The sequence below is a fragment of the Pyrus communis genome, chromosome 9 (genome assembly GCF_041283825.1).
Source record: "Pyrus communis isolate YQ-2024b chromosome 9, ASM4128382v1, whole genome shotgun sequence".
Lineage (NCBI taxonomy): Eukaryota > Viridiplantae > Streptophyta > Magnoliopsida > Rosales > Rosaceae > Pyrus > Pyrus communis.
The window spans coordinates 50,894-187,338 of NC_142573.1; the positions used below are offsets into that span (position 1 = coordinate 50,894).

General features: G+C 37.9%; 17 protein-coding genes, 1 long non-coding RNA gene and 4 pseudogenes across 46 annotated transcripts; 7 read left to right on the forward strand and 15 right to left on the reverse strand.

Moving 5' to 3' along the window:
* The first annotated feature begins 6,304 nt into the window (after positions 1-6,304).
* On the forward strand, positions 6,305-7,951 carry LOC137739233 (WD repeat-containing protein LWD1). The gene is made up of 2 exons (XM_068478785.2): positions 6,305-6,497; positions 6,598-7,951. The coding sequence occupies exon 2, from the start codon at positions 6,666-6,668 to the stop codon at positions 7,728-7,730; it is 1,065 nt and encodes a 354-aa protein (XP_068334886.1). The 5' UTR covers positions 6,305-6,497; positions 6,598-6,665; the 3' UTR covers positions 7,731-7,951.
* Positions 7,952-12,831: 4,880 nt separating this feature from the next.
* Positions 12,832-14,824, reverse strand: LOC148693972 (protein FAR1-RELATED SEQUENCE 3-like; annotated as a pseudogene).
* Positions 14,825-16,733: 1,909 nt separating this feature from the next.
* GAPA-2 (glyceraldehyde 3-phosphate dehydrogenase A subunit 2) lies at positions 16,734-19,999 on the forward strand. Its single transcript, XM_068478776.2, has 5 exons — positions 16,734-17,172; positions 17,496-17,612; positions 18,401-18,705; positions 18,836-19,080; positions 19,233-19,999. Exons 1-5 carry the CDS (start codon positions 17,131-17,133, stop codon positions 19,733-19,735), a joined length of 1,212 nt encoding a protein of 403 aa, XP_068334877.2. The 5' UTR covers positions 16,734-17,130; the 3' UTR covers positions 19,736-19,999.
* A 527-nt stretch (positions 20,000-20,526) lies between these two features.
* Positions 20,527-24,580, reverse strand: LOC137739227 (OVARIAN TUMOR DOMAIN-containing deubiquitinating enzyme 12). Of its 2 annotated transcripts, none has more exons than XM_068478777.2 (10): positions 24,337-24,580; positions 23,428-23,619; positions 23,262-23,335; positions 22,605-22,659; positions 22,449-22,523; positions 21,961-22,034; positions 21,777-21,825; positions 21,213-21,297; positions 20,990-21,046; positions 20,527-20,858 (listed from the first exon to the last, which is right to left on the reverse strand). In XM_068478777.2, exons 2-10 carry the CDS (start codon positions 23,590-23,592, stop codon positions 20,812-20,814), a joined length of 681 nt encoding a protein of 226 aa, XP_068334878.2. In that variant the 5' UTR covers positions 23,593-23,619; positions 24,337-24,580; the 3' UTR covers positions 20,527-20,811. The 2 variants fall into 2 exon arrangements, with proteins under 2 accessions (XP_068334878.2, XP_068334880.2); XM_068478779.2 differs by having other exon boundaries at positions 20,659-20,841; positions 24,337-24,477.
* Positions 24,581-25,086: 506 nt separating this feature from the next.
* LOC137739225 (putative magnesium transporter NIPA8) lies at positions 25,087-29,643 on the reverse strand. Of its 4 annotated transcripts, none has more exons than XM_068478774.2 (14): positions 29,174-29,643; positions 28,540-28,708; positions 27,933-28,020; positions 27,760-27,821; positions 27,512-27,597; positions 27,323-27,396; positions 26,870-26,972; positions 26,661-26,789; positions 26,464-26,563; positions 26,226-26,345; positions 25,997-26,087; positions 25,860-25,929; positions 25,574-25,670; positions 25,087-25,490 (listed from the first exon to the last, which is right to left on the reverse strand). In XM_068478774.2, exons 2-14 carry the CDS (start codon positions 28,630-28,632, stop codon positions 25,269-25,271), a joined length of 1,335 nt encoding a protein of 444 aa, XP_068334875.2. In that variant the 5' UTR covers positions 28,633-28,708; positions 29,174-29,643; the 3' UTR covers positions 25,087-25,268. The 4 variants fall into 4 exon arrangements, with proteins under 4 accessions (XP_068334875.2, XP_088556354.1, XP_088556353.1 ...); XM_088700228.1 differs by having other exon boundaries at positions 28,540-28,659; positions 29,174-29,574; XM_088700227.1 differs by having other exon boundaries at positions 28,540-28,786; positions 29,174-29,551.
* Positions 29,644-30,133: 490 nt separating this feature from the next.
* Positions 30,134-51,537, forward strand: LOC137732347 (uncharacterized). 9 transcript variants are annotated; one of them, XR_015966663.1, is made up of 8 exons: positions 30,134-30,449; positions 30,560-30,733; positions 31,141-31,249; positions 31,320-31,387; positions 31,476-31,534; positions 31,872-31,968; positions 32,075-32,275; positions 32,544-32,845. It is a non-coding gene; the product is annotated as an uncharacterized LOC137732347 (long non-coding RNA). The 9 variants fall into 9 exon arrangements; XR_015966662.1 differs by having other exon boundaries at positions 30,159-30,449; positions 30,560-31,249; XR_015966660.1 differs by adding an exon at positions 47,570-51,537 and having other exon boundaries at positions 30,160-30,449; positions 30,560-31,387; positions 32,544-32,665.
* LOC148693973 (uncharacterized) lies at positions 38,529-39,740 on the reverse strand (annotated as a pseudogene).
* On the reverse strand, positions 48,510-51,666 carry LOC137739441 (uncharacterized). 3 transcript variants are annotated; one of them, XM_068479009.2, is made up of 2 exons: positions 50,202-51,666; positions 48,510-49,059 (listed from the first exon to the last, which is right to left on the reverse strand). In XM_068479009.2, the coding sequence occupies exon 1, from the start codon at positions 51,187-51,189 to the stop codon at positions 50,248-50,250; it is 942 nt and encodes a 313-aa protein (XP_068335110.2). In that variant the 5' UTR covers positions 51,190-51,666; the 3' UTR covers positions 48,510-49,059; positions 50,202-50,247. The 3 variants fall into 3 exon arrangements, with proteins under 3 accessions (XP_068335110.2, XP_068335108.2, XP_068335109.2); XM_068479007.2 differs by lacking the exon at positions 48,510-49,059 and adding an exon at positions 49,356-49,793 and having other exon boundaries at positions 50,202-51,189; XM_068479008.2 differs by lacking the exon at positions 48,510-49,059 and adding an exon at positions 49,356-49,842 and having other exon boundaries at positions 50,202-51,189.
* A 528-nt stretch (positions 51,667-52,194) lies between these two features.
* On the reverse strand, positions 52,195-56,707 carry LOC137740390 (syntaxin-22). 3 transcript variants are annotated; one of them, XM_088700076.1, is made up of 9 exons: positions 56,537-56,707; positions 56,398-56,469; positions 54,987-55,251; positions 54,796-54,889; positions 54,488-54,609; positions 54,231-54,329; positions 53,634-53,791; positions 53,450-53,550; positions 52,195-52,584 (listed from the first exon to the last, which is right to left on the reverse strand). In XM_088700076.1, the coding sequence occupies exons 3-9, from the start codon at positions 55,160-55,162 to the stop codon at positions 52,474-52,476; spliced, it is 861 nt and encodes a 286-aa protein (XP_088556202.1). In that variant the 5' UTR covers positions 55,163-55,251; positions 56,398-56,469; positions 56,537-56,707; the 3' UTR covers positions 52,195-52,473. The 3 variants fall into 3 exon arrangements, with proteins under 3 accessions (XP_088556202.1, XP_088556201.1, XP_068336367.2); XM_088700075.1 differs by having other exon boundaries at positions 56,398-56,537; XM_068480266.2 differs by lacking the exon at positions 52,195-52,584 and adding an exon at positions 52,626-52,962 and having other exon boundaries at positions 56,398-56,537.
* On the reverse strand, positions 56,129-61,756 carry LOC137740245 (putative ATP-dependent helicase At3g02060, chloroplastic; annotated as a pseudogene). The gene is made up of 12 exons (XR_015966653.1): positions 60,774-61,756; positions 60,161-60,631; positions 59,907-60,041; positions 59,670-59,794; positions 59,314-59,453; positions 58,901-58,971; positions 58,535-58,696; positions 58,229-58,315; positions 57,857-58,028; positions 57,477-57,523; positions 56,960-57,318; positions 56,129-56,829 (listed from the first exon to the last, which is right to left on the reverse strand). The product of XR_015966653.1 is annotated as a putative ATP-dependent helicase At3g02060, chloroplastic (transcript).
* An 866-nt stretch (positions 61,757-62,622) lies between these two features.
* On the reverse strand, positions 62,623-68,023 carry LOC137739673 (potassium transporter 4). The gene is made up of 10 exons (XM_068479335.2): positions 67,782-68,023; positions 67,428-67,626; positions 66,706-66,946; positions 66,358-66,603; positions 65,813-65,863; positions 65,406-65,666; positions 65,217-65,269; positions 64,281-64,395; positions 63,931-64,185; positions 62,623-63,845 (listed from the first exon to the last, which is right to left on the reverse strand). Exons 2-10 carry the CDS (start codon positions 67,485-67,487, stop codon positions 62,767-62,769), a joined length of 2,361 nt encoding a protein of 786 aa, XP_068335436.2. The 5' UTR covers positions 67,488-67,626; positions 67,782-68,023; the 3' UTR covers positions 62,623-62,766.
* Positions 68,024-79,108: 11,085 nt separating this feature from the next.
* Positions 79,109-82,205, reverse strand: LOC137739674 (nudix hydrolase 13, mitochondrial). Of its 3 annotated transcripts, XM_088700077.1 has the most exons (7): positions 81,661-82,205; positions 81,326-81,450; positions 80,397-80,514; positions 80,190-80,273; positions 79,907-80,062; positions 79,394-79,796; positions 79,109-79,270 (listed from the first exon to the last, which is right to left on the reverse strand). In XM_088700077.1, exons 2-6 carry the CDS (start codon positions 81,400-81,402, stop codon positions 79,410-79,412), a joined length of 822 nt encoding a protein of 273 aa, XP_088556203.1. In that variant the 5' UTR covers positions 81,403-81,450; positions 81,661-82,205; the 3' UTR covers positions 79,109-79,270; positions 79,394-79,409. The 3 variants fall into 3 exon arrangements, with proteins under 3 accessions (XP_088556203.1, XP_088556204.1, XP_088556205.1); XM_088700078.1 differs by lacking the exon at positions 79,109-79,270 and having other exon boundaries at positions 79,328-79,796; positions 81,326-81,445; positions 81,661-81,797; XM_088700079.1 differs by lacking the exon at positions 79,109-79,270 and having other exon boundaries at positions 79,328-79,796; positions 81,326-81,380; positions 81,661-81,795.
* Positions 82,206-89,408: 7,203 nt separating this feature from the next.
* LOC137739196 (calcium-dependent mitochondrial ATP-magnesium/phosphate carrier protein 2-like) lies at positions 89,409-93,991 on the reverse strand (annotated as a pseudogene). Its single transcript, XR_015966207.1, has 6 exons — positions 93,663-93,991; positions 91,925-92,353; positions 90,799-91,574; positions 90,259-90,349; positions 90,122-90,153; positions 89,409-89,987 (listed from the first exon to the last, which is right to left on the reverse strand). The product of XR_015966207.1 is annotated as a calcium-dependent mitochondrial ATP-magnesium/phosphate carrier protein 2-like (transcript).
* A 4,414-nt stretch (positions 93,992-98,405) lies between these two features.
* Positions 98,406-102,648, forward strand: LOC137741189 (nodulation receptor kinase-like). 2 transcript variants are annotated; one of them, XM_068480997.2, is made up of 8 exons: positions 98,406-99,189; positions 99,570-99,784; positions 99,883-100,091; positions 100,622-100,748; positions 100,976-101,047; positions 101,268-101,454; positions 101,629-101,761; positions 102,064-102,648. In XM_068480997.2, exons 2-8 carry the CDS (start codon positions 99,634-99,636, stop codon positions 102,325-102,327), a joined length of 1,143 nt encoding a protein of 380 aa, XP_068337098.2. In that variant the 5' UTR covers positions 98,406-99,189; positions 99,570-99,633; the 3' UTR covers positions 102,328-102,648. The 2 variants fall into 2 exon arrangements, with proteins under 2 accessions (XP_068337098.2, XP_068337099.2); XM_068480998.2 differs by having other exon boundaries at positions 98,430-99,784.
* LOC137739585 (transmembrane protein, putative (DUF677)) lies at positions 102,642-105,127 on the forward strand. Of its 6 annotated transcripts, none has more exons than XR_015967071.1 (4): positions 102,642-102,987; positions 103,058-104,267; positions 104,360-104,485; positions 104,871-105,127. XR_015967071.1 is itself a non-coding variant. In XM_088700797.1 (3 exons), the coding sequence occupies exons 1-2, from the start codon at positions 102,879-102,881 to the stop codon at positions 104,251-104,253; spliced, it is 1,305 nt and encodes a 434-aa protein (XP_088556923.1). In that variant the 5' UTR covers positions 102,730-102,878; the 3' UTR covers positions 104,254-104,267; positions 104,372-104,501. The 6 variants fall into 6 exon arrangements, 2 of the variants coding, with proteins under 2 accessions (XP_088556923.1, XP_088556922.1); XR_015967072.1 differs by having other exon boundaries at positions 102,730-102,987; positions 104,372-104,485; positions 104,871-105,009; XR_015967070.1 differs by having other exon boundaries at positions 102,730-102,987; positions 103,058-104,240; positions 104,871-105,009.
* Positions 105,128-105,189: 62 nt separating this feature from the next.
* Positions 105,190-108,851, reverse strand: LOC137740129 (uncharacterized). 2 transcript variants are annotated; one of them, XM_068479941.2, is made up of 15 exons: positions 108,360-108,851; positions 108,167-108,261; positions 107,887-108,000; positions 107,633-107,737; positions 107,430-107,501; positions 107,229-107,341; positions 106,917-107,054; positions 106,768-106,836; positions 106,580-106,667; positions 106,380-106,451; positions 106,158-106,258; positions 105,920-106,037; positions 105,759-105,818; positions 105,543-105,653; positions 105,190-105,448 (listed from the first exon to the last, which is right to left on the reverse strand). In XM_068479941.2, the coding sequence occupies exons 1-15, from the start codon at positions 108,448-108,450 to the stop codon at positions 105,335-105,337; spliced, it is 1,461 nt and encodes a 486-aa protein (XP_068336042.1). In that variant the 5' UTR covers positions 108,451-108,851; the 3' UTR covers positions 105,190-105,334. The 2 variants fall into 2 exon arrangements, 1 of the variants encoding a protein (XP_068336042.1); XR_015967069.1 differs by having other exon boundaries at positions 105,204-105,448; positions 105,543-105,678; positions 108,360-108,592.
* A 624-nt stretch (positions 108,852-109,475) lies between these two features.
* Positions 109,476-115,554, reverse strand: LOC137740128 (uncharacterized). Of its 2 annotated transcripts, XM_068479937.2 has the most exons (11): positions 115,111-115,365; positions 114,682-114,754; positions 114,077-114,458; positions 113,849-113,985; positions 113,252-113,365; positions 113,059-113,142; positions 112,680-112,847; positions 112,329-112,485; positions 111,626-111,786; positions 111,422-111,548; positions 109,476-111,246 (listed from the first exon to the last, which is right to left on the reverse strand). In XM_068479937.2, the coding sequence occupies exons 3-11, from the start codon at positions 114,368-114,370 to the stop codon at positions 109,870-109,872; spliced, it is 2,619 nt and encodes an 872-aa protein (XP_068336038.2). In that variant the 5' UTR covers positions 114,371-114,458; positions 114,682-114,754; positions 115,111-115,365; the 3' UTR covers positions 109,476-109,869. The 2 variants fall into 2 exon arrangements, with proteins under 2 accessions (XP_068336038.2, XP_068336039.2); XM_068479938.2 differs by lacking the exon at positions 114,682-114,754 and having other exon boundaries at positions 115,111-115,554.
* Positions 115,555-117,390: 1,836 nt separating this feature from the next.
* Positions 117,391-118,355, reverse strand: LOC137740131 (N-alpha-acetyltransferase MAK3). The gene is made up of 2 exons (XM_068479943.2): positions 117,845-118,355; positions 117,391-117,739 (listed from the first exon to the last, which is right to left on the reverse strand). Exons 1-2 carry the CDS (start codon positions 118,271-118,273, stop codon positions 117,533-117,535), a joined length of 636 nt encoding a protein of 211 aa, XP_068336044.1. The 5' UTR covers positions 118,274-118,355; the 3' UTR covers positions 117,391-117,532.
* Positions 118,356-120,101: 1,746 nt separating this feature from the next.
* LOC137739117 (cytochrome b-c1 complex subunit Rieske-4, mitochondrial) lies at positions 120,102-121,838 on the forward strand. The gene is made up of 2 exons (XM_068478611.2): positions 120,102-120,478; positions 120,919-121,838. The coding sequence occupies exons 1-2, from the start codon at positions 120,304-120,306 to the stop codon at positions 121,560-121,562; spliced, it is 819 nt and encodes a 272-aa protein (XP_068334712.2). The 5' UTR covers positions 120,102-120,303; the 3' UTR covers positions 121,563-121,838.
* Positions 121,839-121,969: 131 nt separating this feature from the next.
* LOC137739116 (protein COFACTOR ASSEMBLY OF COMPLEX C SUBUNIT B CCB1, chloroplastic) lies at positions 121,970-123,618 on the reverse strand. Its single transcript, XM_068478609.2, has 4 exons — positions 123,056-123,618; positions 122,843-122,961; positions 122,403-122,555; positions 121,970-122,291 (listed from the first exon to the last, which is right to left on the reverse strand). The coding sequence occupies exons 1-4, from the start codon at positions 123,470-123,472 to the stop codon at positions 122,105-122,107; spliced, it is 876 nt and encodes a 291-aa protein (XP_068334710.2). The 5' UTR covers positions 123,473-123,618; the 3' UTR covers positions 121,970-122,104.
* A 2,209-nt stretch (positions 123,619-125,827) lies between these two features.
* On the forward strand, positions 125,828-134,379 carry LOC137740952 (histone-lysine N-methyltransferase, H3 lysine-9 specific SUVH4). Its single transcript, XM_068480757.2, has 15 exons — positions 125,828-126,628; positions 126,736-126,825; positions 126,927-126,989; positions 127,541-127,595; positions 127,789-127,898; positions 128,164-128,340; positions 128,700-128,798; positions 129,013-129,111; positions 129,854-129,903; positions 129,995-130,083; positions 130,375-130,534; positions 130,672-130,777; positions 130,908-131,090; positions 133,361-133,597; positions 133,926-134,379. The coding sequence occupies exons 1-15, from the start codon at positions 126,209-126,211 to the stop codon at positions 134,037-134,039; spliced, it is 2,052 nt and encodes a 683-aa protein (XP_068336858.2). The 5' UTR covers positions 125,828-126,208; the 3' UTR covers positions 134,040-134,379.
* Positions 134,380-134,681: 302 nt separating this feature from the next.
* Positions 134,682-136,329, reverse strand: LOC137740953 (uncharacterized). Its single transcript, XM_068480758.2, has 2 exons — positions 135,871-136,329; positions 134,682-135,665 (listed from the first exon to the last, which is right to left on the reverse strand). Exons 1-2 carry the CDS (start codon positions 136,282-136,284, stop codon positions 134,793-134,795), a joined length of 1,287 nt encoding a protein of 428 aa, XP_068336859.2. The 5' UTR covers positions 136,285-136,329; the 3' UTR covers positions 134,682-134,792.
* Positions 136,330-136,445: the final 116 nt, after the last annotated feature.

A 136,445-nucleotide genomic window follows, 5' to 3' on the forward strand; every position in this document is an offset into this window, starting at 1 on the left:
CATGCTATCATAGCAGGTTGTTTCACGTATTAGGTTTGAAAAATTCTTACACGTGAGGGGACGTGTTGAGAATGAATCTCATATTGATGAGAGGAGAGACATTGCATTCATTTTTACTTCACACACTCTTGTTTAATTTATGTAATTTGATCTTTTTTGATTCAGTCGATCTGATGGCTACAAATTAAGAGGGTGTGCAGGAAGTAAAATTGGGTGTATAGATAACACGCCCCTATAAATACGTTGGGTTACTCTCCATATTACCAATTTAATTTTACGGTGGAGTCTCAATTTTCTTACAAACCACCATAGAATTATTGTAAATGGACTGATACTTTTTTTTTTTTTTTTTTTTCTGGCAATATGTTTGACATTTTCTATCATTATGATATTATCAATGCATTTATGATTCTTTAATAGTACTTAGCATTGAGTGAAACAAAACTTGAATAGTTGAGATTGAAAATAAAAAATTAATTGCAAAGATTATATATACGATTAAAACAACCATATAACACTGAGTGTCATATTGCATTGAAGCCACACCCCAATGTATTATTCAACACATAAAATAATAAACAACAAAAAATATCATACACTAAACATTTTAGTAAGCTTTGGCTAGCTTAGACCAGAATAAAAGGAAGAGAACTTTGGATCTGGTGCCTAGTTGACCAAAATCTTATATTAAAGCCTCATTAATTTGAATTTGATTGAAGGATAAAATGTTAAATTTCAGTATTAATTAATAAATTTTAACAACGAAAAATAATAATTTCTCCTTAAAAGTATGTAATGATTAATAGTAGATAGGATTTTTTTTTCCTCAAATTTTTTTTAATATATCGATATTTTTACACTAAGAAAAAATGGGAGTTCGGTTAAGCCACACAATGGGTAGCCTAATTTGGTATCAAATTTGCCATCCACAAGATTCGAACTTAAGATCTCTCACTTTCAAGTGAAGAGGAATACCATCAGACCATAGTACATAATAGCTTTTTTTTTTCCTCAAATTTGAATTGTAGGAAATATGATATGAAATTTTTATTTTTTCAAAATGTAATGTTTTTACAGTTAAATTGGATGGGCAGCCCAACGGGGTTGGTGAAGCCCAGCAATCGCCCCTCACTTTTTGGGCTGATGGTTGTTGGTTTTTAAGGTTTTGGGTAATTGTGCAACCCTTGTCCTGCCTTTCGCAAAACAGTGGAGTTCTCTAAGAGCAGTTCCACTGGGGGTGGGATAGGCCGGCACACAGCCAAAAAAATGGCCCAACACCTAGGGAAGTCTCTCCATCCCACGGGATTGTCTGGCACCCAGCCCAAGCTGGTCTCCAGGGCATCACAAAAGTGACAGACCTTGGGACCGGCTCATCTGACGCCAACGTGGCGTCAGAAGGAAGTTTGAACTGGAGGCCATCTCTCGTCGACCTTGCGAACACCACTGGCCGCTTCATCTTCCTGTACTTCATCCACAGCAGCAAGTCTGTGTGCTCCAGTGCCGTCCATATCTTGTCTAGGTCCCGCTTCAAAAACTCGATGGCCACGAACACCTTGTTGAGGTGGTCCAGGTTGAGCTCTGCGATCGTGCGGTGGAGGTTGAAGCCCTGGGTGTTGAGGTCTTGGTCGAAGATTGAGTATTGATTGGTGAGCGGCGCGACATGGTGAGGTTGAGGGGGAGTAGGAACGGTGGATCAAATAGGGTTTAATAAAATTGATAATATTTTAATAAATCAAATTATTATTTTATAATAAATAATAATAATATTTAATAAAATTGACTAGGCTATTTAGTTTTAGGGGTGGAGATGCATTTGGTCTATTACTGTTCATTGGGGTCTATCACTGTTCATTGAGTAGATAAATGGGCTAGGTGTTGGCGCAAAGTCTTTAGGGGTGGAATTGCTCTAAAAGAAAAAAATTTCCAGTTAACTCTATTAATGCCGCGTTCTCCATTTACCTAATGTTCTAGAAGACGCTAAACGCTAGTCGGAAGACGAGTTAGGGCCTAGCGGCGAGCTAGGCGGATTTGTATTTTTAAAGTAAATTTATTATATAATATATGAATAAGTACATGTTTACAACAACAAAAAAAACATACTTGTATAAAAAATTTAAGAAAGATAAAATGAAAAATAAAAGAATATATAAATAAATATTTATGATAAAATATGTGTATTGTGTAAAATTTAAGAAATTTTCTAAGATCATAAATTTTAAATTATTATTGGGCCTCACAAGACTTTTAATAAAAGAAACCCTAACCACAAACCAATAGCCTTCATCCACCCACCTCATTTTTTCTCTCAAACGGCTAAATTTTCTAGATAATTGGGCCAAAGAAATTGTTAATTAATAAGCTTTTTTAATATTTTTGCTTTTATCCAGCATGGGAGATCGAGATTCACTCACATACTCCTTAATCCTTGTCTATCTAATAGCTTTAATATAATATATCCCCTCTATAGATCGCGAAGTTTCTCTCATCTCTCACTTTCTGCAATTTACTATCATCCTCATTCTCTCTCTTTCTGTCTCTGCATAACCCACATTCACTCCCATCCTCATCTTCTAGGGTCTTTGCAAAACCCACCTTCAGAACCACCTTTTGCACAACCCATCTTCACCTAGTAAAGCATGAAAGATAAGTTTGAGGCTGTCGAAAATTGTAGATGTGAGTTGCAAATGGTGAATCGGATGCAGATGTCGACGAGTCAAAAGTTGTAGAACCAGCCTAGATTACCGCCTAAGGCCGCCCAGACTGCCTAAAGCAGCGAGTGCCTAGGCGGCCACCTAATCTTCTCCGTTTTTTGTAAACATCCTGGCCAGAATTGCAACGAGGCTTCGGCGCCCAGCGCCTAGACAACCGCCTAGGCTAATTTTTAGAACACTGATTTTACCATTGGAAAAACAAAGGTGAATGGTTTTTCTGATAAGTAATTGTCACGCCCTGACCTGTGAATATCAACTATTCATGAGTTAGGGTGCGAGTCATATCTTAGCTATAGAAATAAATTCTAAAACCAAGATATGGTAGAAAATAAAATTAAATACCATACATCATATAGCAAAATCTTATATAAAATTTATCGAAGACTCAGTGGAATAACAATAGTGCACAAATTAATTCATAACAAAAAATTACCAACTAAAATACTAGTTAGAATGTAACAATTCTTTCAATGCATAAAATATATACAAATGAGATGCATGAATGTACTCACTCCCTTCTAATCCTGCTAACACATGCCTAAGGCATCTAAGCCAGCACGTCCCATACTATGCTTATACCAATTGGCTTCAAATACCTTAGAATATGAGTTAATTCTCGTTCATCCCTTAACCCCAATTTTCATAATTAAATTCTCAATTTCCACTTTATTTATATAAGCACTTTCCCCCCAACACCTAATTGTATATTCAAGCTTTTCCCCAGACGTCTGACATATACAAGATTTCATTATTATATATTCAAAGCATTCTCCAGCCCTTAAATATCTTCATAGGTCAAACATTTAACACAAGTGAGCATTATCCATGTTCTGTCGAAAGTATGTATTAACATGTTGGACATCATGAAGTAAACGCTTGAAGACATGACGCCTCATCTAGAAGTGATGTTTGAAATCCTCTTATGTGTACTCAGAGTTGGAGTTAAAGTAGTTGTTCATCAGAGTCTCATATGCTATCTCTCTATTTCATGGTTTGTAAAAGCGACTAGCAACAGAGCCACCCCATTGAGGTTGTTCTTCAGTTTCCTTACACGTCATAACCCCAATCATTGCTACCATATATGTTGTGTTGCGCCATGCTTCATCTTCTTCATCGAACTCCTCATCTTCTTGTCTCATCTACATTTATCTTCCAATTCGGAATTGGATGATGACCCCTAGTTGAAATGCGAAGATGATCCAAAGTTGGATTTCATTGATTAACATTGAATTGAAAGAGATATTGCAAAGGGCAAAGATAAAGGTGTGTGAATTCTACCATAATATCCAACTTATTGATTAACATTGAAAGCTGAAGATAAGAAGCGCCATGTAGATAAGAATCATATCTAAAATTTGCACAACGAATTACATCTCGACATGTGGTACTCGAAATCCTATTCGAAAAATTATTAAGATTACATAAAGATAAGAAATATGGAGAGTTACTCATTTAGCGACACTTGTCACTCGAAATCCTATCCGAAAAATTATTGAGATTACATAGAGATTGTGACATCCCACATCGCCCAGGGGAGTGATCCTTAAATGTATATTCCCATCCCTACCTAGCACGAGGCCTTTTGGGAGCTCACTGGCTTCGGGTTCCGTGGGAACTCCGAAGTTAAGCGAGTAGTGCGCAAAAGCATTCCCAGGATGGGTGACCCATCGGGAAGTTCTCGTGTGAGTTCCCAAAAACAAAACCGTGAAGGCGTGGTCGGGGCCCAAAGCGGACAATATCGTGCTATGGTGGTGGAGCGGGCCCGGGAAGTGGTCCGCCCCGGGCCGGGATGTGACAATTTGGTATCAGAGCCAATCCCTGGCCGGAAATGTGCCGACGAGGACGTCGGGCCCCTAAGGGGGGTGGATTGTGACATCCCACATCGCCCAGGGGAGTGATCCTTAAATGTATATTCCCATCCCTACCTAGCACGATGCCTTTTGGGAGCTCACTGGCTTCGGGTTCCGTGGGAACTCCGAAGTTAAGCGAGTAGTGCGCGAGAGCATTCCCAGGATGGGTGACCCATCGGGAAGTTCTCGTGTGAGTTCCCAAAAACAAAACCGTGAGGGCGTGGTCGGGGCCCAAAGCGGACAATATCGTGCTATGGTGGTGGAGCGGGCCCGGGAAGTGGTCCGCCCCGGGCCGGGATGTGACAGAGATGAGAAATCTAAATAGTTACTCACGTTAGTGACACGTGTCACTCGAAATCGTATACGAAAAATTATTGAGATTACATCTCGACAAAAAATCTAGAGAGTTACTCATGTTAGCGACGCGTGTCACTCAAAATCGTATACGAAAAATTATTAAGATTACATCTCGACAAAAAATCTGGAGAGTTACTCACGTTAGCGACACATGTTACTTAAAATCCTATCAAAAAATGATTGAGATTATATAAAGATAAAAAATATGGATGTTTATTCATTTGGTGACAAATGACACTCAAAATATATCCAAAAACTTTATTTTAATATAGTAGTTTAATTCAAGTAACCGTATTAATTCAATTAAAATAATAAATTATGTTTGGCCTATGACCCTTTGGCCCTCTCGGTTGGAGATGTTTTTTTTGTCAAAGGGCTATGTTTGGCATATGACCATTTGACCCCCTCGGTTGGAGATGGTATAAAACATGGTATGACACTGTTCATTAACATATTAATTTCTTGCAGGCTATAAGGCTAAAGAGGGTCCTTTGGCCCTTCTTCGGTTGGAGATGGCCTAAGTGGGCTCTCCCATAGCACTGTGACTTAGAAGAGCTGGAGGAGATATTGGTGTGGAGAGGGTATTTAATCCACTGTCCTCAGGAGATCATGCTGGAAGTGCTCAAATGAAAGGTACAAAATATGGTTAGGCTTGACAATTTCTTGTATGACGCATTAACGCAACACAAAACAACATAAAATTGACAAATTTCATGTTATTCCGTTAATGAGTTGCGTCGTTACTGGTCACCTATTAAGAACTAGTTAATGAGTCGTGTCGTTATCAGGTCACCCGTTAAAATAAACATGATACGAAAACAACCCAGTTGTTAGGTCTAAACGTTAGGCATGACAATTTTTGCATGACCTGTTAACCTGACATGAAACGACAAAAAAATAATACATTCCAGGTAAACCCGTTAACAAGTTGGATCGTTATCATGTCACCTGTTAAATTCAAATAATAAATTTGACGTGACACGATTTGTTAGAATAGTGGATATGACACGAAAAAACGACACAAAAAGGCAAATTTAATTAGATTTTTTAGCCAAAATGGTCTCTGAGATTGGCATAACTTTTCACTTTGGTCTCTGAGATTTGAAATCGAAAGAAGTTGTCTCTGAATTTGCCTGTCATCAATTATTTTGGTATTTATGTGAAAAAATCTTTATAAATAAGAATAAAATGACAAAAATACATTTAATTCTAGTCAAATTGTTTTGGTTCATTATTTATTAAATTGAAGATATTTTTGCCATGTTATTCCTTATTTAATAGAATTACAAAATAATCAAAATGATTGATGGTAAATAAAATTAGAACCACTATTATTAATTTTAAATATGAAGACCAAATGAAAAGTTAAAAAATCTCATGAGTATTGTGGCTAAAGAAGCCTAATGACTATTGGGGGATGAGAAGAAAGAGCAGGACTGCAGGAGCCGGGCCTAAATTCGCGATGCCTCTCAGAGCACAATCAGACGAGTTCACCCACAAATGGAACTTTGGTTCTCTCTGAATCTGGTAAGCTTAAGGTTAAGATGCAACTTGCAACCTGCAGGAGGTGTTCAGTTCGGTTAGCCTTCCTTCTGTTCACTTACTTATTTGTAGTTGCTTCATTTCATTGGATTGGATTGAATTGGGTTGCATAATTTAATTTTGGTGTTTGGAGGCAGTGGGGGCGGCAGATTGGTAATCGTAGTAAGTTGGAAAATAGTGTTATTAGGGGGAGAGAGAAAGAAGGATGGGAGCGAGTAGAAATAGCGACCCGAATCAGGACGGGTCAGATGAGCAGCAGAAACGATCGGAGATCTACACCTACGATGCGCCGTGGCACATCTACGCCATGAACTGGAGCGTCCGTCGGGACAAGAAGTACCGGCTAGCCATCGCCAGCCTCCTCGAGCAGTACCCAAACCGAGTGGAGATCGTGCAGCTGGACGACTCAAACGGGGAGATACGGTCGGACCCCAACCTGTCCTTCGAGCACCCGTACCCGCCAACCAAGACCATCTTCATCCCGGACAAGGAGTGCCAGAAGCCAGACCTGCTGGCCACCTCCAGCGATTTCCTCCGCGTGTGGCGCATCTCGGGGGATGAGGACGACTCGGACTCCTCGTCGTCTGTGGAGCTCAAGTCCCTCCTCAACGGCAACAAGAACTCCGAGTACTGCGGGCCCATCACCTCCTTCGACTGGAACGAGGCGGAACCCAAGCGCATCGGCACCTCCTCCATCGACACCACGTGCACCATCTGGGACATCGAGCGCGAGGCCGTGGACACCCAGCTCATCGCCCACGACAAGGAGGTGTACGACATCGCTTGGGGCGGCGTCGGTGTATTCGCCTCCGTCTCGGCCGACGGCTCCGTGAGAGTGTTTGACCTGCGCGACAAGGAGCACTCCACCATCATTTACGAGAGCTCGGAGCCGGACACCCCCTTGGTCCGCCTCGGATGGAACAAGCAGGACCCCAGGTACATGGCAACCATCATCATGGACAGCGCCAAGGTGGTCGTCCTCGACATCCGCTTCCCGACCCTCCCCGTGGTCGAGTTGCAGAGGCACCAGTCCAGCGTCAACGCCATTGCCTGGGCCCCACACAGCTCTTGCCACATCTGCACCGCCGGTGATGACTCCCAGGCCCTCATCTGGGACCTCTCCTCCATGGGCCAGCCAGTGGAGGGCGGCCTTGATCCCATTCTGGCCTACACGGCTGGGGCCGAAATCGAGCAGCTGCAGTGGTCCTCTTCCCAGCCTGATTGGGTTGCAATTGCCTTCTCTACCAAGCTTCAGATACTCAGGGTATGAATAAGTATGGCCACTGACCAGGCATTTCACGAACTCCTCCAGACTCCAGTTTGTGGCCAAATGCCATCGCTCAGCTGCTCTTTAGTCAGTCCTCCTTCCTAATTCGCAGTTTCTAGTCGTAATTAAGATAATACTACCTCACTCTGTTACTTTATTGACAATTGATGTCAACATTAGCTGAAGCCATATATGATTTGGTTATCAAGTATTGCATTTCATGCTCCTTGCCTTTTTTATTTCTTACGAAAATGCATCTTTGTTGATGATAGTCCTAGATTTCTGCTAATGAAGTTAAGATAATGCCTTTTTTATTTCTTACGAAAATGCATCTTTGTCGATGATAGTCCTAGATTTCTGCTAATGAAGTTAAGATAATTAAATTGTATCTGATTTCTTTCCGTTTATTAGCTAGACTCAATCTTTATTAACTATACTATCATTTGATTTGCCCATGTTGATATTGCTATTCGTTTTGTTTCTGTTTCTCCTTGCGATTTTCATACAAGAGGAGATTGTCACCTACCTGACCATCCCAGTCTGCTCCTTAGCTTAAAATTCTGTCGCATGTACCTCTGCCGCAACTTATTTTAAGCTTTAGCTGCTTTGACCAAACAGTATGATTTAGTGAGTTATGCAAGCATGACGTGACACTTTGTTAGTGAGTTTGTTTCCTCTTTACTAGTGGGTCTCATGTGTGGAAGGAATGCCTCAATTTTTTCACATTGTAGTATAGAATTGCATTCCTACCTTCCTTTATAGCGAACACTGAGTAGTTGATAAAAGGAATACGACTCTGTAGAAGATCTAGCATTGAAAATTTTCAACAGAATATGTTGAGAATCTACAAAGTTTAGACTAACATTGCCTGTGGTCAAGGATTCACGATTTCTGAGAGTTGGATTAGTCTTAGGCTTAAGCTTAGTTGAATTAAATAATTTGCATCAAGGATTCACAATTCTTTGAAGGTTTTTCTGAGTCAATTGAACTTATATCCTAGACCTACCTTCCAGCTAATTGTGGTTAAAAAGGGTTTTCAAGAAAGAAAAAAAAAAAAATATATATATATATATATATATATATATATATATATATGTATGTATGTATATTGTTGGTTAATTTGTTAGCATCTGCCCTGGATCATTCTAAATACCTTTGAGTCTGAGTACTCTGCTTCTTTGCATCGAGAACTTGCAGGCTTGTTAATGTTTTACTATCTAGTCAAGCTAACAAACATTAGATTGGCATTGCCGTCAAGGTATTTGAGTCTCATCTTGTATTTGCTAATGTACACGCATTTTATGCTAGAAAGCTGGAAAAGCTCCAACAGTAACAGTTTGTGATTGCTGATGCATTCTCAGACTACTTGTTTCATTGATACACGAAACAATTACGAGTTTCCTTCAATTATACACTATACAGTATATTGTGAAGAAAAATAAATAAATTTGAACTCTATCTGAGAAGGAATCTAGTGAAAAATGTATTTAGGGATGAAGCTAGGTAGCTTATTGCTGCCTTCCCACTTTTAAAGCGTTTGCGGTTCTATTAGAGGAGGTCTTGGCGAGTTGTGTATTTTTAGGAATTACAAAGGCAGTGATTTCAACACTCTTTTTTACTTTCTGCACACCCTTGTTAATCTTGACTGTTGATTTTACTGTAATTGTTTATCTAATGGCTACAAAATAAAGAGAAGACAATAGCAACAAAGGCAATGGATCGAAATAGAGAGGATCTGGCGCGAGTTGAGAGAGGAGATCAGGAGAAGGAAATCTGCCAAACAATTTGTGAGGCAACTTTAAGCCACCACCAGATCGCGAGTCATGACAATAGCAGCAAAGGCAAGAGTCGAACAGACCTTGCGGTGAAATTGAACGGATTTACATCGGAATCGAACGAAGATTGCAACGGAGACCGTGTTCTATTTTCGGGTTTCTCAAATTTGTTTGGGTTTATAAAAGAGAGGAAGTGAGAGGATTGAAGGGGAGAGAGAGAGAGAAGAGAGAGAAATACAGTGATGACACAGAGAAAAGGATAAATTTTTTATTGTGACAGGAATACAAGGGTACACCACATGTTTTTATACAAGTATTGAAATTTTTTATTTTTTAAGTTATTAATTTTTTAACACACATATCTCATCAATTGTACAGTGACAAGTGGTGAATCATCCCGTGTATCAGTCATATTGAAAAATCTCTATGGAAAGAAGAAATGAGAAAGAGAGATGGAGGACAGGAGAAATTATTAGATGGTATAGTACCACCATGTGTATTGATAGCTAGTAGTACACACTAATAAATAAATGACACGTGACATAATAATTATTAAATGAAAAACAATAGCTAGATTTTCATCTTTTGCTACCCCTTGTATTACACCTCATTTTCCGCCTCCATTTTCGCTTGAATGAAATTCACAAATTGCAATCTTTCTTTTCCACGAAAACATAAAATTCCCTCTGCCTCCCTTTTTGTTTGAATCACATGTTTTTTTTGCTTGAATTTTGCTTGAAATCAAATCCATAAACTACAAAAATTAGAAATCTCAGCCTACAGGTACTATAATTTTTTGCTTGAATTTTGTTATCCTATTTGGATTCCAGCTTGCGTGAATTTTGGGGTCTGATTTAAGCAAGCTTGAATCTGACTACAATTTCTTGCTTTAATTTTGTTTTACCCTTTTGGATTCTAGCTTATGTAAATTCTGGGGTTTTGGGTCATCTTAGATTTTTTTTCTTCTTATTTGGAGCATTTTCTTTTTACATTTGCTACATGTCGAGTCATTGCTTTGTTTATTCAATTAATTGGGGCACAAACTATGTCTCTGTTCTTGTTTTCTTCTTAAACCTGAAATTTGTGTATTATAAATGTTAGGGCAATACCAATTTTCTATTTAACAAAGAGAGCTAGAGAGAAAGTAAAAGGTAGAGGTACTTGAAAGAATTACAAACGCTACACGAAAGGCTTGAAGGCTTTGTTTTATGGTTTGTGTCCTTTCTATTTTTTATTGATTCATAAGACCTTGGCAATTTATGAGTTTAGTTAAATAAATTGGATCTTAAAGTGTCTTTGTTTTTACTAATTCATTGTATTTGAAATGGGATTTTGGTATGTATTAGGTACTAAAAGAATGTCTATCAAGGTCTGATGAAACTCCAAGAAGTGCCCTATGTCCTTTGGGTATAATGTCCATGGATTGAAAGAGAACTTCTATGAGATTTTTTTTTCATTTGATTAAGCTTTTCTCTCTAATGTTTTTTAGGGGGTGTCAGATTGCAAGAATGAAAGACAACTTGAATTGGATTTTGGGTTGCTTCATATTACTACTTTTAGCTATAGCTATTGTTTATTTTAGGTAAGATGTATAGAATTGGATTTGTTGTATCAAATGCTGCAATTTTGTACTGACATATAGTGTTAATAGCCTTTTGCTATTGTAAGTACAAGTGAGCATGTGGTTGTAAATTATAATGAGACAAAATGGTACCTTATACAACTCATCGTATGGCTAACATGATTTCTAATGCCTTGGCCCTTTGCTCCTTATATGCTTTATTCACTATGATATATAGCATGACAGTACATTACTCAAATGATAGGTGCACTCAATCTTTAAACGAGAAAGATATGGAAGAATAATTAAGAGGAAAGTTATTGTTTCCAGTGGCTGTAATCTCAATGCTTCATACTCTCCAAAATAACAAAGTTGTCGTTCAAATATTCACCATAGTATAAATCCGGTTCAAAATCAAAATAAGTAAAGGCTTCTAATAAATAAAAAAATATTTAAAGGTTTCCAACCCAAAACATATCATCTTCCACCTCCACCCAAAAATTATAAATCAAGTTCAGTAGTGAGAAACAAGAAAAATCTTAGGGTAACTTAAAAGCATTTAAAAATGATTTACTCTTATTATATTGTAGAAATTACTCCTTTGGATTATGTTGTCGCCCATAAACATATGAATGTGAATCCTACATTACATATAGCTTCACATTAACTAAATGCTAAAAAAAACAAATATGCCTTGTGTGATAAACAAATCAAACATGGCTAAGTTGAGGATTTAGTCCAAAGGGTTCATGTGCGATAAAATTTGAGGATGAATTATGTCACATGTATATAACAAATGTATAAAACAAATAAGAATTATCACGTGTATTCATAAATTCCTCCTTCTCAAAGTAAATCGAGCAATACCTGACTCGCCATAAATTGACTATCTTGTATCATACTTGTAAATGAAAAACTAGGCTGGATTACTTGGTTATATGGAGGCAATGCATGATTGTTTGTTGTTAACAAGCTCACAACTGGGAAGACCTGCGTAAGATTTATAAGATGTATGCAATTAGTCGAATTTAGAAAAGATAAGAGCATTCAAGGTCTTAAAACATACATCACTGTAAACTAACAAATTAAATTACTTGGTTTGATGGAGGCAATGCATGACTATTTTTTGTTAACAAGCTCATAGCTGGGTAAACCCGCGTAACATTTGTACTAGTGGGTACATTGAGTTGTTGAAGAAAATTTGAATCATATGGTGCTTAACTATGTGAAGGGCCTATATAGCTTGGCTTCTTGGTTTTCCCTACAAAACAAATTTAAATTTTTTTGAGTAAAAAAAAATATATTGGAATTACATCTAATAGTTAATAAAAATATAAAATTTCACTTACCAGATGAGACAGCATCTTTTGATGCCTTCTTTTTTCGTTTCTCCATAGCATTTTTTAATCTGGCATTACTTACTCCTTTCAACCTTACCAACGGAGGATTCAATATTGGTGCTTCATCAACTGAGCAACCATTTGCGTTACAATCATCATCATTGCTATCATTCAAAAGTATGTCATTGCTCTCTTTATTAACTTCACCCTTTGACTTGATCATATCCTTTTCAATCACTTCCTTCATCTCTCCCAATTTTTTCACCCTTTGACTTGATCATATCCTTTTCAATCACTTCCTTCATCTCTCCCAATTTTTTCATGGCAACTCTAGTAGCACTTTTTGACTCTGCTCCCTTACTCAATATATTATAAGTCATTCGTATCAAAGTATTTCGACGCAATGTAACATATGGTTTACCTTTTACCTATAATAATTGACTATGCTCATTTGCATCCAATCCTTTCTTTGCATCTTTTGTCCGGCGCTTCAATATATGTTGTGAAGGTATTTCAGTCCAAGATTTGTCGTTTAGTACCCTTAGAGCATGACGACACAACAAACCCATGGACTCGAACATTTTGTAGCTACAAGAAACCGTGCCATCTGACTCATTAAGTTAGACAAGTTAAACTCTTATGTGACCCTCCTCATTAAGTTCAAAAGAGTAAACTATAACAACTCTCATATTCATGCATTGTCACTGCTAAGCTATTTAAAAACTCTATTTTCAAATATTTTAAACATTTTCCTAGTGTAGACAGTAGCAGCATGCTTCAAAATTCCACTAATTTGGGCAAATCTAGAAAGGAGACCTTGATTGCAACGATAAGACTCTTCTGATTCACTTATACACATTTTTGCTGCTTGTTTATCATAATGATGCGCAAATTCAATAAGTCTCATTGTCTTGGTAGAAATTTCGTGGAAAACGTTAGTCGTGCTCTCACTTCTTTGTGAAGATTGTATTTGACATGTAAAAGTATCATGGCTAAATGCCGGACACCGTTTGGCACGAAGCGCATACAACATATTCATCCGTGAGCACCCTGTAAGGTTGACTTTTGCAACTAGCTCATCCCAAGTCAACTGGAATTCCAATTATGTCTCATAATATTTAAGACATTTATTAAACAAATGTCTAAAATCAGGGTTCGCAAGAGACTTGACATATTTTTTGCACAATTCTGAGATATGTGCCACAAGCATAAACGATGACATACCCCAGAAAAAACTTTTTCAATGCCATTTTCCATAGCTTGACACTAATTAGTAAATATTGTCTTTAACTTTTGACCTCCCGTTGATTCTAAAAAAGTATCAAATAACCAAGTAGTTTATGTTTTCTTATCCAGTAAAAATGCACAACCGAACAATACGTTTTTCCAATGGTGATTAACGCTGACAAAAGAAGCACAAATCATGTTATACCTATTGGTACGATTTGTAGTATCAAATGCTACAACATCCCCAAAACACTCATAGTCAAGTTGCGACCTTCCATCTCTCCAAAAAAAGTTTGTCTTCGATTTTCTTGATCTACTTGCACAATGTAAAAGAATATGGGATCCTCTGCTTGCTTGTGCTTGAAAAGGTTGATCAAACTTTGAGCATCCCTTACTTTAAACATGACCATTTTTTCCTTATTCACAATTTGTAGCAATCTCTTTGTGTAAAACCTACATTACGAGACCCACTAGCTTCTTTTGCTAAATAAGAGTATGTATTTGTAGTCCTTATTCCTGCAGCTGCCATGGTTTTAATCACACCCAAATGAGCTTCAGAAACTTTTCTATTTGATCTAAAAAACTGCCTCTCTTCTGGTTTAGCAAGTTTGTGATTGTGTTGAGAAAAAAATTGAGCAACTTTTAACATACCATCCGTTTGTACTGCAAATCAAATTCCAACTTTGCAACCTGTTCTTTTCTCTAGTTTATAAGAATTGTTTGCTTCTGATGGGTCACCATCTACGTTAAAACCTTCTTTTGAACAAAGATAACAAACTTCTCTTAGTTGATTCTTTCTATTATATATCTTTTGTCCCTTACGAACACTAAATCCAATTGTCGTAGCATAGTTGTTATAGAGATCATAAGCTTCCCTTTCCTTTAGCACAACTTTTCCCAAGAAAACATCATGGGAATTCTTTGTTATTCACAATGACTAGATCTTCTTCTCTATTATTTTCTTCATCACTTTCTATATCAATGACTGGATCTTCTTCTTGATTATTTTCTTCATCACTATCGGTATCAATGAATATTGTACAAGAAAAATTTGTACATAAACGAAAAATCTGTACGTAATTGAAAATAGCAGACATATGACAGGAGCCAAATAACAAGTTAAAAATGAAAAGAGAAAATGCAAAAAAGACAAACCAAATAGGCTGATAGGTTAAATATTTTACCAGTATCCATATTCTTTCACTTGGTGAAGCTTTACTTTTAGGGTTTCAACTAAAAAATAATATGAGTTAGTTCATGAAAACCAAATCCCAAGAACTTACGCAAGCTGGAAACCAAAAGATAAAACAAAACCCAAGAAAAACAATTGCAGTCAAATTCAAACAAAATTTTTTAGTACTTGTAGCCTGAGATTTCTGGGTTTTGCAGTTTGTGAATTTTAACTGTAGGGGATGTGATTCAAGTGAAAAGGAAGGCGATTCAAGTGAAAAAGAAGCAGCAAATTTTTTTGCTTTTGGCGGAAAAAAAGGGGGTGGAATACGAGGGGCGGCAATTTTTGGTTTTGGCGGCGTTAGGGAAGATGAAAATCCAACTATTGTTTTTCATTTAATAATTATTATGCCATGTGTCATTTATTTATTGGTGGGTACTACCAGCTGTCAATGCCCCATGGTGATATGATACCATCTAATAATTTCTCGAATGACAGATGGAAGATGTGAGCAAGAAAGCAAAAGAACCAGTTCTCCTAAATCCAAAAATTATAAATTTTCACATTTTTGTTTTTTGAAAGTAGGCTATGATTTTGAGTTGTGTTCTTGAGAATGAATCAACCAAACAAGTAGTATTAGCCTGACACTCAAAAGTGTTTATGAGTTTAAAGATCTGGATTTGAGTTGAATACCAAACGGAAACTTGGTTTCCCCCCGTGTTTCATAGTCCTTGTATTGCGCTCCATGTAATTCCTACATATACTTCCTCTAAGATGAGAATGATGCATAACAAAATTTCCGAATTATTAAGGTTCTATTTCTCTTGTTGTATGGGCTTTGTTATTTTTATTTTATTGCCCTTGCAATTATTGAAGGAAGAAGGAAACTCTCAAATTTAAAATATAAAAAATTGAAAATACTTGTTTCTTTTGACATGAATTCAATAATTTAGGCCATTATAAATCTCAGTATCAAGAACTGCATTGTCACGATATCAATTGTGAATAATAAATGGATAGAACTTTTAGTTTTATAATCTGAAGTCTCAACCCTTATCTGCATTAAAGTATCAAATAAAGTAGGTCATGCCTTTTATAATACAACACTGCCTCAATAAGTTTATATTACTAGAAAGGGGCGTTTACAAGCTTGGTATCAAACTCAGTATAAATAAATAGTGAGTTCCTCATTCATGTGTATACTAAATCATAATAATGACTAATTGTAATAAAGTCAAGTCAATGCATCACACGTGCGCACTAAAAATCGGATTGGTGAATGGCAGAAGCTCTAAAACCTCGCTTGGAATTTCATATCGATAGATGAAAGTTAACCCACTAAGGCCATCTCCAACCGAAGCCTGGCCATAGGGTTGTTTTGGCCTTTGGCCCTCCAAGAAATTAATATTTTAATGAACAATGCAGAGCCATATTTCTTACCATTTTCAACTGAGGACCAAATGACGATAGGGCTCGTTTTAGCCCTGTCACAAAAAATCATCTCTAACGAAGGGCCAAAGGGTTATAGTATGGAATGTGAAGAATTGAAATAAAATGAGATAATATTGTATGGAACGGTGAAAAATATGTGAGAAATGGTGTAAAAAAAATTAGAAATTAAAAAAAAAATGTTCCAAAAAAAAAAAAGGGTTGGGCTAATGGAAAAGAACAAAAAACAAAAAAATGAAAATGGCCAGCCGGTTGGCCATTTTTTGTCCAGTAGGGCCCATGAGCCCTTTGGTCTAACTTTCGGTTGGAGATGATTTTCGAGTTATTTTCGACCCTCTGGACTCTTCGATTGGAGATGGCCTAAGAGAATGAGGCTCAGGCCCAAAGGAGACCCAAAACACAAAGCTTTGAACGGGCAGGGGGAGATGTGAATGTAATGATGGTAGGAGAATTGGTATATGTATTTTTTTTTGGTCGAAAAGAGAATTGTTATGTGTATAGATTGAGGAAATGCAGGATTAGGAACAGGAGTGGAGGAGGAGGAGAGAGAGAGAGAGAAGAGAGAGAGGGGGACGCAAAACACAGCTTTAAACGAGAGCCATTCGTTGAATGATAGGCTCTATCCATAACCTCATCCTCTCCTCTTCTCTAGTCCTCTTGGTTTTATTTCAGTCACTCCCTTCCAACGACACACTACACTAGTACCTCATCTCATCAACTTGGTTTTATCTCAATCATTCATAATGAATATATAACGACCTTGTGATTTTTGGGACTGTCTTCCTTCCTTCCCTCCTTACCACTGCTTAGCTATATCCTCCCTCCCACCCACCCTGCCCTGAGCTAGTTAGTGCCTAGCTAGCTCCACTCCGCTCCGAGAATGGCTTCGGCTATTCTTTCCGTGGCCAAACCATCTCTTCAGGTTCATATATGCAGCTACCTTCTCGTTTTCTTGCTTCAATTACTTTATGCTTCTTACTTTGATCGCTCAGACCTATATGGATATTGTGTTGCATGCTAGATATACACTTCTAATATATATACATATGCATACAACTGAATACAAGCACACATACAGGAGTACTAGGCTTGCTCATTAGTCAAACTAGTTAAGCGCGCATGCAGAGTACCGTACGTTAATTAGTTAAACTGATCACTAAAAATTATAGCTGGCTAGTGTTTGTTTAACTTGTGTTATCTATACATACACACGATGCTCAAAATAATTAAAATTATAATTTGCAGGCCAATGGAAGGGGATTTGCAGAATTCTCAGGTCTCCGTACCTCATCAGCTTGCCTTCCTTTCGGAAGGAAGACCTCAGACGATTTATTCTCAGTCATTGCCTTCCAGACCTCTGCTGTGAGTACCACTACTACTACTACTATGATTTCTTTGCCTTTAATTTCCTACTGTCCGTGTCTTTTCCTACATACATACGTAATCATATCAGTAAATAACGTTTCCTTGATCATCGATCGATCGTAACAATTAAGGAAATACCAGTTGTGCTTATCAAATCTCATAACTAAACAACCAGGGAGTAGCCACTTCTTACTGGCTAGGTATTTCTCTTCACTTGTAAATAAAAGGTCTTAGGTTCAATTCTCGTGAAAGACGAGTTTGAACCACATTACTGCTAGCCTATTGTGAGGTTCAAAAACATTTTCATCATAAATGCTTCGTTTGATTCTCGTGCTTATGCTTCTTGCATGAAGCATTTAAGTGTTTTTCCAGGATTCACTTGTATTTTTATTAAGAATTGGTTCCAAAAACATTTTCACTATAAATGCTTTTGGCCATTTTAAAAGCACTTCCAAATGAGTCCTTAGCAACTAGCTCTCCAAAATCCAAACGCAACTTGCAAATCTGAGTTTGTGGTTTTTTTTTTTTTCCTTCTATTTATCTATTGCGTGTATATGTTGTCTCGTATTACTTTAATTTCTTTTAATTCTTAATTTTATATATAAAAACAAAAAATTATTTTATAACTTATACAATTAGACTACTTTACTCTTTTGACATGAACTGATTTCATTTCAAGTGAGGGCATAATTGCTCACTTTGAAAAATGTATGTTGTCTCGTATTTAAATGCATTATTGTAAATGTGACGGTGTAATGTGGATTTGTAAATTTCTAATTGGGAAGGTGGGAAGCAACGGAGGATACAAAAAAGGAGTAACGGAGGCGAAGCTAAAGGTGGCTATAAATGGATTTGGAAGAATTGGAAGGAACTTCTTGAGGTGCTGGCATGGACGCAAGGACTCCCCTCTTGATGTCATTGCCATCAACGACACTGGAGGCGTCAAGCAGGCATCTCACCTCCTCAAGTACGACTCCACCCTCGGTATCTTTGATGCCGATGTCAAGCCCGTTGGCGATAATGGCCTCTCCGTTGATGGCAAGATCATCAAGGTCGTGTCTAGCCGCAACCCCATAGACCTGCCCTGGAAGTAAGCTGGCTTAATGCGTTATAGCTTTAGTAATACACACACACACACACACACACACCCCACCTACATGTACATGCATATACATATGATCGATTGATTATGTTTTAATTTGTCAATGGCTGCATGGCAGGGATTTGGAGATCGATCTGGTGATTGAAGGGACTGGTGTGTTTGTCGATAGGGAGGGTGCAGGCAAGCACCTCCTTGCAGGGGCCAAGAAGGTGCTTATCACTGCCCCTGGAAAGGGTGACATCCCCACCTATGTGGTCGGAGTCAATGCTGATGCCTACAGCCCCGATGAAACCATCATTAGCAATGCTTCTTGTACCACCAATTGCCTTGCCCCCTTCGTCAAGGTCCTTGACCAGAAGTTTGGTAATTACATTTTTCTCATCTTTTACTTGTATATTTTCTTTCTTTCACCAGATTCCTTCATTACCAAATTTGTTCAAGTGTTGTGTGTACCTAGTACGTAGTTCGTACGCATACGTGTCAGTTTCTTACAAGGATGTTATTTTATACTGCAGGCATCATCAAGGGCACCATGACTACCACGCATTCCTACACTGGTGACCAGAGGCTACTTGATGCCAGCCACCGCGACCTAAGGCGTGCACGGGCTGCTGCTCTCAACATCGTTCCCACCTCCACTGGTGCAGCAAAGGCCGTGGCCCTAGTCCTTCCAAGTCTGAAGGGCAAGTTAAATGGTATTGCCCTGCGTGTGCCCACCCCAAATGTGTCGGTGGTGGACCTTGTTGTCCAAGTAACTAAGAAGACCTTTGCAGAAGAGGTGAACGCTGCTTTCAGAGACAGCGCCGAGAAGGAGCTCGCAGGTATCCTTTCTGTTTGTGACGAGCCCCTTGTCTCAGTCGACTTTAGGTGCACAGATGTCTCCTCCACAGTCGACTCTTCATTGACAATGGTAATGGGCGATGACATGGTCAAGGTCATTGCTTGGTACGACAACGAGTGGGGTTACTCCCAAAGGGTTGTTGATTTGGCTGACATTGTCGCCAACAACTGGAAGTGATCATCCTTTCAAAATTCAAATTAGCTCCTCCTCCTCCTCCTACTTGTCATTCCAGGCGGCCGGATCCATGTTTTTTGGTTTTCTTTTACCGTTCTGCGTTTATAATTTCTACTTTTCTTTCTTTTTCTTTTATTCTTCTTTTCTGATTAATAATGAGAATCTTGTTGAAACCATTTTCATCTTCTTTTCATTTTGCAAGATGAGTCTTGATGTATGTAGATCAAGGTGAACAAGTCATTTAAACTTGAAAGCATGTGTTGTCGATCTCTTGATTATTATTTTTTGGTTATATACATAACATTACATATATGTATATTTGTTGCGATGAGGACTATACATATAACAATTGCTATAGCATAACTCGCACTAATATTTGAAACTAAATGATCAACCTTGTACTTTTACCAACTCCTTTTCAGTGTTCATACTTCATACCTAACGTGGTCTCATATGGTTTGCGTGATGAATTGCTTGGAAATGAGAATTAGGATATTTATGAGCCTGTTCACTTACAAGTAAGGAATGACTAATATTCTCATTCATGTCATATCATGCGTTAACAACCAATAAACGAAAAAAACCATGTCATGTCATATCATGCGCTAACAACCAATAAACAAAAAAAACCAGGTTTAAGAATAAGTTAGCTAGGAAATTATTCATCTCATATCCATTCCTTCACGTACCAGTTTCTTGTTTGGTTTATGCAAAAGTGTGGTGTTATCCACACCCCTCTTTTTACCTCCCACACATCCCTTGTTAATATCTACACAGCTTATCCAACAAAACAATTGGCGACAAAATATATAATAAATTCATCTTAGTAATTTCACATCGATAATCCATAAATACCAATGTGAGCAATTCAAATAATAAAATCTTGAAACGCTACAAGTACAAACCATCAGACAGCACAGCAGTAATCGTCAAAACTCTAGTGTTGTATATATAATAATATATAAGCATGTAACTGCGCAACTGAATTAAATTGTAAAATCGAAAAACAATGAAAAAGGCAACATCTAGAGAACATATGCACAGTACTGAAATCTTTGAACATCCCGTGCGCTAGAAGCCTAGAACAACCAGTGTTTCCTCCTTGGCTTCTGTTGAATTGGCATGTCTGCAAACAAGACACGCAACTAAGATATTAACCAAAATCTCTCCTTGTACTGCATTTGACACCTATAAAATAATTCTCTTTCTGATTTTTAAATCAAACAAAAACACAAAAAATAAACAAAAGAAAAACACCTCGGACTTCATATAATGAATTGTAATGAACCTCCGACCAAAAACTCAGCCACAACTCTGCATTATTTAGAAGGAAAAATAAGAATGTTAAAATCTGAAATTGTCCTATAGCATTTTGCAAGACAATTTTTCATCTAAACCAACGACTACGAGACTAGAGAATCTCTTCAGAATTTTTTTTTTCATTTGGAGAGCATAAAAGGGTAAAGACAGTTCCATCTACCATGTTTTGGTGGCTGGTACTGGGGCATAATTTCAATAAAGCAAGTATCTCTGAATGATGTCAAAAGGCAAATCTTTGCTGCAAACTGCATTCAAACAAGATTACAAAACATCATAAACTACAAGAGAAGAATTGCACACAACACTATGCCAACAAGACACTTTCCAAGCTGTGAGCACTGGTCTATATTTATTTATTTCTACAAAAAAAATTATCTACTAACATTTGTACTATTGCATTATTTTTCAATAATTTTTTTTATTTGCCACTAAATATTCAATATCAAGTTCCATTTCAAGCTCATGGAAAAATATTTCAAGTTAAAGTGAAAAAGTCTTGATGCCATCATCAATAAATATATTAAATAAAGCTAAGATAAATCACCAATATTATATTATTTTGGTAAGATATGATACACACACACGCACACACACACACACACACACACACACACACACAGACATATATATATATATATATATTATATTATATCCCATTAACCTAGAACAAGTATCTATAATCTACAGAAAGAAATTCAGATCCATCGGGACAAATGTAAAAGACCTTGTCAGCTGCTGCTTGTAAAGTAACATGATCTCCCCATTCACCGGATCTGCATCATGTGGAAAACTAAAAGTGAATACAAACCTGCTGTACCAAAAAATAGATGAAACTAGGCCAGAATACATATAAACAGAAGCTTGTTGATCAAATAACCGAACTAATGATCCTAAACAATTTGACATACTTTGCCATTTTCTTGTGATAGCGCTTGTACTTCATAGGGACATAGCCTTCATACAATGAACGATAGTCTTTGAGCTGGAAAGAGGTAAAGTAGTGCACGATAAGCATACTCAAAAAAGGCATTCACTTTCTTGTTCCCCATTAAAAAAAATGTTGAAAATGAGACAATGTGGCACTGAAAGGTCACTATAGATTCTGGTCATGATAATTAAGCTTTGTAGAGAGCACAGGAAGCAGTAGTTCTGAGAGCAAAGACAAGTAGCTATTGGCATTATACCATCCAATGCTTACATGAGTGGTAAGGGTAGTGACTGCGGTGGTAGCAAATGGTGGATGGAGGTTTACTTTAATCAAAATATAGCAGTGGTAATAGTTTTCATTATCTCCTTAATTGATCCTTCATTCCATATCAAATGATCTCTGGTCCAATTTCTAGCCATCTAAATTTTGTTCCTCCTATAGCAATTGGTTACTTCGTGTACACTCTACCTGCTTCACAATCTCTTTCCGAACATGTTTGTGATACTCTGGAGACTTGTACATCTGTTCTGAAAGTGCACGAAACTGCAAAACAATGAGAAAAGCAATCAATATAAATCAAAAGATGGCATACCTAGGACTTTGGATTCTCAGAATTGCAGATACCTGACAATTCCCATCACCAGAAACCTTTACTTCGTATAAACCATAGACATGTAACCTGCAAGGAAGTAAAATGGAAATTCACTAAATTATCACCCAAGAAGAAGTTAAACAGAAGTATGAGAATACAAAACCGATATCTACTTATAGTCCATCAAGATGCTAAGTACATAGCTGCATCACACTCCATGCCTAAATGAGAGTAGAAATAAATTCATCCACATGCTAAACATGTTATAGTTCTGAGTATTGTCATACAAGCGTAATTTGTGTACAACCATCAACCCACACCCAAGGAAAACTACTTCTCCTTGTATAATACCAACAGGTCCAACACCCCAACAAACATGGTAATAAAATATTAGCCTCAATACATCATATGTGCTACTATCATTTTCAGGATTCATGTGGTTTTCCATGCGTTGCAAAGCATGCATATCCAGAGTGAGGTTTGCCAATACCTCCAGCCATTTCCAAGTGTGTGCTTGCATTTTTTTTGTTCCCTTTGAAATATGCATTTTGTTTTACCTGTATTATTCCCATCATCAACCAAAAAGAAGGGGGGCAAATGATAAAAAGGGCTACCTTAATACCTTTTAGGACAGTTGTCAACCACAAAATAACCAATGCATATTTTTTTATTCCAAAGCATAAACATACCTCTGGAGAAGGCGTTGGTGATCCAAACCAGCATCACTTATGTTGGGGATGTAGGAATTTATCCGTGGAACATGCTGGAATTTTGAAAAGATAGTAATACTATCAGATATAAAGCTATGAACGAAAAGAGTGAACTGAGGGGGGGAGAAAAGGAAATTTCCATTACAGGAACAGGTGCCAGGTTGGAAAGGCGTCTAGCAACTGCACCATCTAACTTAGCATACTCTTCTGATAGTACAACAGCAATCATGCGGTCATCCTCGACATCCTGTTGGCTGCTCAAGGAAGTTGAGCTAGAACATTCGCCCACACTGTGATTCCCGTTCATCATAAACTAGTCTATTTCAAATTCGTCACACTGAAAACAAGTACCAGAATGAGCTTATAAGCTGAGTAGCCTAGTTTGAAATGCTAACAAGAATTCACAACCCTTCAACAAAAGTGAATTCACAACCAATAATCAAAGATATGGCATATTTCTTAATTGCGGGTAAGAAGATTGGTCTTAAACAATTGCAATATATAAATGTCAAGCTATGCTATTGCTAGGCTTGCCGGAATGTGCGCTGTCAATTACGGTCGGGTAAGATTGTTCTTAGAACTTTGTTGGAGTGATGGTAATTAAGAGTAGTAAGACATGGCTGAATGTGGGTCTTTTCTTTTGGATTCGGATTAATACTTATCCACATAATAATGTCCAAATGCAATAAAAGAAGGAAAAGAAAAAAGAAGGAACTGAATAAATTATACGATACATACTCAAACATGGCAGATTCAGATTGGATCAAAACTCAAAATCAATCAATCGGACAAACAAACAAACACGATAGATAATTGGAAACTGATTACGAACATGGTATTGGAATTGGAATTGGAAGGCGAACAGCGAAAAAACGAGTTTTTTAGTGCTCAATCGAAATATCAAATCAATTGGGGTAATAAATTCAAAGGCAATCAGAAAGAAAGTCAAAAGAGTTTGAATCTTGAATGATTCGTCCATCTTGAAATTCCGCGTACAGAATTTGTATGGCGTGCGTAAGCATAAAGTGATGAGCTACAGCTCTTAGGACTTCACCTGATGACGTTCTTCGTTTCGTTCGATAATTAAGAGGGATGATATCCTTATCGCCGCCGTGGTCGTCCTCCTTGGCTCGGTTGTTGGATCGGGTATTTGGGTGCCCAGTGCCCTGCCTGCCGCTGTATTTTCTTCTTTTTATTTAATTAATAAAAAAAATATATATCGTACGCGCGGGTAGTGGTAAGTTCGTTAGATTTTCAAGCACCGGGTACCCGGTACGGGGTATCCCCCGATTCGCGATATTTTATATTTTCCACTTGGTCCCTTAGAATTTCAAGCCGTTCCATTTTCGGTTGCTTATTTCTGCATGTATTCATTCACAGCCAATTTGCCAAATCCACCTATAACCGTCTAGTAGCGAGAGTGTGACCCAGTCTCCAGTTAGGTAGTGTTGTTTGATGTTAAGGATTGAATTGGCATTCTAATTTCTCAAAGAAAAAAATTGAATGTCAACCAACAGATTTTGAAGTTCTATCTATTTTAATCCAATCTTAGACACCAAACAAAAGCCTTGAATCGAGCTTGAACAAGATCATATTTAATTTGTTTTAGTTTCATTTGAAGGCATGAGATGACAATAGTTGGTTGAATAAAATAACGAACGAGCAAAGGAAGAAAGAGTTGTTGTAAACAGCCTATCCACAAACTCCTACGAATCACACCCAAATAGAGTTGTTGTAAACAGCCTATCCACAAACTCTTACGAATCACACCCAAATTTCACACGCGCACAAACACACATCTCGATCGGTTAAGCTTTCTTTCAAACATAATAGCAAACAATATACAATAACGTGACGAATTACACCTTGTTAAGAGAACATCAATGCACAATACAATGAGTCCTAAACATTTGTATTTCTACAAAAGACAATTAAATGAATATAATTCCGTCCTACGAAGCAATTTAATGCAATTTACTACTCCTATCACGGGCTCTCGGGGAGCACCGGGCTTGTCTCCAGCATTTTTGTAGCATCTTCATCCATAGAGATCTTAGTCCAACCAGAATTTCTCATGGAGAAAATCTTGGCACGGTCAAACCCATTTCCTCTAAAGCCCGTTATCTTTGATGACACCATAGGCATCACGAGGACCGCAGATGCATTAATTGAATCCTCTCCAAATCCCAGTGCCAATGCACAAGCAGTCTGCAAAAGGATCCAAGTTCAGAGAATTAAAAGTCAATACCAGGATTCTATCTCAGTAAGTTCAACAAGCCAGTTTAGATCACCTTTGCCTTCACTATCGCATCTGAAATCTTCACCAGGATTCCTTGCACAAATGATTTTGCATCTCTAGTTTGTACATCTTCAGATGAAATAGCTAACCTGGAGCACTTACACAGGTGTCAAACAGTGGTGAAATTGACAAACAAACAGAATACTCATCCAGCTCAAATGTGAAAGCATATGCTACAACATTTTTCTTAATTAAAACGACGTCATTTCCACTCCAGCATTGCTATCAATATGCTACAACATTGAAATCATAAAGTTGCATAAAAGAATGTATTGTACCTGCCCACGTCTTTTGAAATGCTTGAAGACACCACAGAAACTAATGATGGATTATCTTTGACTTCAGCACCTGAAGTTTAAAAAGTTCACGTCTTGATATTCTGCCTACTTAAAATTTTAAAATATCAATCAAATACCTTTGGAATCATCAGGTGCCAGCAAAGTAATGCCTACGAACACGGACATCATTCCCAGTATGAACATTGTTGTCCTTAGTGCATCCAATACCTGTTTTGAGCACAACAAATAAGCTTTCCACATGACCTCAGATATTTTTTTTTTTTTTTTTTTTTTGGGTTTGGGGGAAAGGGGAGGAGGAGAGAGGAGGGGGGGGGGGGGGAGTGGGTTGGTGGGGAGAGAGAGAACCTGGTATTCTTGAAAATATACAAATCCTGTACAAATGGAAAAGAATGTCCAAGCAATTTGAAACATAGGAACAATAAGAATTGCATCGAAAAAGGATAATCCTTCATTCAACCGAGCCATCTGCACAAGTAGAATCAGAAAGGTATTCATATATAAAAGCTAAATAAAGCACCATAGCATGCCATTGCAGAAATTTGTAAACCAAGTAATCTAAATTTAATTCTGCAATAACTGATACCCAAAATCCAGCTGTACTTAGAAATAAAAGGAGCATGGAGTATGTGAACCAGCTATGTAACTGGTAACTACTAGACAAGGCCAAACGCAGCAGGTTAGATCTGCCAAGAAAAAACAGAGGAATTAGAAACAGAAGGGAATTACAAGATTGCACCACTTGTGTTACACAAAGAAAACTCTCTTGGAAAGGTAACTTACAGAGATTTTGCAAACAGCACTGAGAATGATCCAACAGCACCTGAAACTATAGCATAGGAAAAAGGAAGCAGCATATGCCAGTAGGGTCTCAGATCCTGGCCAGAAACAGCATGCAAAAGTTCTCCTCTCCTGTATATCCAGAAACTGATGTAAAAGAAATTGGTTGGAGCCAACCAATAAGATGGAAGAATTCATCATTTAATTCTCACCTGTAAATGGAGTGATGAAAGGCAACAACTAAAACCAAAATCATACAGTACAAAAGGAATGCAATATTGCTGTATTTCTCGGCCAGCTGCTGAGGTGTGTATACTGTAAGAAAAACAATTAAACCATAAATGAAGTCCATTACTTTTTCTTTTGTGGAGGTCTTTTGCGCAACCGTTGTATACTATGGCCCTCTCACAATAACCAGTCGTGTGACCAGCACACATGGGATTCTATGTGATAAGGCTGTTGTATACAATGTTTGCAGGGAAGAGTGTTGAACTTGTGTATGTGTGTTTTTAGGGGGTGGGGCGAAGAGATGCGTTTGGGATGGTTACTTCTTGCCACACGTAAGAGTAATACAAGAGAACAATTGATCAGCTATTCAGGGATTGGCACAAAACAAACACTAAATGAAACTGTAAGACATAATGACTTGAAAATGAATCATGTACCAGGTGACTGGTGGTTGCCAAAAGCAACGAGAAAAATATTCCCAAGAACGATAAAGGCTGTGGCAACCATTACCCTGCAAAAGACAGCAGTTTTAATACATAGAGATGTACTTAGAAATATGTGTAAAATGGATGTCCAGACAGCATTACGGTTATGAAAATTTATTCTCACTTCAGTTTATAACGTACTTAACAGTCACCATTTTGTTTAACACAAAGTAAGCAAAGGCAATGTTGGATACAAACTGAACAGAACCCAGTGCCGCAAGAAGTGACTGCACAGAAGGATACAAGAAAACAAAACTAATTAGAAATAACAGGCTCATACAGATATGTGTTGAAGCATGTTGCAGATGTTGAAATTTCAGTATTTATCAGTACTAATCCTACTTTGTGGATTCAAATAACAAGGCTAACAAAATATAGTTTACACTGACCTGAGCAGCATATCCGAAGGATACGAAATTTAGGCAATTACCAAGAGCGAAAAATAAAAAGCCTGTATATGAGGAAAGCTATATTATTTTAAGTCCTGTGTCGTAATCCACTGTATAAACTAGAATGCCCAAAACCGTTAGAACAGATGAAGCACTGAGAGAGAGAACTGTACCAATTCTCCATGTCTGATATTGTATAATAGGCTTCAAAGGAAGCTTTCCATTTCCTCCATCACTTTCTAGTATTGAATGTCTCTCTCTCTGCCAAAACAGAAATAAACATTCTGACACTTGCATCATGGTATAAATACATTTACCAGCATTAAATTGCTGCAGAAGGAACACAGGTGGCTGAAACTTGCTTTTTCAGACTAGACAGCATACGAGAATTGGAAACGCATGAAATGTAGAAGTTTTCGAATAGATCAAATAAAACTTTGAAAAGTAAAGATCTAACTAATGAGGATTTAGCGGGAAAGGTGTGGTTTGTATTGTTGCTTTGCAAGCCGCATGTTGATTGTTCAAGCAACGATGTACGGTAACAATTAGAGTAGAAGTGCTAAAAAGAGGAGAAAGCATACACACCCAACTAAATGTACAAAAACTAGTGGAACAGATAGAAAACTAGCGGGAAAGTCATCACAATAACAAGTGGAAGGTTATAAATTTGCCTAAAGATTGTTATACACAATCACAATTCATAATGGTTCGACAAGAAGAAGTGAATGAGCAAATACACACAAAACAGCCACCCAAAGTAATAGAATACGGAGAATAAACCTCGTTATGCCCCAATTTGAGAAGGTTAGTTCCAAAGTTGATGGCAATGCTGCCAAAAAGGTTAATGAAAGCTCCAACGACCCACTCCCCCATGGATTAGAAAGAGATGTGAAGCCGTGGCTGCATGCAGTTGAGATGTCAAGTTGCGAACCAATATTACTTACTGAACCTGGCACAAGTAGAATACAATCACATATAGAGCGCGATTAGCAAGAGAAACGCTTGAGGAATTCCCAATGTCTCGCGGCTGAGTGTTTGAAATATGAATACAATCAATCAATCAATCGTATTGCACAATTACAGACAATCTGACAGATGTAATTCTATATGATATGATACAAAAGTGAAAAAAATGACAAGTATGTATCATGTAAGGAGGTAGGGAGCCGTGGCTGCATGTTGATTACAACGTCAAAGAAAGCACAATCACATCTCATCAATAATCAATCAATCCCGGTTTGGCGGTTTCTGGTTTCGGATGAAATAATTAATAATGATTATCATTTCGATTCGATTAGATCAGGAATCACAATATGAAATCATAAATACATTTAACAAACAAATAAATAAACAAACAAATAAGAAGAAAGTTATAGAAAGAAACTAACATTTGGAGCTACGGAGCTTAAGTTACCTCTCTCTCTCGGACAAGTTGGAATTTCGATCGAGGCGGATCCAAATTGTGAAGGTAAGGTTTTTCTTTTCTACCTAGTGTCTGTTTAATCTGAGTGTTGTTCCCGTTCGGGTGGGTGGGGAATAATTCCGATTCCCGAAGAGAGAAGGAGAAAATAACTGTAATCCAGAATAGAATCCCAGATGCGATGCGATGCGAGATCAATCGATCGATGTGAGAAATTTGAGAATGAGGAGGAAGGATTAGGGAAGAATGAATGCCAGAAACAAGAAAAAAGAAAGAAGAGTTGGGGCAAAGGCAAAGAAGAGTTTTCCTCGTCTCTTTTTCTTCTAATAAAAGAAAGAAAAGGACTTATTTCCTGCGTTTATCTATGTTTATGTAAATGTAAATGTTAATATGTTATGTATGCAAGACGAGGGAGAAGAAGACAGAATAGAAAGAGTTGTCCGGTCAATAGCCAAAGGCGTGATGCTTCAACGCACGCAATGGCGGCCGTACTCTTCAACTGTAGGCAAACAGTCGCCTACGCTAACCCGCATGACAAAACAACTATAACTGCTATCATCTGACCGTCCATCTCTGTTTTACTTGTTTTATTTTAATTTTTGCTTGGGAAGGAGTGGGCTCCACTAAACTGTCATTGAAGTGGTTAATCTTGGGCTCTAAACTGCCAGCAACTTTTTAAACAAACAGGGGGATTGGAGTTTGTTTGTTTGATATCATTTGGTTGGACTTTTCAACTACATATTAGGCTATTACTACTACTTGCGCTAAATTTAAACCCAGAAAAAGAAGTATTTAAATTAATTCAACTAAATTTATATATACTAAAACTCAAACTCAAGTGTTACTGTTCTATAACAGTAAAATGGCGAAAATGCCCTCCAAAATTTTATCTGGCTGTGCTTTATTTCAGCTTTTCTACATTGAAAATGCAGTTATGCCCTTACCGTTCCACCTGTCGACCATCGCTGCGTCTTCTAACTTCTTCCCTTTGCTTTTTACTCTTTTTGCTTATGTTGCTTTTCACTCTTTCTCCATTGATTTCCGTTCGATTGTTTTGCGTTTGTGCTTCGGTGAGATATTTTATTAGCCTATGTTATGTGTTCTGATCAAGGATTGAATTGGGTTTCTTAGTTAAGCGAAATTGGGCTCTTCTGTTTGCTTCCAATACGTTCTTCCAACCCACCCCAATTATCTCTCAACAGTTTTCCAGGAAGCATCGTCCCGGTTTTCCCGATTCGAAGAAAATTCTTCAACTGGCTTTGATTTCAAGGTAACTCTTTTCTCTCTAGAATTTCGTTTGTGATTATCTTTTTCTCTCTGTTCCGCTGAATCTCTATGGCCTCTAATTGAATCTTTTCTGAAATGGGTGTTCTAAAGCAGCTGTCATCTTTGCATACAACTTCCTTGCTGCTGCGTTGGGGCGACGATCTAAAGTGAAAGGCCTCAAATTTACAACTAATACAAATAGCAAGTATTGCTTATCGCATTTTATCTTCGAGCTTAATCCATCATTTGATATGCAGTACTAACTCACCACCTTTAGGTTTTATTATGGTAAGTAATTGCTCTATTTCGAGTATTATGTATCTGTTCTTGATTTCCACTGAATGCATATATTTGTGTTAAAGTATTAATTTTCGGTTTTTTACAGTTTCGTAATGCATTCTTTTGTCGTGTCATTAATGATCATATGTTCGCTAAGCATGATCATGTGCAATAAAATGCATCTGGTGACTTCATTAATCCTCTATCTAATATATGTATTAGTTGTTTGAGAATTAGAGTTACGCAATTTCCCAATAATGCATCGAATCGAAGGTTTTTCTTGGAATTTTTCGTTTTCTGTAATGATAGTTGCAATAGACTTGGATTGTATTTTTGCTAAATACTATGATATGCTAGCTGGGGAACTTCGATTAGTATGCTAAATTCTTAAAACTGGGACGTCTTGATGTTTACAGACGGTTCTTCCGTCATCATCAACTATATCAATTATGCACCAAGTCCCAGAAGGTCATGTTGGGGTATATTGGAGATGATGCGCTCTTTTGAAGACAATTACAGATCCAGGTGATGTGCATTGAGAAGTTGATTGCATAGGGCCTTAACTTTGCCTACTTCTCATTATTTCAAATTTTAGGTTTTCATCTCAAGCTGCCTCTGGTCACCCATTTTGAACCCGTTCAAGTGACCCTGCAGACTGATCGGGTAACTTTGGTAATCCATGTTTGGAAGATTGAGGATTTTGTCTTTCCATTCATTATAGTTTTGAAAGCTTATGTTAGCAACATTGTAGGTAAGGGATATTCCATGTGGTACAAAGGGTGTGTCATGATCAATTTTGAGAAGATTGAGGTAAGGCTGTACGATATTATTCTTTAGTATTTGTATATTAGTTTCACTTAGTTGAAGGTCTTGAAAAACTCCATTTAATAAATCCAAAATGTGTAATCCTTTAGGAGTTGTTTGATAACCATTTGGTTTTTAGTTCCAAGTTTTTGTTTAGATTTATTTTTGGGCATTTACGATAACTTTACTTTAGTATATGTAGATTTAATATTACAATTTAGTATAAATTTATATATTATCTTCTTCTTAGGTTCTTCAAGCATTTAGCTTCTTAGAATATCATTTTTGAAAAAAGCTGGAGTAGTGCATTTTATAGTGTGGCCTAACTTCCTTTTCATTGAAGTGGGATTTTTGAGAGGGACTGGTGGATCTCTGAAAAGGAACTTGGTGGAAATTCCTTATTACACTGTTCTGTCTCAGACGTTGTGAATTATATGCAGGTATGGATGTTTGTCTTAGCTAGATCATTGTTTTAAACAACCGACTCATTTTTTGCTATTACTTTTCAGATTTTACTTATGTAGATACTCTCTCTTCATTTTTCAGATGGTTGACAAATTGGATGATGAAACCATGGCAATAGAACTTGGTCCACTTGATTCTAAAGAGGCCCTATAAGCTAATATGCTCTGCCTCAATTTCACAGAGCTCTTACATTAGTTTTTTCTTGCTCCCTTCTAACTCTTGACATGATTTTAGGATGTTGAAAAAGCCTTCTTCTGAGTACATGTTGAGGGTCAACTAAAGGTTAACATATTTGTATATTTATTATTAGCTAACTCTTAATTATGATGTCATTAAAAAAAATGTCAAGGATAAGTTGAAAGGTTTGAAAGAAACTAAAGTGGAATTAATTGGAACCGAACCATTTACTAGAAATCGATATATTTTTAGGTGTATTCGGAATACAAAGTAGTATAATAAGTGGTATATGTGGTTTATATTTTCTATACTTTTTCTTATAATCTCTTATGCATTGGTCTAATTACTTTCTTGAATTCGATCTGTTTTGTAGAAACTTGGTTGCAAGGCAAGTTGGAAATGCACAAAAGTTTGATCGCGTCCTATAGAATTGCCATAGAAGGTCATCTCCATTTCATGCAAAATCAGACTTCTTTCTGCACACAAAAACACTAGGTAAACACTCATTATCCTTATTTTGTTCATAATATAATTTTACTGTCTATAAATTTGTTTCAATTTTTTTTCCCTTGCTTGGGATGCTTGCTTAATGACCAACATAGCAGAGGACAACTTTTAGTGTTGCAGTAAACAACATTTTTAATAATGAAATAGGTTTCTCTTTTGATATTTAAATTTGTTTCATTCATGATGAGGTTGTGTATAATTTGCATTGGCATTGGTAACTCAGTTTTTGACTCAAACATTGTTTATGAAGATTGAAATTGCATAATTATTCATATAGTTTTCAATCCCGCAACAACGTGCGGGTACAAATTCTAGTTTCAACTAAATGGTATCATCCAGCCCTCATCACAGTTTCTATAATTAGAACCTGTAATCCGACAAAAATCTTTATTAATAAATAAAATACTCATTATCAACCAAAATCCTATAAAATTACCAGTTTAACCCTCTAATTAAAACAAAACATGAATAAGAATATATGAGGCAAAAATGTAATATAACCAAATTTTGCTGTTTTTTTCAAAACATCACCTACATCTAATCCTAACATATCTCTAATTATAAAAAATAAAAAAAAATAAAAACTTCCCACTCTGCGATTCTCTATCATTCTCTTCCTCTCTTCTTCTATTTCAAAAACAAAAAAAACAAAAAATTCTCACACACTTTGTGTGTGCCCATATGCTAGTAATTATAATTACAACATTGCAAATATATCACACAAATCACTTATAAAAGTAAATTACACTTTACTTCTCAGGTTTAAAGACAATTGCAACTTCTTACCCCATATTTAAAACATTTCAGTTATATACATTATCTTATTATTTCATTTCATTTTTGTACAATTGTTACTCAATTTGTTAAATTAACAGTTAAGTAATGATGTGACAAACGTGAATTCCACATGCCACGTGGTTAATTTATTTTTTAAAAAAAAAACCCAAACAATTAAGGGAAAAAAATGAAAAAAATAAAGGGAATTGTTATTAACACTCCAAAAATCTCATTCTACATTCCAAACTTTCTATATTAAGAAAGAAAAATACACTTGTGAGAAGTAGAATAAGATTTTTGGACTACCAATAACACTTCCCAAAATAAAAACGAAAAAAGAAGAACAAGATCTGAGCAGAGGGGGATTGGGGTGTTTGGCCAGCTCTCCCTTGACGACCCGACTCCGCCTTCTCTTCCTTGAATTGCGCCGATTCCACCCCTGCAATTGGCTTGGGTCACATGCGACAACACATCCTCCTCCCTGGTCGTTCGCTCCCTAAACTTCCCCGACGCCAACCTCGCACTAACCCTTTCCCAACCGGCGTGAGAGTTTGAGAGGGAGGTGAGGATTCTTGTTGGAGCTCTACCATGGCCAGGCAAGTTGAAATGGAAGAAAGGGAGTACTTCGAGAAGGAGGTGATGACTCTCTGCAAAAACAAAACCCTACGTAAGCCCGACCGAATTTCCCCTTTTCGAGGCGTTTTTAATTTCAATAATTGGGTAGCAAGCGCTAGTCCTAGCCCAGCAGCAGCCATTTTCTCATCCTCTCTGGGACCATTTTGCAATGCCTGAGAAGGTCAAGAAACTCTAATTGCGAAGTTCGTTCTTGATTAGTCATGCGCGGAGAGAGAGAACGGTGTAGTTGCCCCAGACTAAGTCTCATCTCCTATCTAGGAGTGGTATTGGTACGATTATCATACCAAAATTCATGTACCAATTATCATACCAAATTCATGACAAAATCTATTACCATTACCATGCCAAATTTTTGGTATACCGAATTTCGGCATGTCAAATAGTTTGGTTAGCATAGTAGGGTAATGGTAATTACCACTTTGTTTTGGGCCAAAATTTTTTTTTTCCCCCAACCTAATTCAAGGCCTAAATGTGTTTTGGCCACTCCCTTTGGGTTTCTAATTTTTTTTTTAATTTAATTATGAGAATTTTATAGAGATTCATTTAAGAAACAAGAAGTGAATAGATGGAAGAATTGCTGAAAGCACCCAATATCCCTAAAAAAAATAGTACAAAGATTCATAAATTTCATCTCTACATTTTTAAAAATTGTACAAAAATTAACTTGATAGACGAAGATAGGGAGGAAGACATCCCAATTTGATGAAGGAGAAGATGAGATGGACTCCAGAGAGAAAGAGTCACCGGAACTGGACTAGCAGAGATGAAGTCGGTGGCTAGATGGGTGAAAAGATAAAGAGTCGCAGCGCAAGAAAGCTTATGTTTTTTTATTGGGGAAGTAGAGGTTAGAGGGTGAGATGATTAGATAAATGACTAGAAAAACAAAAATAAAGTGCATATATAATGATAATAATACCTAATTATATATAAATGAATAAATAAATAATATAATATTAATAGTAGTAGTACGGGACGGTATACCATTGGTAATAGTTTTGAGTACCATTACCGTACCAAAAATGTATGGTACGGTACAAATAACGTACCATTACCAATGGTACAAATTTTTTGGCACAACTTTGGTATGGTATGGTATGGTTGGTAATTCGGTTGGTATGGTAATTTAGCAAAAAATTACACCCCTACTCCTATCCCAATGGGCTTCACACTCTGGAAGTTCCTTCTACTTAACCAACTTATTCTTATTTGATAGATGAGCTGCGGCTTTACTTCTTAGTCAGATTTTGATAAAATTTGAGAGTCTATGTGCATTTAATACCTTTTTTGAATTTTCTTATCTTATATAGTTCATAGATTTCATGTGTAGAAGATCATATGGCATTAATGGAACCGACAATATGCAAATTTGAAGTGATGTACCTCTGCAATCAAAATGCATCCAAGACATATATACCAATGTGGAGGTCAACCTAATTCAATGATGCAAGTGAACAAAAAGTTTATAAAAAGAAATTAACCTACTCCTTGAGCAGAGATGTACGATTTATACAGGTAGTGGGGTTATGTATACTCATGGGATGGCTTTTTTTTTTAGTAATGAAAAAATTCCATTGCATCTAAATCAATCAAGATCTAAGTAGTTGTTCAGTAAAATATTATGTTTCTTGCATGCAGTATCCGAGTCTTGCCTATTTAAGGAATATGGATGAGGTATGTGTCTTTTCGATCCCCTTGACCAATCACAGATTGGCTCTAAAGCACCCTCTTTTATTATTATGATAGGGGCAGATGGTAGGGCTACAATAGTCATAATCGCTGGAATGCCTAGAAATGGGCTGACTATCTTCCATAAAATATATATACATATATATATATATTCGTCATTTAATGAGATAGTAAAGTTCTAGACTCAAGCTAGCAAAAAACAAGACTAAGGTTAAGCATTACTGGTAATAAAAAAAATGAAATAACACACTTCAAAGCCAGGAATGGATTTCGCCCTCCAATTTTTGGGGTACTACATTAAGTTTGTGAGGAACATTGGAATTATTGCTAAGCGAAATGTGTCTCCCTTTTCTCTTGATTTGCTTGCTCGAGGAAATATATTATGATTCCCCTTTCTTTTTATTAGTTTTAGGGTTGGGTCTGGTAGAGAGGAAGTACAATCAGCTACACCCGTCCTTGTGCCTCGTCAACTGGTTATCTTTTTTCCATTCACTTTGCCAGTGCTTTAGGTGGAACTGCTCATGTTGGGCATCCAATTAGCGCAACATTGGGTAGTATTAGTTCATTAGCTACATCTACATATAGACCGAAAAAAATGCAATCACTTTATATTAAATATTAGGAAGGGAGATTCTATTCAAATAGAAAAACAAAAAAAATTGAAATAGAGTATGAAATACACCCAAAGACACACATGTCTTTCTAGACCAACCAGATTTCCGACAAGTCTTTTTGTTATAGCAAGAAGTAAAACTACATGTGAATTTTAATCATTATGGATAACCAATTTAGTTTCAAAAATACTTGGGAGACTTTACCCAAGAAATGGGTAAAAAAAATGGAAAGATCATAACATGGGAATAAGTCTGATACCAATACAGATATCCTTTGATGGTCATCCTAGTGTGACTTAATTTACTGGTAGGGATTTCTAGGTGAGCTAGAGTACGAAGAGGCCTTCTATTTATGGCACCCCGGGTCTATCTGCACTCATGGTTACTTTCATATTTTCTGCATTTTCAACCAAGGTCCAGACATTGTTTCTCGACATGGATACTAACTCATCTTTCATTGCAGCCTCCCACATACCAGATTTAGAGTTTTCTATGGCCTATTTGTAGCTTGTTAGGTCATCCTCATCACCAATATCATACTTCATTTCTTGCAAAGAAACCATATAATCATCTGGTATGGCTGATTTTCTAGTTCTAGTGGACTTTCTCATAACCTGCTATGAAGGTTGATCCAAGCCTAAATGTGGCTGGACAACTATTGGCACTTAATAAGTCAATGCAACATCTGGAAGCACAATTAATGGAGGCTAAGTGTTTGTTGGAGTCTCTTGTAAAGTGCTACAGGATGCCACATTACCACTATCAAGTGGTGCAATAGTATTGTTGCTTGGAAATGAAGTTGCAGTGGTTCCTGTAGCTACCAATGGTAACACCATGGAGTGATTTATCACAGAACTATTGTTTAGTTCTTCAATTTCTTCATATCTATCTTCAAAAATGCTGGAGTGATCACTTGGAATACAGGTTTCACCAACACTTTCAATGAACTTAGCATTATGACTTTATGCAATTCTAATGTATGAATGAGGACAGTAAAATTTGGAACCTTTTGACTTCTCTGCATAACCAATAAAATAACAACCGGTTGTCTTCCAATCCAATTTCTTCTCATTTGGATTGTATAATCTAGCCTCACTTTGACACTTCATGTGTGAAATGGGATAGGCTTGGCTTTCTCCCTGTCTAAGCTTTAAATGGAGTAATCTCAACAGCTTTTGTAGGCACTCTATTGAGTATGTAATTGGCAGTTTTGATTGCTTCCCCCCACAAGAAATCCGGCAAATGTGACGAAGAAAACATACTTCTCACCATATCTTTGAGAGTCATATTTCTTCTTTTTGCAACACCATTATGAGATGGTGTTCCTGGGGTAGTGTACCATGCTACAATACCATTTTGTTGCAAATACAAGGCAAAATGACCCATGTGTTGTCCACTTTCAATGTACTTACCATAAAACTCTCCTCCACGATTGGATCTCACAACCTTCATATGTTTTCCCAATTGTCTTTCCATTTCAATTTTGAAAACTTTAAAACAATTTAAAACTTGAGATTTTTCTGATATCAAATACAAGTAAGTGTATCTTGAGAAATCATCAATAAAAAGAACAAAATATGAATTTTCACAAATTGTTTTTGTTAGGAAGGGACCACACACATCTGTATGAATGATCTCCAAGAGATCATTGCTTCTTGTGGCTTTCTTTTTGTTACCTGTATTGGTAGTTTTGTCCTTATATCAGTCTATGCATTCCTTAAAGTCATCAAAATTGATATTTGACAATATGCCATTCTTAATTAGTCTCAACATTCTCTCTTTTGATATATGCCCTAGCCTTCTATGCTACATCATTGAAGATTTCTCATTAACAAGCATACGTTTCGACATTGAACGTTCAAGATTGAGACATTCTTCATAATATGTGCATTGAATTTGCCAAAGATCTCCATTTGGAAATGCATAACCAATTGGATTGTCATACTGGTTTTGAATAAATAAAAAAATTGAATAACATCACCAACATATGAAAAACCATCCTTGACAAATTGAGTAACTGAAAAAAAATTCCTTCTTATTGAATGAACATAAAGTACATTGTTCAAAATTAAAATAAAACCAGATGACGGTCTTAACATAATTCTGCCAATAGCGTTAACTACCACTTTATTCCCATTTCCAACAAACACATTGTAAACCTTCTTACTTGTCCCCTTCTAGTTTTGAAATCCCTGCAATGAATTAGTTATATTGATTGAACAACCAGTGTCAAACCACCATGAATTTTGAGGAATGAAAACCATGTTAGACTCTACTGTGACAAAAACATTAATTTCAGCTTTACCTTTCTTAACCAACCAGATTGAATGCAGGACAGTTTTTCCTTAAATGCTCAGTGGATTGACAATGGAAACACTTTTTAAGATGAGCTTTATTAACTCGCAAACCTATGGAGGAAGAGACACCATCATTTTTGGCAGCCATTAAAGTGTTTTTGAAGAATTTCTTGGCACCAAAGTATGCACCAGCTTGGTGTTTAAATCCTGACTGTTTTTTGCCTTTGTAATTCTCATTCTTGAATGCAGTAACCCCCATCTTTTCTTTTCCTTTCCCAGAATTGACAAGATTTGCCAACTCCATCTTTTCAGCCTTGGACCTTTTCATTCTTTCCTCTTATTGACAGCAAATGGAAATGAGTTCATTGATTGTCCAAGTCTCATTCTGAGTATTGTAGTTCACCTTAATCTAATCATAATCACCATATAAGAAGTATAAGGCCATGTGCACCAGAAATTGATATGTTATCCCAATGTCCAATGCATTCAGTTTGTTAGAGATGTTCACCAATTTCAACAGATGTTCACGAACACTACTCACTCCATCATGCTTGGTGTTAATCGATACAGCGAGATATGCACATATCTCAGCTTTATCAGACATCTTAAATTTCTCTTCAATCCTAGCCATGTAACCCTTGGCTAAGTCACAGCTAGGTATACCACCACGAATGTGCTCTTCCCTAGCATTTTGCATAATGAGGAGAGACATTTGATTAGTTTTCTCCCATCTTGCAAAATTCTCCCTATCTTGTGCAATGCTTGAAACAATTAGTGCAGCAGGTTCAGGAGTCTTGAAAGCCACAATGAACTTTAACATTCCAAGGTTCATCTCTATTTGATGCTTCTATGTGTTAAAGTTGTTACCATTCAACTTCTTAATATTCGCCAAATTCAACATGTTAAAACATGCATACAACATGATTCTTTCATTTATGAGTTCATAATTGTCTGTGATCAAGAACTCAACTTGATATTTTTGTCACACTTCATTACAGAATAAATGTCACCTTTAGGCAAGACATTATCCATGTACATAACATGAACTCCAAGAAATTTTGCATAGCCAAGGATAAAAACGCATGAATATATGTAAAGTAACACCTTTAGGCAAGTTAACTTTACACAATTAACATGAGCATCATCACTCGCTATACGACAGTATATGAGCAATCCTAGCAATCAGTTTCTTTGGAAACATTCTTACTTGTTAACCTTATAAACTGGTTTATTAAGTGTTCATTTCGATGTTTAATTGATAGGATTAAAAGCACACCACAAAATAGCACACAAATGTCCTATTGATTTTCCTTATTAACACTAAGATTTGTCAATTGTAGCATATGAAAATAAGGGTCTTTCCCGTAGAAGATTGTTTTATCTAACTACTTAAAATGTCACAAAAACTGGGCTGTTGTCCCTACTGATTAGCCACCGAAAAATAATTATTAGACCGACTTACACTTATCTAAAGTCTACGAAATTTTATATGCAGATACTAGACACATAGAGCTACACTTACACGAAATTTTGGGATTTTTGGAGTTGATTTGCTATTTAAATTAAATCAAACAAAAACAGGACAAAAACAGATTTTAAGTAGTTCGCAAATTAAGAAAAACGAGTTAAGGGAATTGCTATCCACCACCAAATAATCATGCAAAAATGTTATGTTTCATTCAAATTCCTTTCATTTTCGGATGAAGATGCTCAAGTTGGCTCAATGTTAGAACTCAACCTATTACTCTTTCTTATGTAGTATGTTAAGAGAATGGCGTTTCCAACTTAACTTAGTCCCTAACATGCAATCTAGAATGGTGTGTTCCGATTTAACAAGTAGAAATCATTAAGAACGAAAAGAGTTTGAGTCATCACAAGGCATCGTAAGTACTGGCGTTGTCTTACTTATCCTATAAATTGATTCACATGTTAATCGCAATTAACAAGTACTACTCTAGAACATATGTAGGTCCTCATTCGACAAGGGCAGGCACACACATATTCATAGCATTACAATCCTAGATATGCTTACTAATATGCATCCGTAGAAAACACATAAAGAATTTGTCACGCCCCAATCCCGACATACGTCCAGAATTGACACGTGACGTCACCAAAAATCCGTATCTATCATATCCCACCTCCGGGATATGGGCAAGCACAACTCAAAAATCGAATCGCATAGTTATTTTTCGTATATTTTATGGCTGCATCTAACCTCCCCATTAGACTGCCTACGTACCCTTAACAGGGATCAAGCCATTCGTAGTTCGTCATGCACAATAATTGACATATAACACAGTCCGATTAAGTCGAAAGGTATAACATTTCTCAATCAATCAATAGAACTCGACAAGCATGAAATTACTTGACTCAGGGTTACATAACAAACCCACCTAAAATCATGATTTCCCTTCCATCTATATATAAATCATTATGTCGCAACATGATACCACAATTCACAACATATATCACTTCAAAACACCAACGAAGCACAATACCATTCTCTAGCTACATTTATCAACAAGTCTAATCATAACAATAACCATGATATCCAACATAACCATCCCACATGACGATTAACATTTCCACTACATCCATCACGTAATTCATCACGTTTTCCACATAAAATCGCATTTCATAGTGTGTAACATAGTTAAGAATTAACAAAGTACACATGATTCTCTAGAAATATTAATCAACTAAAATACTCATGATAACCACACTCATATCCAACGTCATACCATAATCACATCAATCAATAATGTCAACCATCACATCATCAATAACACATACAACAAGTCGAAATGCAAGGTTAGAGCAACACAATTCAGTTGAAGACTACATCTTTGGAAAAAGGGGATTTTGGACCACCCAACAGACCAAGGCTCCAAAGGGGATTCCGGACCATCACTCAACGGAATCCAAACAGAACTCAGTTCCAAACCACCCAACCGAATTGAACGGAAGTCCAAGAAGCATAACAACGGCTCGAAGGAACAAGACATAATTCAAGTTACTCAATTCACGAAACTCAACGAAACGAAGCAATATTGAGCAAAATCCACATCATAATGGGTCATCAATCATTTACTAGACCTCCCATCTCCCAAGCAATTCAATATGCGTTTCAATCACATGTCACAACCATTTCCAATACACAAGTCAAATCACATTTCACTTCATCATACTAATCACTATACTTCTAACAGTATATCTCAATCCATAGCTTGTAAAATATCAAGGAATCACGAAGCACAATATTAATATTTAATTACGTTAATCAATTAGTGAGAAAACAGATCATTTCACGAATTTAATTAAAGAACTCTACATAATTCCCAATTTGGGTTAAGAATAATAACATGGTAATTCTAATTTATTTTCACAATATCTATTGTGGGTAATTCCCATCTACTCGAATTTAGGATTCTAAGATCACCTTACGGAATGAACAAGAGCAAGGATTCCGGACCACTCAACGGAATCCAACAACATTGGGTTCCGGACCACTCAACGGAACCAAAATATCAAGCGGTTTCTCATAATCTACCCAGACCTGTCATATGTAAAGTCAAAGCCAATATTATGGAATTGGTGCACTGGCAAATCAGGCACCCAGACAAGCTGAGAGGCTCGGGTGAGGGACAATAAAATAAGCATGTGATACAATAATAAAACTAGCCATCAATCATAATTTATAAACCTTGAATATAAATCTTTCATAAGAAATCAATACCCTACTTTTGAAAACTCCGAGGGAGTCACCCAGACATCCAAAAGTTCATTTCAAACAACGATAACATCTCACACCCACATTCACATACACACAATGAAAGTAGAATTAGGGTGACACTGTTCATCCAAAGCCTACACCTTTGCAACCATCTCAAACTAAGCTCAATGAACTAATGTGGATACAATCCCGGACCATCACTCAACGGGATCGCGGAGTAAGAGGGATTCCGGACCATCACTCAACGGAACCCAAACCAAGATACGATTCCTGACCATCACTCAACGAAATCGCAGAGTGGAGTATGAAGGATTTCGGACCATCACTCAACGGAATCGCAAAGTGAAGTAGGAAGGATTACGGACCATCACTCAACGGAATCCAAACCAGGATACGATTCCGGACCATTACTCAACGGAATCGCGGAGTACATTGCATAACCACCAATCAATGAAACAACACATGAATCAAGTTGCTCAAGTTATAAAGGCTCAACGAAACAAGAAATGAAATAATGAAACGAGCATTGACACATGTTTCAAAGCAACAAACCCCATGACAATGGGTTAACGGTCCACCACTAGCCCTCACCTTCATCAAATCAAGCCAATCAAACAAAGCAAACCATATTTCCAATATGCACGTCAAATCCCACTTCATATAATAATATCATTGGCTAAATATGAAAATTAACAATTTATACGAAAAATGATTATAAAACCATTTCATATTCACATATATTAAAGTCACTCACATTTCATCATATCATACCATCTATGTAAATCAACCACCTTTTGAATATGCACGTCAATTCACATACCACGATCATCATCAATACACAAGCCAAATCATGTTTGATAAACATAGGTCTATGGCTATATATATATAATCACATTATAAGACCAAGTCAAATTCACAAATGATACCAATATAAGAAATCAAGGTAATAACCATATCACATATGTTCAAGTCACTCTCTAACCAATGTAGGCCCACTAGACTTCACTTAAGTCTCCCATAGTACTAATTTTATTATTTAGAACATTCCGAGACATGTTGACCATAAATCAATTCTCGGTCAACGATGGGGTCCATAACAATCCGCAAATCAAATTTACGATCCAGAACTTCCCAAAGTCCACATTATGCTTCGAGGATAACATACTAAAGTTTCATTTTGATCCAATGGTCGAATTGTCGACAATCACACAAACAAGTGGCGGTCCAAATTGATCACCACACCAAACAATTGAATCTTTGGAAACCAAGCTAGACGTAGGTTTACATGGTCACTATAAGGTATTTGAAACCTAGATAACACTCGTGAACGATTCCACGCACCGCCACATGCGGTGGAAGTCAAGATGGAGGGTTTACAAACCCCGAATTTCAACATTAACTAGATGAGCTCAAATTTACGTGGTAGCTAGAGCTCAACAAGGGAAACACTTTTCACAACTAGGCCGACGACAAATTCTAACTGGAAACAGTCCAATTTCATCGGAGAAAACCGGATTTCTAGGGTTCTAAACACCCAACTCTAAAATGAATACGAAAGCACAAACTAAGCATACCCACTTGAAGATTATGAAGAGTAGATGAAGTTTCATACCTCACTCGAAGAAAATCGTTGCCGGAATCGCCGGAAAAATGATAAAACCGCCGGAAAAGTCGTGGACTTTGCGACCTCGAACTGCAAAGATGGAAAATAAATGGGAAAATCTAACATCACAGAGATGTAGGGCTTGTCAAGAGCTTTCTATGGACACCAAGATCATCCAAAACGGAGCTCGGATGAAAAAGATACAAGCGGGTCAAGTTTGGTGGGTTTATGGGTCAAATTCTCCCTAAAACGGGTTAGGCAGCTCTCCCCCTTTTCTGGAGGTTTCCCTCCCATTTATAACATTTTGGTAATATTATCAAAATGCCACCAACTTTAAACGACTCTAACTTCTCCGTTCGGACTCGAAAATAAGATCTATTTACGCCTACGCGCTCATGGAATCGAACTCTACCTAACCAATTCAAGAGTTGACCGAAAAGGTCAAGAAAATTGGAAATGACTAAAGTAACCCTCACTTCGTTTTTCTCAAATTTGGAGAAATAAAGAACTAGTCCCAATCAAATCTTCGAAATACGTCAAGAATAGAATAAAATCATAACTTTAGGGACAGGATATCACATAATTCATCAATGAGACAAGTAGTAAACCAATTTTCATCCATTCATAAAAGTAATTCAAACGAAATGTCATAACAAACTGGCAATCATATTCGGGGCTTCAAAACAGCCCCTAACTACTAAAAATTAGTTACACATAATTATCAAATTATACAAAAAGAAAGACATGAGTTTGAGAAGATAAAACCGAAAGAAGAGAATGCCAAGATTTCCTCTTTCCTTTCCTTCCTTCCCCAACGCAGCAGCCTTGCCTTTTTTCCTTGCTTTCCTTCCTTTTTTCTGTCTTTTTTTTCCACGTTTTTTTCCCTTCTTTGCCGCTGCAACCTGCAACCCTTTTCTTCTTTTCTGCTGCCACAGTTTTTTCTCCATAACTCATCCCACTAATAGTCATTTAGTGATGACAATAAGTGAGAGGAAATGCTAAAACAATTGTAACTCTTTGGGCAGCCTTTATGCCCATTACTCCCACTTAATTTTCCATTTCCTCTAATATTTGAATAGGTGTCAACTGACTTGTTCTTGGCTGCATCAGTTTTGGCTGCTAGTTTGATTGGATTTATTGCTTTCAATGCTTTCTTGTTAGTTACAAACTGCTCAGCCTCTTGGGAACCTTTCAGTGTTAAAACGGCCATAACTTCTTCTAGAAAAATGATATTAATCTGCGAAATGCTCCAGAAATAGACATCCGTAGCTTTCCAAGCATATAAGGCTCATTCTCTAATTCATTCTGAGTTGTCCGCAACTTTCTTCCAAAGTCAGCTGACCTGCACAAGCAGTTTTGACGAATTTGTTAATTAAAATTCCCCTTGTGCTATTTTTCTTTTCTTTACTTGACAAATCCTACAAAACACAAAAACAAAGTAAATAGCTCAAAAATATAAGGAACTAACTAAGAAAGGACAAGTGAATTTGATGTAAAATTTATATAAATATGAGTTTATCATTAATAACTTGACATCAGTACATACACTTGGGTGTATCAACCAAATAAACATGACATCGACCCTCAATACTTTATGTAACTCAATCTGCATAAATTTATCAGTTCATATGTTCATAGTCAAAATATTGATATATTAATAGATCAATTTGTAGTAAAACACATAAATTCATAATAAGTTGCAAGAAAAAGAATCAGATATAGCAGTTATAACTTGGTATTCTGTAAGTTATAAAACCGATTATTGCATAATTTTAAAACAACATATAGATTGAGTTCACAAATTTCTCCATAATCATGAGTTTAGAACTTGAATTGACCGACTCTGATACCGCATGTAATCTTTATTCAAAAAGGATCCAATCAACCAAATTGCTAAACTACATGAACTTCATATTTATAATGAATGCATGCTCCCTGATGAGTTGTTGCATTAAACGCAGTAATCTGCATAAACCCTAATAACAATTTGATGTATGTACTGACCATAATTCGTAACCATACTTGTCGTTATGGTGGTGTCTTCCCTTCTCTTGTACTCAATGCTATAATGTTCAGGATTCACAATAGGGTGTATCCTTCTTAATGAACACAAAGATTATATACAGAGAAGAGGAACCAATCCACACCATTGAATTTGGTAACTACCTCATCCCGTTACCATGACAGTTACAATCGGTTTTCAAGTTACAAACCAATTGCCTTATGGCTTAATTAATACTTGTGGTTTATATCATTTTCCCCTCCATTATGTATTAAGTTTGTCCGGATACAAACTCTTAGGCCTCGTTTGGCAGCTCGAACAATACTGATTATTTTAGTCGGATAGAATAATTTGTCATCGAATAGTGCTGACTAAATTAGTCGGACGTTTGGTGCAATATCGGACTAATATCGTAATGTTTATACTGTAATTGGTATTGTATTGAATACGAGAACTTCGAAATATTATTACTTTTAAAAGAAAAAAAAAATGACGGTTAAGGGAAAGAGAAAATGGGGGGAATACAAATTTTACCGGTAATTTCAACAACAAAGCCAGAACCAAACAGGCTTACAAGCACACAAAATAAGAATAACCCATGTCAAATTCTACCATTTTACAAACAACTCATATCAGAACCTACCGTTTTACAAACAACCCATATCACCAAAAGGATTAAAATTCCCAGATTGAACTTCGAAACATGCTGAGGACGATGAAAAATGAAAGTAATTGTAAAACTGAACAAAAAGTAGGTAAATAAGAAAAGGTAGACGAAGAAGAAGGAGACTCTAAAATTCTCAGATCGAACTTCGAAACATGCTGAGGACGATGAAAAATGAAAAAAAAACCGTAAAACTTAAAAAAAAAAAAAAAAAAAAAAAAAAAAAAAACAGGTAAATAAGAATAGGGGTCGATGAAGGAGGAGACTCTATCTGCCTGCAAGAGGTCGGGGGTCCTTGTCGAGATCTTTGAGCTCATTCAAGATCTATTTGGAAGCCATGGGTCGACCTCGCAGATCGTAACGGATATAAGGATGGATGGAAGGGGCGTTGCTTTGATAGAGAGGAGAAGAGAAAGAAAAAGGTAGGAACTTGACGAAGCGGTCAGATTAATAATACACTCTTTTTGGGGAGGATAATTAGCCGGGTGTGAGGAGTACTAAAGCGTTGGGGTCGGATATTAAGTCTGGATGCTATTTAGTACGTTAGAGCACCAAATATCTGACTCTGTATTAGTAGTCATATCTGGTGCTATATACCGCGTAACAAACAAGACTTTATAAGTTCACGTGGGTTATAGGTTATTTCTAAGTTATCTTGTTGCCCAAATTTTGATGAACTCAATGGAATTCAAATGTGATGAAATCACATGAATTCCAACACCAATCATTCTTCTGGGTTTTTGATTTTGATTCCATTGCCCTCTGATTTTTTTGGAATGGATTTTCTGGAATTGAAAGCGAGAGAGAGAAGAGAAGAGACGATGTGGAGTAGCTCAAATGGGTTTTTTAATGTTTCTGTGTTGGGCTATATTTGCAGGCAAAGAAAACAAACATGAGTCGCACCGATTGATGTGTGGGGGCTGGGTTACTGCGAAGAAGATGAAGATCTAGCTCAAGGTTTTCTTTATTATTTGGTTTTTTTTCTCCCTTTTTTAGTTTTTTTTAATAAAATAATTAAATGAATTAACACATGGCACAAATTTAAGTTCCAAATCTGAAAAATGAGGGTTCCGCCCATGACACAATCATCGTCAATTTAACAAATTAACTAACGATGGTATGAAATTAAATAAAATAATAAGTAAATGTATGAAATTGAAATATTTTAAACTAATTATATGAGATTGCAATTGCATCCAAATCTAAAGTGATAAAATGTAATTTACTTAAGAAATAAGTTCCTGTCTTCCATCAGTTACAAATGTATTTACCCTCTCGTACATAAATGAATCTCTCTTGGAAAAGTAAGTCGAGAAATCAGTTCAAGTGGCTAGCTAACTACTTAAATTCTCTCAACTTTCTTCTTGCGTTCAGGAGGTTTCAAGAATATCGGAATATAACGCGGAGTCCCGTTCGCTTGGTGGGACCAAAAAATCATTTCTGAAAAAACGCGTATGTTCTTACCGTGTTGTATCCTGTGATAACATCTTTGTATATTCTTCTGGTGGTCTTCTGGTGGATAATTGATACATAATCAAGGACTTTGCTTAAGCCTGCTTGCCAAGAGAATTAATCATGGCTTATGGTTGTTTGAATTCAATGCCCTAGCCAGCCAACAGCTGTAATGTTGTTCTTGTCCTCGTTGCATCGTCCGGCACAAAAACTTGAGCTAACAATCACGATTTTAATCGGTTTTTGACCAAAACAATCGTAAAATCTATTTTTGTCATTTTCGTCGTATTGTAAGCTTCTCAAAATTCATGCTAGACATTCGCAATATTTTGCACAGCAGGAAAATGACTTCCGGGCACCACTAGTAACTTTTATCGCGTTTTCTATTTTCCAGCTTCAAATCCATAAAATAAAATAAACACTTATGAGACTCAATAAATATAGTATATATGCATCGATCACCTAGAAACCGATTCAATAAGGACCCATTGTTGATCAAATCACCTATATTCCACAAAACCCCTTCTTACCAACCCGGTTTTTGGTCGTGACAGACCCCAAAACCTGGCACGTAACATAACATCTCATATGGAAAGCAGCTCCGGAGGTTCCTTTGTCATGTCGACCGAACATGTGACTTTGGGAACGGAAATGGCTACCTGCAGTTTCCTATCAGTAGGGAAGCCCTCAGTGTGGACTGCGGACACATTCCTTGTCGATTAACTCTGATCAAATGCCATTTTTGCCCTCCCAGTAAGGGAAGGCTATCGTAAATACAACGCTTACACAAACACAAAAATGAATGAAAGTTGTGGTTCTGCATGTTAGTAGTACTACAACTTTCTCGTACTATTCAATTATAATTGTTCTATCCAGACTATCCAATTTCAGCCTTCCACTTCATCAACTTCATACCTTCACATAACAAATTTTCTACATATGAACAGTAATCTAATTCAACCCCACCCTCATTATACAAACAAATATAACTACATAGTGTGAGTTCGTATCAAACATACTGTTTCATAATCATCTTCTCATATATGCTATAGAATGACAATGATGGTAATGCTTTAGTTTTATCTACGCAACACCAAGGACAACAAAGTCATTCAGTGTCGTCGATTAAAATCCTGAGATAGCACTTCCCCTGCTTAAATTAACACATGAGCAGACACACAAAGCACTGCCAAAATAAATATAGAAAGATGTACAAAAACATGAAACCAAATGGAACAACCACTTGAATCTATTTCCAAGGTGAAGAGTATCTAAAGTTCCAAACGCGTGTTGAAACTCCTCACTTACAAGGCACCTGAAGATTATACCATATGACAAAGAACTAAACAGTTTCCAATTCAAAATATCTACCAACAAGAGATTGCTTTGCAGTGAAATGCACGTATTTGGGTACCTTCACTAACCGCAAAATCTACCCCGCATATGGTAACAGATCTTACATGTCAGTTACATCAGTTAAGAAGTAAACTAATAAACCCATTGCATACCAGTTTTCTGTCTTTCATGAAGATGTTAGTGAAGAGCTTTCGAATCTTGCATGGCCACATTGCCACCCCCACCCACACTCTGAGTCTGTTTTCATAAGCTCGGACTTAGGCACTTTGTCTCTAAAGTCTAAACATGCAACCCTGAGAAGTTGAAGAAGTCTCAAACGAATGGTTAACCCCACATTGCAACCTAAATGGTTTTTTCATTTTACAAGTTCATTAGAACTTGGTAGGTAGTGAAGGCCCTTAAAGCCAGTACGCCAACAAAACAAGTAATCTATTCCAATTGATGAGAACAAAGAAGAAAGGACACAACAAACAGGCAGGAGATACAAAGGGAGCCGTATTCATTAACGTAACAATGGAGGAGTAAGAGAGAGGGCAACATAGGGCAGAAGTAGTAAACAAATACCGGAGCCAAAAGAAAGAGCAGAGCAGTTTGCAGTTTGTAATTGTGATGGTAACATAATGCAACTAAAGATAATGGTATACATAGTACTACAGTGATTTAAAGAACAATAAAAATCTAATAAAAGGAAAGAAAAGTACCGGTGATTCTCCTGGACGACAATGAGGGTGTGGGTGTGGATGCTAACTAAGCCTGAGTGCCGCTCAAGGCTTTCATCTGAATGTGGTTGTTGTGGTCGGAGGAGGGAGCGGCGTTGGGCAATACCTCATATGAACCTAATCTTCGGATTCCAACAAACTTGGCAACGACGGCGTAGGTGACCATGACAATGAGCAGGACGAACATGACGTGCACCAAGAACACCAGATCCAGAATGGCCACCGCCCTGTACCGGGACTCGTCCAGGTCGCACTTGGTGGAACCCTCCACCCCGATCACCACGTCCAGGAGCTTGTGGCACCCCTCCGGGATGAACGCCTCCACGTACAGCGACAGCCCCGTCTGCAATACCCACAGCCCCTGCAGGCACATGACCGCCCCTAACCCCACATCCGCTACGAACACCCTCGGCTGGCACGCCATAACCACGCACAGCCCCGACGCCACCGCCGTGATCCGACCGGAAACCGAGTCGCACTTAGCCTGCAGATCCGACATCTGCACCGACGCCGCACCCCACGACACCAGCGACTGCAGGTAGAAGAGGGCCGCGGCCAGCCCGAACACCAGATCCGAGGGCAGCGGAAGAACCGATGGGGCCCACTCGGAAAGCAGGACAGCCAGCGTGAGCAGCAGAAAGAGGAAGAGGGAGGCCGCGGACTGCAGGGACGTGAATCGGTGTACGGGTGTTCGGCCCTTGAGGAGTGGGTCGGCGTCGAAGGAGGTGAGGGTCTGGTGGACGACGGCGACCAATAGGCAGGCGATGATGGCATAGAGCTGGAGATACCTGAGACGATGATGAGGAGGATTAAGGTTGGAAGAGGAAGAGGAGAGGGGGAAGGGGTGGTAGGGCTTGGCGGCGTAGGACTGTGGAGATTTGAGGTAGTTGCGGGTGGTGGCCACCATGTGGTAGAGTCCCAGTGATACCAGGGCGGAGGAAGACAGTATCTGGTACACTAGGGCTGCCATTTCTCTGTCTATCTCTCTCGTTCCTCTGCTGCTGCTTCAATCTCTCTCTCTCTCTCTCTCTCAGTTTTGAGTTTCGGAATTTTGAGTCCCGAATCGATTACTTGTTTTCGAATAAATAAAAAAACACTCGCAATGAAATTAATAAATAAAAAACGAGGTGGAGGCAGACCAAAGGCTAAACACAAGCGGTCATCGTTCGACCTCCGTCCGATCCCAATCAGATCGTAATCAGATGATCCTCCTAATTACTCAGATCCTCAGAAGACTATGGAAATAGAAGCCGGTGACCGCTGAAGATGATTCACATAACCTCTGCAAACTCTCCTGCCCAATTCACACTACCATCTCAATTCTCAAGACAGTTGCGCTTGAAATTGTTTTGTGTTTGGGGGCCGGGCCACATTACTTTTACATGGGCATTGCCATTTACTTATTTTGTGTTTGCTCAGTCAAGAATTGCTTCAACCCCCTTGGGCCGGTCTGATTTCTTATTATCTACATTTCTGCTAATGGCCGCCCGAGCCTGGCATCCATACGACCAAGTCAATAATCTTTAGGAAACGGCATCGTATAAGTGTTGCGGACGCACGCTAGTTGTTGGGCCCACCAAACGATCACTAGAAATAGAAAAGAATTACTCCACGCCTGATCCGTCCGTCTGTTTGACAGGCGAAGTGAGAGAAAGCAGCCACCCAAGGTGCGGCGATGTGTTCGAATCCTCTCCCGGCCTAAACTACTTCGGATGGAGTTAAATTTGCCGCTATTCAACATACAAGCTAAAATATGGCTGAAAAAACATATCCAAGCTATAAAAATTCATTTGTGAAAGTGACGAATTTTTCATTGTGTGAATTCAGAGAGATTTTGAGTCATTTTAATTCTCTAAGTCAGTCTCAATGCCTCTTGATGGCATCTCTACAGAACCACAAAGGCGAAGGCCTCTCGACGCTCTCTTGACGACGGTATCTCATATCAACACTCTCTTAGTGGCATCTCGACAAAATCTCAACAGCATCTCAATGACATTAGTATCTCATTGGCATATCGATGTCTCTAAAATCAATCATGTAAATTCTGGGAAGGGAAATGAGGCATATAACATAACCCTTCAAAATCGTTTTTTTTTTTTTTTTTTTTTTTTTTTTCCCCAACCAAAAACTCATTGCTGGAAAAGCTTTGTCATCTGGATCTAAGAGCACAGATAGATCATCTTAATCCTTCCTAATCTTGGTCAGTGTCATCGTTGGTTTCCAATATTTACATTTCAGAAAATAGACATCGATATTATAAGAGCACAGAATCGTAATCTTCACCAACAGAATCGTAATCTTCACCATACTCACCTTTTCCTTCTTTCCCATTCATATTCTCATCGTCTCCTTTCCAGGAAGGGAGCTGGAAAGGACATGCATCTTTTAATATACAAGAACAGGACAGCAAAAACTATTAATCCACTATTAAAAACAAAAAATTACAAAAAGTGAAACCCAGGAACCACAGTACACGGAGGATAAACCATTGCTAACAAAAACAATCAAAACCGCCGCAAGATAAAAGGAAAGTGAAAAAAGAGACGTTCCAGTTTCCACTCTAATACATGTAAATCTCAACCAAAAGCTGGAGGACATCAATAAACAAAGAAATGATCGCACAAACAACATTGTCATACATAGGCACAACATGACTATGTATGTATGTACTTGCACATTATATGATAAGGATGATCATGACGATCACAACGACCACTACCAAAACTGCCAGCACCCACCAACACTGCAACAGACAATAGACCGACATTGAAGATAAGATATATGAAATGACAAATTGGAGATAATCAGAATCCAATTCTAAGATAACCTAAAATTGTTGTGTGATAGGGCGATCTTGTTTGCAAACTACCTTAACATGTCCTATACGAAATCTCTGCTACACCAGACCAGACAGTCTTCTTGCTAGTTTTCACTAAACAAAACAAATGAAAGTTTGTGTTTGCATGTAAATTCCATTTCTCATTGCAACCTAATGTCTTCTTTTCTGTCCATTATGTGTCACAGTCTAGATGCCATGATGTGGGGATGCTAATTTCCTTTTGTGATAAATGAATTCTTTCACTTCTTTTGTTAACGCTCACAATTCCAAAACACATCCTTTTGCCCTAACAGATCAACCATAAAGTGCTAAACACCCTGTACTAGTGGTAGGTGAGGTAGATAAGAGATGAAAGTTAACTAGTTTGTTTAATTTATTGTTTACTCCTTACCCATGAGCATCTGAATTTAACTCCTTTGGAAGCCTTAGCTAGCTGAACTCTAGCTTGGGTCGTTGCAGAGGAAGAGTTGTCAATGTTTGATTGAATGTCATCTGCAATGATAGAACAATATGCCCGATAAATACAATAAGAGGAAAAAGCTCCATGAATGCAAAGTGAAAGAGAGCTGTATTACCAATGACCACACCCTGCTCATGAACGAGAACAGCAAGGTCCTTGAAAATTTCACTAGCTTCCCCGATTTGTGCTTCTATGTCTCGAATACCCTGTTCCCTCTCCTCAATGATGGCCTCATTGAATGCAACCTCATTATCAAGCAAAAGTAATTCCTGCCTGTAGGTGAGATGTTGTTTCAAAATAGAATCCTTGTAAACCGTGCATCAAACCAACCCATGTGTAATGATGTATGCATGCGAAGATGCTCAAACTATTAACTATACATGGTCAGTTGTCGGCCAAAGTTAAGACTCCCTCCCAATGTACAAGGTTCATAGAAGCAACTTGAGACTTTGAGCCACTGAAAATACAATAGAAACCGATGGCCATGGCCATGGGCCCATGGGATGGAATGGGAGCTCCAAGGTTTTTAATAATAAAAGAGTTAAAGTCCAACCGAAGATGAAAAGACAAAGGTGGAAGGTGAAGTGAAGGATGATGTGAAATTGGTAATAAGCCAATGAGAGAGGAAATAATAAAACGAAAAGAAAAAGGACTGGAATGTTAGGCAGAGGAAATGATGTGAATGTAGAAGGAGAGCATGGAAATGGATTACCTCTTTTGGTCCTGAAGGAAAGGTTGGCGGTGCTGATCCCTGGTGCTGCTACTGTTAGGCTCCAGATATTCCCCGGAGGCAGAAGCGGAAGCCGCAGAACTGTAGTCAAAGCAAGTACCGAATAAAACAAGAACAAGAACAAGGTGCGGAGGTAAGCCAAAAAGTCATACACACAAACACAAAAACACACAAACTCAAGTATAAATAGTTAAATTAGAAAGGTGAAAAGAGGAGAAATGTAGTAGGGTAGGGGGTACGTTGGCAAGGAAGGCATGTAAGTAGACTCGCGCTCAGAGGCGAGCTGTTGAACTTTCTGAAATTCTTGCAATGTGGTCTGGAAATCTCTTGCAAGCTTAGCATCTTCGATCTGCTTACTCGGCTGAAAAATCAAGACAATATCCATTTTGTTTTGACTAGTTTTGAAATTTGAACTAGAAATTAGAAAGTAGAAAGAAATTGTTGGAATGTGATATAGTTTAGCAGATGAAATTCAAAAAGCGGAGGCACTCATGATGAGTGATGAGAGTGAGTTGAGTGAATGAGTGAGGTAAAGAAAGAAACGCACATTGACATTGGATTGGCGATCAGATTGGGTGAGGGATTTGAGCTTGGCAGACGTTTCTTTTACCAGCTCAAGTATGCGTTGCCTCGTGTTGTGCCTGCACTTTGCATTTCCACTCGTTACATTACATAATAATGATTCATGAATGAATTTGTATTTGTATTTGCATAACAAAGAGAGAAAGAGAGACGCACAGCTTCTGGCGGTGATCGGAAGTGTCCTTGGCAGTCCCGATGGCATCGACCATTCTACGGAAAGTGCCAACGGCAGTGTTGATCTGGAATATGCCCGCAGCCACCGCCTGAGGCGGAGACGCCGATGCCATCCTTCCCCTTCCTCCTCCGCCACTCTGCACATCTTGAAAGCTCATTTCTTCCTTTCTTTCTTGTTAATTTCTAATAAGATCAGTTGGGAGGAGAGGGCGCATCACAGATTCACTAGCTGCTTATCAGAGATTGACTGAATACCTTAAACGAAAAATTAATATAAGCCCTCGCAAAATTTTTTTTTTATTCAAAAATTCTTAAGACATATTTTTTTTATTATTAGGGACACGTTTTTAATAGTAAACATACATTTTTATTCAAAATTCTAATGAACTGCCTACTCTTTTTTTTTTTTTTTTTTTTTTTTTGTTCTTATAATATATAAACTTTTTTAATAGTAAAAAATAATTATTTAAATATTTTTCAATAAAAAATGTTTTATTACGCACTTTTTACTATTTCTTTCTAAATTAAATTAAAATTAATGGAGTTAAACTTAGCCCGCCGTGCTTAAAAAATAAAGAGTAAACAACACTAGAAAAGCTATGGATATTTTTGTTTTGCTGATACTAGCAAAATGTTGGTAGCTTCCGATTTTTTTTTTTTCCAATTTAGTGATGATGCTCTGATCTATCTCTTAAGGTCGGAGGAGTTTCGATTTCATCCCTAATTAGACATTTAACCTTTTTCAATACTAATATATTTATTTCATTGCGTAACTTATATATTTACATTTAAAATTTAAATTGAATAAAAGTAAATAAAAATTAAACAAGGGTATGATTTTATTTATGTATAAATAAAATCATATTTAGAAGTGGGATCAGAAAAGAAAAAACACATTTCCCGTAAAAGAATAGAAAAGCGACAAAATAAATTTGTGACTTAGTGGAAGACCTCATTCTGTAATTTAAATGCATACCCAGTTTCGACTGTGGATTTCATACCCGCCGGTCAACGGCGCACCCCAACTACCAACCAAATACCAAAGGTCTTATTATTATGTAGGGTATATTTACCAAATTACCAATTTACCAATTTACCAATACCAAGGAAAAGAAACAGGAGTAAGTAGAGAGCACCTCTTCTATTTGAAATGATATGATTACAGACATATACACTACACAGAATTTCACATGAGCGTTCAAATTAGTATCTAACTATGTATATACCCTACCAACGGAACGGAATGAATGAATGAATGAATGATCCTTCCTTCCGTACATAAATACAAATAGGATTATCGTCGTCCTATGCATATGTATATGCATATGCGTATGCGAATGTGAATACGAATGCATGACATTAAAAGACTCTGTATTTCGTGCGCCACGCACACCTGTTTGTTTGTATGCATGATGTATCTCCCTCCACTTGTCTTACTTACCTAATTCACAAGTAACCTGCAATGCTGCAAAGGACTGATATATATTAGACCCATTTGAAAAAACCATCAGTTTCAATTTGTGATGACTTACCAAGTGAACCATGCCATCACGCACATCTTTGGCTCTAATTTTATGGCCCAATCAATATGATATTGTCCCTCAAGACATCCGAGTACGGCAAAAGGGTTAGCAAATCCAATCCATTATGTACTAGTGTAGTACTAGTCCAGCAGTCCCTCATTAAAAAAATTGAGTTCCTGTCCGTCGCCTAAGACACCTATCTAATACTTTATGAGAGCAGGTAAGGAAGCATGCATTTCACCCAAACATTGAAAGATCCAATTTAACAGCTGTTCTCTCGGTAGCTCTAGAAGAAGTTCCGCCTGCAACACACGAGACACAACCAACATGATGATATCCCCTGTCAAAATCAACAGAGTTTTCTTTTCCGATACTCAGCTCACTTGTCAAAACGTAAAGAAAATTTATTCATATTTCATGATATGAGATTACCTTGATCTGGTCACCCTCAAAAACCAAAGAGTTTCGGTAAACATCAGAGGCCATTGATTCTGCAATCAGCTTGAAGACCTTTTTATTCATACAGGTTTTCATAAAAAAAACATCTTTCCTGAAGCATAAATCTTCCTAATTCCCAGATCTGCTGCCATCCTCCTCACATAAAGCTTCTCTAAAAGAAGCTCCATGGAGTGTGGCTCCTTTCCATAATGCCGGTGCAAATTCTCAGCATAATGCATCAAACTCCAGATATCGTTCTCAGCAGCTTTCTCGGCTGCATGAATTATCTCCATGGGATTCTCCAGATAATTTATGTATTCAGAGGGGAGATGAGGATTTATATTTAAATCAATCTGAAATGTACATAAAACACACCCATCAAATACCAATATGCATGCATGTTCGCATCCCAATCTCTCCTAGGAATTAAAATAGGACGTGTCGAAATTAATCAGCTTCTATCTTTGTTCAAGTATTTATTTTAAGATGCTGAAAGTGATGGTAAAAACACCTCAACGGACACATAAGGAACTAAAACTACACGGTGTTCATCAACCTGGCATCAAACAAGCAAAACAGAAAGTTTTGTGTTAACAATTAATAACACTTCAAAATTTCAAACTCTAGACATTGAGTGGGCCTAACGAATTAAACAGTTACTACATGTGTGTGTTGTCAGAGAGAGAGAGAGAGGGAGAGGAACCATTTTAGACATTAAAACCATTTTGAAACACTGTCATCTCATACATTAATATGTTATGCAGTTAGAGTAGTAATAGTAGTAATAATAATTATTATTATAATAGTAATAATTATAATAGCCAAAATTGCACGTAAAATGGAAGCAAGAAGTAAAAGATTAAAAATTGGATCATGAACAAGAGTAAAGTTTGGATAGGCTCTCAAAGAGCATTTCAAAGAAGAGATCAATGCCAACATTTCCAACATCCCCTGTTTGTTGCTCACCAAATATGGTACCAAAGCCTCTGATTCCCATGTCCTTCTCTGCAAGTTGGAAACCTTGCCCAAGTTCACAGCATTCCTCCAGAGCTGCAAGTCGCTCCTAGAGCATGACCACAATGTTGCTACTTTAACACTCCAAAGTAATCAAGGGCAAGTATACCTAGAGCAAAGTAGCTAATGGATTTTAAACTGTATCTAAAATCACATGCAATTGTGAAAACAAGTGCTAAATATCATGAAGGGTAACACAAGTAGTTACAAAAACTGTATACAGCATATTCTATAAGGGACAAGAAGTACCAGTGCTTGATCAGTTAGTAGTGACTCCTCCGGATAGAACAAGTATGCATAAGCTTCCTTATCTGCCTGGCCTACCCTTCCCCGCAACTATTACTATTTATTCATTTAACGAAAGAAAAAGAACAAAAAATAACACAGTAAGTAAAATGGATAAGGAGTTGGAAAAGCTCAGGTACCATTACGTTCTCCTGTTTAATAAATGAAAAGCACTTAAAATAACCAAAATAACAATTTCAAATGTTAGTCTTCCGTATATGTTGGACCATTTGAGACGTATATATATAAAGAAAGAAGAAAGAATAAGACCTGATACAACTGCGCTAAGCCAAATTGTTGAACATCCTGAATTATGATGGTGTTTGCATTCTGAATGTCAAGCCCACTTTCTACTATATTAGTGCATATAAGAATCTTGATTTCACCTTGTGTAAAATTCTCCATGGTTTCCCCCAGCTGCTTTGAATATTGCTGAAAAAATATGCAGATATAATTACTCACATGCAGAGAAAGAAACCCAAATTAGCAAATCCAATTATAAGCTGTAATAAATGACACATATGAAGAAGTTTCTTATTCAAATCCTGATGCATCCTCAATTTTCCTAATTCTTAAATTTCATCACATAGCGGTTCCCTTTGGAGATGCCAAATGATAAGGCAAGAAAGAAAATACCTTCCCGTGTGCAATAGCTATTTCAACATTAGGAAATGACTGTTCAAGAAATTTCATCACTTCTTCAAGTCCTGCAGCACAAGAACAGAAGTGAAATATGTATCAGCCATTAAGAGAACCAAAAGTTTATGTGGGAAATCATTCTTGAAATTCCTCTAATTAGCTGTTAGTCGGAAATGGAATTTCTCGTGTTCTTTAGACATGTAAGACAAATGAATCTAGAACCACGAACAAGGCAATCCTGATTTACTCTACAAGTCTAAAGACTTACAAATAGTGACATGTGCATTTAGTCATTGATAAAACTGAAAGAAGCAATCCAGACACTACAGCAAGCAACAGAATGACAAAGAAACTTTGTGTTCAGCTTTTGTAAGAGTATTAAAAACAAAACCATCATGCAATAAGGTTACCTTTAATGCGAGGCAATACGTAAAACACTTGGCCTCCTCTGTCCAGCTCATGCTTAATTGCTGATAAAACCTTTTCTTTACTGTATGCAGAAGGATGGGATTTGATAGGGACCCTTTCTGGTGGTGGAGTTGAAATCAAACTGAAAAATGGAAGAATGCATAATTACAACAGCACCAAATTAAGGACTGGCAAGCTATGTCTTAACCAGCCATCATAAAAAGTAAGCTTAAATTCACAACATTACGCAACAACTATCACAAAGACAAGTCATTACCTAGCATCACAAAACAAATTGAAATGGGCATCTAGATCTAGAGATGTATATAAAACTATAAATCCAAAGACAAGTCATTACCTAGCATCACGGAACCCAGTCAAGGCTAAATACAGGGTTCGTGGTGTAGGCGTTGCGGAAAGAGTAAGAACATCAACCGATGTTTTGAACGAAGCAATCTTCTCCTTTTGTTTGACGCCAAACCTCTATAGAGCAGAAGAAAGTGCATGCTTTAAAACATAAAAAGAAGATTATGTAGGTCAACTAGGAGAGAATCTAATTTGTTGCATATAGCAGAAAATAGATTCAATGACAAACCTGTTCTTCATCAACAACTAGCAAACCCAGATTACTTTACACAACACGACTTCCAAGAAGCGAGTGAGCCCCAACAATTATGTCCAATTGCCCCTTTTTAATCATGTCCAAATGCCCATCCTTTTCTGCTTTGGTCTACATTCCATAACAGTTGTGATCAGTTTAAGACTAAAAGGAGCAGCTTGAAAATTCCAGAATGCATAAGATGTGATACCCAATAAGTGTGTCATATGTAAGAAGAAGACTTGGGTTACCTGAAACCTGCTGAGAAGTCCAACCTTGATGTCGGGGTAGATAGAAAACCGGTCTGAAATAACATCAAAATGTTGCTTGGCCAAAACAATAGTGGGTGCGAGAACCATGGCTTGATTCCCTGCAGAAACTACACAGAAGATGGCACGCAGGGCAACTTCGGTTTTGCCAAAGCCAACATCTCCGCAAATTAAGTGGTCCATTGGAGTTTCTCTGGCGGTTAGATCTTTGTGAACATCAATGAAAGCCTGCTGTTGATCAGGGGTGGGTTGATAAGGAAACTGAGAAACAAAGTGAGTCATGGCTGGAGTGAGAGGGTAGGGTGGGCGTCTTTGTTTGAGTCTGTGAAGATACAACTCCATCAAATCAACAACCATTTTCTGAATGGCAATCTTTCCCTTGGTCTTTCTTTTCTCCCAGACACTGGGGTCGCTCAATTTGCTCAATGTGCGAGGCCTTTCGTTTAGTTCGGGCTGAAACAACAAAACAGACAGATTAATTATAAGTTAACGTAACTTTTTTTTTTTGATTTTTTGGTTGTTTTGTTTATTTAGTTGAACGAATTCATGAAAATGATGAGATTGAAAAGGAAGAATGACAGAAGGGAAGGAAAACGTACAGATTATAACGATAGAGCAAGCGAGAGGCCTGCTTGACAGGAAGCTTAGCCATGCCATCGGCATACTCGATGAAGACGTATTCAATGGAGTCGGTCTTAGAAGTGGAATTGGAAATGGAATTGGGACTAGTAGTGTCCAATTTAATCCCAACGAACCGACCAATGCCAACCTTCTTATGGATGACGTAGTCCCCAGAACGAAGAGTGTAGGGATCCACCTTGTAACCAACGTCGCCTCGGAGCTTCTCGAGGCCCCTCTGCTGCTGCTGCTTCACCATCTCTACGTATTTGTACGCCGCCTCCGCCTCCATCACCGTTCTCGTTGCGGAGCCCTCTCTCTTGCTCTGCTCCCGCCGAATCCTTTCATTGAGAATGGATATGGCGTCGCCCTCCGCCGAATCCTCTATCTTCCCCGATGTCGGTTTCCAATGCTGTTCCGTGCTTTGGGTGTGGGCGGTGTAGACAGCATTGGGCACACAGCAATGCAGTCGTCTTCTTCCGAGTCGCCAACAAAGGCTGGCCCCAGGACATGAGCTGGGCCTCAATCCTTGAATTGCCGAGCTAGAGCTAGAGTTCAGGGCAGGGATTGGGAGAAGCAGCGGCATTTTCTGGTGCCTGCAGAGTGACTCCCCAGTCCAGTGGATAATTAAACAATGAAAAAGTTGAGAGGCTTTAGAGGGGTTTTAGTAGTATTACTTTCACCATTTTTTTTTTTTTTAATTCACTTTTGCTGCTGCTTTTGCAATTGCATCGCAATTTGCGAACGAATGAGAATTCAATGCAATTCAATTCAATTCAATGGTAGGCATTTGATATGTGGAAGATTTGTACCCAGTACCCACGCCACGCACTCCCACACACCGACTGACGACCTCCACACCAGATATTTCTATTTTTGGGCCTTCGCCTTTGTTGTTGCTGCTATTGGACCTTGGCGGGCTTACAACTTTCCCACCAAACACCAGCATTCTGTTTCATTCTTTTTTATAAGAGCATCTCCACTTCACTAACTGATTTAATGACAATAATAACTGATTTAGTGCATTTCCACCTTTATACTCATGCTATTGATATAATAATAAAAAATATATTTTATGTTTAATTTCGGATAAAAATTTTATTTATCCCATCACGTCATGTGTCATTAAAATATTTTTTCTATAAAATAATAAAAGATAAAAATATGTTTAATCTCGGACGAAAATTTTAGTCAATCTCATATGTTCTTAGTTTATATAATGACTTTCTTAATTTTGATAACATACCAAATTGAATAAATACGAAATTACAACCCAAAGCCACATCTGTAACCTTGGCAACCTTTATTTCAGCCAAGTCTCGCTCCAAATTCAATTCACTTTGTCGACCTTTATTCCAGCCAAGTCTCACTCCAAACTCAATTCACCTTGGCGAGTAAATTCTTCCATATATTCTGTATAGCCTTATTACTTGTCCACTTGATTTCCATAGCTTTGCTATTATTGCCTTCGACTTTAAGATTTGACCTTATTTGCACATGTTACTTTAATTAGAATTCTCATCTTTAACTAAGAGTTATATTTAAAAACAAATTATTCACATTAGTTTTTGTAGAGATCGACCTCGTTCGAACTGTTTATACTCTAATTATCTTGTTCTCTTGCAAGTATTCTTTGTGATTTAACTGCTAATTTTGCCGATGGTAAAATTCCTTATTTATGTTCATTCATTGCGGCACCGCCGGCCTTACCATTGGGATTGGCTGCTTCGTCAAACCTACACCCCTGATCGTTCATTCCTTTAATTTATGATTAATTACTATAAAAATTGCTACCAAATTACTATGAGTATTGGCAAAAGTAAGAAGACGCATCAAGTACTGTTGAAATTGCCAAGTGGTGTTGCTTACCAAATAAGAACGACGATAGATATCCCAATGTTATTCATCTATGGTATACATGACGTTATTCCAGTTTTATTCCTTCCAATTTGAAACGATCCATCAATCCATCAGACATAGTATATCATCCCAACTTCGATAAGACTGATGTGAGGAATGTTAAGCGCCACAGCAGGGCCCCTGCAGTTCTTCCTAAGAAAAGAATACCCCATATCAATCACAAGCTTCTTCAGAAATGACGACGACCTCCTCGCCTTCACATACGAGTGCCCCATTATATACGCAACCCCTGCTTCCTTGGCCTGGATCAAATCCATCAGCTCTTCCCTTACTGCAGGATCCATACCTACGTTTGATGGTACCTGAAACCTAACTTGGCGCCTCCTCATTTGTGGGTTCTCCTCATCATACACTGATCCCATACTCTGCAGGGTCAGAGATTTGCTACTCTGGATGGAATCCCCCACGTCAAAACCCTCTTGTTCACTGCTTATCAAGCTCGAACTTGTCCTAGTGCTTATAACCGCCATCCTTCCATCAAATGATGATATCTCTGGGCTTGAGAATTGTGGTTCCACTGCTTCCATCTGGATGAACTCTGCTATGCTCTGTATGAGCAGGTCCTCAAAGTCCCCATCATCCCGTTGAATGTCCTTGTACCCATACCTGACAATGCACCTATACATACGATACGGTCTTGGACATATCCGGCCAATCAAAAATCGTTCTTCAGGTGAAACACAAGGCACCTGAACTGATTTTACACAAACAAAAACCAACACCTTGTGAAATGCAGGAAGATTTGTTACAAAGTGAGAGAATATTGCAGGAACTCCTGTTGCCAACTCCGAGTATATGAGACCTATTCCAGGCACCCGGACTATACCAAGGCTTGGGCCAAGACCAAGTAGCCATTTTAACGAGACTTTGTTGTGCAGATCATAGTTATACTTCTTTCGCATACCATAATGCCAGATGTACATAACAATCATAAAGATGAATGAGAGAACAAAAGGGACCCATCCTCCCTGAGGTACTTTAATGAGTGCTGCTGATAAGTACATTCCCTCAATGAACCAGAAAAAGATAAGAAAAATCGCAGCCAGAACCACACTTTTCTGCCAAACAAAGATTATTACCAGTGCCATAAGGAATGTCGTGATAAACATAACCATCATGCAAGCAAGTCCTGAGAACCAAAAGTGAACATTGTATCATCCTCAGTTAATTGTTGAAGGGGAAGAGAGGGAGGGGGGTTCAAAGAAATAATGTACCGTAAGCATTTCCAATTAAAGTAGTGTCTTGAAATCCAATAGTTATGGCAAGAGTAAGGATCATAAGTATCCAATTAATTTCTGGAATGTAGACCTGCCCATATATATGCTTTGAGGTGTGGACAACTTTTACTCGGGGGAAACAACCAAGGGCATGACATTGCTTGATGATTGAGAAAGTGGCAGTTATAACAGCCTGGCTTCCAACAATTGATGCGAGGGTGGCAACAACAAAGACAGGCCAAAATACAGGAGCTTCCGGGATAAGGGAGGACAGAAAGCAAAGTTACCAACTCTGATTTAGAATATTATTATGGAAGCAATATTGATAAATGTCAGAATGAACTAACCAGGTATTGAGTCATAGAAACTGTAAAGATTGTGGTCAGGATTTTTTGACAGGAAAGCAGCCTGACCCATGTATTGTACTACCAAACAAGGATATATAGCGAATGCAAACGCAAGCTGCACAAGCAAGAAAAAATAAAAACTCGTAATCTCACTTTAGAAATTCCACAACCTATACATCATAATGAAGACGGCTTTACAAAGTTAGAGTGGTTAGAATAAACAAACTACAGAATCAGAAATCAAGTAGACATATTTTCTAAATTCTAACCATCCAACAAGAGCATTTTCCATATGGCTTTACAACTCATTTTGTTGTCTATCACATACCATTATGAAGCGACAACACACTTTAGCCTCTCTTTTTCTAATTTTTTCAATTCCTGGAAAGTCTTATAACTTGAAAGATAGATATACGTGAAAGGCTGAAGTCTCTACTTAGACAATCATATTTCTGAACATACATAATACATCTTCCAATATTATTTAAAAGAAGAAAATGAAAAGAAAATAACAGAAAGGAAAGAGTATGTGGGAAAGTCCAGTTTTGTATCATATAGTTGTATCCCCAATAAAAATAAAAATTCTTTAATTTAAAAAATAATGAATCAAATTAAATCAGCATCAGAAGCACTCGAACTAATTTATCCAAAAGTTTTTAAACATTGTGACACCTACCTGGCTCGGCTATTCTGAATTTTTTAACATGCTTATAGAAAATACTTATATATCTCTTGATTTTATACACTTATTCTAACATGTCCAACATTCAATCATATCAAACATCTCCAGTATATGCATATAGAATATGTTTTTAACCTTCCTCTCGGTTCAACAGCTTAACCTTTATATTTGTTTATATTAGACCGCAAGTAAGGAAGTTAATGGTGCCATATTGAAAAGAAAAATAGTTGTTGCAGGATAAATAATAAACTTACTCTTATCGATAAGGCAGTGAAATGACCAAGATCTGCAAACATAGCTTCAGTACCTGATAAAACATGGATAACTTCTCGTCACTGAAGAGCTAAAATAAAACTCCCACAAAAGAGGTTTCATATAGATAGTTCCACCAGTACAACAACCAGTGAATATATTCATATGGACAAAATTTCCTTCAAATTTACCAGTTATCGAGAGAAGAACCCCACCAAGAGAAATCCAACCATCTTTACCAGTCTCACGGAAAAACTTGATAATATAATGGGGTGATAATGCACGAACAACAGCCGGGTTCCAATGTATTGTATTGTACAGCCCAACGGAAAATATTGATATCAACCAGATTATTACAATAGGTGCAAACAAAAATGCTACCCTGTGGGTGCCACAATGCTGCAGAGCAAACAGGCCAACCAATATGACACAGGCAAGCAAGAGGAGTTCACCTAGAGATAATAAATAACATATTAAAAGCAAAGCCAATTATATGATACGCAGAAAAATATAGAATAGGCATCACGAATTTTGAACATTTTATTTTATTTTATAAAAAAGGAAAAAAGAAAACAGGTAATGAAAAGAAATTAATTACCATCAGTTAACTTCTCCTCTGTAACTTGTAACCCTGATACTGATGATAAAACTGCGAGTGGAAAAGAAATGCTCAAAGATTTAACTCCTTAATCAAGGCAAGTGTAAAAACATTATTATAGAAACAAATAATAAAAATCAACAATCTGGGTTTGTCTAGACAAAATGTTTTTATTAGACAGAGCTTGCTGAAAACTTAGCAGCATTTGAGCAAGTAAAACAGTCACCACATCAACAAACAACAGAAACAATGACAGATATTGTATTGTAAAATGGCTCTACCAAATGTATAGTTGGAATATATTCAGAAGTGTATTAGATGCAGCAAATTGTATATGTAAACATCTTCCTTATGTTTAGAGGGATCTGACTTATAGTGCCCCAATTTTATTGGATGTTCCCCAAGGGGCAAGAAAACTTAGTAAATGTTGCCATAACTTTTGAGTTCTTTTTTCTCATCTGTCTGAAATAGGTAATTAACATTAGATGAAAATAGACTGTATTCAATTTCAACACCAACAATTATTCGACAACTTAGTACCATACCTGAAATTGCTGGAGTGAGTACACCATCTCCTATGACCATGCAAGCGCCTAACAATACCACCACCAGTAGGGCCGTCCGTAACCTTTTATGCTTCTCCAAAAACATCTTTAAACGGGACGAGCTTACAACCTGTGATGAAGGACCGTATTTGTAAGCTGAGAGCTCCTCATCAGCTGCTTGCTGGTTGGGAAGTAAACTAAACTTTGCATGGCGGCAAAGAAGCGAGTAAAGCGCAAAAGTCCCACCTGACACCAATTAGAATAAGTATGACCCCATGGAGACCCAATAAGAAGTAAAGTATGACATGTCACACAGAGGATGTACTCAAACTCCAAGTGTCACCACACCTTCACCATTATCGTCGGCACTCAATAGGATAAAGACGTACTTGAGCAAGGGTACCATTGTAATGGTCCAGAAGATTAAGGAAAATGCACCAAATATCACTTCCTCGGAGTTATGGTTGTGCAGCTTCCCTGTGAATGTGCTACTATAAACATAGAGAGGAGAAGTACTGAGGTCCCCATAAACCACGCCAAGGCTTTGATATGCAAGTATGAGATTTCTGGAGAGATTCACCCATGAAAGCTGCAAAGCAACAAGAGGTAAATTGGTTACACTAGCTGGTAAGTAACAGATGAATCACATTCAGGCCGAGGCATAGGAGAAAGAATCCATAACTAAAATGATTATAAGCCTAAATCCTTAACTAGAGGACACACACTGTAGTTGATATGGAAGTGATTGAATGAGGCATTCCATTACTTGTCGTCGTGGTCAAACTCAATTAGTTATCCACTGATATGAACAAGGCTTACGTTAACACAACAGAGCCTGTATGCTATACACGTATTGTTTAAGATAAGCCTAGAAGGAAATGAGACCAGTGCCCAAATGAGATTCTTTTTTTTTTTTTTTTTTTTTTTTTTTAGCATCAAATAAAATAGACTCGTAGATAGAAACCAAACAGCATTCAGCAGCAGAGAATCAACGAATGAATGAATGCAACAGTAATGAGAAAGAATGAATAAATGATTTGAGCAAGGAAAGCAGCAGCAGCAGCAAGTACCTGACGAGGAGGACGAATGGGATACCGGGAAGGCATCGAAATTGCAGAGTCCGGCTCCATCGTCGCCTAATCTGAATTCTGAGGAGGCTAGGCCAGGCTGGGCTTCTTGTTCTACAAAACGACTGCCTATCTATCTCAATCTCATTCGAGGCTCTCAAGACCTTATCACCTCTACTCTGCGTTGTCTGTCTGTCCGTGTCTGTAACGAAACGCTTAAAACTTAGCACCTTTATATCATATTTAGAAGAAGAAAGAAAGCATTTGATTTTTGTATATTTCAGATTTTGGATTAAGGTACAAGAAGAAGAAGAAAGAGTTTGATTGAGTTGGTGCGATGGAATCGAATCGACTCACTCTAATCCATCTCTCGTATGATTCAGATTGTAAAATCTAGTTCTAAATCCCTAATTCCTCAAATACGACGAGTGGAGGGAGGGACTGTTCTCTCGTTTCATCTCATAATTTCATTTCCCTTCTTCTTCTCTTCCCTCATGAATCCCCCACTCTCCCTCTGCGCCACCTGCCTCTCATTGTGAATGTCTCCTCTATATGCACGCGCCTCTATTTCTTTCTCTTTTAGAGAAATTTTTTCTTGTAATCGGAACACGAGTGGTAATTATGTGTTTTTATAAAAGTTGTGAGAAATTTTATTTTTTAAGTTATTAACTTTTTAACACACATATCTCATAATTTATATAATGACAAATAATATATTATCTTGTGTACCGATCATATTGAAAAATCTTTCTTCTCTCTGTCAACTTGCTTTATGTATTGCATTCCATTGGTTTCGTTGATGGTTTCACTCAGTTCAATGTCATCCCATATTCATCCCTTCTTACCATATTATTTGAATTTCATTAATAAATTATAATATTAATAAGGTTGACAATTGTGAACACGAAAGATTCCTTGAAACAAGAAACCAGAATAAACGTGTACAAAATAATATTTTTGTGTTTATGATTTTGGGGTTACGATCTCTCTCAAATTTGGTCCTCTGATTCTATCTTCGTAGGGTGTAGGCTTGTGGATGAGTTGTTGATCCAAAGGGCCGTCGGGGCTTGATCTAAGGATGAACAGTTGATGAACGGATCTTCAAGGGGCGTTGGGCTTGATCTTGAAGAATGGGTGTATGGATTTCTTCAAGGGGCTTTTGGGCTTGATCTTGAAGGTTGATGGATGAGCAGATCTTCAAGGGCTTTTGGGCTTAGTCTTGAAGAACGATTGGATGTGTGGATTTGTTTGTGCTGTTGATCCAAGGGGCCGTTGGGGCTTGATCTTAGGATGAACGATGAACACTTTCTTCAAGGGCCGTCGGGGCTTGATCTTGAATAATGGTTGTGTGGATTTCTTCAAGGGCTTTTGGGCTTGATCTTGAAGGTTGATGGATGAGCGGATCTTCAAGGGCTTTTGGGCTTAATCTTGAAGAACGATTGGATGTGTGGATTTGTTGAGGTTGTTGATCCAAAGGGCCGTTGGGGGCTTATGCTTAGGATGAACGGATGAACACTTTCTTCAAGGGCCGTCGGGGCTTGATCTTGAATAATGGTTGTGTGGATTTCTTCAAGGGCTTTTGGGCTTGATCTTGAAGGTTGATGGATGAGCGGATCTTCAAGGGCTTTGGGGCTTAATCTTGAAGAACGATTGGATGTTGATCCAAGGGCCTTCGGGGCTTGATCTTGGATGAATGATTGCCTCGAGGATTTGACGAAGAACGAAGAGTGCTTTCTCCATTCTTCGGGGTTCTTGGGAATTTGGGGGTTGGACGATCTTTGTGTCGAAATTTCATTATCTCCAACACTTTCACATTGTTCTGGAGGTTGACAAGAGCTGTTTTGCCCCCTTTTCGACTGATAAACTTGTGGACAAGATGGTTGCTGCTTGTCCAATTTCTTCGAAGCGATCTTCGAAATGCATTCCTCACAATCTTCATAGCAAGGAGCCTTGATCGAGGAATTGAATAAGTCTTCGAGGAAGAAGAGATCGCGCATGAACGATCTTTGTGTTGAAATTTTCTTATCTTCAACATTTTCACATTGCTTTGGAGGTTGGCGAAACCTGCTTTGCCCCCTTTCTGATTGGTGCACTTGTGGAGAAGACGTATGTTTCTCGTGCAGTTTCTTCGGAGTGACATGAGTCCATCCTCCAATTTCACTTGACTTGGAGCATGCCCCCAACGGTCGAGGTGAAGACTTTGAGTCGAAAGAGCCAGAAGTGACATCTTTCTTAGGGATTTCATCTTCAGTGCCGTTCTCTTGGGTTTGTTGGCATGAAGATTTGCCAGTGTGGACGATGATGCGCCTCTTTACCTTCAGTGGTCCTTTTGTGTCGACCTCTAGGATTGCTTGGCGCTTCATCCTTGAAGGAATCAAGCTTCGAACGTCGCCTTTTTCTGCTAACCCATCGAGCTTTTCTTCCTTTGGTGTTGTCTTCCTCTTTCCAAAAGGCTTCTCATTATCTTCAAATCTTTCCGAAGCTGATCGTCGCAGAGGAGAGATAGCTGTGTTACTTTGTTTCTTAGGCTTTAACAACCTTTCAAAAACAGAGCTTTGGAATGTTGGCGCGTTAAGCCTCTTGAAGACGGAAGTTCGGTCTTGCCCACCAATACGATCAAGTGCCGAAATTCTGGGTTTTGAATGATTCAGCCTATCGAAGACTGACACTCGAATAGGAGGTTTAGGCTCCTCTTGATTTTGTTCAATGCTCACGCTGATGTGTTGAGCGCTAGCGTTTTTCGCTTTGCTTGAAATCTTCACGAGTGCATTTGGTGTGAAGCCAAGTCCAGCTTTGTTGTTGTCAACTCCGTAATCATGCTCCTTCAACTTCTTTTGAGTCTCGGTGAGGTCACGATCTTTGTCGTTGACGGTGTTTGAAACCTTCTTTCCAAGATTTGAAGAGGAAGCAAAGTCATGCCTAGCCTTTGACATGAGTTCGTAGGCATTTGGGTCAAAGCCTTCTTCGGTCTTCTTAGTTGGAAGAGAGCTTGGTTTCATTTTGAGGCCATGTTGTGCCTCCAGACGGTTGATGAGTCCGGCGGTTTGCAAGTTTTTCTCCTCTGCAGTCCGTGTGAGCTTTGCGATTGCTTCATTCATCTGAGCTAGCTGCTCCTCGATTGAAGTTACTCCAGTGGTCATGACTTGCATGGTTGTACTGCCACTCGAATCAGCGTCGGAGAGTAGGGACTCTGAGTATTTCCTCAGGCTTTCCCCTCTTGATGCCCTTAGCGAGGCTAGGGTGATCACAGGCTCGTGCCTCAGGTGCTCTTGTTCCTTTGACAGAGTTAATGCAGGGGCGGAAGCCGCGGCAAAAAGAGCTCTTGCCTTACTTCGGGTTATGGTGCCCGAAATATCACCACTTGCGGCGATGATGTTCTTATTCTTTGCTTTGATTGCAGGAACAGCTTGATCCTTTCTTGATGCCATTTGCGTTTTTCGATGATTTGAGGATAGAGATGAGAGGTAGAGATGTCCCACTGGGCGTGCCAAATTTGTGAACACGAAAGATTCCTTGAAACAAGAAACCAGAATAACGTGTACAAAATAATATTTTTGTGTTTATGATTTTTGGGGTTACTATCTCTCTTAAATTTGGTCCTCTGATTCTATCTCCGTAAGATCTAGATTTGTTGATCCAAGGGCCGTCGAGGCTTGATCTTGGATGAACGATGAACACTTTCTTCAAGGGCCGTCGGGGCTTGATCTTGAATAATGGTTGTGTGGATTTCTTCAAGGGCTTTTGGGCTTGATCTTGAAGGTTGATGGATGAGCGGATCTTCAAGGGCTTTTGGGCTTAATCTTGAAGAACGATTGGATGTGTGGATTTGTTTGTGCTGTTGATCCAAGGGGCCGTTGGGGCTTGATCTTAGGATGAACAGTTGATGAACGGATGAACACTTTCTTCAAGGGGCCGTCGGGGCTTGATCTTGAGTTGGTGGGAGTTCTTCAAGGGCCGTTGGGGCTTGATCTTGAAGAACGATTGGACGAAGAACGAAGAGTGCTTTCTTGATCCTTCGGAATTCTTGGGAATTTGGATGCTTGAGAGCTTTGGAGTTTCAAAGCTTCAAGGATTTGGGGAATTCTCTTCCAATTTGGGAGTAGAGAAATGTATTTGTGAATTCCTTGATGCTTGATACCTTGATGGAGAAGCCTATTTATAGGCTTTGAGAATGAATCACCACCACAAAATATTTTTTTCCTTTCCAAGCACCATTGCCTAATTTTCCCACTTAATGCAATATTGAAATTGAAGTGGTGTAACTTATGGCCTAATTTCCCACTTAATGCAATATTGAAATTGAAGTGGTGTAACTTATGGCCTAATTTCCCACTTAATACCATTTTAAACTTGAAATGTGTATGCTTTGTCATTGCCCAAATGAGAAAAACTTTCTTTGATCCGTAATGGATTGAAGTGTGCTTACCTTGTCATTGCCCAACATGAGAAGAAAAACTTGTTTTGATCCTCAATGGATTGAAATGTACTTGCCTTGTCATTGCCCAAAATGAGAAGAAAAACTTGTTTAATCCTTCAAGGGTATTTCTTCCTATTTTGTTGAGTCACACACCATGTGTACAATTTGTACAACACGTGGCGTATGCCATGTATGCCTTGACACGTCAAAACTTTAATGCATTGGTGAACATTTGTTTTACTGAAATTTCGATGTCTACAACAATTTTTACACACGAGTGGTAATTATGTGTTTTTATAAAAGTTGTGAGAAATTTTATTTTTTAAGTTATTAACTTTTTAACACACATATCTCATAATTTATATAATGACAAATAATATATTATCTTGTGTACCGATCATATTGAAAAATCTTTCTTCTCTCTGTCAACTTGCTTTATGTATTGCATTCCATTGGTTTCGTTGATGGTTTCACTCAGTTCAATGTCATCCCATATTCATCCCTTCTTACCATATTATTTGAATTTCATTAATAAATTATAATATTAATAAGGTTGACAATTTTTACACACGTCATTCTATCTCTTACATACCCTTCTTTTTATTCTTGTGGTATTTGTTTGCTCTTCCATCTCTTTAGTACAAAATATTTTTGAAATGTCTTATGAATTTATACATATTTTTTAATTTATCATGTGAACTAAAAATTTAAGGGATTTGTCATAATAATTTTTCGAAATTATTAATTTGTCATCTTACCATAACCCCGTTAAGTTTTCTATTCAAAATAAGTTATGTGACTTATGCTCAAGCTTATTTCGAGCATTTCAACATCTCACCCCCTTCTAATAAGTTATATTCGAATAAAAAAAATTATAGGGTTTCTCAAAATATACGAAAGGGTTTGATATGGTATACAAGGATTTGAGGATTTGCCATTCGAAAAGAGGAACCTCCAACCTATGGTAAAGTTGAATGATATTATTTATAATGTCCGAAACAACTATGAACATTCATGTATAAAGCACATGATTTATTTTAGATAGAAAACTTAACGGAGTTATGATAAGATGACAAATTAATGATTTTAAAAAATTGGTATGACAAATAGCTTAAATTTTTAATTTACATGACAATTCGATAGAAGTGTTATGTTCACATGACATTTTAATGTCCACATCCTGTCTTAACTGGGCAACCAAATGGGCCCTTATGAACTTCATTGCAGAGGAAAGTGGAAACCCTAATTTCTTCTTGCAATTATCTCCATTTCCATTATTAAAGCAAAGCAATACATTTCAGATGAGACTGTCGCCAATCGAGAGGGAACATGATCCTCTCCTGAGTTCAGGATGGGGATCCTTCTGAGCAGTTTATCTGGACTGTTGAATTTTGATCTAACAGTTCCAAACATAAAGCCTTCTAAAAATTACAATAATTACAACTGTTGGATCAAATTTAAACGGTCCGAATAAGTTGCTTATGAGAATTCTCATCTACAGCTCAGGGAGGATCCAGTACCAATCGAGAGGCGAAGCGATTTGTCGGAGATGACATTAAGTGGGTCCTTGCCCGCACCACCAGCAGCAGAGATGAGAGGCCCTGTGCCCGCACCACCAGCAGCAGAGATGAGAGGCCCTGTGCTATGTTATGTATATATTTTCCCTCTTGTACCTTGTATGTACTTATACGATGCCCATTGCCCACCGCAGTAATTAAAACCAAACAATGTCATTTGGTTGTCACCAATTGCAGCACAGATGAGAGGCCTGTGCTATGCTATGTATATATTATATGTTACTTTGTTTGTATATATTTGCAAGGGTTCGTGAAGGGGATTTGGCTCTGATGTCTACTTTCTTGGTTTAAAATTTGGCTTACTCCAAAGATGTGACGGCGGCGGCAATGTGATATTTGATGCTAGAGATTAGGGTTTTTTATTGTCTATTTTCTGCTACCTTCGGGTCTAAGGTTGTGTAGGCATCCCGTTATATCTTGGGTTGCTGCTCTCATTTTGCTTGGGCATTTTACTTTTCCTGTAGTTGTTTTCCCGATCCTTCTTAGTCGATGTACTAGTTTTTATTGTAATGAAAATTATCTTCGTATTCATTAAAAAAACAAAGCCAATAGTAGATTAGATGTATGAGATGGTGACGTTATTTAATATCGACTAGCATTCATTTAATTTTTTTGGGTAAAATACAAAAAATTACCTCAATTATTGGTGTCACGACACTTTCATATCTTATTTTTGATAATGTCATACCTCATCTTACGAATTTATGTCAATGTTATACCTTCCGTTAGCTTTGCCGTTTATTTCTCAGTTAAATGCTGATGTGGCTTAATTCGGGACCCTTTTTTTATTAAAAAATTATTAAAAACTAAAAAAAAATCATTTAATATTTTAAATATTAAAATAATAAAGAAAAGTTATTTAAAATAAAAAAACCAACATTAGTTCGTCCCCTTCTCCCCTTCTCCCCTTCTCTCTCTTCTCCCCATCTTCATCTTCTTCCCCCTTTTTGCAACTGCAACCCAGAAAAAAAAAAAAAAACACCAATTTGTTTTCCCCGCTCCCCACCCCCTCTTCTCCCCGCACCCAAGCTCCCCACCTACGCACCCACCCTCTGCACCCAACCTCGCACCCATTACCTGCAACCTAAAAAAAAAAAAAAAAAAAACCCCAGAAAAAAAACCCAGATCTCGTTGAGGTGGAATCGGGAAACCTTCGCCAAGCCGATTCCGAAGGTTGAGAACTTGGGCGCGGAGAAAATGGGGGGGAATGGGTGTGGAGGGAAGAAGGTGGGTGCGGGGGGGGGGGGGGACGAACGAACTGGGTGTTTTTTTTTTTTTTGCTTCTCTCTTCTTCTTCTTCTTTTGCAGGTTGGGTTTGGGGGGGGGGGGAGGGAGGACGAACTGGGTTTCCCATTTTTTTTTTTTCCGTCTTTTTCTTCTTCTTCTTCCTCCTTCGGGTTGGGTTGGGGTATTTTTTTTTTTTTTTTTTCTCTTCTTCTTCCTCCTCCTTCTTTCTGGGTTGCAGGGGGTTGGGTTTGTGGTGGGGGGAGGGGGGACGAACTGGGTTTGGTTTGGGGGTTTTTTTTTTTTTTTCTCTTCTTCTTCTTCTTCCTCCTTCTTCTTTCTGGGTTGCAGGAAGATGGGGAAGAGAGAGAGAGGAGGGAGGGACGAAATGAGAGGTTTATTTTTTATTTTTTATGTACTTTTTTTTTATTATTTGAATATTTTAATAATATTAAATGATTTTTTTTGTTTTTTATAATATTTTATTAATTTTTTAATAAAAAATGGTCCCATATCAAGCTACGTCAGCATTTAACTAAGAAATAAACGGCCAAGCTAATGGAAGGTATAACATTGACACAAATTCTAAAGATGAGGTATAATATTCTTAATTTTAAAAGATAAGTTATGAAAGTGTCGTGACACCAATAGTTGAAATAGTTTTTTGTACTTTACCTAATTTTTTTATATAATCAATGGGATTATGGCTCCTGGATACCTACTACATTATGTAAGCAACCTGGATACCTATACATTACGTAAGCAACCAAGAGGCGGGAGACTAAAGCCGTACTTAGAAGGGAGGGGGATTCTTTACGCTCATAATCTTTCTACCCTCCCATCCTCTTATATTTGAACGGTCACTGTTAAGCCACGTCAATATCTTATATTAATTTTTTAAAAAAGATAATAAGGACATTGTGCACTTCTGGGACTCGACTCGAGAGGGCAGACAAATTTGCAAAGGGTTGTGTATACTTGACGTTGTGCACTTCTGTTCCTACCTTCAGGATTTGGATTTGGATTGAAGTACCCTCTGTTTAATTAAATTCTAATGAACAAAAAATCGCACTAAATAGGGACAGAGCCCAGCCCAGCCTGTGAGGAAGAGGACCAAATGGAAATGGGGGGGAATGCAACTGATAGCTTACTGCTTGTTCCCTCTCGGGACTGTTGAGCTGATGATGGATTGACCCAGTTGAATTTACACAAAAGTATATCTCATCCAGTCCACCTCCTCATTTGCCTCATTCGCCTCCTTGGCTCCGGTGACTGGTCTACGTACTGGTCACACCAAACACTGTCCACGTCCACCTCATCCTTAACAGCTAGATCAGCCTCATGAAAAGAATGATTTATATGCAATGAGTCTACCATTATCATCAAGTAGTGTCTTATTCTAATACAGGGGAAACTTAATATAGGTTCAATTTTTTGGGCCGATAGTCCAATTTATTAAAATAAGTCAAATTCCTTAAATCTTATTATTTTATTATCAATAATTATCTCTTAAATGATAAGATTTATTATAAAAATCAAATTTCTTCCTAATTATCTCTTTGATTTTTTTTTTTTGTTCTTGCTTGTTCTTTATCCCGTTTTAAACCCCATTTATAGATTTTATTTTTTATTTTTATAATCAACCTATATCACAGGTTAATTATATTTATCTACCTATATGATAGATTCTTTTTTATAATCAAGTAAGGTTCATATGTCTTACTTGTAGATATATTATGTTTTTTTCTACCTTTTAGTTAAGTTTCATATCTTACTTATAGGTATGATATACATTCATATATTTGTTAGGGTAAAATGATTTGCAGATAGTGTCACATCCCGGCCCGGGGCGGATCACTTCCCGGGCCCGCTCCACCACCGTAGCACGATATTGTCCGCTTTGGGCTTACCATTCCCTCACGGTTTTGTTTTTGGGAACTCACGAGCAACTTCCCAGTGGGTCACCCATCATAGGATTGCTCTAGCCCCCTTCTCGCTTAACTTCGGAGTTCCTACGGAACCCGAAACCGGTGAGCTCCCAAAAGGGCTCGTGCTAGGTAGGAATGGGAATATACATTTAAGGATCACTCCCCTGGGCGATGTGGGATGTCACAATCCACCCCCCTTAGGGGCCCGACGTCCCCGTCGGCACATTTCCGGCCAGGGATTGGCTCTGATACCAAATTGTCACATCCCGGCCCGGGGCGGATCACTTCCCGGGCCCGCTCCACCACCGTAGCACGATATTGTCCGCTTTGGGCTTACCATTCCCTCATGGTTTTGTTTTTGGGAACTCACGAGCAACTTCCCAGTGGGTCACCCATCATGGGATTGCTCTAGCCCCCTTCTCGCTTAACTTCGGAGTTCCTACGGAACCCGAAGCCGGTGAGTTCCCAAAAGGGCTCGTGCTAGGTAGGAATGGGAATATACATTTAAGGATCACTCCCCTGGGCGATGTGAGATGTTTTGTTTATCCACCCCCCTTAGAGGCCCGACGTCCTCGTCGGCACATAGGTGGCCAGGGTTAGGCTCTGATACCAAATTGTCACATCCCCGCCCGGGGTGGATCACTTCCCGAGCCTGCTCCACCACCGTAGCACGATATTGTCCGTTTTGGGCTTACCATTCCCTCACGGTTTTGTTTTTGGGAACTCACGAGCAACTTCCCAGTGGGTCACCCATCATGGGATTGCTCTAGCCCTCTTCTCGCTTAACTTCGAAGTTCCTACGGAACTCGAAGCCAGTGAGCTCCCAAAAGGCCTCGTGCTAGATAGGGATGGGAATATACATTTAAGGATCACTTCCCTGGGCGATGTGGGATGTCACAATCCACCCCCCTTAGGGGCCCGACGTCCTCGTCGGCACACACGCGACCAGGGTAAGGCTCTGATACCAAATTGTCACATCCCGGCCCGGGGCGGACCACTTCCTGGGCCCGCTCCACCACCGTAGCACGATATTGTCCGCTTTGGGCTTACCATTCCCTCACGGTTTTATTTTTGGGAACTCACGAGCAACTTCCCAGTGGGTCACCCATCATGGGATTGCTCTAGCCCCCTTCTCGCTTAACTTCGGAGTTCCTACGGAACCCGAAGCCAGTGAGCTCCCAAAAGGCCTCGTGCTAAGTAGGGATGAGAATATACATTTAAGGATCACTTCCTTGGGCGATGTGGGATGTCACAATCCACCCCCCTTAGAGGCCCGACGTCCTCGTCGGCACATAGGTGGCCAGGGTTAGGCTCTGATACCAATTGTCACAACCCGGCCCGGGAAGTGATCCGCCCCGGGCCGGGTTGTGACAATATTTGTCACATCCCGGCCCGGGCTGGACCACTTCCCGGGCCCGCTCCACCACCGTAGCACGATATTATCCGCTTTGGGCTTACCATTCCCTCACGGTTTTTGTTTTTGGGAACTCACGAGCAACTTCCCAGTGGGTCACCCATCATGGGATTGCTCTAGCCCCTTCTCGCTTAACTTCGGAGTTCCTACGGAACCCGAAGCCAGTGAGCTCCCAAAAGGCCTCGTGCTAGGTAAGGATGAGAATATACATATAAGGATCACTCCCCTGAGCGATGTGGGATGTCACAGATAGATTTACGTCAATATATTATTTTTTTTGTTATAAGATATTACTTATATTTTTTGGGGTTGAAAATTCGTAATATTAGAAGATTTTAATTGATTTTTAATATTTTTAGAAAATATAAAATGAGCATTAAAAAAATAAATACATATAATTAGGTAATTGGACTCACTCCTTAAAACCATATATGTTTTTGGACTTGGATCTAAAAGCCCCGCATGTTATGTATGAGTTTTTCTCTTCATGCCATGTATGAGTTTTTCTCTTCATGCCAATACATTATTGAATCATGATGCCATAATAAAAATAAACCCACTCTAAGTTTAATTAGGGATATGGATGCTATAATATGTGGCATACATTTTGGAATTTGGAGGAGGAGGAGATAAACGTTGAAACTTTCTACTGATCATCAGATATCAATGAACATCATAAATCAAGTTGAACTTAGTTTTGCATATGCATGTCTATTAATTTATTTATAATTAACGAAGAAGCGTTTAAAAGTTATATCAAGTTGAAACATTTCTGCTTCTGATTGGAGTCACTACTAGGCAGAGAAATTGAACATCATATATGTCAATTGGCATAAGTGATTGCCAGCAATGCGGGAAGATTGCATTTCAAAAGGACAATTTTGAAATCAACTTGGCTGGGAAAAATTAAGGGAATTTTAACGAAAAGCCCACGGTACTGTTCACTTTAATGAAAAACTACATTTTGACACTAAAAAGTCAAACTTGATATTATTCACTTTACCCTTTATTTTGTCCTTATCGTTAAAACTCAAAGGTTTCAAGCCCTTTTCATTAGTTTTCCTAAAAATTAATTCTGGCAAGGGATATCATTTACATAGTGGGAATCCTACAAGCCAAACTCAGAAAGACCAATATACCCTTAAATTTGACGAAAAAGAAAACAAATTTGACAGAAGAACCACTAGTGCAATACATGGTTAAGTTGGAGAGCGGAAAAAACTAATATGAGAATCTAGAGACAAAAGCTAAAAAATGAGGTAAAGTTGAGGGCCACCATGCACCCTCTATATACATATATATATATATATATATATATATATATATATATATATATATATATATACGTGTATATATATATATATATATATATATATATACGTGTATATATATATATATATATATCATGCTTCTTATATCATATAGTCATATGTCATCAATGGCAACCCCTTGGCCTTGAGAGCCAAGTGCCATGACAATGGACATCACCATTTGAGTAGCACTTGAAGAAGCAGGCTTTATGTAGCAGTTTGACGACACAATTTTACATTCGGCCACCACATGTTCCACATCTGATGAAGAGGCCGCCTGCGGCAGTGGGTGCAGGGTAGAATCCGTAGATGGCAGCTCCTCTCCTTTCATCTGATCTTCTGATCCCGTCATCATCTCCACAACTTTCACTTGTACACCTTCATCAATATCATCATCATCATCATCATAGATTGAAACTTCTGCCATAACTCTTAGAAACTGCTCCAGCGCTTTGCGCATCCATTCGTACCGGCAGACTCTAAAAGCCTCCTTTATGCTTAGCTATATCCGTACATATTAATTCCACATAGAATTTAAATAATTAAAAATCAAATCTCTACTTTAGATGATTAATATGTTATAGAAATATGTACGTAGTACTAATTACGTACCCATTTTCTATCACGGTTTTGCTGCTCTGGCCAGGTATCGAGCTCTTGAGTGACCTCCAACGCAAACATGTATCCTCTGCATCCTCCTTCCAGGCTGAGGCTGCACATTTCCTCTCTACTTTTGCTTCTGAACTCCCATACTCCCAGCGGAGTTTCCTGATCGAGAGAAAAAATATACAGACAAACCAGTTATATATAACGTTAAGGTTCTTATGCTTCATCATTAATTTCCTAACAATCATCAAACCAAATACAAATAAAATTAAGCACAATTAGTACGTACTCTTAGGGTTCCTTTGATCCCTGCTTCCTCAAAGGCTTCACGACAAGCAGCTTCTAAAACAGTCTCATCATCCTCCCATCCACCCTGACAGTACAGACACACACGCGCACATTTGAAGCTAATTAATTAAACCATACAGCAGATGGTGATGAATTAGAATCAGTTAATCTGGAAATAATGAAGTAATTAATTAAGATGTATGCATACTTTTGGGAAGACTCTGTCATGACGGTCTGGTGAAGAAACCATAAGAACTTGTATCCTGTTCTCAATATCAACAAATTGGTCGTCTCCATCGTCTTCTGCTATCCGGTAAGGAATGCATCTGTTGCAACACGTGCAAGTACGACCTAGCTCTATGAGTACGTAGTATTCCAGAGTGAATTCCTTCCATAATGTATTTTAAACCTAAGGGTAATGGTAGAGTAACCATTGTTTTAAATCTTATTTGTAAATTTTACGATGTGACAATCAAATAAGACTCTAGGACTTACATAATTTAAAAATATAGATCAAACGTCAACAACCACGTCATGTGATTTACATAATATGATTTAAAAAGATGGTTTCTATTATCATAATAATTTTGTGATTAAGAATACTGTGAATGAGACAAAAAAGATCGTGCAAAATATAAAAACATAAAGAAAGTTAAGTCATCCCTTATTGTAAGTTGTAATTGCTATGACCTATGAGATGAAGACAATTTGCATGCATCCATCAAACAGCAAAGTCAAGTGTATATAGCTAACCATATATATTGCTACTGTATTACCAGTGGTTATTAGTTAATTGGGGCTTGGTACCTTTTGTTTTTATTTTCTTTTGGTGATCCCTACTATATGTTATATTTATTATCAGTAATTTGATTATTTTTTACTTTCATCGAATTCTAAAGTATTACAATTTGAACGCACTCGATCGAGAGGAAAGACAAATGAATGGAAACTTGACTAATAACGCTGCAGCAACTGATTAACACAAGGGACGAAAAATCACGCGCCAACAGTAAAAATATATACATATATGTAAGTGAAATGAAACTCAGAGAAACCCCCAATTAAATGAAACTCAGACGAAAGTATTTGATGAAGCAATGAATGGAAAAGAAGGGCACACTATTGCTACATACGTACCCAGAAACGAGTCGGAAATTGTTGTCATAGCGTTGCCGATGTCGCCCAGTTCGCGCTAGTAGCACAGAAGATGACATGATGATGTGTTTATATAAATATTCTTCTATATATCTACGGAAACTATCCTTCAAACCCAAAGCCAAGAAAATTAATTAATTAATTAATAAAAATGAATGAGGTAATTTCCATCTGATTCTAAAGTAGATCGGTCTAAAAACAAAAACCACAATAATTAGAAGCATTATGAGAGAGAGAGAGATACAAGTAAAGCTAGAACAAGAGGAATTAATCAAAACAGATACTTGTAATATTGATTTGGAAGGTAGGTTACGTACCTGGTAATTAGTTTTGTACGAACTTTGAGGAAAAAGAACCAGCTGTACTACCTAGCTAGCTAGCTTTCATAACATAACACAACAAATTACTTAAACTCTCGTCTCTTTCTCTCTTGATCGATCAACAAAAATTTCTTATTAAATGATCAGCTAGCTCTCATATATCTCGTCAACAAATAAACTCGACGGATTATAAGGGCAGGTCAAGGCCAGCTGCTGCTAGCTAGCTTTGAACAATGCAGCACAACATTTACGTCCAAGGATCGACCCAAATAACTCTTAGCTTCTCCCAAGAGGCGGCCGGACAAGCTGCCAACTGACTTGTATATATAGATATCTTTGTGTCAGACACAAGAGAAGAATCTACATCATACTGCAGCTTTTCCTGGAGATGAGTAAAATTAGAAAGGGAATAATACAGAACAAGAAATATCGATGGAATAATGATAATGTCGAGGCAATTTCAAAGAAAGAACTAACAGAGAGAGAGAGAGAGAGAGAGAGAGAGAGAGAGAACGAGGTGAGGGTGAGGGCCAGAGATTTCCGCGGGACCAGAGCAACGGCATCCATTTATAAGAAAACCGTGCCAAGTTCATTTCCATAACGTCTCCACTCCATTAAGTTATTTTTATTATTTTATCGTTATACAATTTAATTAAGTTCTGGCCATTCTCATGTGGCAACTGGCACCCCGTTATAAGTTATAACTGATGATGATTGAATTAACTTTCAATTAAAATTCAGTTTTTTGGTAAATATATCCATCCAACCAACTTAATTAGCAACTAAGCATAGAGAATTGTGATTATATATGTATGCTGCCAAACATTGATTAATATGCATGAATAATCTCTACTAATTAATAAAACACTTATTCTCAATCAAAATCCTATTAAATTACCAGTTTAATCCTCTAATTAAAATAGAACATGAATAAGAAATATAGGGCGTAAATGTAATTTCACACAACCAAATTTTTTTCAAAACCTCACATACATGTAATCCTAACATAAAAAATAAAAAATAAAAAAAATTTCCTAGTCTCACATTCTTTATCACTCTCTTCCTCTCTCCTTTTATTTCAAAAACAAAAATGCCCATATGCTAGTTATGTATTAACGCACCTTAAGTAATCTTCCACTGTATACATTGGTTGCTACAACAAGCTGCGATGGAAGTAGAAGTGGTGATCATTTCATTATTTTTAATTTTCCTTGGCGAGTCGGCGACTGTGACTTTGGTAAAGCACGCCGACTGTGACTTTGGTAAAGCCATGCTTTTAAGGGAAGAGATTTTTATTTTTATTTTTTAAAATAGGAACATCCTCTAGACTATTAGATTTAACTTTAATAAAATTCTGTGGTTGAGATTAAATCACAGGCCACATAATCTCAACCACAGAATTTTATTAAAGACAAATATAACGATCAAGAGAGTGTCCCCATTTTTTTTTTTAAACTGAGATCCTTCCCCTTAAAGGCTTCATTGGTAAAACATGCATGCATTTTTATAAAGAAAAACTAATGAAAATGACTTGAAAACTTTGAGTTTTAACGATAAGGATAAAATAAAGGGTAAAGTGAATGGTACCCAGATTAACTTTTTAATATAAAATTTTAATTTTTCATTAAAAAAAAAAAATATAAGAACCTTTCTGTTAAAGTTCCATTTTTATAATTTGTTTGTTTTGCTTTTGATGTGGAAGATTTGTAAAAAGAGACGAGCCAAAAGTAACCCGAAACACGCAAGCTAGTATGGCCGTCGATCATGTGAGAAAACGATAGCCACGGGCCCACGTTGTTAAGTAATATACACTAGCTAATAAATACAGTAATCAAGTGGTGGGAAAATACTCGATCATACAAAAAGAGCTACATTTTATTAGTTGAAGATGACCTGAGAAAACGATAGACGAAGCTTCTCCATGCATAATAGTGATTGAGAAGGCAAAAGTGTATCTTTTTTTTTTTCCACATATAGCTTTTTAACAACTTTAATTTTAATATAATATTATAATCGTTGATCAAAATCCTCTTAGAGCATTCTCAGTGAGATGTTATATATAGAGTTGGAAAAATGATGGATGTAGCCAATTTTAGAGCCCCAATGAATCTTTGAGGCTTTATAAAAGAATTTATCCCAATGAGGGGCTATATATTTCGGATTCTATATGGGACTATATATATTTATTTATGTAGTAATTTAATTAAGCGATTGATTTTTTTTTTTTTTTTTAGCTTTTCTTAAGTTGATTTTTGAACATGCTATCTTATTTTTTTTTAATGGACCTTTCAACCTAAAAAGTTCAAAATGTGACAAAGTTAAATTTAATCACTTATAAATTGTTCATTGGATTAGATTATCTCAATCTCATCTGTTGGCAAAGTTAAATTTCACGTATAACACAACAATTTACCTAGCACCAATTGGTAAATTAGTATCATACAATTTTGAAAAAAATTATTTGAAAATTTCATCCACAATTTCATGCACCAATGCCCATGAACGTTAAATCAATTTGAAATTTTAATTCTTATGGAATTTAAAACAATCATTAATTAGCCACATTAAAAGAAAATAAGTAAGAAAAAAAATTAAAAAATAATAATAAAAGGTGAATATAAGTGTATTTGCAAGTGGAGAGAGAGTGATAAAATTTTGCTCATATGGGTTGTTACTTTTTTGTGGGATCAATTGTTTTTTGGGGCTAGATGTAGCCCGATTTTATGCTACCTAAGAAAGAAAGTTGCTAGCCCAGTGGTGAATCTAGCCCCATTTTTCGGCTCATTAAGGATGAAATTTTTCGCTAAGACTTGAATTGTAGTAACTTCATTGGGGATATAGCACCCCATTGGGGATGCTCTTAGTCTCCGGTTTCAGTTTTTCCTTGCAGTTGCTGATCTATTAACTAATAAGCAAGGGAGGGAATTGCAATACCAGCACCGCCCTTTGATTGTTCGTAAATATCCTCTATCTCCGCATTTTATTTTATATTCATACTACATTTTAATGCAGCACTCTTTGTCAATAAAAAATCAATAAAAGGTAGTATACCTCATGCAAAGTGTATGTCTAGGCACGTAGCTGACATATGTATCGTCATACATAATTGCATTGGAATGTTCAGTGACGTTCCTGGAAAAACTGCACTAGCTAATGCTGCAGAATGGTTACCAATCAAATTAATCAAAGGAATGCGCATTGATTCTTTTGGGCGAGTGCGCAATGCATATATGCAGTTTGCTTTAGCATCGATAAAAGCTATGGGTTACCATCCACGACTCTCTGCAACTCTGACTCTTTACTGTGAGGCACCTAATTCTGTGGTGTATATATATTGATCTCATCTCAATGTAAATTTATAATATAGGCATCGACCCTATTATTGTGGCACGAGACTGATGCCTTGACTTTACACACACACACACACACACACACAATTATATATACATACATAAATATATGTTGGAAAAATTAGGATCTACTTGCTATATTAAATCACATATAAAATCAAGAAATAATTCATGCAATTATATATCACAATAATGCATACACATGAGTAACTAATGTTAAATGAACATGGCATAATGGATTAGAAAAACCTATAAAATACGGTCGAGACAAGTGTTGGACACTTTGTCCTTAAGACAAGTTTATATCCCACTACGGTGCTCATGGTTGATCGACGCATGTCTCCCAAGATACAACGATCACGTCCTTGTAATAGTAGCACTCCAAATCACAAGGCTCCATGAACCACGATTATGTTGAAAACTCTCTCATATGGACTCAATGTGACTCTCTAATATTTAGTGCACTCTATGTATGATTATGTAAATGAATGAAAAGTCCTCTTAGTGATCATAGGGGCTTCCCTATTTACAGAATGTGAGATATCTCTTTGGAAAACATGTGACTATTCATGAAAAGTCAAAAGTTGCAACACTTCATTTAAGTAGACATATCTTTCTACCAAAAAACTCCACTTCTAATTTCCATTCAATTAATAAATTTAATATAATGATATTTTATTAAATTTTCCAACAATATATTGATAGTACTTTCTTTCTTTCATGAATAAGAACCTACATACATACATATATAATTAAAATCATGTATACTTATAGATTATAATATATATATATATATATATATATTATAAAGAGAACACCATAAAATGATGAAACATTCAAAATACCATAAATTGTCTTTCAAGAATTTCAAAAAATACAATTGAACTAAAAGGAGTTAAAGTAATTCACAATATTTTAATTTTGGATGAATTTTAAATTTTAGAAAAAATTAAAACAAAAACCTTCCACGTTAGTAATTCACTATATATTTTTAGATTATATAGTATTATGGCGCATATATAGCATCGTTACACGTAAAAATATGCATGTATGAGAACTAAGAGCATGTTTACTATGAGAAAGGTAGATATATAAAAGTTTATATATGAGAGAAACAACCCCTCCTTAGAAAGGATGAGGATACTCTCCGGATCCTCTTTGTGGGGATCCGATGATCAATTAATCATGTCCGTTTATTGTATATTGTGTGGTCAGTTTTTGTTAAATATTATTTATATTTAATTTTAAATTCAAAATTCAAAATGATTTATAACCGCACAATGTACGATGAACAGACTCGATTGATTGATCCTCCAGATCCCTACAAAGAGAATTCGGAGAGGATCTTATCCCCCTTGGAAATCCTATATTTTGAATTTTTTTTATTTTTTTATTTTAAGCATGAAAAAATATGAAACAATAATGAAAATCAATTTCAATACTTAATTGCTAGTAAACACATAAATAAGAATCATATTCATCCTTTCAAAATTTTGGTTTGTTTTGAACCACATTATTGCTAATTCATTGTAAGGTTACCCCACCCCCTCCCCCTTAGTGTAAATAATATGGTTTGTTAAAAAAAAAATTGGTTTGTTAATAAACATAAAAATAAGAATATTACTATTTCTTACAAATTTATTATTTTTCGAAAAGAAATTTATTATGACGTCACGTGGCTGTTTTCTACCTAATAAATTTTTTCCCCTTCAAAATTTCATTATATCTTTTAAGGTAAATTACATAGAACTACCTTAACTATTAGGTCATTAACAGTTTCATACTTCGTCTTTAAAAAGTTTCAATGTCATACCATATCTATGAATTTGTTGCAATGTTATACCTTCCGTCAGTTTGTCTGTTAATTCTCTGTTAAGTGCTGACGTGTCTTGAAGCGGGACCCACTCTTTATTAAAAAATTAATTAAATATTTAAAAAATTAAAAAATTAATTAATTTTTTAAATTCTCAATAAAATTATTATTTTTTTAAATGGGGGACCCACCTGTCCACCCGTGTCCCCCTTTCTTCTTCTTCTGTTCTTCCCCATCCACCCGTGCCCCTCCCCCCCCCCCCCCCCCCAAAACAACCTTCCTTCACCACCCCACCGCTGCCTTCTCTTCCCTATATCCACGCCGACGAGGAACACCACATCAACAATCCACCCAAACAGTCCCTTAAACCACACCATTGCCTCCCCCAACCTGCAGTTCACCTTCGCCAGCACATCCGGGTCCCGAGAGTGGGTCATCGCCTGCGCAATCGCTTTCGCCCGCTTCGCCGCTCTTGAACACACCCGACCCGACAAACACCCCCTTTGGGTTCAGGTTGACCTTGCCATGTCGCGCGTCCGGGTGCAGATCGACGGAGGGAAGGGGGATCCATGGGTGAGATGGAGGGACGTGGTCATGGAGGAAGAGAGGGCGACGGTGGGTGGTGAAGGAAGGTTAGGGGTGGGGGGGGGGGGTGGACACGGGTGGATGGGAAAGAACATAAGAAAAAGAAGAATAAAAAGTGAATGAGGTGGTGGGTTTTTTTTTTTGGGGGGGGGGGGGGTTGGAGATGTTGGCGTGGGTGGGGAAAGGGTCGGGGGTTGTAGGGAAGGGATCTAGGTTTTGGGTGGGATAAGGGCGGCGGGGGAAGAAAGAAAGGGTGAGGGAAGGGGTGGGTCCCCATGTCAAAAAAAAAAAAAGATTTTATTTTTTTTAAAATTTTTAAAATTTAATTAATTAAATTTTTAATAGAAAATGGGTCCCGTCACTTGCCACGTTAACATTTTAACAGAGGAATTGACAGACAACTGACGGAAGATATGAAATTTTAACAAATTCGTAGATGAGGTATGACATTGAAACTTTTTAAAGACGAGGTATGAAACTATTAATGACCAATAGTTGAGGTAATTCTATGTAATTTACCCTATCTTTTATGTATAAAGGGTGAAGCAATCATAATGCTAAATTGTCCTTCTATTAAAGATTTAAAAAAAAAAACATATAAGGTGGTTAATAAGTTCATTATTTTTCAAAATATATTTAAGAAAAAACAATATCTCAAATAAATAAAATTAAAACAATTAAAAAAATTCAATTGTTAGACGTCTACAGATGTGGCAAGAGACTTTCTAATAGAACAAGAAAGACTTGAGTTAGCGGTATTTGGACGCACTTGACGAAGTCATAGTCTCATGGCAAAGGACATTTATCTTAATGAATATATAAATTGTATGTATACAAAAGCAGAAAAGGAAAGGGAAAAATTCTCATTAGCACTTGAAAAAGTCGTGATGCCCTTCTTTTTCTTTTATTTTTCACTTTGAGACTGCGGGTCATTAGCTCTAGAAAAAGAGCGTGTATTATGCATTTTGGGAATTGTATTGGTAGGTCTTATTTGTAATGTATTAGCAAAATCTATTAAATTGCAGTCTTCCTATTATTATTCCTCAACGAAATGCCCTAAATTCGACGTTGGTCAATGGGGGTATATCCGTATATGGCATAAAATGGTGGTAGCCTTTCACATTCCAAACGGGAATCTCCTTTGTTGCCTGGTAAAATGGGCCAGCTAGGAATTCATTTAGTGCTCAATAGAGATATTTTTAAGGAGTTTTAACTAAACAATTACAGTATTGTTTACTTTAAACTAAAAATACATTTTTACTTTAAAAAGTCACTTCTGTTACTATTCATTTACAACACTTTTTTCTCTTTTTGATTAAAACTCAAAGTTTTCAAGTCATTTTCATTAGTTTTCCTTATTTTTTAAAAACACAATATATACATGAGTGTTTGGTAATCAGAAGTTTGGATGACAAGATAAGTTTATAGATCTATAGTACGTTGAACAAAATAAACAAAGGAAAACTTTCTGATTTTGTTTAAGCTGAGGGTAAATTAATCCCTACATAATAGTGCGATGTCAACTATACTAATTCATCTTCTACATTTTAACTTGAGAAAATTTGAAGATTATCTGTTTCTTTGTAAAATATGCCAATACATCATAAATTTAGTGTTCAATCAAATTTAATTTTACGCAACAAATGTGACATAGTGGGTTGACAAAACTAGGATATCCAATTTCCATGCCCAAATGAAGGTAATTCCTTCCGGCTCTACTAGAGAAGAGAACAGAGCACGATTATACTCATTTCGAATTCTGAAGACTCATTAGAGAGCGAGCAGAATATCTTTAACTGTAGCAAACTATAAACATATAAATGGAATGGCCACAGTTGCTACCAAGAGAACCCAAGGAGCACACATCTAAACAGAAGACAGGCCCGAGCCGACGGCCCGGGAACCAGAGAGATCTTATTCGAAGCCAACAAAAATAAAGAAACAGATCTTGTCCTAACACATATTTCGGATGATAGAAGAAAGAACACAAGCAGGAATAAGGAGAACTGATAGGAAACAATGAGCCATCAAAACTAGTACTACTCAACCAATCTGATCAATCAAACTGTCAAGTGACACAGATGGCTTCTTAAACCTACCACGACATTATCCAATCGACTCAAAGGTATAACAATATGCTCAAGTTACACACTGTGTTTGGGGTGGGGTGTTACAATACAACACTGCCCCATTGCATAAAAGGCTTTATACAAGTTTTCGGACACCCAACTATATGGGCAAGCCAATTTTGCCCTTTCACGAAACCTAATGCTAGCACTCTTATTTATGCTACTAGCCCATGACTAAAAAAAATGATTTCATCTATTCAATTTGGAACCTTATTCAACGTATTCACTCATCATCATATCGTTGTCAACTTTACAGCCAGCAACTTACTTGCCGGTCATTGCTTAGAGCTGCATAATTCTTTCATCCCAGATCCAAACTCTTTTTCATGGACTCATAAACCATATAAGTAATACTTGCAGATGGAACTACTTTAAGAAGATTAGGAAATATTCCTTCGTAGAATCCTCTTAACCCTTCATGTTGGAAGGTTCTCCTGAATACATATCAGTGTATACTTGCATTCTGAAAACATGTTAAAAAATTAGCGTCAGTTTAAAGACACTAACTTGAAAGTTACAAATATCATAAAAATCAATTCAACAAGATATCGATGTTTCCACAATGCACCTTGTCCTAACAACCATTCCCTTATATTCAGTGTATACTTGCATTCTGAAAATATGTTAAAAAATTAGCGTCAGTTTAAAGACACTAACTTGAAAGTTACAAATATCATAAAAATCAATTCAACAAGATATGGATGTTTCCACAATGCACCTTGTCCTAACAACCTGCAGTGGGTAAACACAAGTTGCACCGAGAGCTCCTGATACTGTCCCACATCCCAATTGCACAAGAGCACCAGGTTCTACAGAAAAAAAAAAAAAAAAAAAAAACATTTGCACCACATAACATAGTGCCAGAATTAGGGCAAAACACAATAAAATTAGAGCCTAAAAATGATGAGGAAAGTAAACTACTTTGCAAATGAAATTCTTTCCCCTGTCATGCACAATATATTTCTTGGACATATCTTTCAATGTTTCATAAGCAGCAAGATCAATATCGATGTTTCCACAAATGCACCTTGTCCTAACAACCTGCAGTGGGTAAACACAAGCTGCACCGAGAGCTCCTGATACTGTCCCACATCCCAATTGCACAAGAGCACCAGGTTCTACAGAAAGGAAAAAATAAAAAAATAAAAAAAAAACACTTGCACCACATAACATAGTGCCAGAATTAGGGCAAAACACAATAAAATTAGAGCCTAAAAATGATGAGGAAAGTAAACTACTTTGCAAATGAAATTCTTACCCCTGTCATGCACAATATATTTCTTGGACATATCTTTCATAAGCAGCAAGATCAATGCCAGTATAAGGGACCATCCCAAGCAAAGATGGAACAACACCCTTATAAAATGCCCGGGGTCCTGACCCATATTTCTCTACACAGAGTTTTAAGACTTGGAATTCTCCCACCTTCGCCAGTATAAGTTTGGATTCGTGTCTTAACAAGATCCATGGGATAGATCACAGTTTGTGCGACAGCACCTGCTAAGCCACCAGAAACAAGGCGAGTTGCAGTGCCGACATTAGCCTTATCTTCTTCACCATTAGCGTGGACAATAAAACTTTTCAGCATTTCACAAGTGTAGAACCTGATGGTGCTTTCGGGAGCCACCTTCAAGACATTTAAACCATTGCCACGAAAAAAGCCCAATAAGCCCCCTTCTCCCCATATCTCTCTTATTGCTGGCATAATTCGAGCTCGTTTTGTTTGTACTTGCAAAATAACCTTTAAACGATCAAGAGGAGCGGTAGCTGTACATGACGTTGCCCCTGCTACTGCTTCAGCAATCAAATATCTACTAGCATGGACATGCTTACCGATAACCTCCGGGACAACAGTCTGCTCCCTAATATCAACAAGGCACACCCTTTCCAAAAAATGATAAATATTCTCGATGGTTGCCTCCTGAGGGTAAAGTAGAAGAAAATCTCTCCATTCTTCAAATGTTATAACATCATTATTATCCTTATCAACACGCTCAACAAAAAGTGCAAGTTCCTCGTCATCAATTTCAATCCCTACAAAAGAGGGGCTGGTGTGGCTTATAGAAGGAAAAGAATCCAACAAAGGAAAGCCATGTTTACGACGAGCTATAATTTAAGTCTTAAGGATACGATAAACTAGATAAAAACAAAGATTGATAAACTGATTATACAAAAAAACATAAGAAGATAGAGACGATTGACAAGCTTGTCTTGACATGTTTGAACATTCAAGAAGGAAAGCACAATGATTAAACAAGTAGATGAGAACGAAGGAAAGGAGTAGACACGAAAGCATGAAGGAAGGAAAATATATGATAATATAGAGAAAAGGAAAAGGAGCAGCAGCAGCAGTAGCAGTAGTAGAGTTGGTTATATGGAGATACCTGCCCTTACAAGTGCATCCCAGAGCTCTTCAGGCAGAATGCAACCATTATGCTCGACATCTATTGCTTGAAGGATGCGATAGAGCTCGAGCTCTTTATGGTCCATGTAGCGCTTAAAATCTTGGTAATCGACACGGCCATCTTGATTGGCATCGCAGACATTCAACAAATCCTTGGCATACTTGTACTGGGAGGGTATGTCGAGGGTAGAGAGGCCGGCCTCAATGAGGGCGTAGTCCAAATAACCAACATTTGCGGTGTCAGAGAAGTTAAAGAGAGTGCGGATTCTGAGCTCTCTCTGCTCCTTGGTCTCTCCCAGGGCCAAAAGCACGTGATCCATGGACACAGGCCCGGTTTTCTTAATGGGATTGCAGGCATTTCTTCTTCGGCCTGGCTTTGGCTTTGCGTCCTCCTCCATTGGCATCTATTCTGTTGTATTTACTCAAATCAATTATTGTATTCTATGTGTAGTTATAGGATTTGAGAGTGTAATCAATTAAAAGATTTTAAAGGATTTTGAAATCCATTCAAATCTAGGTATAGTCAATTAAAGGATTTTAGAATCCTTTAAAATCTAGGTGTAGTCAATTAAAAGATTTTAAAGGATTTAGTGTATTAAAAAAATTAAGATTTTGGAGGATTTCATTAAGTTGTGGATTTTATGAGATTTGAGAGCCAAAAGTATATATAACCAAGACTAAAAATAATCCAACCTCACCTCTTAGGATTTTAAATCCTTCCACCACAATCCACCACAATCCATTCAAATTCTTTAAAAATCCATATGAATTTTGTAAGAGTCTTTAATCCTCTTAAATCCTATCAAATCTATCATTTTTAAAATACTTTAAAATCTTAGTTTGACTACACCCTCCTTAGAGCCGATGTTCCTTTTAGAAGGGCGGAATCTAAATATAGTGTCGAACAAGTAGGTGTAACTGTCGAGTTCTATGGCGGCGAACTCAACAGAGTCAGTTATAGCGATCTCGCTACTGTGAAAAAATATGCTAGACGTGCTCAATTGGGTGAGATTTTTGAATTAGATCGTGCTACTTTGAAATCCGATGGTATTTTTCGTAGCAATCCACGGGGTTGGTTTACTTTTGGACATGCTTCGTTTGCTTTGCTCTTCTTCTTCGGACACATTTGGCATGGTGCTAGAACCTTGTTTCGAGATGTTTTTGCTGCTATTAAGATTTTAAATGATTTTAAAAGTGATAGATTTGATAGGATTTAAGAGGATTAAAGACTCCTACAAAATTCATATGGATTTTAAAGAATTTGAATGAATTGTGGTGGAAGGATTTGAAATCCTAGGGGGTGGGGTTGAATTCTTTTTAATCTTGGTTATATATACTTTTTACTCTCAAATCCTACAAAATCCACAACTTATTGAAATCCTTAGATTTGGATATACTTAGATTTGGATGGATTTTAAAATATTTTAAAATCTTTTAATTGATTACACCTAGATTTGAATGGATTCTAAAATCTTTTAATTGACTACACCTAAATTTGAATGAATTTTAAAATCCTTTAATTGACTACACTATAATTTTAAAGTCTTTTAAAATCCTCTCAAATTCGAGTTTGAACTACACCCCATAAATCTGTCAAGTGGCACCAAATGGAGGAGGAAAATTCGAATTTTCTGGAATTGAAGAATCAAAATTACATTACAATGAAATGCATACTATAATAAAATATAAACGGAGGAGGATTAACAAGTGAGAATTACCGAGTGAACCGAGACGAATTTCCATTGCAGCAAATGAAAAGCCAGGTGTAATGTGTGTAATCGGCCACTGCTCCTCCTCTCCACAGTTGAGATGGTCGTCGGGGATCGTCAGCAATGCCATCGGGGAACAAGAAGAAGAAGAAGTTGCCGATTCCCATCACACTCTCAGACACGATCATACGATTTGATTTTTTATTTCTGATTTTTTTGGTTTGTGTATCTATGTATGTTATGTGTACTCTATAACTTTACTTTTCTTTTTCACTATCCAAATTATAAAAAATAACCAATAATAAAGAAAATAAAAATGTGATTGTGATCAATCCAATCCAATCGGACGCAGAACAGAAGAAGAAAGGTTGCAACTCGCAAGTGCAGATGCAGACGCAGACGCAGAGACGAGAGAGGTGAGGGTATTGGATTTTTTCTATTTGTTTTTCCAAAAAAATAATTATTTAATTGAGTTGGTGTCCAACTGTAGAGTAAGTTTTGCGCTCCTAGTTCGCTTTAAAAGTCGAGGATTCTAGCCTCCGAATCTTCAACATGAGGTCCAACGGCCCAAATCATCACCATCTGGACCCAAATTCAATTGAATTTTAACGCTGAAAAGCCGGACCCAAATTCAATTAATTTTAACGCTGAAATTTAAATAAGCAGTTATAAGTATAACCTACAGTTATAATAGGTATTCATCGGTTATGAATATTACCTATGGTTATAACGGATATTTATTTACCCATTTAATTTAATATATATATAATTTTTTTTTTTTAAATTATAGGCCGTTGGATTGGTTATATCCATATAATTTAACATCGAAGTTCTGTGGTTCGTATCTGATTTTTTTTTGTTTCCCATGTTTATATGTTTCTAATGCTGGAAGAAGTTTGATGCTTTCTATTGTCTGGTATATTACCTGGCAATGTACTGAAAAAAAATGCTTTCTGCAATATCGAATGATGAATGTATTTGTCATTTTACTAGTATGGTGGTATCCACCAGATAAACTTCTGTAGAATGGATCGATGGTTGAGTTACAGTAAGCAATTTCGGGATTTCCGATTTGTCTCAAAATTCCGAAATTATTTTGGGATTCCCAAAATTTTGGTTTGGAATCGGTCTTGAAATTAAAGAATTGTTTGGGTGTAGCAAAAAAATATCGTTTGTAAACTATCATTTTAATTATTAGAATTGTATGAGGACTTAAATGATTAAAATAGGGAAATGCATGCTAAAATGTACCTATAACAGCGTTTAATTGTCAGAAAACGAAAATTATGACAAAATTTTCTTTTGTAATTTTCAAGTTGTTAAAAAAAAACATGCAGACGGGTGAAAAAGGGGTAAATGGGTAAAAAAAGATAAATAGATTAAAAAACGGATAAACGGGTAAATGGTTATGGTTAAATGGGTAAACGGTTATGGTTAAATGGGTGCATGGTTATAAGTATGGTTAACCGTTTATAAACGGTTATGAGTATGGGTATAACCGTTTATGCAATTACCTAACGGGTAAACGATTATGCGAGTATGAACATAAACGGTTATGGGTAAATAACCGCGGTTACCTGCCTGTCATAACCGTTACCCATCCCTAACTATAAGAAGTACCAGATGCGTACATGTTTTTAGTGACCAATTTTTAGATCAATCAAATACCACTCCGTCTATCAAATGTACCACAGAATGAGCCATAACAATGATATTTTCACGTGTTTGTAATGTATTCACACATGCATGCAATGTTCTATTGACTAGATAAAATCGGCAGTTTCAAGTTTAAACAAAAAATGATAATTAAGCAAAGCACATTTACATCACGTTCATGATTCTATATATTTACAATTACCAAGCTCAAGCAGGATAATCAACAAAATCATGCATCTCCCGCTGGTGACCTCGAATCGAAATCCAACCTCGGACTGCATTCTATCGGAGCTTAATTAGCCCTTTCCCTTTCAAAATTTCAAATGCTGCTGCCTTGGCTCTGCATTTCTAGTTACTTCCCTCTCAAGACCTAGTTCCATTACTGCAGAGCAATTCCACTTTCTCGATCGGCTGCCGCCTGCAGCAACCTTTCTTCTGACTTCTGACCCAATCATGTCCTTAGATGTCTCAGCCACTCCGACTTTCGTCTTTTAACCCACAGTTAGCTACATGTTGATATCTCACTCTCTAATCTCTCCTGAGTCTCCCCTCCTCTCCTCTCTCCTCTCCTCTCTAGTAATATATGTACACCTTGGGAAAGCCTGAAACAGAACAAGGTACACTAACCGCTTGCTTTTATTCTAATCACAATGTTGTATGATATCCAATATTGACAGCTAACCTTTTCACAATGAATTTCTTCCCAATTTTATATAAGATGAATTCAATCATATGAGGAATGCATGGAATTGGAACGGAACATTGATCATTGAATCTATGTTGTTCAATTCTCAGGTAAACTGCGGCTGCGCTATAAAACATGTTTATATCAAATGCCTATGAGCATCTGATGGTACTTTTCTTCATAACGCCGAAGGAGGTCTGAATTTAAATATTCATAAATTGACATAATATTGCTTGACTTGCGATAGCATGAGAAAGAATTTCAAATTAAGAAAAAGCTCAAAGGTTCCACTGCAATTAGTATTAAAAGATTAGAAACCATTGAATCCACCAATAATTTCAGAAGTTGACGTTAATAACTAGTTAATTTTTTATGGTTCATACTGCTTCGGTGTCACATAACATTTGCAGTCGCCAGTCGTGGATATAAAACAAGTTACATTCCAATCATACTCATCTTATTCATACTATAAAATCTCGAGCAGTGGAATTTTTTTTTTCTTTGTTGTTTGTCTAAGAGCCAATAGAAAGAAAAAAAAAAAAGTGAAACATGTTGTTTTGTAATAAGTGAAGCTGAATGTTGAGAGTATTAGTTCCACGTCGAAGAAAAATAGGACATTGCATTTGTTTATAAGTAATTGAGTTATTTTTTATATTGTCAACTGATTTTATAGTGAAATCTCAACTTTCTTCACGGTATTAAAGTAGATTGTCCATCGTGTGAAGCCCACTGACCACATATACTCCACGTTACTCGATTTGTGTTGTCCACGTGTTAAGCTTAAAAATTCGTCACACGTAAGGAACGGGAACATGTTGAGAGTATTTATCTCGTACCACCGAATGTGAGATGGCGTGTTAAGAGTATTAATCACATAGAAAAAATAAAAAAATTTACATATACTTACAAGTGATTAAACTATTCTTCATATTATCATTGATTTTATAATGCAACCTCAGTTGTCTTTACTAAAGCACTGCATCTCTGCAAACAACTCTGTCTAGTTTTTAAATAAGATTTTTTAGCCAAAATGGTCTCTGAGATTTTCATAATACATAACTTTGGTCTTTAAGATTTAAAATCAATCAATAGAAGTGGTCCCTGAGATTGTCCACAATCCATTATTTTGGTTATTCCGTTAAAAAACTTTGTTAAGTGGTCCCTAAGTTTTTTAATGGAAAAACCAAAATGATGGATAGTGGACAATCTCAGGGACCAAAGTTATGTGTTATATCCTCAAGTTAACTGAGTTTTGTTAACGGTATGATCAAAATAATGGATGGTGGATAATCTCAGGACCACTTTTATTGATTTTAAATCTCAGATACCAAAGTTATGTGTTATGCAAATCTCAAAGACCATTTTAACTAAAACAAACATTTAAATAATAATATTTATTACTTGTTAGTAATCATCATGAGAATCCAAACGAAGAAATGACATGAGCAAACGGAAGTGATGAAAAGGGCAGGAGGTAGGGAGAGATAGAGAACCGTAGAGGTTACAATGCTTATTATGGTTTGTATATAATTAATATGTGTTTAATTAATAGTTTAATCAAAGACTAGTTTGATGTATTATTTAATTGCTCAGTAGGAGCCATGTCAACATAGCTCATAGCTGGCCAGCCCAACTCCCTCGCTCTCTCCGTCTCTTTTTAATATTCTTTGTTGAATGCTTTTATATATAAAAACGGAAAAGTAAATATATATATACAAGTATACGTATTACGTAATGTATATCGTCTTAAATTTGCCGTCAAGATGGGATTGTATTGTTCTTTACCCTTCTGTCTTTTTTTGTGCAAGTTTATTTTTTTTACGTGGTTGTATTGGGTAATTAAGTTGGATAAAATGGCGAGCTTGGCATAGCAGAAGATAGTTTTTATTGTGCCGCTAGTCCCACCTGTATTGGTATTGCACGCACACAACGAGGCCTCTCCCTCAGTCCCTCTCTCTCTCTCTCTCTCTCTCAAATTCCCAACTTGCATTAGCAGACAACTATTATTCTGCTTTACAGCCCACACAAAAAAAGAAAAAAGAAATAAACACACAAAGAAGTAATGTTATTCATACCATATTTTTTATTATATTTTTATACTATTTTAGGTGATATTTGATGTGGACAATCACATCATTTAAATTAATCAGATTTTTAAATTTAGTTTATTATTTAATAAACTAATAATTAAGAAAAACTAGTTAATTAAACGATGATTGTAGTATACGAGAAGTTTTTCTCCTTCCTTTCATTGGCTTTTGCAAATTTTTCAAATGATATGACTCTTTATATTAAATGTCACCTAAAATAGTATAGAAATATGATATAAAAACATAATATGAATAACATTACTTCATAAAGATTAAATTCATTTAAAAAAATATATAATCGACCAGAATAAATATATAAATAAACAGAGGCTGACAGACGCGCGCTCTCTCTGTCTCTCTGTCTCTCTGATTCAGTTATTCTGGTTCACGCTTGACTCATATTTGATGTTTTGTTTTGGTGCTTGAGCATAAACCTTTGGTGGGTTGATTGCTTTGCAATTGAAATTGAATTTGCATGGGGTGAGGTGGGGGTGGGTGGGTTTTCTGTCTGTCCCTTTGATTGATTGAACTATAACTATATATCCATCGTCAAAATTCAAGAGAGATAGAGAACATAATTATTTAATTTGGTCTGTTATATTATTAGTATATGATGTGTTTGTGTTGATCAAGTTGAATTTGGGTGGTTTGGTTAAGAGTGCGAGAGAGAAGTAGCAGTACAAGTGTTGTCGGCGCAAGGTCACTTTCTTTCGGCATTGTCTGTATCCAATCCAACGACGATATTGATATTTGAATATTGATTGCATTTCCCTTCAATTTAATTTTATCCAAATTACAATCAGGATTGATACTTCTCCGATTCTCCTCTCTTCTCCTCTTGTCTTTACATTTTGATTTCCACCTGCATATTCTTCCATTCATTCATTCCTTACTTCATTCAAACATGCCTCTTTTCTTTCTGTAATTATATCTCCTGCCTGCAACTTTCCATGTCATGAAATTTCAATTGGATTTGGGTGCCAATTTCCTTTCTTCTTCTCGTTGTTGTTGTACTCGGAGGCTGTTCGTTCGTGTTGCCATTGGCAACTGAAGCTCGAGTATTTAGACATCTGGCTGCCTTACTTTTCTGGGACAAGGACTGGAGGTTTGCAGCTGCCTAAACCCCATGATACAATGATGCTTTGTTTCTATCTATGTTACTCTGCTTTTCTATTCTATTGCATTGTGAATGTATATCACTACTATTGGCATGACATTTTACTTGATTTTAAGGGCTTCGACTTTGATTTAAAAAACCATTGCTTTGCGGCCGTTGTAATCGTTGAAATTTTGCTCCCTTAAAGTTAATCCCACTCTCACAACTTGCTGTCTAATCTGTTTTCTAGTTGTCTGATGGAAGACCAATAATAAGGAAATAAAGAATTGAAAAGAAATAGTTACATCTGATGGATTTAATTCCCTTGCTTTCCGTGCGCACCTTCTGTAGATTATCATCCTCTGCGTTTTGTATCCTCTGGATTCCAGGTTCAATGCATGATAATTCGTTTTACAACAATACTACCCATAGTTGAAGTGGTTCGCATACCAAATGTCAGCGTCTCTTGCAGCAATACTAGGAGGTGCTGCAGGAGCCGTGACTTTTGTGGGGATAAGTATCATACTCATATGGTTCTGTATATCTCGCAATAGGAGTGTTTCAAGAACTTCTGAAACAGGTTCTTCTGATCCTTCTATTCAAGGTAACTCTTATATCACATGTTTGTTTCCTTCCAAGGGGAAACACACTTAGTATAGCATAAACAACAGCCTTTCAATTATCTGTTTTGATAACTTGCAGTGGGAAGACATGGAGGGGTTGAGTTGTCAATGCGAGAAACAAGGCGTTTTCATATGGAAGAACTGTCTCTGGCCACAAAACATTTCAGCGATAAAAATTTGATTGGGCAAGGAAATTTTGGGGAGGTGTATATGGGATTTCTCCAGGATGGAATGCTTGTAGCCATCAAAAAGCGACCTGGAACAGCTAGTCAGGAATTTATCAACGAGGTAATGATCACTGTTCTAACCTTACAGGTGAAAGAAAAAAAGTCAATGAATTTGCAAGGCCTCTTGACAGATGGGTTTTCTCTTTCACGGCATTCGAGTATTATATATAATTTTGAGCTTGTTTTAGGGTGATAGGGGTTGTGCATTAACTGCTTGTATATATATTTGAAGAATGACCAGTATATGCTGTTTGAACAAAATTTAAAGAGAATTATTATTGGCACTTCAAAATTCTCATTCTACATTCCAAACTTTATATATTTAGAAAGAAAATACACTTGTGAGGAGTGTAGAATGAGAATTTTGGAGTGCCGATAACACTTCCCAATTAAAAATAACAAAAAACGCTTTGTACAGGTTCGGGTCATAAGTTTGAATCAGTTTTTTTTTTCTTCCTTGCCAACTTTTCTTGCTGATGAATTTGATGGACTGGTATATGCTTTAGTTTTTTCTCTCCTTGAATTCCTATTTGTGTTTTTGCATTGAACAGTGTATCATGGTTTATCTAACTGGACAGAATATTATATCAGGTACACTATCTCTCAGCTATTCAGCATCGGAATATTGTTACTCTCTTGGGTTACTGCCAAGAAAATAATCTACAGTTTCTTGTGTACGAGTACATTCATAGTGGAAGTGTTTCCAGTCACTTGTTCGGTAAAACTCTATCCAGCCACCATATTTAATTTCGTGAGTCAAAAATTATGCTGGTGATATAAATATCTACTTAGCATATAAGGGTTTCTTTAACTTCGTGTGATATGCATGTGGAATTATCATACATGCAGTACTGTATTTCGTACGAAACCCTTTTGTTTTATCAATTGTTGTATCTATAATGCCTAAATTTCAGCATATGGAGTTTTTCAAATTTTTCTTTGCAGGCACGGGCCAGCATTCACGTGAAAAGCTAGAATTCAAGAACCGCCTATCAATAGCTCAAGGGGCCGCTAAAGGTGATCATCTGCAAAATCAGTGAGCATTTGTGGCTTTCCTGGTATCAGGTTTTCATCTCTTTAGACAAAAAATATTCGGTTATGAGTATTGATCCGTCAAATTCTTTTGTCAGCAACTGTAAAACTTTCAGATGTTCTAAAGTTCCTGCTTCTTTTTGTGAGAAGTCTGGAAGCAACGGTCTCCTATTTATTAGGACTCATTTAGCTCCTCTGTCTGCAGGTTTGGCTCATCTTCACTCTTTGAGTCCCCGTGTGGTGCACAAGGATTTTAAAACAGCCAATGTTCTTGTAGATGAAAACTTCATAGCTAAGGTTGCAGATGCGGGAATTCGCAATTTCCTGGGAAGAGTTGATATTGCAGGCTCGTCTTCTCAAGTGACTGCTGATGAGATGTTCCTTGCTCCAGAGTAATAGTCTCTCCCTCTCTCTTTGTTTTGTTTTTCTCTCTTTGTTGGATAAGGTTGGGTGAGGGGATGGGGGGTTGGAGTGTATTGCCCTTAGTTCTCGGTGTTCAATATAACCATTCAAGCGAATGCTAAGAATAGTTGTCATTTTATCCAAATTTCTGTTTAATTTTGCAGGGTCAGAGAATTCAGACAATTTTCAGAAAAAAGTGACGTATATAGTTTTGGTGTATTCCTCCTGGAGTTAGTGAGTGGGCGAGAAGCAAGAGATTTTGCATCTTCTGACTCAAACCAGAACATGGTTGAATGGGTATGTGCTAGTATGTCTTTACAACTGTTGGAATGCATTAGTCATATGATGGTATGCATTCAAATGTTTGCTTACATTGGCTTCTCTTCTCTATATCATATAGTGAAGGACCGGGAATGGTACACTAAATACTTGCTCTGTTGATTGTTGTTACCGTTTATACACAATATGATAGTTAAAAGTTTAATTGCTGCAACTTGCCAACATCACTGTTGAATCTTGAATACGTTAGTAATTTCTTGTTAATGTGTGAAAATATTACACTAAAGTGGTTGAATTTTGTTGTTGGGTCTTGTATAAAGGTGCAAAATATTCAAGAGGGCAGCAATGTATCGTGCATCATCGATGGGAGGTTGGGGAATAGCTTCACAGGTGAAGCTATGGAAGGGTTGATACAGTTGATCATGCGATGTGTGGAGGCTTCGAGTGAGAGGCGACCAAGCATGAGCAATGTGGTAACGGAGCTGGACCGGATAGTTGAGAAAGAGATGAGCTTGACGACAATCATGGGAGAAGGAACTTCTACAGTGATCCCAGGAAGTCAGCTATTTAAAGCAACAAAATAAAAAGACATTGTGTGCGTATGGCATCGCATCCTCCAAATTATTAAAAAACTTGGAGGAGTGATATTTGTGAAATAGGCTTTTTTTTTTTCCTTCTGTGAAAAGAAAAAGGAAATTGTTATACTTTTTTTAGGTTTCCTTGCTGAAACATGAAACTAGAGAAAGAGAAGAGAGAAGAGAGGAGATATATCAGTTGTTCGATAAGTGTATAAAGCATTATTTTTTTTATTTGATAAGTTTTACACGATGATGAATGTAAGAGCAGTGTTGTTCTTGTTATATAAACCATTATTTGTGGTTAATATAAATTGGGATTTGGATGTAGGTTTTGGGTTGCTGTTACATATGTACGTTTTGCACTCTAAAAATTTAGATTGTTAGTAGCAATTCTCGTCAACGTACATATATAACCGCATTTCAGCACTAGTTGAGGAGAAGGCCTTTTCACTTTATTGCGAGTGAACAAGATTTTTAGATTTGTGTCAGTTGGAGAAGAGGAAACTGCGATTCATTTCATTGTAAATTTGTTTGTAATAGAGAGGAGACTGGAGAGGATGCTGCAATGTCTCTCTCTGCAATTATCGTCGTCGTCGTCACCCTCCCCAGCAGCAGCAGCGGCTCCGAATGGCAATACTCATCCTCATCCGCCTCCCCCGTCGCAAGGTATTGGTCTGGGTCTGGCTCAATTTTTGACAATTTGGTAATTGAATTCAATTTTTTGACGAAATTTCAGGAGGAACGAGCTCTGAGGCATCGCCCTCCGCCACTCTCACCCACGAGTACACCCGCGCCGTCCAAAGCCAATCCTACAATGAAATTTGGTCCAAGGTTCATCAGGTCCACGACCACCAACATGATCCTGGTCATGATGAGCTGCAGCTGGAGGAGGAGGACCACGACGAATCGGATAATGAAGAGAGCCGCCACCGCCGGAGTCAGAGACAGCACCAGCTTCTGTTGGGGCGAGTGCTTCAGCCCAACCGAGAGTGCGTCCAAGAGGCGCTTCGCCTCTCCAAGCCCAACACCCTCACTCGCCTGGTCTCCGACTACTTCGACCAGAGCGAGAATACCACCCAAGCCTGCCTGCTGCTCCTCCACCGCAGCGTCTATCGAGCACGCGAGCTCTATGCTCCGCTCCACCAACTCCTCGACGCCGTCGTCCACTCTGACTCTGTGGAGTCGTCACTGAGCCTCAACCTCAGCCTCAGCCAGTCCCAGTGCCGTCGGGCCTTGGACGTCTTTCTTCAGTTCGACCTCAACGACAACCCCTTCCCTTCCCCTGACGACGCCGGCTCCCCCAATTTGGACAACATGCGCCGTTGCTTCTCCCAGCTCAAGCTCCAGCTAGACAGCCGCCTCCGCTCCTCCCGCTCCAGAATCCGCCTCATTCGCCGCGCCACTCTTGCCTCCGCCCTCTGCTTCATTGGCACTGCCGTTGGAGTCGCTGTCTCTGCTGTGGCTGTCACAGTCCACGCTCTCACTGCCGCCCTCGTTGTTGTTGCAGCGCCGCCTTTGTGCTGCACTGCCACTAGCACTGGCTCTGGCTCTGGTAGAAGCAGCAGTTGTTGCAATTGCAGCACCATGACTACCACTGAGAAGAAGGAAATTGCCAATATGAAGCAACTTGATGCTGCTGCCCTGGGTACTTGTGTCCTCGACAATGACCTTGCCACCATTGACCGACTCGTTCGCCGCCTCCATGCCGCAGTGGAGGGGGACAAGCTTCTGGTTCGCCTTGGATTGGATAGGGGATCTGTCAGTGGCACTGCGGTCGACAAGCATCCAATTCAGGAGGTGCTGAAACAGCTGCACAAGAGCCACCCCAATTTCCTGCAACTTGTGGACGAACTTGAGGAGCATATATGCCTCTGCTTTAACACCGTCAACAGGTCCAGATCGCGGCTTTTCCAGCACATGTATACACTTTAATCTCTATCTACTGAGTAAGTGCTAGTAATTCCTATTTCCTATAACAAATGTAGCAATGTACCAACGTGCATCATTGCGTTGCGTACTTACCATCTTCTCTTGGCAGCATTGTTAACAGATGAGGGCGGTAAGATGCGTCAACTAGCCCACTCAGCAGCTGATTCCCACCAATATATCGTCAGCAAATTACAATCAGGGCTTGAGGCTTGGCTGAATTCAAGTGTGTATCAAGGTTATCGTCTTGTTCTGAGTAAATATATTCATTTGCATCTGCATCATCAAGTATGAGCCTGCCTGCTTATGTTTTGAAGTTGTGTTCTTGTGTTGATTCTTAAGGAGTAAAGATTTAGAACAATCTCTATACAGTCTATGCTTGTTAGGTTTTGCCATGTGCATCCGGAGATGTCCATTGTTTAGTGTTTATTCCAACTAATGAGTCTTGTATCAGCAATCATCATTGCTTGTATAATCTCGTCTCGTTGTTCATTTTATTATGGACTTGGACTCGTGGTGCTATCTATTAAATGTTGAATTGACGTTTTTGTTTAAGAGCTGGCTGGCTATTGCAAATTTATGCCAATCTGAATCTGTTTTTGTCTTACCTAATACCTATGAAGGTGACAGCTTCTCATGGATGTATGATCCGGTCATCCTTCCAGTTCCAGGTGATAGCTTCACAGCTGATGACCATCAGGTCGATGTGCGATGTGAAATTGTGAATACCATTACTCACTCTAGCAGAGAGCTGACTTGAGAAAGAGAATAGTTGTTTGCCTCAGAAGAGTTAATTCAAGCTTCTTGTGTTTTGTTGAGTTGAGTTGTTTGAAATGTGGATATATTTTACATATTTATTTATTAAGAACATCTTTGATCATGCTCCTTGGCCTTATTTTTTATTTATGTAAACTTGAACTAAAAGAAAAGAAGCAAAAGCAATTGAAACAAGTAAATTTTCCTTCAAAGACGGCCATCTAGGGCTGTATTTATTGGGAATTGACAAACTGCGAGTAGGAAAAAGGGGGAAATTCGATTCCAAACAAGGAAATAAATATAATGGAGTAGTTGTGAGCAGCAGAAAATATCAAGCATTGGGCGTGGAATCTTGTTTTGCCTTAAGAACAACCTCCTCTGTGGTGGTGCCAATGATCTCGTTCGCACGTTTCAGTCCTACGCTGTTATATCGTCCAAGGGTATCCTAAATTCATTCATAGCCATAGCCATAGGCATGGGTAATTAATTAGAACGAGTGAGTATTACTAGCACTACTAACGTTTGATCGTAAGCCTTACCCGAGTAACAATTCCCAATTTCTCCAACTTCTGAACTGCATCGTCCACATCAAAATTACAGTCGTCGTTAAACTGTTCCTTGATTAGTTCCTCACACCGCTTGTCCAGATCCTGCAACACATTCATAAACATAACACTTCAATTCAACTTTGTTGCAATATTCTTATGATAGGAACAGGAAGAGATCCAATCCAAGAGGAGATGCATATATCATACAAGTAAGGTAGCTTTCCCTTGTTCCATTAATATGTAAAATGAAATTATCACCTCCTTCACCTGCAAATACATTCAACAAGAATATTTTGTTACTGCACCAATAAATAAAAATACGTTAATGTCCAGTCCAACAAAAATTCATCCGAAATTATCAGGCTTACTTCCTGTTGAATCACATCATCGCACAAGTGAAGGAGAGTACCCCGTCCGCTATCCAATTGTTTTTCATACATGGACTGTGTTATCAAGTTCTGATACTGAGCCAAGTTCTGTTGATAACTACACGTACGGTACGGTCATGCCGATGCATATTATTGATATTGAAATTGAAATTGAGAGAATGTGCCAACCCACCCAACCAATTTCAGGACATATGAATATTACAACAAAATACCTAACCTGAAGTATGTCTTAGCAAAGTAACCAATCACAGTGGAAATAATCGCAAAAATGACCCAAAGATCAATTTGAGGCATTTCGAGCGAAGTAACAACTGCAACCTGCCGTAACACAAACAAATGGTGATTACCATTAAGCTGCATTTTCACAATACAAAAGAAAAATGACAAGGTTACTGTGCAGCAGCAATACAAACTTCATTGCTGCTATCAAGAAACTGACCAGCCCTACTACAGCAGAGCCAACGAACGTGAGCCAGTCCATTGGAGTTAATCCTGGGTTCTTCTTCTCAGGCTGTGTGAAAGACAAAAGGTTTCATTTCTTACTCCAGTGCATCACTTATATGCATGTTACTTCAACGGGAAAATATAAAGCACTGTACAAATGCCCTGAGGGAGACAGTGATAGATAGAGATACTCACAAGAACAATCTCCATATCGGCCATTGGAATGTTTTTAAAATGTTTAACATATATTCCCCGCTCTTCATTATCTTCGGTACTTGCTCGCCTGAAGAGTCATAATTCTTCTTGTCAATAAATTACTTTTTCAAGGTCCTTTCGAAAAAGGTAATGCAAAAGAAGATAGTTCATAAAATAGAAAGTAGTACCTGTAAACAACAATAATCCTATCAAAAGTTGGCTCTTGGATTGTGTTCTTGCACAGCAAATTTTGAATGCTGAAGGACACAGCATATATTTGTCATGAAGTGGAAATAATCAAAATAAGATTGAATCGAAGGCATATATAATAGTCAACCTCAGTTCCATTTTTTCAATACGGATTCGTTCAACAAACAAGTCCTCTGGATCTTGGTCAGGGAGGCGAATATTATCATCCTTCTTTGGATCTATCTTGCTCTGTGCCTCTTTCTTTTTTGAAAAGAAATTTTCTGTCCTGCAAGAACAAAATAATCAACAAGATTCTATTTGCACAATGATGTTATGGTCAAGTGACTTGAAGTTGTTCAACTATGTTGGTTGGATTAAAATTATTAATCATAACTAGTTTCTCTAGCTACAAATACGGAACATTCCATCCAGAAATTAAGAAGAACTTAAAGCAACTTACTTGGTTAGTCTTAAAAGATATTTCCAGCAACGTGCAATGATCATGTCCACTTTCTCCATGATAAAGTAATCTGAAGTCTTATCAAGTCCAATGCCGCGTCGGAAGATGACGTACTGAAGCAAGACAACATCAAATGAGCCACTTGAATTTTAACAAGGGATTTGAAACTTGCAGATGTTTGTTTGCAGTATTTGAAAATACCTTATCAGCAAAATCTGGAATGTTTGGGCAAGGATGCGTGTTAAAGTATTTCCTCAAAAGTTTATTGTCAAGCTACGTAACATATTGGGATCAGCAACCAAACGTGAAGATCGCATCACATAAAAACCAAAGTTCCAATGAAGCAATTTTGCTGAACAGAAACTAGTGATGGAAGGAAAACATTTTGGTGAGACGGTACAAACCTTAGATTCATCAACAACGATGGGAAGGTTTAGAAGATACTGCCCCGACTGCGCAACCTCAATTTCTTCGTTAGTTGCAATCTTGAAATTACTCTTTTCCATCACCTGTAAAAGGAGTTGGCAGTGCATAATTTGTATCATTTGAAGATTTCCTGTTTCTTTTTCTCTTGTTCATTTTACTTGTATGGGGCGCCGGGGGTATAGAAATGAAAACAAGAATAAGAAGGGGAAGCACAGCAGCCATAGAATAGAACCTGAAACAAGTACTTGAGGAAGTTCTGTTCAAGTACATCAATTTCTTGAGGAGAAAGCTTCTGCTGCTCCAATTTCTGACTCCCATGGACAGGATCAAACAGGGAGTATAGTTGCTGAGTGTATAGAATTGACAAATACACAATGTCAAAGTTAAACAAAACTTGATGAGATATCGGAAATAAATAATTGAAATTTGGGACATGCATGAATAATATCTGGAAAAGAAAAGCGAAAAGATGATCCGGAGCATAGCATATTGTTCGCATATGAAATGCATACCATCAAATCCTCAAATTGAAGGAGATACCAAGCCCGAATTGTGTACTCGACTCTCTTACAGAGCTTGAGAAACTCAGCGCGATCAGAACTTTCCTCTAGAGAATATTTGAGAACCAGGTTCCAGTTAGCAAGAATTACAAAGACAGTCAAGGGCAATGGCATGATTAGATCATGACAAGTACAAAGTACAAACCGATGAGGTTAGCCAAGGTCATGAAGAGTTTGGGCTTGAGAACTTGAATGGCAGATTCACGCTCTAACCGAATCACGTCTTTCTTACCCATTTTCCTTTTTCTTCTTGTTGAGCCTTTGGCTTTGAGATTAATTCAGCTGTCTGTAACTCTCTAATTCTAATAAGCCTAGCTATTACTTAGTTTCATTCATGCCTTTTCTTTCTCACAAGCAGAGAGAGAGAGAGAGAGAGAGAGAGAGAGAGATGCATGCACGCAGTTAATGGGAAGGGAAGAGAAAAGGAGGAGGTAGCCAAGTGGTAACTGCCGCCACTTTTATCTCCGCAGCGACGACTGACGACCCTGCAAACATTTGCCTTCCTACAATAGTGCGCCTTTAACGTCTCAAGTCGGATTTGGGGGATCCCCGTTGTTTTAGTAGCTCTCTCTTCTGCTCGACCTCTCCATCTATCTTTTTCTGGTTGTCGTACTTGTTTACTGCGTAGCTTCCCCCCACCCTACTTCCACTACATCCTCTTCTTGTACGTAACTTACACTTGTAATAAAACCATAACCTAAACCCTGCGAGTATCAGACCACAAAATTAAATAAATAATTACGCAAAGTTTTAAGGTTAATGCAGGTTGATTTTTTCGGCTTTTTTTTTTTTTTTTTTTTTTTTTTTTTTTTTTGGGTTTTGTGGAGGGGGTTGGTTAATTTTCAACACGGAAGGAAACGCTATTAGACAGCATCCCCGTGCGTTCTGTGCCAAATTTTACAACGATCCAGTGCGGGATTGCATTGTATTCCAAGAGCAACTGACATATCCCATACATAGACAGAGGCACTGGCAACAATTCAAATCCCGACATTTTCGATCAGATTTCATTCAACCACATCTTCATTTTCAAGTCGTGTAAAACAAGGTTGCTCACCAAATGCCAATACTGCTGCTGCTGTTAGAAACAGTGTCACTAGAAAGCACGATCCACCTACGAGACTCGTGTTTGATCATCTCAGCTCAGTGGATGATAATGGTGATGGGGCATACTCAAACAGAAACGCTGCAAAACACTAACTTCGATAGACGACGATGGTAAAAGCATTCAACATTTCATGAGAGGAAGAGAGTTTGGAAATGCCAGCCAACAACCAAAGCCATGATATGCTACTATTCAAGCATTTGCCTCTACAGAAAACTTTAAAAGCCTCCAAAAAATTATTCCAAGATAGTTCTCCATAAACAGAGAATAAGAAGAAAAAAGGATTCCCAATGAAAAATAAAATTCTAAACTATCAACTAACAAATTTGAGATGCCAGGAATTGTCCAATAATCCCACGGTCTCCCCCCCCAACCCCTGCCTGCTGCTCTCTGTCTCTGCCCCCATCTAACATATATGTACACGCTGCTGAGTTGGCCCTTGTATAGGTATGTACAAAGTCAAAAACCTATCTCCAACTCTGCACTTTCATCTACTGTAACCCTCACTTGTCACCATTTCCTGTTTACGTTACCATGCAAGAAAATTGTCTTACGGGTTCCACGACCTCAAGAATGGTTTACCCATTGGATCACGTAAACCAGAGTTCTGATGCGGTAAATTCATCCATTGCATATCATCATGTATCATGGGAGTGGCTGCTTCATGCCCACCCAAGTAATCAAGTTCAGCTCCTGCTTGTGGTACAACATTTCCGAACCTCGGAGTAACCCCACCCACCGTTCCATAGCTCCTAGAGGACATGAACTGCTCAGCGGGGGCTACGGGATGGTAAGGGCTACTTGCTCGCAATTGGTTACTATGAGGTAGAACACTGAATAAGCTTTGATCTGCGTTCGTACCATTCCCAATGGTCTGACTTGTGGCACTAGTACCACCAGAAAACCAATTATGACTCAACACTTCTCCACCATGTAAGTGAGATTGCTGAGGTCCTGGCATACGAACACTATTGACAGCCCAATCCTGCACTTCAACTGGAGCCGAATGTTCCGGCCTTGAAATTAAGTAACTACCTCCATCAGAGTAAATGTTCTCAGGTAATCTTGGTTGCATGTATACCTCGCTCTCTCTCTTCTGCCCTTGCTCCAGAGGCAGTGACTGGTGTTGCTGCTCTTCAAAATGCGCTGAAAACTGACCATCACCTATAAACACATTGGCTGGTGGCTGGAATTCCAACCCTGTCTGTTTCTTCTCAGGATTGTAAGATAGCATGCTCTGGCCCTTAAAGAGAGATTGAAGCATTTCATTTTGATCTTGGTTTCGGTAAGAACTGAAGGAACCATTCTCTGATTGTATGTGCATTAAATCTTTCCCACTGTCTCTCACAGGCAAGTCGGACTCTATAGCACCTAAGTGTGTCTGCTGAACTTGATTAACTTGTAGATGTGCAAGCGATAACTCACTGGCAGATGAATATGCGTGACATGTGGTAGAATCATAGTAAGAATGTGGCACATTAACTGCCTTCCAGACATCTCCACTAGCACATAATTGTGCTCCCTCGTTTACTGGAGTATCTGCAGTACTCAGATTCTCCGTGTAATCAGGTACATTTGGAGGAAAATGATCTGATTCTATAATGATATGCTTTTCTGAATCATTATCCGACTCTGCACTGAAATGTTCATCTGAATCTGTATCTGTGGGGTTGCACTCATGACCTCCACTAAGCTTCTGTGGAGAGTTGTCATCTTCTTCCATGTCCGTGGGGTTGCACTCGTCACCCTGTAGGATGCCGGGTACAGACTTTCCATCATCTTCCATGTCTGTGGGGTTGCACTCATCACCATGTAGGAAGCTGGGTAAAGACTTTTCATCATCTTCCATGGGAGATTGACAGTTTGTTGCTCCAATATCTATCTCATCCTGAAGCACATGTTCAAGGTTGTGACCACCTTCGTCATCCTGAACACCCCATCACAAACCAGCCCATAAAATATCTCACACAACAATGGAGACAGGTTCATTAAGAAACGGATGGCTACCACCAGATTGATAAAGGTAGATACGTCCACTAAAACGGAAAAAGAAAAAAAAAAAGGAAAGGGGGTGGGGGGGAGATAAAGGCAGAATCACTAACCTCTATCAGAGACCTTAGCCTCCTTTTCATGTCCTTCTCCAAAGACTTTGTCATTTGCCATCTTTGTAAATGCATTTCTATCCAGTTTGCATAAGCTGCCGGGATATCTTTAATTGCCAATTGCAACCTGTATAAAGAAGACTATACTTTGAGGAGGCAGACAATCAAATATAGAGTAAAATATATATTTCACTAGACACTAACCAGTGCTGATGTAACTTCTTCTGTTCTTCTTCCACAAAGACTTCATATGGTTGTACAACAAAGTTATCAAGGTTACCTAAAACCCGCTCGAGAGACCTGGACTGAATGCTTTTGCCAGACTGCTTCAGGCTCTTAACAATTTCATACTGCTTCTTGCTAATCTGAAATAGTTAAAAAGCACCCATTCAGCAAGAGCCTCTTTACAATTAGAATGTTATATATCATGACCCAGAGCAACAAGTACACAGAAAAAAGATGGCTCTGTGTGTAGGAAGAGAGAGAGAGAGAGAGAGAGAGAGAGAGAAAGGAGTGTCTTGTCTATGTGTTGGTTTACTGGGCTCGAAAAATAAAACAAATTATGGATGTTAATATATGCTAGTTGCCAACAGTTACATAGGAAAAAGTTAAAACCCATTCAAATAAACAACTTAGAGGCAATGAGTTCCAAACATAATTGTGTTCAAAACCTAACATCTGATTACAACTTTTTTCTACTTGACTTATTTGTCCTACTTAACAGGGAAATGGGATAATTCTGTGTCTATGCTCAGAAGCCATTAAGGTATGTGTCTGGCCATTTAAGTTTAACAAGCGACCACTGATCCCAAAACTCAAGCCTGAGAGGTGACTGATTAGGTTACGCAGATTTACAGAATCCATCCATAATTTTATTAAGTTTCAGAATTACCAAATGAACACCAACCTTAACATACGACATGTATTTAGCACCATCGCTACTGTAGATATTGCGCTTGTGTAGATTGTCTCCTTTTTTGGATCTTGCTCCTGCATTAAGTGCTCCATCTGGTGTAACCCACAAATTTCTACCTTTGTCCTTTAGGAAGCCTTTCTCACAGATCCTGACACAATAAAAACTTATAGATCTCATGCACATCCAAAGTAGATTGATATATAAATGTCGCAAAAATCATCAAACGTCAACTAAACATACAGTAAGTAGCCATAGCCAAGTACGTTTATAATTTAAGAAAATTAAAATGAACCTGGAGCACATAGGCGCTCTGGTAGGACTAAATGTGGATAGCTGAATTACCTGTTCTGAAATTCTCCTCCCTTGTTCACTGAGGAAATCTGGTTATCACTACTGCATGCTTTCTCCCAAGAACAAGATTCAGATGTAACTATGGCATTTTCCTCAAGATCATGCAATCTGGATTCATTTGCATGTGAAAAAATTGGTTTCTCGACATCAATTCTTAACCTGCATAAAGTATAATCCCCATGAGAATAGCACCAAAAGGCTCCAAGTAATCTGTCAAATGACTAAATGAAGGGAAAAACACAATTTGAACAAGAATTCCTCCTCCTTATAAATTGGTACTTGGTTGAGCATCAAAGGGAAGGTTTGGCATTCATTAAGCTCATAATTATGAGATGAAAAAAAAAAAGAAGAAAATACAGTGAGCATCAACCTCCACATATTCTGCACAATTTCCTTTTCAGGATCCTTACAGCTTGCGCATCTCTCCTTCAACTTCTGTAAATATGCAATCATACTGCCATAAAAACCATAAAAGGGATTGTGACGGTATGTTTTAGCGCAAGAGAGCCTTTCGAAAACAGTATTATATGTATTACAGAAAAAAGTGGAAAAGCGTAACGTACTCATTATGGTACGTCTGCAACTCATTGTAGAATGTTTTCTTATCAGTTATTAGATATTGTTCCCTACGAAGTATGGCATCAGGATGGAAATCACCTGAGCAAAGTGAAGCACCCCTGAAAGCATATATCTCAATTAAAATCATTGGTACACTATGGAATTAAATTATTAGTCATAAAAGAAGCTACTATTTAAAACTCACAAAGCTACAATAACTTCTTTCTTTTCTTTCATGTTAGAAATTAGAATCCTCTAAAAGTGATACCTAGTACATGCACAACATACAATGTTTGAAAAAGAATTTAACAGAAAACAACAGAAAAGTTTCTTGTTTTAAATTTTCTGATCAAACAGATGGAACAGTACAATATTGATGTAACAAACTTTTCCAATTTTAATGTAACAAACTTTTCCCAACCACATGAAACCCATTTTCTTACAAGAAACATGAACTAATTTAAATTTTGATTAGTCTACAAAAAACAATATTTAGCAGTGCTGCATTTATTTACTCTTAAAAATATAAAAGAAACAAAATTAAAGGAAAAGAGAAGAGGAAAGGGACTGCATCAATACAAGTATAACATAAAAATACGTACCATTTAAGTAAAGGGTTTCCAAAGTCAAAGCAATCCCCAGCAAGCAATGCTTGCACAACTTCCTCTGCCTCTTGTCCGCTAGGAAGAAGCTGCATAAGATGATTCTTCTCATTCTCAGACAGCTGAGTATTCCAAACCTGCATCATTGTTTAAACAATAGCATATTAGTTGCATTAATACAACATAAAGTAGATACATACTTGTGGCTAACCGTAAATTAAAAGCTACCTCATATGAAAGCACATCTTCCAAATTTTCCAAATCATAGATTCCCTCAGGAACAGCAAAAACATCTGCCAATGTATTAAAGCTGTTGAAAGCAAAATCAAAAAAAGGCTTCAAATTTCTCCTACTTATGCCAATTTGATCCCTTTTGGCGACTACCATGTTCTGATTCCCATCCCACTCAAGAGAAATATGAGAGTTCACGTCTGAATCATCCTGAAGCAATCCAATATTTTTCTTTTTTGCTATATGTTGCTCCCTAGAATTGCAACCCTTTCTCTGCTGATCAGCCGCCATTAGCACAAGATGTCAAACAAAGCTCCGTCAAAGCATTATACCGTCATACATTATTACCTTTAACACATGCCGTCGTTTTTAATTGAACCTGAGATCAAATATCAAACATTTACAAGTACATTATAATCCATAGCTACAAAATGCCTCATAAATCAACTAAAACTGTAACCCGAAACACGTGGTGAACAAAATCAATGCAGCTAACTGGACTGGAGTGAGTCCATCTATCAGTTTGAACTGAGTACTTGCTTTCTAAATTGTAAGGCACTTTAAAGGAGTAAGCTACTATAAAGATAGAGTCAACGTCCAACCTCAATTTATTTATGGAGAATTCAATGGCATTACTTGAACAATTTAATCCCTCAAATGCGAATCAAAACACCCCTGAATTGTGCCAAATTAAAACAAACAAACAATTATATTAAAAAGATTAAAAATTGCACGCATTGAAATAAAGAAAACTGAAATACCATAAAAAGATTAAAAATTGAACGCTACAACAGCAACTTATGGATGGAAGACGCATTCCCCAGATACCCATACATATTCGCTGACGATTGGAAACCCACTTAGGAACCAAATTGACAATGAAAACCAACCGGATATGAAAAATTAAAGAAAAGAAAAGGGATAAAACATACAAGAAACGCATTCAAATACCTCATGCAGAAATTGAAAACGGGAACCCAAGACAACGGAATGCGTAATTTGGCAGGAAAAAGAAAAGAAAAAGACAATACCTGAAACATCTGGTGATTGTTTAAGGCCTCGAACAGAAAGCCAATTAAATGCGGAGAACTGCAGTGAAAACCCAGAAAAAAAATTGGGAATTTGCCCTGAGAAAAAACCCAATTAAAATGCGGAGAGAGAGAGAGTGTTGGAGAGTGGGGGGGGAGCGTTTCGTATTATCGGATTGGGTTGAGGAGTTGGGTGAGAGACGTACGCCCACACCACACAGCATAAGAGAGCGTGAGAGAGACAGATGAGACGAGTGTGCGTGGCTTCGGCAAAACCGTTAATTTAACATTGAACGGTTCATTGGCGCGCTCTGGCGCGGCGCAGCGCGGCTCAAGTCTCAGCTTCTACGCTTACTCGGAGGCTGCGTCGATCCCTGGTTCCTGATTCCTGATTGCAGCAGCAAGGTATGCGGTTAAGATAGAGTTTGAGAGAGTTCAAGTGTCTTTAGAAAACGTTTTTTATTCTTTTTATTCTTTTATTTTGTAGGATAAAATACTCCTCTAATGAACTTAAACTTTTAATTTGAAGGTTACATGGTTCAATTTGAGTTTCTTTTCCAAACGGTTCAATTTGAGTTTGGGTCAACCACTGTTATAGAAGGATGCAAATACACAATTAGCAAAAAAAATAAAATAAAATGAGTCAAATCAGCAACAAATAAGAAGGCAAAAATTTGTGCTTTGTATAAATCTGTTGGGTTAGTAATGAAATTTATCTTTTTTCAAAAAAAAAAAAAAAAAAAAAATTGTGCTTTATGCATGGCTTGGCTGCTAACATGACATTGATAGCGAGCCGTTCGAGTTGCCGTTGGAAACAAACTGGGAAGTTGACGGCAGTGTTTTAGGGGATTGGAGGTTTTTGGAGCCCGTGGACTTCTGGCCCTGGAGTAAACGGTTTATCCTTTTCTTATTCTTCCGCCTTCCGGCATTCTCTCTCTCCATGGATAGTAATACGCCTTTACCACTTACGGTTTTTATATGTTTATTTATTTATTTATGAAGAAAATGGAGCCGAAAAAGCCCAAAATACAAACGTTTTCCTTCCCATTTTTGGTTAGAAAGACCCCGAAAATAGTTTTTTATTAACCTTGATTTTTCATTTTAGTTGGACTTTGAATGATGGTATAATCGACGTAATTTAGAGGCCGGGCCTTGTTAGTAAAGCCCATATCCAAATTTCCCCGCCCTTGCTGGCCAGGGGAGAGGAGAGGAGAGGAGAGTTCCAGATAAGGGAAGTAAGGGAAGCGAATTAATTGGCATTAATTTAATTCCATTCCAAAATAAAATAAAAAAGATGACAAAATTTTCAAGACAATTCATCATCCTCTATTATCTATCTCTGCTTTGTGTAATTGTATAATTTCGCCGCCTTTTTTGCCCACTCTCTCCCTCCATCTCTCTCATTGTTGTTCTTGCTGCTGCTGCTGCTGTTCCCTCTGATCAGATCTCTGGGGGATTAGTTGTTTTATATTGAAAGACAATTAACTACTGTTTGGTTGTCGAGAAAACTAATAAAGTGACTGGAAACATTAACCACTTTTAGTTTATCCAATAAACCTTCAACTTAATTTTTGAAGGTTTTCGACTGACATTGAATGGTAATGCTGGATTTTGAGCTCCTCCGGATGATGAAGAAGATGAATCTTTCCCAGCCTCAAGCTTTGAGATATTACATGCTGCGGCAGGACAGTCAATCACGAATCAATATCTACAACCTCAAGCTCTAGCCATTGATCCGTTGCAGTAGCATCTTCGTCCCTGACAGATTCTCACGCTGTATCATCACATATCATCAAGACAAGTGCTTGCCTTTGCACTTAAGTACAAGTACTTGGCACTTCTTTTATTTGTTTTAACTAACTAATTAGTTGTTGGTTATTTAATTTACCTCTCTAGTCTCCTACAGACAAGCAAAGCAAGTTAACAGAAGTACAAGGAACACCCTTGCTACGAGTAAGAGGCTAAGAGCCTAAGAGGAACAGGAAAGATGCTTCAGAAACGAATTCTATTTTTTCTCCCAGATCAACCTATAAAAAGACTACTCCTCATCGTAATGTTCCAGCTCATCGCTATACCCCTCCTCATCGCTGGGCTCCTGTTTGTCACATTGTTCCTCCCCATCACTCTGCTCCTCCTCATCGGAATATTGCTCCTCCTCCTGCTGGCTAGAATAGATATCCTGGATTTGTATTCGAGTGTAATACACCAATTCAGAGGGTGTAGTGCGCCGCAAATTGTAGTGTTGAATTGCATGAGATGAGCAAATTGTAATCTATCTTGCCGTTTTCAATCAAATTCTCCAGCTTTGAATTGAATTGTTTGTTCAAGTAGACCACATTTGACTGAATCATGTGATAAACAGATGCTTTTACATAACAAAAGAAATGGTCTGAATACAAGAAACCAAGCTTCTTGAAGCTCTTCGTCAATCTTCAATGGCCATGGCCATGCTGTAATTATTAGGCTGGGATTGGGAAGGAAGAGAGTAAAGAGGGCGAGGAAACAGCAGCTTCAGACGGAAAGCATCCACGCCGTTCAAGTAGTACCGGAATAGCCTCTTTGCCCGTATAAATCCAAGACGCCCGTACAGCGCCAGCGCTCCTTTATTTGTCACTTCCGCCTCCAGCGTTACCTGAATCCAATCCAATCAATCGATCAATCAAATCATTCGTGACAACGGCGGCGACGCTAGGGCCCCAAAAGCAGATTGATTTTATTTACGAAATTAGAGAGATACCTCTTCGCAGCCAGATTCCTTCATGACTTGGATAGATCTGCTAACTAGTTGGGTGGCGATGCCTTTGCCTCTGTAGGGTTTGATGACGACGAGCATAGCGATGTACCCTCTGTAGGTGTTGCGGTGCTCCCCCATCTTGCACACCACTGTCCCCACGCACCTGCCTCCGTGGAACGCCATGAAACAGAGCTGCGGCCACAGATACACGAAGTACCGATAGGTGAAGATGGAGTACGGCTCGCTCAGTTCTTGGTCCACCAGGCCCATTATTAGAGGCAGGTGCTCTTCTCCTCCATAGCTCAAGTACTCTATCTCCAACGCCGCCGACGACGACAAATGTACCTTGTCAATCTCACCCCCTCCTCCTCCGCCGCCGCCGCTTTCTTCTTCTTCTTCTTCTTCTTTCTTACTGATTCCTTCCGGTTCCATTTTTTCTTGGGGTCAAAATTCCAATTCCATCACTATCTTTCCTGTGTGTTTCATTCTGTGTTTATGTACGACTGGACTCCACGATTTTCAGACGACGCAGATGACAACGCAATTGGATTGGATTGGACTGGACTGGGCCAAACCTTTTATCCATCCCAATTTAAATGTTTATATCTCTCCATGACTCGGCCCAACACAATCATTAGTTTTGTGTGACCGACTCCATTTTTCACGTTTTACACTTTTACTAGCATGATTTAGGGACGTATTCAACTGAAATTTTGAGGAATTTTAATTCTTTTAATGAATTCAGGGTATTCAATCTGGATTTTAAGTATTTCTTTGAAATTCAATGTGTATTCAATAATAATTTTAAGATAGTTTATTAAAATCCTTATAAATGCGAGTGTATTCAATTAGAATTTTAAAGAAGTTTATAATATTCCAAGTATATTCAATTAGAATTAGAATTAGAATTTAAAGAATTTGGCAAAGTGGAGGAATTAGAGGGAATTGGATAAATTTTGTAGTGTATTTTAAGCATCCACAAATCTTACCTCTCCCAGTGACGAGGGAATTGAATCAAAATTTTGCATGGAATCTCTACAAATTAGTTAAACTCCATAAAAATCCATGAATTTATAAATCTATTAAAATCTCTCAAATTCCCAATTGCATACACCCCCCTTAGTCAACAATCAATTCCTAAAGGTGATTGAGGACAAAACTTCAATTTTTTTAGGTCACTTAGTACTACGGTCTAGTAGTATTTCTCTTATTTGTAAATGAGAAGTCTTAGGTTCGATTCTCGCAAAAAACGAATTTCAACCACATTATTGCTAACCTATTGTGAGGCTAAGTCTATTTCTCCTTTAGTATAGATAATATCGTTTGTTTAAATAAAAAATATATATACAATCGTCTGTGCTAGCTTTAAGTTCACACGCGAGACTAACGTACTTAATAGCTCATTTATGTTTATATATGAATATGTTCTTATATATTTAGATTGAAATCGTGATTTGCTTAAAACGCTTGTACTTTTTTTTCAAAAGCGTAGTTTGGTACTTAATAACGTAGTGTAATAAAAAAAGGCAAATTATGATTTTAGTTTTGGGAAGGTTCCCCTTTGTTGTCAGAGGCTTTAATTTCATGATTTAAAATTTACAACTTAGAACTTGTTGAAATTTAAGAATAATAACTTTGTTGTAAAATCGACGATGTGTGCAGTGGAATACATAAAATAAGACACAAAATTTATGAGGTTCATAGTATGACTGGAGTACGTCTTCGAAGCAACAGTGATGCTTTCATTATAATTTAGAATAATAAGAATACAAAATAACTCTCTCTATTATCTCATTTCCTCTTCCTCTCTTCTCTCTCTTCCTCTTCCGTGAGCCTTGTGGCTTCTATGTATTTGCTCTCATCCTCAACATTCCTTTTTATAGGCACAGATGAAAGTGTTTGCTGCCTTGCTGCCAGCTAAGCTATAGTGTTCTAAAATGGTTGATATAGTCATCCATTACATCATTTAGTGGTCAGCCATCAATGTTTACAATAGACTTAAATTTGTTAATTTTTTAGCAAAAATAGAAGTTAGCACTCTTTGAGCATATGCGATGTGTTTTAGATTACTTTTACATTTGTCACTCGTGCTTGTTAATTTGTTTGATGACGTTGACCAAATGAAGTTATTTGTCCTTTTACATAGGTTAAATCGCAAAACTAAAATTTAGCAAAATAGAAAAGTGAATCGAATGGGATATGACGTGCCAAAATCAGGGCCGCCCGCTAAATATATCGACAACACGGTCGTTTCCCTATTGGGTTTGTTCCAAAATTCCAATTTGTCATCGCAAGAGAAAATTGGGTTTGCCCGTTTTTATTCTCTCTCTCTCTCTCTCTCTCTCTCCACAGGCAGCATTTGTACAGCGGCGAAGCCCAAATACCATTTCGCAGCGCAACAGTCGTAAACCTGAAAACCAGAACAATAATTACAAAAAGAAGAAAAATAAAAAGGGAAAAAAATGTTGAGGGTTGCGGCGAGGAGGCTTTCTTCTGTGTCCGCGTCGCCATGGAGGTCCAACCAGGCCGCCACCGCCTCCTCCTCTATCCTGTCCCGAAATCTCATCGACGGCCGTGACTTCTCCGATGAGCTCAGATCCGCCTATTTCACCCCTGACTTGTATCTTCCGTCCAGAGGTTAGGGTTCCCCTCATTTCTCTTCCTCTTTCGTGGCTACTGCTTATTTAGGGTATTTTCCCCAAATTCTTCCGCAGGAATCTGTTATTTAGGGTATTTCATCAGAATTTAATCGCTATTTTTTTGGGAATTGTTTGATACTATGCATTTTGGGGATGTGCAATTAGTTTAGTCTTATATTTAGCTGCCATTGATGCTGAATTTAATTCGCTACAATAATAATTCTGTATATTTCTGTTAAAATTACTTATAGAAGAAGAAAAGAAAAGACCAAGGAAAAAGGTCATGAAGCATCAAGTTTCAGTCTGAATGTAATTGGCTATTCGACGTCTTTAATAGCAGTTCCAAAGTTCACAGCTTTGAGTAATTATTCAAGTGTTGTGTCAATCAATGGCTTTTATTCTTATATTTCTCTTGCTCTAATTGATCCATTTCTTCAGGTTTTGCGTCTGGTTCACTGACCCCTTCTGGGGACAACAATCTAGTTCCAGACGTTCCGCCAACTGTGGCAGCTGTCAAGAATCCTAGTTCAAAGATAGTTTATGACGAGTACAACCATGAGCGTTACCCTCCAGGTGACCCCAGCAAGCGTGCATTTGCCTACTTTGTCCTCACAGGTGGTAGGTTTGTCTATGCTTCTCTGATTCGTCTGCTTATCCTTAAGTTTGTGCTAAGCATGTCAGCCAGTAAGGATGTTCTTGCCATGGCCTCGCTCGAGGTTGATCTCTCGAGCATTGAGCCAGGTTCAACTGTGACTGTTAAGTGGCGTGGAAAGCCAGTCTTCATCAGACGCCGAACTGACGATGATATCAAGCTGGCAAATAGTGTAGATGTTAATTCTCTCCGTGATCCGCAGCAAGATGCTGAGAGGGTTAAAAACCCTGAATGGCTCATTGTTGTGGGAGTCTGCACGCATCTGGGTTGCATTCCCTTGCCGAATGCTGGTGACTTTGGTGGATGGTTTTGTCCATGCCATGGTTCCCACTATGATATTTCGGGAAGGATCCGCAAGGGACCAGCACCATACAATTTGGAGGTACCCACCTATTCCTTCTTGGAGGAGAACAAGTTACTGATTGGTTGAAAACTGTCGTTTCTGGATGAGTTCTTTTTCATAAGTTAATCAGATAATGTCGAAGATTTGTTACAAACACTTTTGCTTTTACTCTCTTTCCCCCTTGGTGGTGTTTAGAAATAGGGTTTTCATATTATGTAACTCTCGCTGGGTGGTGTTGCTATGGATTGTCAATAAGTTGCCTTGGCTTTGCTGAGCATCAACCCTACCAAAAGCGCCAAACTTTGCTCAACTGAGGATTCTGTTATTTATTTGGTCATTTATGCATCAAGAAAACTTTACTTATCTGTTGCGGCTTATTATTATTGTTACCAAATTGCGTTATGGTGCTCTCTGCCTCGATCATTAGATGCTGTGTATGGATGAGGGATTGCAAAGTATCAAGGGATACGGGGGCTACTACGGTACTACGGAAGTAGTATGAATAGGTCAAATTGAATGATTGTGCATACATATCTCAAAATCTTTCAAGGATCTAATACAAGAACGGCTTCATTTCCTAGTACTCTGAGCAAAACATTGAATTTGACTACAGATATAGAGGTATTTCTTTATCTCCCGAATATGCCCTTAACATACACCATTCCTTTCTCACTCAGTTGAAGCTCCTTTCTCATTTGCTCTACCTGCTGATCATCCCCTTGAACGATGATCTCTGACTGCGCACCGTCGTCTATGACCATCATTTTGACCTTGATCTGCTCCTTTCGCGATGCTCGCTTCCAGTAATATGCGCCCCTGTGTTCCATTATGAAAACATCAGTACCTTTTTTGGTTTTGGAGCACACGTGCAATTTGACACGGAGAAGTGAAATGGAATTGAAGAGTGAGGTTGCAGGCAGTGCTTACGCCAATGGACTCAAGGCGGTGAGCAAAAACCAGTTATTGCCGAAATCAGGAACAGTTATGGTAAGAACAAGAGCTACACTTGCGAGGCTGATGCAGGTGCAAAAAATAAGCAATGCCGCTTGGCCTCGACTTGGAACCATCATGCCTTCAAACCTTCATACCATTCAAAGACAAGACATAAGTATTTGAACGTATCTACGACTACATAGATGTTTGAAAAAACTTCCTGCCAATGGCAGGCAAACAATAAAAACCGTAGTGCAAACAAACACACATCACATATGGAGATTTCAAAAAGAAAAAGATAACATATTATAGTTCATGGATAGCAAGCATGGTTCGTGACCTCGTCACTAATTCAATTTATGTTGAACGAAGAAATGGACGTCGACTTTCAAATTGAGTAAGTTGAATGTAGATAAGGTGGAGGTGGGGCTTACGTAATGGTCTCCCCTCTATCAGTGACCACAAAATTGTTGCGAGTGAAAAAGGATAAGATTTCCCCAGCGACTTGGCTTGGTGCCTTCTTCTCTTCACCTATAAACGTCTTTTGAACTACCTGAAATTCCACATATACGTACATATTAACAACTATAAGGGAAATCGAAGAGGAGGGCATAATTAATCTATACATGTAACAAGTGAAATTTGACCTTGGATTTAACAGAACGTTTGATGAGGGACCAAAGGCCAGGAACAGAGATGACGAAGAGACCCAGGGATGTGTAGTAACTGGCCAACGAATAACCCACGGCGCCTTCTGCAGCTCCAACCACAAACATGAGGGAGCTGCTGCTGGATGCGTTTAGTTGCTGCGGTGGTTCCAGTAAGAGTGGTACCAGATACGACGACGTACTAACAAGAGACTCGTGGAGGGAGCTCATCACCACCTCTCTCTTCTTGTTGGTTCCTAATGAACGCTGGCTCAGCCGCCATGGCTGCAGCTGCCTCTGCTGGTCATGGGTTACGTGGAGTATATTCAGAGAACGAGAACTAAGAGGATTTGAATGTGGGTGCAGAGGGGATGATAGCACTTTCGCTGCCATTGCTCGCTCGCTTGCTCCCTCCATCCCTCAAGAAAAAAGAGTAGAGACAGGTGGAGAGAGATAAGGATTTAGTTTTTCTGTTTACTAGCAGAGAGAGGCCAGGCTCTTCCTGTCTGTGGTCCTGTGGAGTGTGGAGGTCCAACTCCTACAATACAGAGTGAATTATATGTGAACGTGATAGACTGACCAATAGCCTAGCCAAGCAAACTGCCGGCTCCCTACAAACGAAATGGATAATGGACGTGTTGGTGTTTTGGGCCTATTCCCTCGCAAATGGCCCAAATCCATGAACGAAGAGGCAAGCAGGTACTAGAATTTATTTATCTTATTTTAAGAAGACATCTATCAAAATTGTCATATGTACTATCTGTCTGATATAAGTAAGGCCCACCAACATTGGTGGGCTCCATCTCCAGTAAAAAAGTAATATAAATGTGGTAACCATGATATTTTTGCACAAAAATCGACACACTTTTCAATACAAGTGGCCTCACATGATAGTAGAGCCCGCATTTATTAAAGAGTCGTCAAACAAATGTACCACTTCACTGTGTCCAAGTAGTTTTATTATAAACCAAATGCCACTCGATAAGGCCTTTCATTTTGGTAAGTTTGAGTTTCTACATATAAGATTAAAAACAACTCAAAGCAAAATTTCAAATCTTTCAATACAACGATATCTTTATATCAAAGAGTGAGGGTTTAGACCACTTGATGTGAATGCAAAATCTCACGTTCAAACACCAAATAGTACCAATAAAAAAAAAACACTTAAATTAGGTATGCGGCTTGTAGTTCAATAATAGCGCTTACCTTTGCATCAGATGTCCAAATTTGATTCACTGTCTTACACTATTGATTGTTTGATAATAGTTTAATAAATTATTAAATTAAAGGATATGCAAAAAGTATTACTGAATGGTAGTTACCTTCTCGTTGAATGATTTACATGTGTATTCACTAATGTTTACTACCATGAATGAAGTGGAAAGTAACAAGTATCATGTGTTCACTAACATTCAAATGAATAAAAAGTGGATAGGTCTCGATGAGTTTGTGTATGAAAATGAAGGTATCCTAAGTAAACATACCTTAAGAGCATATTTAACAATTTATCTAAATGTGACTCTTTAAATACAATTTTGTTGACCCGAATAGCAGTTTGAAAACTAAAATTTGTTGATTCACAAATTTGCTTCTGCATACTCCATTTTATATTACTTTCCATCATGTGAACCTTTTTCAATATTTCATTTTTGGGAAAATGTTAGACAACAACACGTTAGTATAATATAAAGAACATTTTAATTTAGAGAGTTTACGACATTTTCTAAATTTGAAAGCTTATGTGACAACTTTGTTTGTTTTTTTTATTTTTGAACAACATTGGACAGCTTTGTTGAAGCACAAAAGAATCTATGAGCACTTTAAAAATGATTTTATTTTTTATTATTTTTAAATATAAATTTGAGCACATATAACGAGGTATCCTTACTTTGTTTCTTTGAAAAACAAAGAGATAAAAAGTTTGTTTAGATGTGCTTTTAAAATGATTAAAAACGTTTTTCACCATATTTTTGAAAACAATCATTAGTAAAAATGCTAATAAAGCCTGGAAAATTCACTTAAAGTGCTTCCCGAAAGAATCACATAACATGTGTTTTTTGTAGAAAACACTTAAATGCTTTTAGAACCAAAAAATATTTTATCTAAAAGCATCGCTTTTAGTCATTTTAAAAACACATATAAATGAACCCAAAAATATTTTTATTTTCACATTTGCTCTGTTATTTTTTTCCTTTTTCAAATGGATGACGTTAAGGAGACCATGTTTTATAGATTATATATAAATGATCTCTCTGATAGATATATGAATCATAACATGAGTATGTTTTACCTCAATTAGAAAGATGATTTAAATGTGATTTACAAAAGCAAGTGACCATTCCTTACATGACGGCGTTAGTTTAAATTCTGCTAGCGATTAATCTAACATTTAATTTAATAAAAATTTATTGTTTGACAAAAGTAAAAATGTAATATACAAAATGAGGTGTTCCGACATTTTCCTTTTCAAAAGTTAATTGGCTACACATATCACACTGCAAATGAATTTGATCTTAAAAAATTACTTATCTAAATTGATAATGTATTTTATCTTAATTACCTATCTAACAATACCGTGCACTTACTGTCAAAGAGTATTGTATCTATTTTTTTTTTTTTTTTGAGGACCAAGAATATCCATAAACATATTTAAAACTTTATGTTACAATTTAATTATCTTAGAAAAATATCAGAAAAAGAATTTTACAAGTAAGGAAAAATATCCATAAATGTCTAAAATCTGACAATACACCAATTTACAAGGGAAAATGTATCTAATTATGGAAACTCTAGTTTCGATTTGACAAGAATACCCTTCCTTCCTCGGGAAGAGGCCAAATCTGAGGAGCGTTCAAGCCTCAAGCCTAAGTGAAGGGGAGGGAGGGAGGAATGGTGATGAAGGGGCGAGGGCGGGAATCAAGGCCTGTCCGTACTCTTCCGAAACCAGTACACGACAGTCAACAGTGACGCCAGCAAACCCACGAATACGCGCCCACGCTTCCCCACACACACACTTTCTCCCTCTCTCTCAGCTCCCTAAACCAGAGCTCTAATTTTCATGTGTGACTTGACGCCTCCTGATAAACCCTAGAATCTCAAGTTTTTCCCAAAATCACTCTCTCGCTTCTGCAGATACCTTCGAGTGAGTGAAAAATGGTGGTGAAATCTCTGGTTCAGATCTCCGCCGATGCTGAAGGAGGCGCTGACGCTGCAGACCCACATTCCAAAAACGAGATTTCTTCGCCGCGGCGAAGGAGAACTAGTTCTCGCCTTAAGGGCAAAGAGAAACCCCAGAAGCAACTCCTGATCCGCAAAAGAGTTGCATTACTTGATGAGCACAGAGACGGAGGGGAGCAAGACGGAAGGGGAGACGGAGGTAGCCTCTGCAAACGAGCCAATGTCGACGGTGGAAAAAGCTCCATTGCTAAAAACGAGGCTGGGGACGCCGGCTCTAACGGTGGTTTAGAAGGCGGAGCCAGCAAACCCACTGATTCTTCGGTTGAGAAGAGCGACCATGCTAAGGTCAAAGAGACCCTGAGGCTGTTCAACAAGCATTACCTTTATTTCGTACAGGTTTGTCCTCGTAAGGATTGAGCTCAGATTTTACCCTATTTGCATGTTTAAATGTTGAAAATGTTTGGGTAAGAAGTACGGTCAACTTTTAGAAATTTGATTCATAGGAAGAAGAAATGAGGTGCAGGAAAGTGGAGGCTGATAAGAAGGCCTCCAAATCCGCAAAAAAGGGCTCGAAATCTTCGAAAAAATCTAAGGTCGGTTTATTTTACTTACTCTTTTGCTTAACATGCATGTGGTCTCGAGACTGAGCATTTTGGTCTTTAATATGTTTCCCTAAATGAACAAATTTCTGCAGAAAGAGGCTTCCCCGCCAGAGGCAAAGGCGTCGAAACGACCTGATTTGAAGGCAGTATCCAAGGCAAGTCCAAATGATTCTTGCCTCATCACTGTCTTCTCATGATAGACATATTCTTTGTGTTTTCACAATGTCATATATTCTGAATTCAAATGATCTTAGGTGCAAGTGCTGTGCAGACATTTCTGTTTTGTAAAGTGATTCTGATGTACTATTCTTAGGAATTCTGAAGAAACATGAAAATCAATGGAACATTGGTGCTGGTGTTAATCGTTGTGACACGACTCTTGTTTTATGAGTTTCCTACTTGATATCAATATGATAACTTTGTTTTGTAAAAAGACTCAATGTTGTTTTGTAATAAGACTCAATGATGTTCCTTTTAGTGTCATTCTTGTTGATTGGGGAAATTTTTTTATTTTAATGCAATTAGCTTATCCTGATTTTGATGGACATGTTTGTCTTTCTTGTACCTTTCTTTAATAATAAAATTCGTGTTAGTGAGTAAAATAATGATGTTCCTGTTGGGAATATGATGGTCACATTCATGATTATAAGGTCTGATGTAATCTGCCCCTGTTTTTTTCTTGCCTTTAAATTATAATGTCTAGCAGATGATGGAGAGAAAAGAAATTTTGAATGCCACTAAAAGAATCGGAAGCATTCCAGGTTTGCGATTCTCACTTTGGTTGATTGTGCCTTTATGCCATGTGCTTTTATTGGTTTTGTTGACTGAAATACATTTTGGTTTGATTATGATATGTTTATGAGATTGATAATTGAAAACAGTTGCTTTTGAAATATGTACTCTTTTTTTTCGAAGATTTTTATTTGTGGGTGCTAAAGTTTCCCTTCCTGGCAGGTATTGATGTTGGGCATCAGTTCTATTCTCGGGCTGAAATGGTTGCTGTTGGTTTTCATAGCCACTGGCTGAATGGGATTGACTATATGGGGCAAAACTACGGCAAAGGGGTAATGCATACTTTTTCCTCTGTGGACTTGAAAACTTGAGAACGAACCTACAATTTTTTTTAATATAACTTGTATATTTATTTCATTATTAACAATTTAACATATTGTTGGGTGGGGAGGGGGTTGCCTCTACTGTGATTAGTATGTAATATACAAACATCCAAAACTGTTGATGTTGGTCCTCTTTTCTTTTGTTCGTATGATGTTCTAGTCTAAGTTGATAAATAAGAAGCAACTTCAGATTTTCCCCTTGTTGTTAATGCAGGAGTACAGTAACTACACATTCCCACTCGCAGTGGCCATTGTTATATCTGGCATGTATGAAGATGATTTGGATAATGCTGAGGATGTTGTGTATACTGGCCAAGGTGGTCATAATTTGACAGGTGATAAGCGTCAAATTCGAGACCAAGTTCTAGAACGTGGTAATTTAGCGCTCAAGGTGTGCATTTAGAGTCTTCTACCTTTTGTTTTACAATTTTGTTCTCCTTTTCCACTTGGAATGGTAGTTGTTTATACATTCAATGGTTCTTTTTATTGTTCGTCCTGTGTGTTTACAATGTGAGTTGGCTATATCAGAGTAGTTAACCTGTGTTGGTTTCTTGTTAATCTATAAATTAAACTGATAGTTATAAGTTCTCTGTTTAAATGTATGAGTTATTCTCTAACAAGGACCACAAGTAACGATTTGGTTTTTAACGGCAGACATGAGGATATCCAATTATCTGAACCTTTGGTCTATAGGTTCCAATCGATAATCACAAACAATCTAAAAATTTTATATGTTCTCACAAATTGCAGAATTGTGTGGACCAATGTGTACCTGTTAGAGTAGTTCGTGGCCATGATTGTAAAAGTAGTTATGTTGGCAAAGTTTACACTTACGATGGTTTGTACAAGGTAAAATTCTCTGAAGCATGTTGTTTACTATTTTTACTATTTGTTTTCTCTATATCTCACTAAAACCATAACTATCACTTTAATTATCAAGCACTACTTGTTTGTTGAACTTTCTGCTGATGTTAACAATGAAACAATTAGTCATGTAGTTGCAAATAAAGAAATGGTAGATCGACCTTTTTGCTTCTGACTAACTTTAACTTTCATTTTACAGGTTGTTCAGTATTGGGCAGAGAAGGGTCTTTCTGGATTTACTGTTTTTAAGTATCGTCTTAGGCGTATTGAAGGGCAGCCAGTGTTGACCACTAACCAGGTTATATATTTTTTCAGTAGTACTTTTTTTGCATCCTTTTCTCCATTACTGACAAGAAAAGCCTTATTTGAGGCAATTTTTTTTCCAAACTATGTGTAGAAATTCTTCTGTTATTAGTTAGCAAAAGGAGGAATTATTTTGTTTCGTCACCTAATCTGTAATTTTTTTATGTGCTACCATTTCTAAGTTATTACGATGGGATTAGTGTACATTCAGGAAATAAATATCTATCTTGATATTCATAATACAGGAGAGACTATTAGAGTTTACTTGAGTCTTATTTGGTACTATAAATATTCATAATAGGGTGCACCAGAGTCCTCTTTTTTCTTAGTCTGCTCTGGTGTCACATCATTTGAGGACAATTCTATTTTAATATCGGAAATTTTCTCACTTTGTTTTTTCCTAGCAAGCATGCTTTAGTCCTTAATGTATTTTGTTATGCTACTGCTGTTATTTTTAATTCCTCTGTTTAACTTTAACCAATGTTTTGGCCCTGCTTTTCTATTTCAATTTTTTTGCTCAATTTTGTTACTGTGCCTGTGCTCACAGTTGAACTAGATTGCATTATTATCTCTGGGTATGGTAATATATCTCAGTGGGTTATTCCTGTTTGTAGACTCAGAATTTCAGAATGTCTTGTCTCATTTTTTTTTTTTTTTGACATGTCTAGCATGGTGAATCAGTGAGCAACTATGTATTTGAGTTATTATTTTCTTTAACATACTCAATCGTTTAACAGGTTCAATTTATCAATGGACGTGTACCGCAATCTGTTGCAGAAATACGCGGGTATTTGGTGGAACACAGTTAAAACGTTAACATATTTTAAAACTCGTTTCAAATTGTAATTGTAATTACATTCTTTTGTTTTATTACTAAGATTGGTGTGTGAGGACATCAGTGGGGGCCAAGAGGATGTTCCCATTCCAGCTACCAATTTGGTTGATGATCCACCTGTTGCACCCACAGGCAAGTCAAATTATCAAATTATAGAAATTTTCCCCGTCTTGGATGCACATGTGCATCTGAATAAAATGATTTTTCCCTAATTATCATTGAGTTGTCAATCTCAAATTTTAACATCTCATTAATCATCTATTTCACACTACATGCATGATTGTGTCCAATTCCTAGATGTGGCGGTTGAACTTTTTCATGGACATGTGGTCTCCTCTAATTTGTTCAAACAGTCACTTGAATGATTTTCTATTCTATACTAAGGCAAGTACAATAATCTGGTGTCAAATTCTTAAATTTCAGGTTTCACGTATTGTAAGTCTATCCAAGTTTCGCAAAATGTGAAGCTTCCCACAGATGCCACTGGATGCAATTGCAAAGGTTCTTGCACAGACCCCAAGACTTGTGCATGCACCATGCTTAATGGTGATGATTTCCCATATGTGCAGCGTGATGGTGGCAGGTGAGCAATACATTAAACATGATACTGTATCAATGTATCTACATGAAATTTTGATATTAGATGCCTAATAGTTTTGGCTGATGTTATTGCTTTATGTTCTTATTTGAGGCTACTTTTGCTTATGTTTTATCTTCCAGATTAATTGAGGCGAAGGATGTAGTGTTTGAATGTGGTCCAAAATGTGGTTGTGGACTTTCTTGCATCAATCGTACTTCTCAGAGAGGGCTGAAGTATCGTTTTGAGGTGGTGTTATCGCTGCCACTTTGTTTGGTTATATGGAACTTAAACACATGATTACACAAATATCACTGCTTAGGTATTGTCAAAGTGTTGCTTGTTTAAAATGAAGGTTCTAAATATTGGGCATTAGCAGGTTTTCCGGACACCAATGAAAGGATGGGCTGTTAGATCATGGGATTTTATACCTTCTGGAGCACCAGTCTGCGAGTACATAGGAGTAATTAGAAGGACAGAAGATGTAGATAGTGCCTTAGAGAACTATTACATATTTGACATGGATTGCTTGCAAACGATGAAGGGGCTTGATGGAAGAGAGGTATTTCCACTGCAGCTGTATTCAACTTTCCAATATGAAATGCATTTGTCATTTTCAGTTTGAAGTCTCTCTGTGGCTTTCTGTACTGTTCGATAAAAGATCACATCTTTATTTATTTATTTTTTTTTTTGAGAAGAAACTATAACAGTTTATTAAAAAAGAAAAGTGAAATACACAGAAGTGGATAAGAAATCCACCAAGAACAGAACAAGAAAATCTCTCAAGAGGATCTGATTACAAGTAGGAAAACCTCAACCAAAATCACTTTACAACTGCTAACATATTCCACAGTATGTGAGAAAGAGAGTAATTCTTAAAATCATTCGAAACTGAAGCCCAGAAGGCTGCCCAATATCTTACTCTTCCCCATAGATCTGCTACCCCCACACCTGTATAATCCTCAAAAATTCTTTTTGTTATGCTCCAACCAAATGTTCCAAAAAACTGCCGACACTAGACAACCCCACAAAGCTTTAGCTTTCCTCCCAATTCCTAGAGCCTCAAAATTGGTGCTTAGAAGCTCGAAACAACCCTTTGGAATGACCCCACTAACTCTAACCTCCTGAAACAATTTCCACCACAGTTGAATCGTGTAAGAACAATGAAGAAAAATGTGGTTAACACTCTCCTCCTTAGCTTTACACAAACTGCACCAATGGGGAGAGAAGCAAATAAAAGGACTTCTCCTTTGAATTTGATCACAAGTGTTGAGCTTCCCAATAGCCACTAGCCACACAAGAACTTTGACCTTCGGAGGAACTTTTGATTTCCAAATCTGAGAAGAGGGTGGAAAATGTTGCACAATCCCATTGTTGCTCAAGAAAGAGCGATAGGATTTGCAAGTGAACAATCCTGATAATTCCAGTTTCCACCTTCTATCATCCGCTCTCGATTGAGACAAGCGAACATTTTCCACTTTCTGTAATAATCTAGCCGCCTCTTCTATCTCCACCTCGTTCAAATTTCTCCTGAAATCAAAATTCCAGCTCAAAGAATTGATAGAAAGATCCACAAAACTTGCGATGTTCTGGTTGTGCATTCTCGATAGCAAGAATAATCTAGGAAATTGTTCTTTCAATGGTCCCCCTTCCAACCAACCATCCTCCCAACACCTCACCCTCTCCCCGTTGCCCACCTCAAACTTGCAACATTGTAGAAACGATTGGAGACCACACGAAATATCTTTCCAGGGGCTTCGACTTGAACCCCGCAATGGAGGATTTGCATTCCACCCATTATCCTGCAGCCCATACTTGCTTCTTATCACCTTGTGCCAGAGAGAATTTGGTTCCTTTGGGAATCTCCACAACCACTTAGCCAATAACGCTTCATTCTGATTCCTCAAATTCCCCACACCTAAACCCCCTTCCTCCTTACTTTTAATAACTATCTCCCATTTCACCAGGTGGTTTTTCTTTCCTTCCTCCACCCCCTCCCAAAGAAATCCTTTCATTAGTTTTTCTAGGCGTCCAATCACCCTGCAAGGAATTTTGAACAAGGACATGTAGTAGATTGGCAAGCTTCCCAAAACAGATTGAATCAAAGTTAATCTGCCTCCTCTGGATAAGAAGGCCTTCTTCCAACTTTGAAGTCTTTTTTCCATTTTTTCTACCACTGGATCCCAAAACGTAAGTGCTCTTGGCCTACCCCCAAGAGGGAGACCCAAGTACTTTATTGGCCAACTACCCACCTCACAACCCCAAGAATCTGCCAACCTTTTTAATTTCTCACAATCTGAGTTTATTCCAGCCAAAGAACACTTTGCTTTGTTGATTTTCAACCCTGAAACAGTACAAAATAAATTGATAGCTTTAAAAACCTAGTGCATGCGAACTGAATCTCCTACTTGGTTTCTGCATGCATGAATTAATTATCTCGGTAGGTAATGCTTGTTCTGATATATTTTTAAGAATTGTTGATGATGGTTTATATTTTGGCTTTAATGTATGGAAGAATTTAATCACAAAGTTTTTGTATGTAGAAACAAACTTGAGAATGAAATGTTGGCAGAGAACGACTATTTTGTAAACTTGTAGTTGTCAGAACATGAGACTATTTTTGGATGAACACTGCCCACAAGTGGCTTTCTATCTAACTACGTCACCTTCATGACCATGTGGATCTGTGTGAGGAAACAGCCGTTTGTATATTTTCTGTTAAACTCAATTACACTCTGCCATTTCATATGACATCTTTCTTTGTCAATTAATGTATTTTGATCTTGCTGAGGGGCACCCCAGAGATATTTGTCTCATTTATCTTTTTGACAGAGGCGATCACAAGCTGTATCCATACCAGCCGTTCATTCACTGGAGAGACCTGATGATCAGAGCTCTGATAGCGGGCCAGAGTTCTGCATTGATGCAGGTTCAACTGGAAACATAGCAAGATTTATAAATCACAGTTGTGAGCCCAATCTGTTTGTCCAGTCTGTGTTGAGCTCACACCACGACTTAAAACTAGCTCGGGTGATGTTGTTTGCTGCGGACAACATACCTCCTTTGCAGGTCCCTCTTTCTCTCTCTCTCTTTCTCTCGGTCATTTTCATCATCAGTCAATCTTGTTTGTTTGAGGTTGAAAATGTGAATGTTCTGAGATAAAAATGCTGGTAATATTTTTAAAAGGAGTAATGTGTTGTGTGTTTATGAACTTTGTAGCCAACAAGGTTAATGTCTTGGTGCTTTAAATTCTGTTGATTTTAGGATCCTGATATGAATTTGTTCTCTGTTGGATGCGCTTGGAATCTTCTTTATGTGGACTTTAACTGCGAGTTCCAGTGCTTGGATCTTAAACTTAATTTTGGAGTGGCTGACATTATTGTTGGATTTATGACAGGAGCTCACGTATGACTATGGCTATGCCCTTGATAGCGTCTTGGGTCCCGATGGGAAAGTGAAAAAGATGTTCTGCCATTGTGGTGCCGCAGGTTGCAGGAAGCGCTTATTCTAGGTGATGAAACTGCTATTTAGACTCTTGACTTTGCAACAACTCCAGGTTATGGGTTTATTGTTGTATTCTTCTGTAATTCCGTCGGCTGATCTAACCTCTACGCTTTGGGAGATTGTGCTTCAAATGCACAGAAAAGGCACATGTCAAACCATGGACACATTTTGTAACTCACATGCCCAGAGAGAAAATTGAATTGAAATATCAATATTTCGGTCAAAAACTAGCAACCTTGCATTCACCCCCGTTCCCCTTGTCTGCTCTTTTGGGCATATATATGGGAATGGGCTGGGGTAACGATGCATTCTACTCATCTGATATATCATCGATCCAGATTTCCTAATTTATTTATTTATTTTTGTTGATTTATTTATTTATTTATTTTTGTTTTGGCCAAGTCGATCTTAGATTCCCTCGGGAGTCCAGACAAGTAGATTTCTGTGCAATGTGTGAAGGCATTGGTTATTTCCGGCATGAAAAAGCTGCTCCCCGGACTGCTCTTTATTTTCCTTGTCTAGAAAAGTTTAATTCTTGCTTGAATATTATTTACCCTTCCTTAACAAGGGACTTGGAATTAGGTTCTATCGTTCCGGAAATTATCACGCAAATCACATAGGGGGTTATGAAGAAGAAAGAGATGCTAAATTGCAAACCAGTAACCATTTGTTAGAGAAATACATCATTACATAACACGAACACGAAAATCGCAGTTAACTCCGAAATGTCACACGTCCGTCTATCAGTGAAAAAAATTATTCACTCATCCAATTCCAAACTGGTTTTTGTCCGGTATTGGCGTCCAGTTCTCCGTATACTGCTTCTTCCATCCGTTGCTGTATCCGGTTCATCTTCCTCCATTGCGCAAACATCTTCATTATCCTCCGCTGCAATGGCAAGTGGCATCACTTTGCAAGCCACAGATTCCCTACGATCACCTCCCGGTCTCTCTGACTCCCCATCGTATTCCATCATTACAGCATCACTTGATTTCTTTCTCGGTATAAATGTGACAGGTTTTGAAAGATCAACAGAAGCATCCTCAGCCTGTGGTTCCATAGAATTTGATTTCCTCACCAGATTAAGGAAGTCCATAGAGGCTTGCTTGTTAGACTCCTCATCTACGTCAGCTAATGAATCAAACGTATAATGCGTATATCTTGAAGGATTTCGTATATAATCCGGAACTGTAGGATTTTCATTTGAATGAGTTTCTACAGTAACATCTTTGGCTCCCTCACCCTCTTCATCTTCATTACTTTTGCAGTTGGAGTCAAACCGGACACGTTTTTGTGTTTTAGACGAGTCTAACTGATTATCATTCTTCCTCTTCAGAATCGACTTCGGGTTGGGTGCATCTTCAGAGATGTTTTCAGCAGCTATGGCAGATGGTGCGCGGTTCCCAGAAACCCTGAGGGAGTCAATTTTTTGAGTTGCTTCAGCATCTTGTTGGAGCCTAATCTTAGCTGCCAGGTGATTGGCACGTGGGTCTCTAGTGAAATCCTTGATGGAACTAGGAACCTCATCTTGAGTGTCTATGTCGATACCATAGTCGTTGACATCCCTCATATACAAGCGATCTCCAGCGGTTTCCTTGCCAACAGCCACTTTGTCATATCCATCTTCCTCATCCTGCATACACAAGAAAAATACAGGTTAGGTTAATACAGGCAGTCCCAACCCTCAATCATCATTACAATTTGATTCAGCACTTATTTAATGTTCACAGGAATTAGGATCAATCAACATTACGATACTGATTTCGGATTTGCTCATACATCGAATTACACTACATAGTGATGGCATGATAATCTAATCAAGATAGAATGATAAATACCTCGAAGTCGAGAGTACAGTCCCAGCCGATTGAGGATTTAATTTCCCACTCCTCTTCGTTGTAGTCGTCTGGCTTGGGCTTTGTTGCAGGCTGACTGGAAGAAGAAGCAGATGCCTCTTCCTCCTCGTCTTCTTCTTTGTCTTCCACGTCGTCGTCAAGGTCTAGAAGGTCCTCCTCCACGTCGTCACTGAAATCATTCTTTGACTTTTGCTTTGATTTTGAGTAGAAGGGTAGGGGTTCAGCTTCGGGTTCAGGGCTGCCCTTGTCTCTGTTCCATTCCCTCCTCTCCATTTCCTCGTCTGTTAGGGACCATAGCGAACTCAGGGACGACGGTGGACCGCTCGATGGCGACGGCGACGAACTGGCGAGTGAGCCGAAGATTTTGCCTACCCGAACCCTAAACGTGTCTTCCATGGTTGGGAATTCGAATTCTGAATTCTGAAAATCTCGATTAGGGTTTAAATGGGAAACCTATGGATTGCACCGACCATACTACAACGGCACATCCCGATTTGAGTGGGCCTAATCCAATTTTGGGCTACTATATTGGAGATTGCCATCAATAGCCTGTGGGT

Bases quoted from the DNA above. Each gene is read 5' to 3' on its own strand.
- LOC137741189 (XM_068480997.2), top strand. From the start codon at position 99,634: ATGTCAGCGTCTCTTGCAGCAATACTAGGAGGTGCTGCAGGAGCCGTG. The intron at 100,092-100,621 runs GTAATGATCACT...ATATTATATCAG, and splicing joins GTCAGGAATTTATCAACGAG to GTACACTATCTCTCAGCTAT. The intron at 101,048-101,267 runs GTGATCATCTGC...CTCTGTCTGCAG, and splicing joins AGCTCAAGGGGCCGCTAAAG to GTTTGGCTCATCTTCACTCT.
- LOC137739585 (XM_088700796.1), top strand. From the start codon at position 102,879: ATGCTGCAATGTCTCTCTCTGCAATTATCGTCGTCGTCGTCACCCTCC. The intron at 102,988-103,057 runs GTATTGGTCTGG...ACGAAATTTCAG, and splicing joins TCCGCCTCCCCCGTCGCAAG to GAGGAACGAGCTCTGAGGCA.
- LOC137739441 (XM_068479009.2), bottom strand. From the start codon at position 51,189: ATGGCAGCCCTAGTGTACCAGATACTGTCTTCCTCCGCCCTGGTATCA.
- LOC137739227 (XM_068478777.2), bottom strand. From the start codon at position 23,592: ATGATGAACGGGAATCACAGTGTGGGCGAATGTTCTAGCTCAACTTCC. The intron at 22,035-22,448 runs GTAGAGTGTACA...ACCTCTTTCCAG, and splicing joins GGAAAGAGATTGTGAAGCAG to CTCAAAGACTATCGTTCATT. The intron at 21,826-21,960 runs GTATGTCAAATT...CACATGATGCAG, and splicing joins TATCACAAGAAAATGGCAAA to ATCCGGTGAATGGGGAGATC.
- LOC137739233 (XM_068478785.2), top strand. From the start codon at position 6,666: ATGGGAGCGAGTAGAAATAGCGACCCGAATCAGGACGGGTCAGATGAG.
- LOC137740953 (XM_068480758.2), bottom strand. From the start codon at position 136,284: ATGGAAGACACGTTTAGGGTTCGGGTAGGCAAAATCTTCGGCTCACTC. The intron at 135,666-135,870 runs GTATTTATCATT...TTGTGTATGCAG, and splicing joins ACTGTACTCTCGACTTCGAG to GATGAGGAAGATGGATATGA.
- LOC137739116 (XM_068478609.2), bottom strand. From the start codon at position 123,472: ATGGAGGGAGCAAGCGAGCGAGCAATGGCAGCGAAAGTGCTATCATCC. The intron at 122,962-123,055 runs GTCAAATTTCAC...GTGGAATTTCAG, and splicing joins AACGTTCTGTTAAATCCAAG to GTAGTTCAAAAGACGTTTAT. The intron at 122,292-122,402 runs GTAAGCACTGCC...AATGGAACACAG, and splicing joins ACCGCCTTGAGTCCATTGGC to GGGCGCATATTACTGGAAGC.
- LOC137740129 (XM_068479941.2), bottom strand. From the start codon at position 108,450: ATGGGTAAGAAAGACGTGATTCGGTTAGAGCGTGAATCTGCCATTCAA. The intron at 106,668-106,767 runs GTACTACTTTCT...ATGACTCTTCAG, and splicing joins AGGATTATTGTTGTTTACAG to GCGAGCAAGTACCGAAGATA. The intron at 106,452-106,579 runs GTGAGTATCTCT...TCTTTCACACAG, and splicing joins CCGATATGGAGATTGTTCTT to CCTGAGAAGAAGAACCCAGG.
- LOC137739117 (XM_068478611.2), top strand. From the start codon at position 120,304: ATGTTGAGGGTTGCGGCGAGGAGGCTTTCTTCTGTGTCCGCGTCGCCA. The intron at 120,479-120,918 runs GTTAGGGTTCCC...CCATTTCTTCAG, and splicing joins CTTGTATCTTCCGTCCAGAG to GTTTTGCGTCTGGTTCACTG.
- LOC137739673 (XM_068479335.2), bottom strand. From the start codon at position 67,487: ATGGAGCCGGACTCTGCAATTTCGATGCCTTCCCGGTATCCCATTCGT. The intron at 66,604-66,705 runs GTGTGGTGACAC...AATTGGTGTCAG, and splicing joins TGCCGACGATAATGGTGAAG to GTGGGACTTTTGCGCTTTAC. The intron at 63,846-63,930 runs GTACATTATTTC...TTTGGTTCTCAG, and splicing joins TTTAATTGGAAATGCTTACG to GACTTGCTTGCATGATGGTT.
- LOC137740390 (XM_088700076.1), bottom strand. From the start codon at position 55,162: ATGAGCTTTCAAGATGTGCAGAGTGGCGGAGGAGGAAGGGGAAGGATG. The intron at 54,610-54,795 runs GTGCGTTTCTTT...TTGATTTTTCAG, and splicing joins ATCGCCAATCCAATGTCAAT to CCGAGTAAGCAGATCGAAGA. The intron at 53,551-53,633 runs GTAATACAGCTC...CTATCATTGCAG, and splicing joins TGAGCAGGGTGTGGTCATTG to ATGACATTCAATCAAACATT.
- LOC137740128 (XM_068479938.2), bottom strand. From the start codon at position 114,370: ATGGCGGCTGATCAGCAGAGAAAGGGTTGCAATTCTAGGGAGCAACAT. The intron at 112,848-113,058 runs GTTGATGCTCAC...TACTTTATGCAG, and splicing joins ATTGTGCAGAATATGTGGAG to GTTAAGAATTGATGTCGAGA. The intron at 111,247-111,421 runs GTTAGTGATTCT...TGGGGTGTTCAG, and splicing joins GGCTAAGGTCTCTGATAGAG to GATGACGAAGGTGGTCACAA.
- LOC137739674 (XM_088700077.1), bottom strand. From the start codon at position 81,402: ATGTCATCTTCTGTGCTACTAGCGCGAACTGGGCGACATCGGCAACGC. The intron at 80,274-80,396 runs GTATGCATACAT...CTGTACTGTCAG, and splicing joins ATGACAGAGTCTTCCCAAAA to GGTGGATGGGAGGATGATGA. The intron at 80,063-80,189 runs GTACGTACTAAT...TCTCTCGATCAG, and splicing joins GGATCAAAGGAACCCTAAGA to GAAACTCCGCTGGGAGTATG.
- LOC137739225 (XM_068478774.2), bottom strand. From the start codon at position 28,632: ATGGGGGAGTGGGTCGTTGGAGCTTTCATTAACCTTTTTGGCAGCATT. The intron at 27,598-27,759 runs GTCAGTGTAAAC...CCTTCTGTGCAG, and splicing joins CCTTCGGATATGCTGCTCAG to TCACTTCTTGCGGCACTGGG. The intron at 26,790-26,869 runs GTGAGAATTAAA...CTGGATATACAG, and splicing joins TTTCATCACTCCATTTACAG to GAGAGGAGAACTTTTGCATG.
- LOC137740131 (XM_068479943.2), bottom strand. From the start codon at position 118,273: ATGGAACCGGAAGGAATCAGTAAGAAAGAAGAAGAAGAAGAAGAAGAA. The intron at 117,740-117,844 runs GTATCTCTCTAA...GATTGGATTCAG, and splicing joins AGGAATCTGGCTGCGAAGAG to GTAACGCTGGAGGCGGAAGT.
- LOC137740952 (XM_068480757.2), top strand. From the start codon at position 126,209: ATGGTGGTGAAATCTCTGGTTCAGATCTCCGCCGATGCTGAAGGAGGC. The intron at 129,904-129,994 runs GTATTTGGTGGA...TTTATTACTAAG, and splicing joins TCTGTTGCAGAAATACGCGG to ATTGGTGTGTGAGGACATCA. The intron at 130,535-130,671 runs GTGAGCAATACA...TTTATCTTCCAG, and splicing joins GTGCAGCGTGATGGTGGCAG to ATTAATTGAGGCGAAGGATG.
- GAPA-2 (XM_068478776.2), top strand. From the start codon at position 17,131: ATGGCTTCGGCTATTCTTTCCGTGGCCAAACCATCTCTTCAG. The intron at 17,613-18,400 runs GTGAGTACCACT...CTAATTGGGAAG, and splicing joins TTGCCTTCCAGACCTCTGCT to GTGGGAAGCAACGGAGGATA. The intron at 18,706-18,835 runs GTAAGCTGGCTT...GCTGCATGGCAG, and splicing joins CCCATAGACCTGCCCTGGAA to GGATTTGGAGATCGATCTGG.